This window comes from Zonotrichia leucophrys, unplaced genomic scaffold, assembly GCF_028769735.1.
Source record: "Zonotrichia leucophrys gambelii isolate GWCS_2022_RI unplaced genomic scaffold, RI_Zleu_2.0 Scaffold_136_121556, whole genome shotgun sequence".
Taxonomy (NCBI): Eukaryota; Metazoa; Chordata; class Aves; order Passeriformes; family Passerellidae; genus Zonotrichia; species Zonotrichia leucophrys.
In genome coordinates this window covers 1-121,556 of record NW_026992341.1, presented here as the reverse complement: position 1 = coordinate 121,556, position 121,556 = coordinate 1, and the positions used below count along the sequence as shown (strand labels likewise).

The following is a 121,556-nucleotide window of genomic DNA, read 5'->3' as shown; positions in this document are numbered from 1 at the left end:
CAGTTTCCCCCCAAACCCCTTCCCAGCACATGGGGGGTTTTTTACCTCCTCACGGGTCCCGGGTGCTTTTGAAAACCCCTCCTCTTTTGGGGGTCTGTGGTTTTCCTCCTTTGGATTCCGCACCGTGGGGGGGCCAAATGGCCTTTTTCACAGGTTCTTGGGGGTTTTTTTTTCCCCCTTGTCTCCTGCAGCTCATGCTTGGGGGAGGAAGAAAGGAGAGGAAGAGACGGGAAAGGGGCAAAAGGGAAAAAGGAAAAGAGGAGAGAAGGAACAAGGGGACAAAGGGGGAAGGGAAAGGGGAAAAAGGAACGGGATGGATGGGACAAAAGGGAAAAGGAGGGGACAAGGGAAGGGGGGATTTCCCTCCATGCAGAGGGAAGGGAAGGGATCCCCCAGTCCACCCTGGCAGGGGGGTTTGGCGTGAGGCTGCCTGAAGCGAGCGGGGCGGGGAGGGAGCAGCGAGAGGGAAAGGGGCATGATTCCCCCTGCCCTCCCCGGGCTGTCCCAGCCTGGAGCTCCTGGCCTGCGAGGCCCTTTGGAGGCCGGGCACTCCGGCCCCCGAAGCTCAGGCTGCTTTAAAAAGCTGCAAAGTGGGCAGGTGGGTCTGGGAAAATGTCTGCAGCAAACTGGGTTTTATTGGAAAAGGGAACAGGGACAAGCGAACAGGGCCCAGGGACAAAGACAGGGCCCAAGCTGAGGGCACAGGGGGTTTTTATATGGGGTAGTGAGGGTGGAGCTGAGGGTCAGGGTCCAATGGATATGGGGGAAAATGGTGCAAAGGAGGGGTTAAGGGTCAGGTCAGCTAATGGGGAAACAGGGGCAGAGGAATGCAGTAAATTAGGGCCAATGGAGGGACAGAGAGGGAGAACATTCTAGGGAAAAACCAAAGATGGGTAATAGGGTTTGAACTAGGGTAATTAGGCCAATGGGGTAACATAACTTTCCATAAATCAGCATGTGCCTGCAGAGATCTATGGGAGAAGCAAGCTTCTCACCATAACCTTGAAATCTATGCTTCTTCTTGGGGACCAGTCCTCCACGGGTGGGAGATTGAGACTCCATGGGCCTCCACACCAGTGCATCTTCCTTTTCCTTGCAGCCTCCTTCTCCTCCATCCAGACAAAGTTTAGGATTGACAAATCCTGGCTTTGGGGGAAGAACAAGGGGTGAGCACCTTGGGTTTTGTGAGAAAGGAGCCTCACTCTTTACAATTTTTGGAAGTTTAATAAGGAATAATAAGGGACAAACCAGTAACAGCGCTGGGTGCTTGGCGATGGCCAGAGGCACACCGGTTAACCACAGCAACTCTTCTTGTCTAGTTTTCCATTGTATTGTTCAAATACATATTCATAATGGTTATACACATTCAAACATTTCTTTGAACTCGTTTACATGTTCCAGGAATTCTTTAGGTTGGTTTGACCCCCAACTCACCGTTTTAGAGCACGTGCAGGAATCGTGGATTGCTGTTTTGAGGGTTGTGTGTCACTCCCTCACAAGGGCCCCTGTTCTGTGGTTTCAGCAGGTGACAGTTATTGACAGTGGAAGGGTCAGTGGCAGGGGTCCTCATCACATCCCTTCCTTAAATGTTATCTGACCATGCAGACAGTTTTAGCTATTTCCACAAGTACTTGAAATGAACATTAGCTATTTCACAAATATCTCTGAAGTGTTATTGTCAGTTATTTTATTATTTCACAACTACAGCTACTTCTGCAAAAGTTAACATTCTAATGCACAACACATGGCATCTACTTTAATATTCTGCAAAAGCCAAAATTATAAGATATGTTTTTCACACTGTCCACAAACTAAAATATCATCCATAAATGATGTTCTGAGGATATGAGCTACACAGGGACCAGGGCATTGGCCACAAAAAGCTGAAAAATTATGCTGTAGGAAATGGAGTTAAAAGTGATTACAAAATGTACTCTATCAAAATCATTGTGATTAAGAATATTTTGCAGAAGTCAATACATAATAGCAAAAGCCAACACTACCCAGTTATTTATAACAAACCCAGGGCAGGTTTTTCCCTTGCATGGAGCACTTGGGCCTTCCCCGGGCCCCTTCTGCCCTCGTGCAGAGCCGGTGGCATTTTCCAGCACACCCAGTTTGTAACCAAGAGCCGGGTGCAGCCCAGAAGGCTCCAAGCGCCTCCTTCCAGGCTGACTCTGAGGTGCCGAGGCTGCTCTGGGCTCTGCCAGGGCTCTGCTGGGGCTCAGCTCTGGGCCAGGCTGGGCCCGCTCTCCCCTCACATTGCTCCGGGCAGCTGAGGCACAGCGGGAGGAGGAAGGGACACGGCAAGGCAGTTGAGGGTTAAGAGAGTTTTTATTCAAAAACCTGCCATAACAAACAGGCTGTCCTAACTACCATAAACTGACTACCAGTACTAACTACCATAACTAACTACTTGTCCTGTCTACTATAACTGAAAGCTGTCCTCAAGGGCTTCATCTCCTCCGCTGCTCCCTCAGTTGCTTTGCTGCAGTGATCACAGGGGTCAGGCTGGAGAGAGGCTTGGCTGATGATAAAAATGGGTGCTGCCCAAAGGATAAAAAGGAAAGAAATGAACTGTTACTTTCCAGAGTCAAGTTCCTCACAGGGTCTGTTGCAACAGGACAAAGGGACATGGTTTGAAACTCAGGAGAGGGAAGCCGGCTCAGATTGTATCTAAGGAAGAATTTTTTAACCAGCAGAGTGGGGAAACACTGACAGAAGGTGCCCAGAGATGTGGGAGGTGCCTCCTCCCTGGAAACATCCAAGCTCAGGTCAGCAGGGCTGGGCCCCCTGAGCTGCTTGAAGATGTCCCTGCTCGCTGTGGGGCACCAGGCCCAGATGAGCTCCAAAGGAGCCTGCCCAGCCACAGCAGGCGAGGATTCTGCTTGCTCTGCGTGTGGAACGCAGCCAGACTGGAGACTGTCGCAGGGGGCCCCACAAGAAAACCCCTCCCTGGCGCTGCTGCTTCCCCTGCAGCCCCTGGCCCTCAGCTGCAGCAGCTCCTGGGCAGCCCAGCGCCGCTCCTCGTCCGGCTCCAGGCTGCACTCGAGGCAGTCCCGCAGCAGAGCCGACAGGCGCCGGGGCTGCTGCAGCTGCGGGCTCCCGTTCTGCCGGATCCGAGCGCGAGCCTGCAGGGAAAGCAAACTCAGCGCTCTGCCAGCTCCCTTCACACCCACACGGGCTCACATCCACCCCGGGCCTCAGCCCCAGCTCCAGGGGCACTTTCCTCCCTGCCACAGATGCTGCTCACAGCTCATTTTGCTATGCCAGCCAAAGAACCCAAACCCTGGGGCTGCCACAGCCACTGCAACATCCAAATGACCTCGCCTTGAGAGCCAGTTGCATTGGCTGACTCTGTCAATAGGAACCTCCATCAGAAATAGCACATTTTGCTTCTCCAAATATGGACACCAGCTTTACAGGCCATTTTCCAGAGTCAGTGTGGTCTGCCTGTGTTATTTCAGAGGATTCTTACATCAAGTGCATCTCTGCAGTGCCACTGACACTCAAGTAAATGCATTCCTGATGCCCCATCCCAGAAACTGCCAGGCAAGAAACAGGAGGTTTGTGTTGCTGAAAGCTCAGGCTTGGTGACACAGAGAAAGTAGCTTGGACTAGGAAAGAAATATGTTAGACTATGGGGATGTTAAACAATCATCTTCATGTTCTCAACAAGTTTCCCAGTGAGAAGAATCAGGGGGGAGATCATCTTGCAAAATGTCTTTTAGAAGCTCCTGCAGAAATCTTGTTGGGTTTGGGGCTGGGATTTGGGGTTGGTTTGGGGTTTTCTTGCAAGGTAACATTAGACCTGATGCACTTGCTTCATATTTCCAGGTCATCCTCACAGCCAGAAGAGCTGTAACAACATAAAGCCTAAAGCAAATTGTTGCTAGAGACTGAGGAATATTCTCCTGTGTGGAGGCACAAGTCCTCTGGGAATTCCCTTCCCATGTGCAGAAACCTCCAGCTGCTGCTCCCAGTGCAGGGTCCCCCTGTGCTCACAGGCCTCTGCAGCCACTGCAGAATTTGCCTCTTACCATGGCCGCCGTTTCCCTGAAGTAAGGAGGTTCTCCTTCCACCATCCCGATGGTCACAGTGCCAAAGGCCCAGATGTCCACCCTGGGGCCATAAGGAGATGTGGTCACAACTTCTGGGGCCATCCAGTGAGCAGTGCCCACCATGGAACTGCGCTGGTCCTGCTCAGGGCTGAGCTGAGCGCAGAGGCCAAAATCAGCTGAGGACAGAAACAAACCCTGTCAAAGGCAGCTGGAATGAGGAAACCAAGCACCAAGATTCCCCACTCTCAGTCTGAGAGTGCAGTAGTGAAGTCAGCTGGAAAAGCCCTCAGGGCTGTAGCCAAGGAAAGATGGAACTGGACCCTTCAAGAAACCCTCAGCTTTCATGCAGTGGCTTTTACTGATTCCCTGACAGAGCCATCCATGCCCAGGAGGATGTTGGAGCTCTTCAGATCCCTGTGGATGACCCGCTCTGAATGGAGGAAATCCAGGCCCTGCAGACACTGAGAGAGAACAAGAAACACGAGGGCAAAAACCAATGGCCGGAATATATCACACAAGAAAGGACAGTTCAGAATTGTGCCAGCAGCAGCTTTGCTGTGACAGGCCAGGAGTGCAGTGCACACAAGCTCCAGGCAAACGGTTCAAGGCAAAGCTGAGAACAGCAAATCAAATCCAAACCAGACAGAGAGTACCACAACAGCAGGAGAGAGAACAAGAACAGAGCAGAAGTGCAGTGATGCTGGCAGGCCGTTCACTGCAGAGGCTCTTTCTTCTCCAGCTCACACAAACAACACAGAAACAAAGCCCTGAGCATGGAGCCACTCCTGTTCTCACGCCCTGTTTGGAAGGACCATCGTGTCCCAGCCATGGAGTGACAAGCAGGATCCCTCACCTCCCGACTGACAGCTGCCATCTCTCCTTCAGCCATGCGTGTCTGTCTGACAACATCCTGCAAAGTTCCTCCATCCATGAATTCCATCACCAGCCAGAGATCTCCATCAACAAGGAAGCTGGAAGAGGAAAGCAATGGCATGGAGATGAATGTGCAGAGCTCAATTGCCCCATGGAAAAGCCTGGAGTGGAGTTTTGTTTCCAGGTCACTTGTCAGTGAGGACAGAATCAGATGGAGAGACATTCCTGCCAGGCTGCACAGCCCTTGGAATCTGCACAGTCTAAAGGAGAAGGAGACACCTGTGAGAAAGAAGAGGCCTTAGATGGCAAGCAGGTGAAAAATGCAGTTTAGCAACAGCCCAGATCAATGTGGAACCACAACCCTTGGCCCCAGCTGGTTCAGCTCCTGAACTCATCAGTTCCACCATTCCCTGCAGAACAAGGCAACACAACTGCCAGGGTTATCCAGGGGAGGAGGCTGTGCAGCACTTGGGACAAAAGCAGTCAGAAAACCTTTCAGAAAGTCCCTTCAGAAACAGGCAAGGCCAGTGAAAACTGGGCAAATGAGGCATTTCTGGACACAAGAACCTGATCTTCCTGGCAACTGTAGCAATGGAAAAGGGCTGGGAAGAAGAAGCCAAGAGAAATAATTTCTGCTGTGGTTTATCAGCACTTGTTAGAAGACACAGCAAATGGGGAGGAACTTGAAGGAAAAACCAAAGCAAAGCAAACCAAAGCACATGGAGGGAGTGAACTGCCAGGCTGTTGTTTTGGGAAGATGTGGCTGGGTCAGGCATTTTCCAAACAGGCTACAGACTCCGGATGCCAGGAAAGGTTAACGCAGGGCCCGGGCACGGGATAAGAGCTGAAGCACTCACCTGTCCAAAGAGTTGACAATGTTGGGGTGCTTCTTGTCCTTCAGGAGCAGGATCTCATTCACAGCTCGTTCCCTGTTCTGCCCTCTGAGACTCATTTTCTTGATGGCCACCTGAAGGGACATTGCAGCCCTTTAACTGCAGGAGTCTGTGGCAGGAGGCCACAGCAAACACGGAGTGAGTCGGAGCCGGGCTGGGCCCAACTACCTTGGGATGGGACAGCAGAGCTCAGCAAGGGCCATTCCCACAGCCCATTGCTCTGCCAGCTGGGGGCTGCTTACAGGACACATGCCAGAGACATTTGGCCTTGCAAGCTCTGCAGAAATGGTCCCTCAGCTGTCAGCCTCAAAGCTCTAACAACATTCTCTGCACCTACAGTCTTCTCTAATGGCCTCAACACTATTATTATTATTATTATTATTATTATTATTATTATTATTATTATTATTATTATTACTGTAACACATTTTGCCAGCAGGAGGTAATTCTGGTTCTGTGAAAACAGAGTAAAACAGCCAGGAATCCTTTAGCAATTCTATGGGATTTGGTCATGATTTCAGATCCAACTGCTCTGTTTGGGATTGCACAACAAAGCAAACACACACACCCATTGCTCAGGTGATCCCTGTCACAGGCTGTCACTGACACCAGACCCAAACACAACTGCAGGATTTAGGAGAGAGCTTTGCTCTGGACATCCATCTTCTCATTTCTCTCCGTCTCCCTCTGTGAACAGCTGAAGTAGGACTCATACCCCAAACTGAGCCCAAGCAGGATCTCTCCCTAATTAGGCCTTGAGGTTCCCTCTGAAGATGAAAGGCAGGATGGAAAAACTGCTAAATAATGTTCCTGTCTGAGGCTGGCATGAAGATAAACTGGACCTCAGTCTCCAGCAGCTGATGCATTCACACTTTTAGATATGAAGACCAAGCCAGGGTGTCCTGCTCTGACAGACACCGCTGCCCTCCTTGCATTCCTTGGGCACTTGAGAAGGACCAAGTCTGTCCCAGCTGTGCTCTGCAGGCTGACACTGCTCTGCCTGCAGAGGAGCAGCCTGGGCAGGAAAGCTCTGCAGGTGCCCAGAGCTGCAGCCACAGCTCCCAGCAGCAGGGAAAGCCCTGCAGAGCTGCCGGCAGTGCTGGGCGTGTTGGCACTGACCTCTCCTCCAGTGGCCCTGTCGAGTCCTTTAGAAACGGCTCCGAAAGCCCTGGAGACAAAAGAGCAGAGAAGAAAGAAGCAGCGCTTTAGGCCCTGGCAGTGAAAGCCAGCCCAGACAGGAGATCTCTGCTGCCTGCAGCGTTCACAAACACCTGGGTGCATCGACCCTTCCAACAGCAGCACAGCAGCCACCAGCCCTCTGCCATGCAAGGTGTGCAAGAGAAAACTGAGACCCAACACGAAGGAATTGGGCTGGAGCAAATCCCAATAGTCCACACTGAATTGCTTTAGGTCAAAACCTGAGGTGAGAAATGGGTGTCTAAAGACCTGGAAAAGAATGCATTTCATCCTTTTCCATTTTCTGCCTCAGACCTGCAGGTTCCACAAGGGCCCTGCCATCAGGCAGGTGATGCATTTTCCCCCAGAGTGCATCAGCTCTGTGTCTGTTACTGAATGTATGGGGTCTGCAACCTGTGCTAGAGTAGAGCACTTATTAGTTCATCTCTGGTTTCTTTTTCTAAACCATTAGGTTGATAATCCTGACCAGTGGATATTTTTTGAAGGAAAATATTTGAAAGAAATCTTCTTGAGAACTGTTTTCTGACAGTCACCAGATGGTGAGTTGCTCTTTTAGGCAATCCAGTTCCAGGGACAGAAGATCTTCCAGGTCCTGCTCCTTGCTGCAGGCAGGACACTGCCAGCCTCAGGGGCCTTTGACGGCGCCTTCTGACCACAGTTATCAATTCTGATCAGGACTGAGAGACAGCAGGATGGTAGCCCAGAGTCTGAAGCTGCGAGTGTCCCGAGTGTGGGAAGAGCTTCGTGCGCTGCTCCAGCTCCATCCCCCATGGGAGGATCCGCGCTGGATGATCCCCAGTGACCCCCGTTGGGCAGAGCCCTGGTGACCCCTGTTCTGGGTGATCCGTGTTGGGCAGGAGGGTGTTGGGAGATTTCTTTCCCTTCTCCTTGTGCTGCTGTGATTTGGTTAGTAATAAATTCCCTCCGTGTGCCCAGGCCGGGTCTGTTGTGTCCGTGCTGGATTTGCTGAGGGACCTCTCCCGGTCCTTGTCCCCACGCAGGAATCCTCGGTTCCATTTTAAGTCCCTGTGCGGCTGCGGGGGGCAGGGACAGAGCGGCTCTGGGGGTGCCTGGCATCGGGCCAGCATCACTGCTCGCCACGAGCTGCCCTGAGATGCCGCGCACCTGGGCACGCATTGCTGGGCTCACCTGAACTCCCACCTGCCCAGCGCCCCAAGGTTCCCCCTGCCCAAAAAACCCCCAGCTCGGGGCTGCAGCGTCCCGGAAAAGCTTCAGCCAATGGGAGCGCAGGCAGGCGGCAATGCAGCCAATGAGAGGTCGGGGCGTTGCATTGCCTCATCGGTTGCCGGGCAGAGCCCGTGGCCGATCGCTGCCCAGAAGCGGCGGCAGCCAATGAGAGCGCGCGGCGCTGCCGAGCCCGCCCTGCTCCGGACTGGCGCTCCCAGCGCAGCGCGGCTGCTTTGGGGCTGCTGCTCCCTGCCCGGCCCCGGCCATGGGGCGAGGGGCGGCAGCTGGGGCCCTGCTGGTGGCACTGGTGGTGCTGGGAGCCCCCCCGGCTGCGGGTGCGGAGCTCTCGGGTGAGCGGGGGGCGGGAGGGGCTGGGACAGGGGGGGAGAAGGGGGAAAAGGGGGCGAAGGGGGAGCCCGGAATGAGGAGGAGGAGAAGGGGACCCCCAAAGGAAAAGCGGGAGGGGCTGACGGGTGGGGGGAGGGGAGGGAGGGGTAGGAGAGGGTGGGGAAAGGGGGGAAAAGGCGAGGGGGGAGCCCAAAACTGAACTGAGGGGGCTGGAGATTGAGGGATTTGTGGGAAAATGGGGAAATGGGACCCCAAAAGTGATTTGGGAGCGGCCGAAGGTGGGCGGGGAGCGGATGTGAAAGAGGAAATGGGGAAAGGGCGGCAAAGAGGAAGCGGTAGCGCGGGCAGGAGGGTCCCATGGCGGCCGTGGGGCACAGGGGGTGCGGAGTGGGGATCCAGGGTGGCCCTCGGAGCGCTGGGGGCGTGCTGGGGACAGCCCCGGATCTGTGTTCTGCACTCACAGGGGTGTTCCAGGAGATGAGAACGAGAGAGTGTCACTTCATTAATGGTACGGAGAAGGTGAGGTTTGTGAGGAGGTACATCTACAACCGGAAGCAGTACATGATGTTCGACAGCGACGTGGGGGTGTTCGTGGGGGACACCCCCTATGGGGAGACACAGGCTCGGTGCTGCAACGGAATCCCGGAAATACTGGAGGATAATCGGGCTGCGGTGGACACGTTCTGCCGGGCCGGCTACGAGCTTGCTGCCCCGTTCCTCACGGGGCACCGAGGTGAGCGCGGGGCAGAGCGTGTCCCCTCGGGCCCTGCCCTGCCAATGACCCTGGAGCGCCTCAAAACATCTCTGAGAATCAGCCCAGAGCCCTCAGCCCTCCTTCGGAACAACCCCGGGGCCTCCTGTCCCACCCAGTGACCCCCGTGGCTCTCCCAGTCCGTCCCAGTCCATCCCTGTGCCTGCCCGGCGTGTCCATCCCGGTTGTCCGTGTAGCCGGCTCCTTTCAGCCAATGAAAGGGCGTCTCACTGATGACTCATCGGTTGCCATGCAGAGTCCCTGGCGCTGAAATCCCGAAGGCCCCGCGCTGGACTCGGCCTCCCAGTGCCGCGCACTTCATTCCCAATTAATTCCAGGGCCACCAAAATCCCTCCGAGTGCCATCCTAGTCGCTCTCAGTACTTCCAAAGTCCCTGCCTCCTCTTCTCGGCCTATTCCCAATCCATTCCAAATTAATTCCCAGTTCATTCTCCGTTCAAGCGCAGACGTCCAACATCCGTCCCAGTGTGCCCCACCATGTCCCGTCTCTCTCAGTGCCACCCCAATCGCTCCCAGTCCCTCCCTTGCCCATTCCCAGTCCCTCTCCAGCCAAACCCAGCCCTCTCCTCGCTCTCTCCCAGTGCCCCCCAACGTGTCCATCTCGCTGGTGCCCCCCTCGAGCTCCCAGCCCGGCCCCGGCCGCCTGCTCTGCTCCGTGATGGATTTCTACCCTGCTGCCATCCAGGTGAGGTGGTTCCAGGGCCAGCAGGAGCTCTCGGAGCACGTGGTGGCCACCGACGTGGTCCCCAACGGGGACTGGACCTACCAGCTGCTGGTGCTGCTGGAAACCCCCCCCCGGCGCGGGCTCAGCTACAGCTGCCAGGTGGAGCACGTCAGCCTGGAGCAGCCCCTGAGGCGGCACTGGGGTACGGGGGAGCCCCTGGGGGCGCTGGCAGAGCCACTGGGCTGTGCTGGGAGGCACTGGGAGGGAGCTGGAGAGAGCCGGGCTGGAACTGGGAGAGGGGCTGGGGGCTGGGCAAGGGCTGGGAAGGGGTTTGGGGGATGCTGGGGAGGGTGGGATGGGGTTGGGGGGGTCCTGGTGGGCACTGGGAGGGAGTTTGGGGGCGCTGGGTGTGACTGGGAGGGAGTTTGGGGGCGCTGGGTGTGACTGGGAGGGGTCACAGTGAGCCCGGAGGGGCTGGAAGGAGATCGGCGATGGCAAAGCGGGGCTCGCCATGAGCTCGGTTGTGTTGGGCACAGCCTGGGAGGGCTCTGGCTGAGTCCTGCTGGGGCTGCCAAGGGACTGTGAGAGGCTTTGGGGGTCCTGGGGCGCTGGGGGGCAACTGGGAGGGGGCTGTGGAATGCTGAGAGGGACGGGAGGGGCTTTGGTGGCTCCTGGCCAGGACAGAAAGGGATCGGGGCGAGGTTTCAGGGGATCCTGGCTGGGCCGGGGGCCACAGGGAGGGCCCTGGGAGGGGCTCGGGGTGTCTGTGAGAGGTTTTGGGGGTGCTGAGCCCTGCGGACCCCCCAGAGATGCCGCCGGACGCCGCCCGCAGCAAGATGCTGACGGGCATCGGGGGCTTCGTCTTGGGCTTCGTCTTCCTGGCGCTGGGGCTCGGCTTCTCCCTGCGCAAGAAGGTCAGGGCGGGTGCCGGGGGTGGCGTCCCCGCCGTGGCGGAGCGGGTGCGCTCATTCTGGGCCCCCAGCCCGGTGTCACCCCCTTTTCTGTGCCCACAGAGCTCCTGAGCCGGCGGCGGCCGCAGCCCCTCCCCGTGGGCTCGGGCCCGGCCGGGACCCCCCGCTCCGTCCCCGCTCCGCTGATTTTGGGGGGTCCCGTGTCCCCCCAGCCCCGCTGGCGCTCTGCCCCCGCCCAGTGCCTGCTCCCAGTGCTCCCAGTAAAGCTTCCCAGTTGGGCCCGGGGCCGTTTATTGGGGGCGATGGGGAAGGGTTTGGGGGGGGGGGCGATGGGCCGGATTTGGGCAAAGGGAGGGGGACAAAGGTGGGGGCTGGGCCCGGGGGGAGGGGTCGCTGCCCGCGGATCCCGCAGTGCCCGGTGCGGGACGAGCTCCGTGCGCCGCTCCATCTCCATCCCCCGTGGGAGGATCCACGCTGGATAATCCCGAGTGACCCCCAGGGTCAGAGCCCCCCGTGTTGGGAACACACCTGGCTGGGGGTTCCACATCTTCCTGGCCCCCCCGTGGACACCTCGATGAAGGCCGGGGGATCCCCGCTACTTTTCTTGTTTCTGCTCCTCTCCTCATCTCCCCCTCCTCTTCCTCCCACCTCTCCTCTCCCGGTTCAATCGCTCCTCCCGCTCCTCCTCCCGCCTCCTTCCCCTCTTCTCTCTCACATCCCCCACCCCTTCCTCAATGGTGTCTTGAAGGGTCCAGTTCCATCTTTCCTTTCCTTGGCTACCGCCCTGAGGGCTTTTCCAGCTGACTTCATTACTGCACTCTCAGACTGAGGGTGGGGAATCTTGGTGCTTGGTTTCCTCATTCCAGCTGCCTTTGACAGGGTTTGTTTCTGTCCTCAGCTGATTTACCCTCTGCGCTCAGCTCAGCCCTGAGCAGGACCAGCGCAGCTCCATGGTGGGCACTGCTCACTGGATGGCCCCAGAAGTTGTGACCAGATCTCCTTATGGCCCCAAGGTGGACATCTGGGCCTTTGGCACTGTGACCATCGGGATGGTGGAAGGAGAACCTCCTTACTTCAGGGAAACGGCGGCCATGGTAAGAGGCAAATTCTGCAGTGGCTGCAGAGGCCTGTGAGCACAGGGGGACGCTGCACTGGGAGCAGCAGCTGGAGGTTTCTGCACATGGGAAGGGAATTCCCAGAGGACTCCAGCCTCTACACAGAAGAATATTCTTCAGTCTCCAGCAACAATTTGCTTTGGGATTTATGTTGTTGCAGCTCTTCTGGCTGTGAGGATGACCTGAAAATGTGAAGCAAGTGCATCAGGTCTAATGTTACCTTGCAAGAAAACCCCACACCAACCCCAAATCCCAGCCCCAAACCCAACAAGATTTCTGCAGCAGTTTCTAAAAGAGTTTTGCGAGATGATTTCCCCCCTGATTCTTCTCACTGGGAAACTTGTCTAAAACCTGAAGATGATTGTTTAACATTCTCATAGTCTAACGTATTTCTTTCCTAGTCCAAGCTACTTTCTCTGTGTCACCAAGCCTGAGCTTTCAGCATCACAAACCTCCTGTTTCTTGCCTGGCAGTTTCTGGGATGGGGCATCAGGAATGCATTTACTTGAGTGTCAGTGGCACTGCAGAGATGCACTTGATGTAAGAATCCTCTGAAATAACACAGGCAGACCACACTGACTCTGGAAAATGGCCTGTAAAGCTGGTGTCCACATTTGGAGAAGCAAAATGTGTTATTTCTGATGGAGGTTCCTACTGACAGAGTCAGCCAATGCAACTGGCTCTCAAGGCGAGATCATTTGGATGTTGCAGTGGCTGTGGCAGCCCCAGGGTTTGGGTTTTTTGGCTGGCATAGCAAAATGAGCTGTGAGCAGCATCTGTGGCAGGGAGGAAAGTGCCCCTGGAGCTGGGGCTGAGGCCCGGGGTGGATGTGAGCCCGTGTGGGTGTGAAGGGAGCTGGCAGAGCGCTGAGTTTGCTTTCCCTGCAGGCTCGCGCTCGGATCCGGCAGAACGGGAGCCCGCAGCTGCAGCAGCCCCGGCGCCTGTCGGCTCTGCTGCGGGACTGCCTCGAGTGCAGCCTGGAGCCGGACGAGGAGCGGCGCTGGGCTGCCCAGGAGCTGCTGCAGCTGAGGGCCAGGGGCTGCAGGGGAAGCAGCATCGCCAGGGAGGAGTTTTCTTGTGGGGCCCCCTCCGACAGTCTCCAGTCTGGCTGCGTTCCACACGCAGAGCAAGCAGAATCCTCGCCTGCTGTGGCTGGGCAGGCTCCTTTGGAGCTCATCTGGGCCTGGTGCCCCACAGCGAGCAGGGACATCTTCAAGCAGCTCAGGGGGCTCAGCCTGACCTGAGCTTGGATGGTTCCAGGGAGGAGGCACCTCCCACATCTCTGGGCACCTTCTGTCAGTGTTTCCCCACTCTGCTGGTTAAAAAATTCTTCCTTAGATCCAATCTGAGCCGGCTTCCCTCTCCTGAGTTTCAAACCATGTCCCTTTGTCCTGTTGCAACAGAGCCTGTGAGGAACTTGACTCTGGAAAGTAACAGTTCATTTCTTTTCTTTGTATCCTTTGGGCAGCACCCATTTTTATCATCAGCCAAACCTCTCTCCAGCCTGAACCCTGTGATCACTGCAGCGAAGCAACTGAGGGAGCAGCAGAGAAGATGAAGCCCTTGAGGACAGCTTTCGGTTATAGTAGTCAGGACAACTAGTTAGTTATGGTAGTTAGCACTGGTAGTTTATGGTAGTTAGGACAGCCTGTTTGTTATGGCAGTTGTTTGAATAAAAACTCTCTTAACCCTCCACTGCCTTGCCGTGTCCCTTCCTCCTCCCGCTGTGCCTCAGCTGCCCGGAGCAATGTGAGGGGAGAGCGGGCCCAGCCTGGCCCAGAGCTGAGCCCCAGCAGAGCCCTGGCAGAGCCCAGAGCAGCCTCGGCACCTGCAGAGTCAGCCTGGAAGGAGGCGCTTGGAGCCTTCTCGGCTGCACCCGGCTCTTGGTTACAAACTGGGTGTGCTGGAAAATGCCACCGGCTCTGCACGAGGGCAGAAGGGGCCCGGGGAAGGCCCAAGTGCTCCATGCAAGGGAAAACCTGCCCTGGCTCTGTTATAAATAACTGGGTAGTGTTGGCTTTTGCTATTATGTATTGACTTCTGCAAAATATTCTTAATCACAACGATTTTGATAGAGTACAGTTTGTAATCACTTTTAACTGCTTTTGCTGTAGTATAATTTGTCAGCTTTTTGTGGCCAATGCCCTGGCCCCTGTGTAGCTCATATCCTCAGAACATCATTTGTGGATGATATTTTAGTCTGTGGACAGAATGAAAAACATACATTATAGTTTTGGCTTTTGCAAAATATTACAGTGGATGCCAGATGTTGTCCATTATAATGTTAACTTTTGCAGAAATAGCTGTAGTTGTGAAATAATAACTGCTTTTATTTTTGTAAATAACTGACAATAATAACTCTGAGATGGTTGTGAAGTAGCTGATGTTCATTTAAAGTAGTTGTGGAAATAGCTAAAACCCTCTGCATGGTCAGATAACATTTAAGGAAGGGATGTGATGAGGACCCCTGCCACTGACCCTTCCACTGTCAATAACTGTCACCTGCTGAAACCACAGAACAGGGGCCCTTGTGGGGCAGTGACACACAACCCTCAAAACAGCAATCCATGATTCCTGCACGTGCTCTAAAATGGCGAGTTGGGGGTCAACCCAACCTAAAGAATTCCTGGAACATGTAAACGAGTTCAAAGAAATGTTTGAATATGTATAGCCATTATGAATATGTATTTGAACAACAAAATGGAAAAACTAGACAAGAAGAGTTGCTGTGGTTAACCGGTGTGCCTCTGGCCATCGCCAAGCACCCAGCGCTGTTACTGGTCTGTCCCTTATTATTCCTTATTAAACTTTCAAAAATTGTAAAGAGTGAGGCTCCTTTCTCACAAAACCCAAGGTGCTCACCCCTTGTTCTTCCCCCAAAGCCAGGATTTGTCAATCCTAAACTTTGGATGGAGGAGAAGGAGGCTGCGAGGAAAGGAAGATGCACTGGTGTGGAGTCCCATGGGAGTCTTAATCTCCCACCCATGGAGGACTGGTCCCCAATAAGAAGAGTAGATTTCAAGGTTATGGTGAGAAGCTTGCTTCTCCCATAGATCTCTGCAGGCACATGCTGATTTATGGAAAGTTATGTTACCCCAATTGCTCGTTTGCCTAATTACCCTAGTTCAACCCCTGTTACCCATTTCTGGTTAGTCCTTAGAATGTTCTCCCTCTCTGTCCCTCCATTGGCCCTAATTTACTGCATTCCTCTGCCCCTGTTTCCCCATTAGCTGACCCGACCCTTAACCCCTCCTTTGCACCATTTTCCCCCATATCCATTGGACCCTGACCCTCAGCTCCACCCTCACTACCCCATATAAAAACCCCCTGTGCCCTCAGCTTGCGCCCTGTCTTTGTCCCTGGGCCCTGTTCAGCTCTGTGCCCTGTTCCTGTACCAATAAACCCAGTTTGCTGCAGATCATACCCAGACCCATCCTGCCGACTTTGTCAGCTTTATAAAGCAGCCGTGAGCTTCGGGCTCCGGAGTGCCGGACGCTCCAAGGGCCTCGGCAGCGCCAGGACGCTCCAGGCTGGGACAGCCAGGCAGGGCAGGAGGAATCACTGCCCCTTTCCCCTCTCTGCTGCTCCATCTCCCAGCCCAGCATCGCTGCAGGACAGCCTCACTGCCAACGCCATCCTGCCAGGGATGGACTGGGGGGATCTCCTTCCCTCTGCCATGGAGGCAAATCCCATCTTCTCCTTGTCCACCCTCCTTCCTCTCCTCATTCTGTCCTTCATCCATCCACGTTCCTTTCCCATCTCCTTCCTCCCTTGTTCCTTCTTGTTCCTTCCTCTCCTCCTGCCTTTTCCTTTTCCCTTCTCCCTGTCTCTTCCTCTCCTTGTCCTTCCTCCCCCAGGCACTGAGCTGCGGACAGAGACAAGGGAGAACAAATCCCTGTGACAGAACCTCGTGGAAGAGGCCATTTGGAACGGCTCCACGGTGCAGGAATCCAACGGGGAGGAAAAGCCCCAGAGATCCCACACGAGGAGGGGTTGCAAAAGCAGCCCGGGGAGCTGTGAGGGGGTAAAACCCTCCATGTGCTGGGAAGGGTTTGGGGACTGTGAGAAGAGCTTCAGGCAGGGCTCAGCCTATTCCTGGTGCCTCCAAATACGCCAGTGCCAGATGCAGAGATCCACGGGGCTGCAGAGATCCCCCTGCAGATCCATGGGGATGCAGAGATCCCCCTGCAGCCCCCGGAGCAGCCACGCTGAGCACGGCGATGCCTGAGAGAAGGCTGTGACCCCATGGCCAGAGGGCCCCGCTGGAGCAGCCTGTCCTGGCAGGACTGACCCCGGGGCACAGTGACCCACGCTGCAGCACTTGGAGGGGGCTGTGCCCCGTGGGATGGACTCGGCTTGGAGAAGTTCCTGGAGAAGTCTCCGGTGGGAGAGAGCCCAGGGTGCAGCAGGGGAACGACTCCTGTCCCTGAACAGAGGGAGAAGCCCCGGGGCATGAACTGAGCCCGGCCCCATTCCCTGTCTGCGGCACTGCCGGGGTAGGAGGTGCAGCTGGAAGGAGGGAGGCGTGGGGGAAAGATGGATTTAAGGGTCTTCACTTACTCCTCACTATCCTGCTTTGAGTTTTTGGAGTTTTCCGCCAGAAATCTCTCCCCTCCCCCACTCATCCACAGGGGTTTGGGGCGGTTTTCCCTTTTTGGGGGAAACCAAAGCGATGCACTGATGCTCCTAATTAGGGGTAGGAGAAATGAGGTTCCAGGGCTTCCCACTGAGCCAGAGCCACCGGAGCCGCAGTGCCGGGAAAGCCGTGCCGGGAGCTGCGGAGAAGTTTCTTTGTGTTTTCAGCTCAATCCCTCTCGGGCCCGGGCCCGTTCCAGGGCTGTTCCTCAGCTCCGGCTCTGCCCTCACGCAGCCCGGGGGGGAGCCTGAGAGCGCGGGGCGGGGCTGTGCCGTGCGCAGAGCCCGCCCCTGGCTGGGATTGGGCGATGGTGCCGTCAGTCGTGGTTGTGGCGCGCTGATTGGTGGGAGCGGGGCGGAGCAGGGCCCCGGTGGCGGGCTGAGGGCGGCTGTGGCTGGGCAGTGGCGCCATTGTCGGGGGCGTGTGTGCGGTCCCGCGAGTGGCGGCAGCGCCCGGAGCGCGCTGCGGCGGCGGCGGAGCTCGGAGGCGGCCGCAGCGCAGGTGGGAGCCGCGCTGGGTTGTGCGGGGGCTCGGGGCTGGCTGCGGGCCTCGGGGGCGGCAGGGGGCTCGAGCGGGTTCGTTGTGCCGTGTCCGGCCCGTGTTGCCGCTGGCGTGAGGGCGCTGCGGGAGCAGCTGCCCGCGGTCTCCTTGCGGCCGCTGCCTCGGCAGGAGCCGCTGCCGGAGCAGCGCTGGCTCAGCCTGGTTGCTGTGGCTGGGACAGAGGGGGCTGCCCCGTGCCCGGGGCTGTGCGGGGAAATTCCCGTGACCGGAGGTTTCTGTGCCCAGAGGAGACAGAGGAGTCCTGTAAAAGGGACTTTATTGCTGAGCAGAGAGAGAGGCCGTGGGGCATTTGCCGTGCGCTCTCTGCCATTGTTGTAGTTCGCAGCCTCCTTTTTGTCCTCCTTTTCCCGGTCTCATCTCCCTCTCCCTTTGCCCACTGGCTGAGGTGCTTGGAAGGTTCAGACCTCCCGATCCGCCAGCTGCATGTCCTCGTTAATGTGCACCCCCACTTTTGTAAAACAGCCGATATTCATGGCTCTGTTAAATCCTTGTTCTTCTGGAAGTTCAGGAATTTCTGAATTTCTGTGAGCAACAATCCATGTTAATTAGTAACATTTATTGAAGCTGGTGGTTTCGCCCATTACTTCCTTTCTAAGAGCCCTGCCTCGCCCCCCCAGCTGCTGAATGAGCTGCACTCTCAAGGTGTGGAGCATGGTAAAAAGATGAGAGTTGCTGTAGCACATCAGAGGAGAAACAGCATTCGTTTAACCCATGGTCTGCCAGGGAGCCACAAAACCGTGTCCCATTCCCATTCTTTCCGCATTTGAATCCGTACATGAGCTGCTTTCCTATTTCCTTTGTTATCTGTTTCACCACTTTTCCTTTGTCATCTATTTGCCAACAGCAGTTTGTGTCATGTAATTTTCCACAAACTCCTCCTTTTTCTGCTAACAGATGATCTGATCCCATCCCATGGTTAAGTGTACTGTTCCTCATTTCAGTGGATTGGTCAGCAGGAAGGTCAGGAGATGGAGCTGTCTGGTTGGTTATTAATTCGAGGACAGCTTGTAATCTAATGATGCCATTGAAATGAGAAATGGGTTCTGTGGCTCCTGATATGAATTGGTTCGGGTTCCCAGGGCCTGGTCCATGGTGTTGTAGGATTTGTTCTGGTAGCCTTTCAGCTTTTCCCCATTTTTGGCCGCTCTCTCCAGCCAGGGCTGCATCAATTGACTGCTTTTGTCTAACTAAATCATAAAATCCTTGGATTCCCAACTGATTTCCTTGAATTTTTGGTAGCAAAAAATCCCCAATGCTCTAATATACCCTATATAACACAGACAGTGACAGCACATGTTGGAGTGGGCAGAGGGCTGATTCCCCCCCATTTGTTTATAGTGAAGTTTTCCCAACATTCTCTATGTGCTGTTTCCCTTTGCAGCTTCACCCGTTTGTGTTGCAGGGTCAGATATCCTCCCCCTGGGCTCTGCCTTGAGCTGTGCAAATTCCATCAGTGCCAGCAGGCAGAGCTTGGGGTGAGGGGCAGAGGGAATCAGGCCAATTCCTGCTTGAGGTGCATTGTCCACACTTTGCCCAGCAGTGTTCATTTGCATTTCTAAAGCTCCTGTGGAGGCTGCCTGGAATGGAGCTTCTATTCCAGGGCAGCCATCTGGTGAGTCACATGTGCCCCACTGAATTGCTTTTTCAAATGAAATTATTAATGTTACAGTTAAAGTATATGTTAAAGTTCTTCAATTTTGCAATGCGACATAAGGCGAACATGGAAACCAGACCCAAACTTGATTCTCACACTTCTGTCCCAAAACTTCCTAAAAATGTAAAGTGGGAATATTACCCAAAATTTTTCTCATGTTGTTATTTTGTCGCTAAAAGAATCTCTTTAGTGTTAGAGAGTCAAGGCATTCCTTGGTTCTGGCCTGCATGTGCAACAGAAGTAAATTCTTTCACAAATAGCTCAGCTGTGCGGAGAAAATCATTCCATGCCATGTGAGTTTTACTCGTTTTATCCTAGACTTTACGTAGTGTGAACCAATCTAAATCCACTGCCTTAATGTTCATTGCTTCCAAGCTGTGTAAGTTTTTAGTATTTGGTTTCCTGTTGGACCCGGATTTCTTCCCCTCTGATGTGAATTCGGTCTCCACACTCCTGGATTTCCTTCTCAGCCTTTTCCAACCCAGGTGTCTCCAGCTCTGCCTGGGGCAGTGTCTGGGGTAGCTGTTGGTTGCTGTTTGCTGCTGGGCAATGTTGATGTTTTGTTGCTGGTCGTTATCTCTGTGGGTGTCTTTTGTGCTGTTCCCAGTCTGTTGGGATGTTAAACTCATCTCAATTCAGTGGCATAACATCCCTTAAATAAAAGCTTTAAAATTCCTTTCCCCAAGGCAAAGAAAAGCAAGCCTGAGCAGAGAAATAAGGTTTAAAAGAACCGAAATCGGTACATTTTGCAGCAGTGCAATGGCAGGCGGCCCAGAGTGTGGGTGTCAGTGAGCCCCAGAGTGGAATTGTGCCCTGGTGTTCCCCAGCAGCTGTGGCAGCGCAGGCCCAGGCAGCGCTGAAGCTGCAGCAGTGGCAGCAAGGCTTGGCCCCAGGGGCTGGAGATGGCAGAGGAGGGTGGCCAGGATTGCAGAGGATTCCAGCCGAGGATCTGTGGGCAGGCGCAGGGGCTTGGCCCGCTGTGGAGCCCTGGCTGCTGCTGCGTTGCCTTCAGGGCAGGCTCAGGGGCGGCCTCCCATCCTCCTGCTGCAGGCGGGAAGTGCAAATCTCCGGGGCTTCAGAGCCCTTGGGGCCAGGCTGAGGGGTCCCCCCGTGTTGAGCTGTGCTGGCGGCTGTTTCTGGCCTCAGGGACACTTGGCATGGGCCCCTTGGCCACCAGTGGTGCTGCTTTGCACTCCTTAGGCAGGAGCCGATGTCCTGGCTGGGTGTTGGCAGCAGCAAAGTGCCAGGGCAGGCTGTGTGCCAGCCCAGCTTGCTGTGGGAGAATATGCCTTGATATCTGCTCCAGTGGTTGCTGAAGCAGTGAGAATTGCTTTTGCCCCCGTGTTAGGTGCCATGGTGTCAGCAGAAGATATTGAAGCCTTCCTGCTCAGGGCATTTCAGTGCCAGGCTCTCACAAGCACCCACAGCTGCGTGGGTTGAGCTGAGCATGGGGCGGTGACCTGCGCTGTGTCTGATTCCCCTTCCTTAATAACAGCCTGTCTTGTAGCTCTTTTCCCTTCTGCTGCCCTTGCAGAGCCATCCACAAACACATTTTCTCCCTCAGGCCAGGGAATGTCCCATCATCAATCTGTCCCAGCCTGGGTCTGGAGCTCTGTCCCTTGAGTGCAGTCCTGGGTTCCTTGCCAGCCCCTCTCCAGGCTGTTCAAACAGGAGGCTGGGTTAAACCCTTGCCCTGTCCTCAGTTCTGAATCCTCCTGTGCCACTGAACAAGTTTCATACTGTAATAACCGAGCCCTGCTCATCCATTTAGAGGCTCTTTTGGTTGCCAGACTTGAACTCTAGGTGATCCTCCTGTTTTCATCAGTTTTCAGGCCTCAGTTCCCATGAAAGCTATGTCTGCACAATTCTGCAGAAAATAAAGGCCACTCTCTGGCCACTGGGTTTAACATTTTGGCCCAAGAATTCCTTTGGCAAGACCCTGTTTAACATCCACCTATAATTCAAATTCTTTTTCCCTGTCTGGAAGGCCCAGGCCAGCCGCCTCAGTTAATCTTCATTTTAACACTTGAAAATTCTGTGTTTCCTCCTTGTGTCCATCCATCCAGTTTGTTGACTGGCAGGATAGGAGTGTTGTAGGGAGACATCCTTGGCTCCAAAAGCCCTGCCTTTAACAGGGACTCAATACCAGGCTGTGAGCCCTTCCTTCCCTCTCTTGGAACAGGGTATTGGTTTTAGAAACCACTTGTCGTGGTTGCTTTAAAGTAATTTGTAGAGGCTCCAAATCTAGTTTTCCCTATTTCCCTGGGACTGCTCTGCTTTGGGGTTCACTTCAGCATAGGCCTTGTCAATCTTTTCACTCAAAGGTAGAACAGAACTAGCCTCTGTATCCCCTTTTACAGTATTAAAACCCAGCTCACAAATTCCTTCCTAGATAATTACAAACACAGGAAGAAGAAAAACAAATTAATTTTATTCAGACCTATCCCCCACAGCTTCTAATAGTGGTTGAACAAATCATACCTGCTCATCTTTCCCACTCATTCCATTAAAAATTAAAACATTCCTTTACTATTTTCCCCTTTACGTCTAACATTAGAGTGGATTGAGAGGCCCCTGTGTCCATCAGGAAATGCCTCCTCTCAATGCAGACCCACCCTGAATGTTCTCAAGGGCTGCAGTGTGGAGGGTCCCTGGTGTGATGGGAGCTGTGACAGCCCTGCCAATCCATGTCCATCAAGGGGTGGACTTGCTGGTGCTGAGGGTGCTGCTGTCTGTGCTTGCAGTGTCCTTGTGCCCTGCAGCTGGAGCCCTGGTTCCTTGCCAGGGGCTGTTTGGGTGGGCTCTCCCCTGCCGAGGAGGGCAATGCCTCTGCCAGGTGCTTGTGGCCGAGCCCGTGCCCTGGGTGCTGGGGCCCCCTTGGGCCCTGGGCTTGATCCCTCAGGGGCTGTAGGAACTGTGCCCTGGCCTTTGCCTTCAGCTTGGCCTTTTGCTGCTCCCTTCTTGCACTCACCTGCTGTGCCTTTGTGCCCAAGTGCTGCAGGGCCTTCTTGTGCCCCTCCTGCAGCCCCCTCAGTGCCTGTGGGTGCTTGTCTTGCTTTACAAGAGAGGTGTCTGCTCGGGAAGGCAGAAAAAGCCTCTCTTGGAATGGAGAATGCAAACCTCCTCCCTCTTAATTTTTAGACTAGTGAAACCAAAGGGGTCTCAGGCAAAGATATGGGAATAGGAATACCAGTTCTTTACTAGTGTGTATAATAAAGCAAAGAAACAGCAACAGCTGCGGCACTGACAGCAAACAGAGCCCGGAGCCAGTCCCGGCCTTTGGGCTGCGGCGCTTTCCCCTTGGGTGCAGTTCCGGGCACGGCCGGCAGGGGCGCTGGTGGCTCCCGCGGGGCGGGGCAGCGCATCCCTCCCATGGGAACCTCTGTGAACGGAAATAGAGCAATCCCTTCATCTAACTCTTTCACTTTTTTACCTTCTATGGCCTTTCTCCCGTGTTTTGGGAAAGAATTTGGAGAGGGCTGCCTTTTAACTGAGCTCCTAGTGTTTCGATAAGGTGCTTCCTGTAGAGAGAGAGAGTTTCCCTGAACAGCCGGAGCTGTGGTTACCAAGGGGACGTAACTCAGAGCAGGACGGGGTCAGGGGAGGATATCCCGCCGAGGCTCGGTGGGAGTGTGGGCAGGGTCTGCTGCCGGAATCGGCAGAGGGGGATCTTCCCGTGGAGCCCGAGGCGGAGCGTGGGCAGCCCCCCCATGGCTGATGGCGGCTGATCCGGCAGCTCCCGGCAGAGCAAAGGCAGGTGGGAGAGCCCGGCAGCAGCGGCGGTGCCCAGCGCAGGTGGCACGGGCAGGGCAGCCGGGGATGGGATGGCTGGGACCCGCCCTGGGTGCGGTGGGCGCGGTGACCTCGGAGCAGGCGGCAGGACAGAGCAACCCCCATCTTCCCCAGCATGGGCGGCAGAGCGGCCGCGGGCCAGGCAGTGGGAGCAGGGCACACAAATTGAGCGAGAGCGCCGGGGCGGGTGGAGCTGCCCTGGGCAGTGAGGCCGCACCTGGGATGGAAAGCGGGGCAGGCGGAGCTGAGGCGGGCAGCGAGCCGGGACCGGGACAGGCGCCTCGGCCGCGAACGGAGGGGGCAAGAGCTGCAGAGGATCCCACTCTCTTTCTGATTTTTCCTCTTGTTCTCTTCCCTTTCATTTCCCCTTTTTTTTTTCTTGTTTTTTCTCTGGCATTTCTGATGCTTTAAAGATTTTTATTCTCCTAAAATCTCCTGTCTAACATATGGCATATTCTCTTTTCTTCTCGATTGAACAGGATTACTTTACAAATAAATCCACAGCCTAACAAATCTAAATTTCTTCTTGGATACTTTGAAATGGTGGACGAGCTAACTCACGACCTCCTAATGTTGTTTTTCTCAACACCTTTTACTTATTCTTTGGCAAATTAAGCCTCTTTCAGTTACTTGCTTTGCTACTCCAAAAATCCCAATGCATGCATAGCTCCTTATAAAATGATCACAGAAAGCTTGAGTACCCCAGTGGGTTTTCTGATGCATGTCTTCTAATATTTTCCTAGTAAGCACATTTTATTAAGTAATTGTCTTCCATCAAGAAGTTTCCATTTCCCTGATTTATCTTGTTCACTTCCTGTCTTGTTTAAGTAATTTTTCTCGGCTTCCCTAAACTTTGGAATTTCCGGTTTTTCCTTGTTTGGATTTCATACTAACATAACTGTTTTAGCTCCATTTTCTGCTGCATCCTTAGCTTTGTGATCTGCCAAATTATTTCCTCTTATTTTTGGGGTCTTTCCCTTTTGGGGCTCCTTAATTTTTCCTATAGCTATCTCTTTTAGGTATTTAAATGCCTCCAAAACGTCTAAAATAAGTTACTCATGTAGTAATCCTTTTCTTCTTGTAATAAGTAATATTTTCCTTTCCAAATTCTTTAAAGATTTGTACTACTCTAAAGGCATACCTTGAATCAGTATACATAGTTCCTTTATTTTGTGTTAAATATTCTAGTGCTCTTTTTAAAGTATATAATTCACAAGTTTGAGCTTACTAGTTTAAGGTTAATTTCCCTTTTTCCATAATTTGCATGTTTTTCCCATCGACTACTACATACCCTGTATTTTCTCCTTTTGCAAGGAGCTGTATCTCTGTTAGCTAACATAACTCTCAAAGGACTGGTTTTTTTTCTTTTTTTCCCTGTATCCAACTTACTGTTTTTCTGTCTCATTTTTCAAGATCTTATCTATTCATCTTCTGCCTCTGTTTTTCACTTTCACTAACAACCTAAATACCACTTTTCATTCAACTACACACAGAAAAATTAAAAAACTTTTTTCTCACACTACTTTCAGTACAATACACCTCCCTCCAAGGAGATATAGTGAAGCTTAAAATAGAGAATATACATTACCTATACTTTCATTCATCTACATTCACTCACTTTTATTTCCCATTCTCTTCCACACATTCTTTCCCACCCTCAGGACACAGAGTGGATCCCTGTTGACAGAGAATCGCGGGTCCCTGTGGCCCCCCCTCGCCTTGGGGTGGCCTCTGGGTCTCAGTATCTCCGGGCCTCCTGGGAGGGCCCTGACTCTGCTGCCTCCGGTGCCGTTCCCCTGTGAGGCTGATTTGTGTGTCACTCACACTCTTTAGCCACGGCCCCCTCACACGCCCTGGGGACAATGGCCCGTTTGCAGGTCACCTGTACCTTATGCCAAAAGCCCCACACGCCCAGGAGAACAATGGCTTATTTGTGGGTCACACACTCCTCTTTCCACAGCCCCCCTTCCCACCCACCCCGGAAGCTGAGGCTGATTGTGTGTGTGACTCACTCTCCCACACAACAAGACAACAATAAGGTACCTTTTGTTATAAATGATCAAATCGAGAGCCAAACTTATAAGAAAATTTAGCAAAGATTTATTAATTTTTCTGCGAGACTGAAGTTCGGTCATCTACACTACCACAGCCAAGGGTCAGCGTCGAGCCCGGGTTCGGTGCTGGGTGAACACGGATCTGACCTGCGAATGTCAGAGTCTCCCCCTGTTCACAAATGCTGCCTGACACGGCAGCGAGTTCTTTTACAGTTTATTCTGCTCGAGGCAGAGATGACCGAATGTTCTTTGTGTCTCTTCCCATGCATAACCTTGGCTTTACCTGTGCATTGGTGGACAAAGACTCAGTCCCGGTGTCTGATGTTGTCAGTAGACTCCGGGGAAGTCAGCATTCACATGCATCAGGGTGGGGCTGTGGATCATTGTGGTAGCTGTAATCGACGAGGCGTTAATCACTCTTGGCTGGACCTGGTGACCCGGGGAAGCCAGCGATTATCGCCCTGGAAGCTTCTGTTCTTTCATTAAAAACCCCGATGTTTATCTCAACCAAATCCAGGAACTGGATGTATATGAATAAGACACTGCTCCTGGCCAGGATGGTCAAAAGACATAATGTGGATTTTACAATATTTTATACATTAGTAGCATTAATTATCTGTACCATATACTACACTTTCACATCACCTATTACAAGTTTCGGTGTTTCTGGCCAGTCCTGGTGCTCTTGGATATCCCTCAACCCAGCTGTGCTGTCCAAGCCCAGATGCTCTTGAGCATATCCTCAATCCGGCAGAATTTTGCTCAACCGTGGATGCTCTTGGAATTTTAATTCCTCAACCCAGCAGGTTTTAATTCTGGATGCTCTTGGGCTCTCTTATCCCTCAAACCAGCAGAATTTTTAGGAGCCCCTTTTGTCCCGTTTCCTAGTGGATTGGGCTCGGAAACTCCTCTGCTCCCTTGCTCCGAGGGGTCCAGCCCCTCTCTGAGACCCAGTCCCAGTTACCCCGGGGGATTCTCTCACTCCTCTTCTCACTCGCTGTGTCTCTTTACTGGCTGCTTCCCTCGAGGAAAGTTGGAAACGCAGCGTGGGAGACTCCAGCACTCACTTGGCAGGTCTGGGACAACCAGCCCTCCTCTCATTCACAGCCCAAAGCAGAGAATGAGGGGAGAAGGGAGCCCGGGAGCCCAAACAGCCCCGGCATCCCGAAAGGGGGAGAGCAAAGCGGGGGGAGCTTTTGGCATTGCTGGGACTGCCAGCAGCCTGGGCAGGGCGGGCACCGAGGAGAAGGGGGACCCCCAATCCCAGCGTGACCCCAGCAGCTGGGACAGGGGGAACCCCCGAACACCAGAGGGGAGGAACCAGGGACGGGGAACTCCTGGGAGGCTTTTTCAGGGCTGAATCTGGGTGTTTGGGAGGTTTTTGTGGAGCACTGATGGCCGCTGACTTGTAGAGATGGACTTGGGCAGAGCGACCTTCAAACTCAATGTGTGTTGGGGAAGAAGGAAAGCCTTATAAATACGATTGTCTGGCAAAAGATTTTGTGAACATAAAAAGTATAAGGAAGATTGAAATGAAAGCAATATCTGAGATACCTCAGTTAGTGATCAACTGGAAAACAATGGTGTGGCCCAACTGAAGGTAATCCCCTTTTGATGAAAAAATTCGCTCTTCTTGCAGACAGATCCAAGGGTCAGAGCGGACCCCACTAGCTCAATAAAAGGGGTCCAAAGAGGAGTTTTTAGAGTTTAAAATGTAACATAGTATGGTGATGTAATGATTTTTACAGGCTGTATGTAAATGCTCTAGTATTTCTATCTTGTACTAGATTGGTTAGTGAGAAATAGAACATTCAACACAGAAGAAGATTTAGTGTATTGTAACAGGAACCTTACTCTTTTACGCTCTTCTCCTCTTACTCTCTCACCCTCTCACCCTCTCTACCCCTCTCTTCTCTCGGGCCTGCTCCGAGCTGTGCCTGGCAGCTCCAAGCAGGGCTCTGCACCCAGGCCCTTTGCAATAAACCGCAAGTTCCACGCCCTGGCTGCAGAGCTCTCTCGTCTCCGTCCGTCCCGACCGTCCTACCCCCCGACACTCCTACAAACGCTCTCATCCCTTGTTTTCCCCAAACCAGGATTGCCCATTGCCAGCCCCAGAGAGGCTGCGAGGAAGAGCGAGGAAGAGGAAGATGGCCCGGGACACTGAGGCAGGTGAGGAGGAAGTCAGTGCCCCTTTCCCCTCTGTGCTGCTCCATCTCCCAGCCCAGCACGGCCCCGGCTGCAGCTCAGCCCTGGGGGATCTCCTTGCCCTTGCCTGTGGCACGGAGGCAAATCCCATCCTGTCCTTGTCCTTCCTCCCCCAGAGCAGGAGCTGAGCATGGAGAGCAGGGAGGACAAATGCCCGCGGCAGAACCTGGTGGAAGAGGCCGTTTTGAGCGGCTCCACGGCGCAGGAAGCCAATGGGGAGGAAAAGCCCCGGAGATGCCGCACGAGGAGGGGCTGCAAACACAGTTGGCAGGGATCTGAGGGGGAAAGAGCCAGCCTGGGCCGGGAAGGCGGCCGGAGATGGAGCCAGAGCTGGGGGCTGGTGCTCCATGAGCAGCTCCATGGTGGGGAGAAGCCCCACACGTGCATGGAGTGTGGGAAGAGCTTCAGGTGGAACTCCGACCTGATTGTGCACCAGAGGATCCACACTGGGGAACGGCCCTACGAGTGTGGGGAGTGTGGGAAGAGCTTCAGCCGGAGCTCCATCCTGAACGAGCACCAGAGGACCCACACTGGAGAAAGGCCGTACAAGTGTTCAGAGTGTGGGATGTGCTTCTGCCAGAGCTCCAGCCTGATGGTACACCAGAGGACACAGAGAGAGGAGAGGTCCTATGAGTGTTCCAAGTGTGGGCAGAGGTTTAAGACCAGCTCCAATCTCCTCCAGCACTATCGGATTCACAGAGAGGAGAGGCCCTTCCAATGCCCCGACTGTGGGAAGGGATTCAGGCAAAACTCCCACCTCATCAGACACCAGCGCATCCACACAGGGGAGAGGCCCTACGAGTGTGATAAATGCAGGAAGAGGTTTCCGACCAGCTCCCATCTCCTCCTGCACTATCGGATTCACACAGAGGAGAGGCCCTTCCGCTGCCCCGACTGCGGGAAGGGATTCAAGCACAACTCCACCCTCATCAGGCACCGGCGCATCCACACTGGGGAGAGGCCCTACGAGTGTCCCCAGTGTGGGAAGAGCTTCTCCAGGAGCTCTGCCTTGACCCAACACCAACGGAGGCAGCACTGAGGGAAGCCCTGCGAGTGCCCCGAGTGCGGGCAGAGCTTCGTGCGCTGCTCCAGCTCCATCCCCCACTGGAGGAGGCACTTTGGGCACAGCCCTGGTCACTCACATTCCCTGTGATCCATGTTGGGAACACACCTGGCTGCTTCGCCTTTTGGTTTGGCCTCTGCTTCACCTTCATCCTTTAAAAACACCCAAAACTGGATTAAATGAAGGAAATTGATCAAATAGATAGATCTGAAGTTCCATAATTGCTGAGTTGTTTTAGAGGGAATTTAGTATTTGGGGACACGTTCTGTGTGGAGTGCTGCTGTTGCTAAGAGGCAGGAATTTGATCTCACCCTTCTTGTGTTGCTAAGAACTCCTCCCCTGACCCCAACCCCAACTCCACCCTTGGGATACCCTATAAAAACTCCACGGCTCTGCCTTTGCCCTGTCTTTGGGGGATAAGAAATGGATTCCCAAAGGATCAGCCCTTTTTCCACTGGATTACAAAGGATCAGCCTCATTCTCTACTGGATTCCTAGAGGATCAAGCTTTTCCCACTGGATTCACAGAGGATCAGCGCTTTTCCACTGAATTCCCAAAGGATCAGCTCTTTTTCTACTGGGTTCTCCGGGGATCAGCCCGTTTCACACTGGATTCCAAGAGGATCAGCCTTTTTCACTGGATTCCCGGAGTATTCTCACACTGTCATTGTTGTTTTTTTGTTTTTACTACTGCATTTGTATTTTTAATTTTTCCTAATAAAGAACTGTTCTCTCTACGCCCATATCTTTTCCTGAGAGCCCCTTAATTTCAAATTATTATTCTTATTATTCTTCTTATTATTATTATTTATCAATGGGAGGGGGTATATATTTTCCATTCCAGTGGAGGCTCCTGAAATGGGGAGACACCCCCAAGGTCGGGCCATGTAAAATAGTTCCGGAAATATGTAGATTAGTTTTTGGATATGCATGAGGGTCTATGAATATGCAACAGACTGATGTAATAAAACCAGAATAATTAAGGGATGTCCCCGAAAATAACTGGGGGGTCTTGGTGGCCATAACAACCTTTGCTCGAAGGTCCTCTCTCCCCTTACATCAGCTTGTTGCCTCTTCATCGACTTTTTGTGTATCCATAAACTGCTTCACCTATTCCAGGAACAAAATTGGCTTCATCTGGTTTGGGGGTCCCATCCCCCTCCCAGGTAAATTTGGAGTGTCCACTCCCCCTCCCAGCTCAGTTTTGGGATCCCATACCCCTCGAAGCTTTATTTGGGGGTCCCATTCCCCTCCCACCTCAATTTGGAGGTCCCATTCCGCTCCCAGCTCAGTTTTGGGGTCCCACCCCCCCTCTTTTCCCTGCTCTCTCCTTTCCGATCGTTCCTCCAGTCCTCTCCCCCGTGTTTGGTTTTGGGGGCTCCAGGCCCCTCCTGCTCCGTTTTAGGGTCCCGACCCCATTTTGGATTAATTTGGGGTCCCCAGCCCATCCCCAGGGTCACCTTCCCCCCTCCCCAAATTCTGCTCCTCGCAACTGATGAGTCGTCAGCGAGACACGCTCTGATTGGCTGGAAATTACCCTGCGCTGTCTCTGAGTATTTACCGCAGTGAGAGGCCTTGGTGTGTGGCTGGCAAGTGATGAGTCAGAGTCGGGCCGGGCGCTGATTGGCTGAAAATCGCTGAGCGGGGCCAATGCTCTGAATTTGTGCCCAGCAAATGGATCGTCATCAGTGCCGCGTGTTCTGATTGGTCGCGATCTGTTTTAGGGTGGGGACCGAAAGAACTGGTGTTTCTTGGGGTTTCTTTGGGTTTATTTAGGGTTTGTTTGTGGTTATTTATGGAGTCTTTAGGGTTTTCCTTGGGTTTTACTTGATTTGTTTTCTGTTTATTTGGGGTTATTTGGAATTATTTGTGTTTATTTGGAAGTTTTTGGGTTTATTTGGGCTTATTTGGAATTATTTGGGGTTCTTGGGAGTTATGTTGGTGTATATGGGATTTTTCTCGGTGTACTTGAAATCATTCGGGGGTTTTTGGGTTTAATTTGGTTTTCTTTGTTCGTTTTTTTTGGGGTTATTTGGATTTTTTTTGGGTTATTTGGGGCATTTTCAGGTATTTGGGGTTTTTTTGGGTTCTTTGGGGTTTATTTCTAGTATTTTGGGGTTATTTGGGTTATTTGGGGTCACGTGGATTCAAAAAATCCGGGAATGTGTCTGCTGCAAAAAACGGGAATTTTTCCTAAAAAATCTTCAGTTTTTCTCCAAAGAACCAGGAATGTCCCTTAAAAATCCCGGACTTTTCCCAGCCAATAGCAGCGCGCCCCGCCCCAAACCAACCAATCACCGTGGGTCTCCCCTCAGGAACACCGGCCTCCCCGTGCGCCTGATCCATCCAGTCACTGCACGGCTCTCACGCGGCGAACCAACCAATCACTGCACGCACCCCACAGCTACTCCCGCCTCTCTTGAGCTGAACCAACCAATCACCGCGCGTCTCCCCTCGGCAACTCCTGCCTTCTTTGCCCCATGCAGCCAAACACCATGCACCGCCCCGCCCCCCCATGTCAGTCACCGTGCCCTCCACGAAACCAACCAATCACCGGGCGTCTCCCCCCTGCAACTCCCGCACTCCCTGCGCCGCTCCAGCCAATCAGAGCCGAGCCTGAAGCAGCGCCTCCTGACCCCGGGGCCGGGCATGGAGCGGGCGCCCCCTCCCCCTCCGCCCCTCGGGACCCCCTCAGGGACCCCCGGGAGCCGCCCCGGGCTCGGGCGGGTCCTGCGGGAGGCGCTGGAGAGAGCGGGGGAGGCGCTGGGAAAGGACGGGGGGCTCCGGCAGCTGCTGAGGAGGCGCAGGGACAGGTGAGGGGTCCTGGAGGGGTCGTGAGGGGAATATAGGGAGGGGTTTTGAGCAGGTTTGGGGGGGATATGGGGAGGGTGTGGGGGAACTTGAGGGGGTTTTAGCGGGGTCTGGGGGTGCTGGGGGGGCTATGGGGGGGAATTTGGGGAGGGGTCCTCGGGGGCTGTCACGATCCGTCGTCATGGGTTTCGTGATGGTTCGTGGATTTGATCTCAGGGTGCACAAAGAACCGACATGGTACAAGGGGGTTTGCAATGATAATCGAAACAAATGCACCTTTATTGAATGAGCACAGCAAAATGCGATAGAGGGATTAAGGGAGAGAAAAAGATGGGGGAAGAGAGAGACAAAAGAGAGAGAGAGAGATAGAGAGAGGGGATAGAGCTGCCAAACGCAGAGACGAAGTCCTTTGGTCCAGTCCAGTTGAGGGTCTGCCTGTTACATCGGGGAGATCTCGAAGTCTCTCGCTAACTCAGAGGTTTTGATTATGATAACTTTATTGGAAATTGCGAGGGGGGGATACAGATACAATAAGGAATAGTTGTAACAGATAGTCCATACTCTCAGCAGTAAGCGAGAGCCATTGTCTTCTTGGTCCAGCGGTCACAACCTGCAGGCAAACATCTCGCTTTGGTCAGCTTGCCTCCCCCACACACCTGCCCCGGGCTGGGGGTTTCAGTCCCAGTCCTTGGAAGGAGCAGAGGGGCCTTTTCACATGGGGGTTCCATGTCTCAGTCCTTGATGGAGAGGCTCCTTCCATCTCAGTCTGTCTGTCCCGGTGGTTGTAAAACAGGTGAGGGTCTTCTGTGGGGGGACCACCTGAAACTCAGGAGAAGTCCAGCCAGGCCGAGAGGTGGGACAGCTCCCAAGGCTGTTGTTGCACAAAGGGCACGGTGCCCCTTCTTCTTCTCCTTGGGCTCAGTGCACCACACAGCAAACAACACCTGTGAGAACAATGGCTTAGCACTGTGCTCTCAGGTCTCAGGCACATGACTTTCTCCCTTGGAGCCAGAGATTTCAGACAGGGGGGTCTTCTCTTCAGTGGTCCCCCAATGACGATCATGAGGCAGATGAGGGAAAATCCGGACAGACTCTCACAAGCAGAAATTGCCAGGATGTGTCTGCTTCCAGTGCTTGTCTTGGCTGTTCCTTCACAGTGCTGGCAGCACCATCAGAGACACAGCACATGTTCTCTCATGCCAGGGTCATCCCAATCTTCTGCCCAGGTGCCTCCCAGGTTCACCAGGGAAAATGGCTGCTCGTGCCAGTCCATCCCCTTGCCCAGAAGGCACCCGCTTGTGTTTGGGCACGAGCTGCTGGCCACAGCAGACGGGCAGCACCCGCAGCATTGGCCATCAGACGCTGGGCTGACGTTTTTATCCAGAGAGCAAGAAAAGCAGCCAGAAGCACACAAGGCAACTTGACAGTATCTCTGTAAGAATGTCATTGTCCTGTGAAAGTCAATAGTGGATGGTGGTTTTGTAAGGCAGAAAATCACTTCCGAGCAAAAATCATTCCAGGAAGGGACAACAGCTTCTGCCTTCTGATGGATAAGTCAATTTGCCACTGCTGTCCAGGCCCATGGCCCCTCCCAGTCTAGCCAGATTTTGGTCTGGGGGTATTTTTGGGGTTAGTCTGGAGGCAAAGATCACACTGTCACTTGAGTAATAGCGGCATAAAAATTCCTGGCAACGATTCTTTCAATCAAGTAGGTGTGCAGGGCATCCATTCCCCAGTGTGTTTTCTGGTGCTCCTCCCTTAGTAGTGACTACAAGAAATGGGAAGGGATTACCAGCTTCCCTTCAATGGTAGCCCGCCCTTCTTGGTTGTATGTCCCTTTTTGATCTTTGATTAGTTTTCTATCTTTCTTATTGTATTCTGGCTTACCTTCAAGGGAAATTTGTCCACCTGGAATCAGAGCTCCTTCAATAGTTACCTCACCTTTTGCTACTTTCTTTGCCTCTCTATCCGCCAGCTCATTTCCTTCTTCCAATTCTGAGCTCACTCTCTGGTGTGCCTTAATATGCGTAATTGCTGCCTTTTCAGGCAGCTGAACTGCTTCCAGCAGCCCGACTATCCCGGTCATCTCTTGTGCATGTTTGATGTTCTTTCCTTGTGAGGTCAGCAGTCCCCCCTCTCTCCAGGTGCTCCATGTGCATGCACAACTCCAAATGCATACCATGGGTCTGTATAGATTTTATTCTCTTTCCTCCTGCCATTTCTAAGGCAAAAGGAAAAAGAATCAGTGCAATTATTTTGGTCTTCTGTGCAGAGGTGCCTGTTGGTAAGGGTCCAGATTCTGTTACCTCTCTGCAGGTAGTGACTGCATATCCAGCAAGTCGCTTTCCACTGGCAACGTGGCTACTCCCATCAGTGAACCAGGTCTCTGCACCATCCAAAGGAGTGTCCTTCAAGTCCGGGCATCTGGAGTAAGTCGCTTCAATGGTCTCCAGGCAATCGTGGTGTGCTGCTTCTCCTTGATGCCACTGAGAAAAGGAGCTGGGTTCACCAGGTTAGTGACTACAGAGTCCTTTGCCCAGCACTGACCTCATACCCCAGGTAGATTATTTTCTGTTTCACTGCCTCTGCCTTTTTTTTTCTTTGATACTCTGTATCCTTGGAGCCATAGGAAATTCAAAAGGCTCACAGTCCAGGCAACACATGCTTCCCTTGTCTGAGTGGATATCAAGAGATTATCCACGTACTGTAATAGCCTTCCTTCTTCTTGTGGAGCTTCCCGGGACTCTAGGTCTTTTGTAAGTTGTTCTCCAAACAGAGCAGGGGAATTTTGAAGCCCTGAAGGCCTTGAGGCCTTCACAATCTATGTGTGGTGGTTTGACCAGGAAGAAGTGGGAATTCTGGGGGGCTGTGGTCAAACCAATGGATGCTTGGAGTTTGATATTGGCACCTGGAGTGGCCAGTGGGGTCTGGACACACCTCCGAGAATACACAGGGGTTAAAAGCAGAGCTTCGGCCCTGAGAGGCCTCTTGAGACGTCGAGGCGAAGAGGTCAGATCTCCCTCCCCTGTCCAGCCGCTGCTGCTGGGCGGGGGAGGGGCAGCCATTCGGTAGGCCCGGGGCCTGGACAGAGATGGGGGGTGAGAAAGCCCTCGAAGATAGAAGGGTGGAAGAGCAGCCCCAAGAGACATCGGGCAGACATTTTCCCCCCCCCAGGAGGGAGAGAGAGGGAGAGCCAGTGTCTGAATGTAATAGCAGCCGGCCCAGGAAGAGAAGGAGGAGAAGTGCAGGCCGGCCGCAGCAGCAGCGTGTGTAAGTGTCAGACAGAGACTAGAAGTTTTAACCCCTTTTTTACATGATTGGAGCCTTGCAAAAATGCTGATCCTCCTCAGAGCTGAATAAGAAGAGAGATAAGAAATGAGATGAGACAAAGACCTGGCCCGAAGAATGTAGAGATGACTGAGTGGAGAAAGATGATTGGAGTGGCCTTTTGGCTGGACTTTTCTTGTAGCCATAGACTCAGTTTGTTCCTGTGACACAGAGACTGCACTTAGGGGGAGGCAGTGCCTCAGAACCAGGAAGGTTAATCGTAGAGACCCCTCGGCCCCAGGGAGTTAGAAAAATATGGGGGAGACAGATGTCCCAAAGCAGAGACTGTGCCTTTTTAGAGTGAGACAAGGCATCCTTAAAACACAACCCTAAAAGCAGCTCTGGTCCATGCACAGTGGTGAGAGCACTGAGCATGGAAAGAAGATGTCACAAGTAGCAAAAAGACTTTTTCCGGGCGGTGCCGAGTGACATGGAAGCACACGAAGTTTCAGCGTGTTTCCAGGAGAAGCCTATAGAACAAGAAAGACTCCTCTCCTCTTCATGGACTGAAGTTTGAGTATACTAAAGAGTAAAGCTGAGCAGTTGGCGATTTAAGAGAATGTATCAGATTGAGAAATTCTAGTAGTAGAGAAGAAGAAAGTGTTTTTTGTAAAGTTTTCAATTTTTTTTTCTTTTCCTTATAGTTTTTTTTCCTATTTTCCTGTAGTTTAAGTAATAAAGTGTTCTTTATGTTTAAGCTGAAGCCTGTTTTGCTTATTCCTAGTCACATCTCACAGCAGACCCCAGAGAGAAAGTGTTTTCATGAAGACACTAGCTCTGTGCCAAGCCCAAACCATGACAGTCCCTTAGGAGAACTGTTAGTAAAATGGGATTCTATAGAGGCCACGGAGAGATTAGATAAAGTGAAAATGATCCACTACTGTATGGAAGTGTGGCCGGAATTAGAGGTGCAAGGAGGATGGCCTTGGTGTGGGACAAAGGATAAGTGGATGTGCCAACAATTAAATAATTATCTGACAGCTCGAGGGGATACTGATCCTGAGCAATTATTGTATGTAGCTTGCTGGTTAAAGAGCACTGCTGGGGATGAAGGGGTGCGAATTTGTAAGGTACAGAGGAAGAAAGAGAGGAATGAAGGAGGGGATGATAGGACTAGTAAAAGATGGGATCCCCTGGATTATTTGCCTCCTTCTGCCCCTCCACCTTATAGTCCTCTTCTTCAAGCACCTCAAATGGCAGGTCTCGTTCTTCCCCCGGCTGCCATCTCATTACCACCTGTTCAAACTCCTCCTTCTATCTCTTCAGCTCCCCCTATGATAAACCCAGTATCCCCTCCAGTTCCTTCTGCACCACCACAAGTGCCTACTCCACCTGCTGCATTCTCCACCCCTTCTCCAGCTGCACTTAATATCCACTCAGGCTCTTCTCCCCCTCCTATTGCTGTCCCTTTACCTCCTCCTAGTTGGGGCACAAATGTCTCCTCGCCCGATAAACAGCTATCAGCAAATACACCTGCTGGTGGGCAGAAAGTTCAGGGTAACCCAGATATCCCTCAAAGTAGTTTGGCATCTGAAGATGGGCCGTACTGTAGCACCAGATCCAAGACCTCCAAGGCAGAGAGACTCTTTCCCCTCAGAGAAGTTCCTATGGGAGGAATAGCGGGAGGTGTTGGCTTTGTGAATGCTCCCCTAACTGCTTCTGAGGTGAGAGGATTCAAGAAAGAGTTGGGGCATTTAGTTGAGGACCCAGTGGGCATAACTAACCAAGTAGATCAATTTCTAGGTCCAAATATCTACACTTGGGGGGAGATGAATTCCATCCTGAGTATATTATTTTCCCCAGAAGAGGTCCAGATGATTAAGGTGGCTAGCATAAGAATTTGGGAGAAAGTTAACCGTCCAGGACCCCAGGTGCCATCCGGCGAGCAGAAATTGCCACTAACGGATCCCAGCTGGAACCCTAACCAGGAGGAGGGGAGGAAGGCCATGATGGAATATAGGTCTTTGATAATACGGGGGATCAAAGAGTCAGTTCCCAAAGGAACTAACACCCAATTGGCATTTCAGGGTACACAGGAGAAAGATGAAGCTCCTGCTGCCTGGCTTAATCGCCTAAAGCGGAACTTCCAGTTGTACTCTAGAATAGACCCAGACACCCCAGAAGGTCAAATGCTACTAAAAGTCCAATTTGTTACCAAATCTTGGCCTGATATAAGGAGAAAACTGGAAAAGATGGAAGATTGGCAAGAGAAGGACATTAATGAGTTATTAAGAGAGGCATTGAAGGTGTATTTAAGGAGGGAGGAAGAAAAAGCAAAGGCCAAGGCTAAGAACATGGTTGCTGTAGCTAGGGAAAGTGCAGGGTGGGCAGGTCCACCACCAGGAGGAGGCAAGGATAGGCCTCTTGTACTGTCAGGTACAAGAGGGATGGAGAGACCTCAAGTCCCTTTGAGAGAACAACATTGCTATTACTGTGGAGAGCCAGGACACACCAGGAGGTTTTGTAGAAAGCTCAGTCTCGATGTGGCAATAGCCAGGGAACAAGATAATTTAGGGAAGATCCTTAGAGGTGACGAGTAGAGGGTCAGGGGCTTTACACTTTAGGGGACCTGATGCGACATCTAGAAGAGCCCTTACTAAACTTTCAGGTGGGACCCCTAAATGAAGAATTTGAACTTTTGGTTGATACAGGAGCAGATAAGTCCTGTCTCAACAAAGTAACATCTGAAGTTAGACAAAAACCAGCTAGGCAGAAAGGATATCCAATACCACCAAAACTGGCCAGTAAAACTAAACTTGTAATAAGTGGTGTGAAAGTAAAAGGTACCTTAGTGTGTGTGTGTGTGTGTGACCTGCAAACCAGGCTTGTGTCCCCCGGGCGGGTGGGGGCTATGACCAAAGTGTGTGTGTGTGTGACCTGCAAACGAGACTAATGCTCCTGAGATGTGTGAGGGAGCCGTAGCTGTAAGAGCGTGAGTGACACGCAGACAGACTCACAGGTGAATGTGCACCAGAGGCAACCAGAGTCAGGGCCCTTCCAAGAGGCCAGAGATACTGAGACCTGTGGGCCAACCCCAAGGTGAGGGGGGGGGGGGGCTATAGGGACCTGTGATTATCTAGCAAAAAGTTTGTGTCTTAAAGGTGTGGAGGAGTGTGTGAAAGTGAATGAGAAATGAGAGAGTGAATATAGATGAGTTAGAATAGAGGTAATGTAGATTGTGCATTACAAGTTTTATCACATCTCCTTAGAAGGAAGTGTATTGTGTAAAAGAATGGTGTAAGAAAAAAAAAAGGGAAAAAGAGATAAAGAGTAAGGGTTGAAAGAAGTATTTAAGCTGTAAGTAAAAGAAAGAAACAGAAGCAAGAGATAAATAAATAAGATCTTGAAAATAGAACAGAAAACCAGTGAATTAAATACACAGAAAAAATAGGAGAATAAAAGTTCTTTGGGAGTTAAGTTAGCTGAGAAATACAACTCCTTGTAGAAGTTGATGAGACAAACATACAAGCTATGGAAAAAGAGAAATTACCAATAACATTAAACAGAGAAACTGAGTTTTGATAAAATCATTAAATAGCAGACCATTAATGCCTGTGTTTGAAAGCCCGTTTCAGGTATTCTTCATTACTAAGACGGTTGGACTCACATCACTCTCACCCCTGGTATTGGACCAGGATTCAACACCAAGTTTTTCCCTCTGGCATTCTGGTATTGGACCAGACTCCACCCCTGTCTCCTGCTGGCATTGGGCCAGACTCCCAGTTTCTTCGTCTGGCATTGGACTAGACTCCACCCCTTTCTCCTTCTGGCATTGGGCCAGAGTCCACACCACTCACCTCCGGGCACGGGATAAGGATTCATCCACATCACAAGTTAATTCACCTGAGTATACTGAGATTTAAAGTTGACTCTCAGGAAGAAGAGTCAAAAAGACTGAACTGTATGGGAAAAATTGGTATCAGAGTTCTAATATTGCTTAAAATGTTTCAAAACTGTTTTGTGTAAATTATGTTGGTAAAAAGTTTAAGGCTGTAAATAAGTAATTCTAGCTTAAGTTCCCCAATATACTTCTAAAGACTCCAGGTTAACCCTCTACAGAACACTCCCCTGGGGGAGAAACTAAAATTTGTAGGGAACAGATCAAGAGAGGCTTAACCAGAGAAGCGGGTAGAAGGGACTCTAAAGAGCTTGGAAGCTTCTACTCAGAAAAAATTCCCCAAGAGGCAAGGCCGGGTGGGCAGGCTGTGCAAGATGACCCATACCAGACTCTTGGGAAGGGCAGTAATGATGGCTCTGATTGCTGGTGGTGCTCAGGGGAGCCCAGCTGAGCTGTGCAGTGAATGCTACCAACCCTGCTATGAGGAGGAAGGGAGCTCCTTGTCGAGAGACCACATCAGTTCTAACCCTGATTGTGTTAACCTCTCCCAATTGGTCCTTCATCAGAAAAATAAGAGAGTGTATTGGATAGCCCAGAATACTGCCACTTTTAGGCAGCCACTCCTAGGAGAGTGCCCTACAGAGGAAGCCTGGTTTTGCTTTGAATGTGATGCTGCTGAAACAAGCTCAGCAGATCTAGTAAAAAGCAAAGAAATTGTGAAAATGGTAAGAAAAATTGTTTGTTACAAGTATTTATATGAGTGTACTGGGAAAGAGATAAACCCCTTTTGGAACACGTTTCAGGGGATCTCTAAACCCCTAAGTTTGATCTCATCTGGCAACTGCATTGCTAGAGTGATAAAACCAATTTTCTTATTACCCAAAGAAACTGGATCAAGTTTGAGAGTTCCTATATATAATGATTTGGGAGAAAGTAAACAAAACCGGGAAAGTGAAATAGAAATTGAGAAAATCCAAAATTGTAAAAGCCAAGTTCGGATCCCAAAATCTGTGTTGAACAAAGTCATCCGGCTACAGGCAGTATTAAAAATAAAGAATTCAATTATTAGGGACATTACAAACGAAATAAAAAGATTGGCATGTGTAAATAATCAAGATCAAACTCCTACACTTGATCCCAGTGGGTGGGAGAATTAAGAGATTTTCAGAAAATATGTATGGGAAAAAGTGTTTTTTCTCGCTGTGTGTGTACTTGGAGGATTGCTCTTTTTACTATGCTTATTTGTATGTTTTAGTAAAACAGTATTGGCTGTACAAACCAATCTGGAAAAACCAAGAAAAGTAACAAGGTTAAGTAACCATGATTACCACAGTGCACAAGAGATTTATAGTAGATGCAAAACAAAAAAAATTGTGAGTTGATGCGAGTTTAAGAATTTAAGCTCGATCAAAGAAAAAGAGGGGGGACTGTTATGAACAAAAATTCAGTTAATATTTTTTTGCGAGAAAGAGTTGCAGGGAGGCAGCCAGGTCTCAGGCTCTGCCAGGATTCTTAGTGCTTTGTTATTGTAATACCGGGTCGTTAAGGCTTATCTCCTCTTTTGTATTAGTAAAAAGCCTGGCTGGGTGCGGTAGATTGCTCTTCCCCGAGGCAGTGCTCTCTTCCAGCATAGGGAAGACATCTGAGAGGGTGGGGGGAGTTATGCAAAGTGACTCCAAAGTCCAGAATGCATTGTGGGACCCCGACTCGATATGCAACGAGAAAACCCCAAAAACAATGAGCCAAACAAGAATTGAGAGACTAAAATGGTGTCTGGACATGAGGAGCCGATGGCTGAGCCTGCAGAGATGCGGAGTCCCTCTCGCCCTGAGCAGGGAGTGGTCCCAACGCCGGGACCAGCCATCTGGGAAGCTCACAGGATCAACATCTGACGGGGACATCACGTCCTAAGGCTCCCACGAGGACTGGACCCCCAGCTCTGCCCCTAGTGGACGGAGCTGCGCATATCCTCCTCCTCTGAGTCGCCCTGGGAGACGCGACGGGGACTGCAGCCCTGCCGAGCCGCCCAATCCTGAGCTGATCACTTTTAATAAAGGCATTATAAAGGAGAAGAAGTCTCCTGGCCCTGTTTATTTCAGCAGGGAACCCAAGATTGGTCTTCTGGGCTGTCTGGATCAACATCAGAGTAAATCTGGAAGTTTTGCTTTAGCCTATTAAGCCATGGTGCTGGGGTGTTGTCTTTTTCCTGCGTGCCGTCCAACGCTAACCTGGTATTACTCCCTCTAGGGACTGATTCCTTTATCCCTCTGGTCATCAGGGACCTGTAATCTCTCATATTCCTTCTCCCCTCTTCTTGATTAGGGTCCCAGTCAGGCTCCACTGAAGGCATTTTTTGGTCACCTGGGGGCCCAGGTTGGTTTTCTCACTCCCAAATTTTCATTCCTTGAGTTTGTATTAATCGAGTCTCTTCCGGGGAAAATAGGATGTTAAAGATGGAGTTCAGTTCTCCCCATGTATAAATATTAGGGCTAAAGATGGATCAATTTGATTTGCAATTCCTACTGGGTCTTCCACTAAATTTCGCAATTCTTTCTTAAAGTTTCCAACTTTGGACGCAGTCAAGGGAGCGTTTACAAATCCAATCTCCCTGGCCACCCCACCCATGGGAACTTCTCTGAGGGGGAACAATTTTTCACTTTTGCCGCTTTGGACCAGGTGTTACAACATCAGCTGTGGAGGCTGACTCGGTAACTTCACTCTTGGGCATGAGATTCTGAGATGTTGTTTGGCTTCTCGTTTGTGGTGGGGGAGGCATAGCAGGAACTTGGTGGTGAATAAGGGGTGCATGAGATGGCAGAGGTAAGGGGACGGTAGTGAAGGGTAAAGAGAGTAAGGAGAGGGTGGAGGGGAAGGTGGTGAAGGTATAAGTGGGTTAGCAAGTGGTAAAGGAATGACATCTGGGAGAGGAGGAGGACTTGGTTCCACAAAAAGAGGAATTGGAGGAAGGATTTGAGGTACTGCAAGGGTAGGAGGGAGGTAAGTGATCAAGGGGGTCCCAGTTTTTGTTAGCCTTCCCAGCCTCTTCTTTTACTTTCCTAGCTTGCTTTCCCTCTTTTCATTTATAGACTCTTGTATTTTCCTCCTCTGAGGTGTACTTTAGCCAACAGGTGACGTTCTGTATGTGATGGGCCTTTTGCAGGTACTTGGGGTAAAAAAGGAAGGTGCATCACCTTTGGAATGAGAGGCAGGTAACTCAGGAAATGTTTAAGGATGTTGTTAGGTGATGCAGAAAGAAAATTGGAGAGGTGAAAGCTTAAGGCTTAACCAGGCCACTTCTGTGAGGGATAAGAAAAAGATTTCTATAAATACATTAATGGCAAATAGAGGTACAAGGACAATCTGAATTCATTATTGGGGGAGATGGGGTTACCAAATATGAGGGAAATGCTGAGGTACCTAACCCTTTCTTTGCTTCATTTTTCAAGAATAAGACAGGTCATCCTCAGGACAAGTGTTCTCCTGAGCTGCTGGATGGGCACAGGGAGCAGAACAGCCCCCTGTATTTCAGGAGGAAGCAGTTGGGGACCTGCTGAGCCTCTCAGATTCTCACAGGTGCATGGGATCGGATGGAATCCATCCTAGGGGGATGAGGGAGCTGTGGATGAGCTCCCCAAGCTGCTCTCCATCATTTACCATCAGTCCTGGCTCAGTGGGGAGGTCCCCGAGGACTGGAGGTGCAAGTGTGAGCCCATCCCTAAGAAGGGCTGGAAGAAGGAGCTGGGGATCTCCAGGCCTGTCAGCCTGAGCTGGATGCCCAGCAAGGTTATGGAACAGATCACCTTGAGTGCCATCACAGGGCACCCACAGGATGGCTGAGAGATCAGAACCAGACAGTGTGGATTTCAATATCTGCACTGATGATCTGCATGAGAGGACTGAGTCCAGAATCAGCAAATTTGCAGATGACACCAAGTGGGGTGTGAGTGTGGATCTGCTGGAGGGTAGGAGGGCTCTGCAGAGGGCCCTGGACAGGCTGGATCCAGGGCCCAAATCCAACAAGGTGCGGTTGAACAAGACCAAGTGCTGGGTCCTGCACTTTGGCCACAACCACCCCTGCAGTGCTACAGGCTGGGGACAGAGTGGCTGGAGAGCAGCCAGGCAGAAAGGGACCTGCAGGGACTGATGGACAACAGGCTGGACATGAGGCAGAATTGTGCCCAGGTGGGCAAGAAGGCCAAAGGCTCCTGGCCTGCATCAGGAATGGTGTGGCCAGCAGGAGCAGGGCAGGGATTCTTCCCCTGCACTCGGCACTGGTGAGGCCACACCTCGAGTGCTGTGTCCAGTTCTGGGCCCCCAGTTTAGGAAGGCCATGGAGGGGCTGGAGCATGTCCAGAGACGGACAACAAGGCTGCGGAGGGGTCTGGAACACAAGAGCTTTGAGGAGCAGCTGAGGGAGCTGGGGTTGTTTATCCTGGAGAAGAGGAAGCCCAGGGAGACAAAGCAGTGTCAGGGCACATGTTTGACTTGATGATCTCCAAGGTCTTTTCCAACCTTGCTGATTCTGGGATTCTCTGGAACCACCCTTGGAGCAGTTGCAGGATGAGCCCTGGGCCTCCTCTTCAGAAGCTCCAGCAGCCCAGGTCCCTCAGCTTCTCCTGCCAGCCCCAAAGCCCATCCTGTCAGTCCTGCAGAGCCTCTGCAGCTCCTCCTCATTGCCCAGAACAGGGAGGCCCAGAGCCAGACACAGTGGCCCAGATGAGTCCCCCTGGCCTAGGGTGCCTCTGGCAAGGGAGCGGCACCAGGCACTGCAGGAGCCTGCAGACAATTCCTGCAGCACTTGTAGGATGATCCTGCTGCCCAAGGGACATTCGCATGGGGCCAAGTCAGGAACTGCAATGGGGAGTGGGACCAGAGAGAAAAGGGCAAACAGGGATCGGCTTTGCAGGGGAGGGGACAGCAATGGGCAATAGGAAGGAATCTGTATCAGGAAAAAGTAAAGAAAGCAAAGGTGAAGCCAAGGAAATGCTCAGGGAAGTTTGGGAGTGGCTGCCAGGCAGCCCTGGCTCTGAGCAACAGCGTCTGCAGTGGGACAGGAAACTCCCAGCTGATGGGAACAAACTTTCTGGCTGACTGCAGAGGCCAGGACAAAGCTGAGTGGTTTCCCTGGTGTCCCCCAGCCCTTGCTGGCCCCAGGGGCTGATGGCATTTGTGCTCCCTCAGGTTCATGTCCCCACACCAACAGCGTGGGGGTGCTCCCCCTGCTCTGTGCAATGCAAACAGGGGCTGCTGAGCCAGTGCTGCCGTGTCTGTGCCTGCAAGGATGGGGCACCTGTGTGAGCTGGGGGAGAGGCCAGGGCTGCAGAGGGGGGATGTTGTTGGCAGCTCCATAAGGACACTGGGACGCTGCCCTGGGCTGTGCAGCACACTGGGGATGGATCAGCGCCTGCTCTGCTGCTCCTTCCCGTCTGCCCCAGGGCCCTTGCAGAGCCCCAGCCATGCTGTTTGCCCCCAGCCTGCCCACGGCCAGCCTGGGGCTGCTCACGGGGGTTTTCTGTGCTGAGCATTGGCCTGGGTGTGTTCTTGAGAGAGCCTGGGCAAGGAGCCTGGAGCCCCCAGGCCCTGGGCTGAGGCGTCAGTGCTGCCCCAGCAGTGCCCATGGCCTGTCCCTGCTGCAGCCCCGGCACTGCCACCCCCAGGGCTGTGCCCGGCCCCAAGAGCACTCAGGCCCTGCAGCAACACCAGGGCCACCGGGGCAGCGGGGCAGGGCCACGGCAGCAGCACTGGCAACACCAAGTGCTGCTGCTGCTGGGCACAGCTGCTGGGCCAGCACTGATCTGCCCCAAACTCTGCACACAGACCTTGCTGCTGCAGCTCCAGAGAAGGCAACAAAAGGACAGAAAAATTCTTCATTTTTTTGCTGAAAACTTTGTTGGGAGAGATCATCATTTCATTTAAAGGAACCAAGAACACAGCCCCTCATTGACACATTCTGTGGTTACAGGGATGGTGGAGCAGAACAAAATGACCAATAGAACAAACAATGAAATTTCTTTTTGGACAATAAGAAAAAAGTAAAACAAAGGTAATGAAATTCTAAAATGAAACCAAGACGAAGTATCAAAGATTGCTTTTATTACAAGTGATTTGCACGTACTGGCCAACAGTTTAATGTTCCTGAAACCATCCAGTCATCAGTCTCCACACTGCAACCTTGAGCTCCTGGTTCCTCAGGCTGTAGATGAGGGGGTTCAGGGCTGGAGGCACCACCGAGTACAGAACCGACAGGGCCAGATCACGGGATGGGGAGGACATGGAGGGGGGCTTCAGGTAGGCAAATGTGCCAGTGCTATAGAACAGAGAGACCACGGCCAGGTGAGGGAGGCAGGTGGAAAAGGCTTTGTGCCGTCCCTGCTCAGAGGGGATCCTCAGCACAGCCCTGAAGATCTGCACATAGGAGAAAACAACGAACACAAAACAACCAAATGATAAACAGGCACTAACAGCAAGCAGCCCAAATTCCCTAAGGTAGGATTTGGAGCAGGAGAGTTTGAGGATCTGGGGGATTTCACAGAAGATCTGGCCCAGGGCATTGCCTTTGCACAGGGGCAGGGAAAATGTATTGGCTGTGTGCATGAGAGCATTGAGAAAGCCACTGGCCCAGGCAGCTACTGCCATGTGGGCACAAGCTCTGCTGCCCAAGAGGGTCCAGTAGTGCAGGGGTTTGCAGATGGACACGTAGCGGTCGTAGCACATGATGGTCAGGAGGCAAATCTCTGTAGCAAGAAAAAAAAAAATCAGAAAGGCTTGGGCAGCACATCCTGTGTAGGAGATGTCCCTGGTGTCCCAGAGGGAATTGTGCATGGCTTTGGGCACAGTGGTGCAGATGGAGCCCAGATCACTGAGGGCCAGGTTGAGCAGGAAGAAGAACATGGGCGTGTGCAGGTGGTGGCCGCAGGCTATGGCGCTGATGATGAGGCCATTGCCCAGGAGGGCAGCCAGGGAGATGCCCAGCAAGAGGCAGAAGTGCAGGAGCTGCAGCTGCCGCGTGTCTGCCAGTGCCAGCAGGAGGAAGTGCCTGATGGAGCTGCTGTTGGACATTGGCAGTGCCTTGGCATGGGGATCTGTAAAAAAAGTACTCATGGAATACTTGGGTTTCGAGAGGACTTTAAATATCCCAGCACAGCCTGGGGGCACTTTCCCCCCACTGCCTGCCCAGGGCTCTGCTGCCTGGAGCTGTCCCTGCCAGCAGCTGCTTCCCTGTGCCCAGGGCTGGGCCCTGCCAGTGCTGCCAGAGCCCAGCCCAGCCCTGGGGGCTCAGCTCTGCCCTGCAGACCCCTCCCAGCTCTGGCACTGAGCAGGGGGTTCTCTGGCTCTGCAAGCTCTGATGGCAACCTCAGAACAACACTGAGGAGGCTGGAAAAGTGACACAGATGCTGCCTGTGAGGGGCCCTGTGCTTATTTTCGTCAGCATCTGGTTTATTCACATCTGAGATAACTTTTTTTTTTTCTAAATGTGAACTGAGAGATTAATGTCTATGTGCAACCTCCCATCTAGGTAACCCAGAGTAGTAGAATAAAAAGCACGATTTTCTCTTTTAGGCAGCCCTTGCCTTGCCCTTCTCCCTGTATATTCTATTTGCAAATGTTCTCCAGTTTAATGCCATGCTGGGAGCAGTCCTGAACAATGCAGCATCCACCCCACACAAGGAGAAGACTTCCAAGCCTGACCAGCTGTCTCCTCCCACCCAGATCTTGTCCCCCCGTGCTGGGAGCAGCTACCAGGGCTGGCTGAGAGCTGTCCCTGGCAGGCAGCAGAGTCCCTGCCCCAGCACAGCACCCTGGGCTGCAGGACCTGGGCAGCCCTGGCTGCTCTGCACAGGAGACAATCAGAGAATGTACTCACAGGGTCTGTAGGCAGTGGGATGTTCCAGCTTTAGGAGATGGCTCCAGGAGCTGCAGCTGCATTGTCCTGCAGCCAGAGGTTCCTGTGCCGAGGACTGGCAGTGATTCTGCCCCAGGCACTTCTCAGCACCTTGCCAGCCCTGACTGATTGAAGCTCTCTGTGCCTCTGTGCTGTGCCTGGGGTGGCTGCAGGCAGTGCCCCAGCCCTGCTGGGCTGGCAGAAGAGCTGCTCATCAAGAGAAATGTGCTTTTGAAGCTCCTCTTGGTTACCAGGAGCTGCCTCTGTGCCAAGAGCCCAGCCCAGCTCAGCAGCACAGACATAGCACAAGGACTTTAATGAGCCTCTGGGGCTTTGTGCTCAGGCCCTGAACATCAGTCCCTGAGAGGGAGCTGAAGAAACCTCTCCAGAACTCCAAGTCAGAATCCAACTCCAAACTTTCTTGGACTTTTAATGGGTCCCACTGAAGGACACGACTGAGAAAGTGTCCCCAGGCCCCAGGCAGAGCAGAGAACTGGAGGCAGTGATGACAGGTGGGGACAAAGAGAAGCCAAGTCTTGGTGCCCTGGGGCACAGCAGGGTCTGTGCCACCAAGGGCTGTGAGGAGACACCTTGTCCTGAGGCCCTGGGGCCTCCTGGCACAGCCCCAGCCAGGCTGGGCACTGTCAGCCCCTTGTCCTGCCCTCAGCATCCCCCCCTAGCCCACTTCCCAGTGGCCTCAAGGATCTGCTGGAAGGATTCCCTGGGGAGCCTTGCTCAGCAATGGCCCTGGGGGCTCCTTAATGCTCCCAGGGACTGCAGATTTTTTAAAGGACTTGGCTTTAGCTTTTGCCTTGGAGTCTTAGAGAGCTTTGTGCAATCCTAGACCTCCAATTATCTGTTTTAATTAGTCTCTGGAGAGGCTTTGTCAGTAACAACACTCAGTGAGGCTCATTAATGCTTTAAGTTACTTCAGTTATTTTAAGGTACTTGGTGCTTCCCTTTTGATACTGACTCTGTGAGAGGTTTGTGCAATCATGGCCCCAATTATCTGCTTTAACAAGTCCCTTGAGAGCTTTGTACTGACACTCAGTGGGGCTCATTAATGCCTTGAGATACTCAAGCTTTTTAAGGTAGTTTATGGATTTAGGAATACTTTTAGGTACTTTTAAGGATTTTCCTTGTGCCCAGAGTAAAAACTTCATCACTGCTCTGCAAAGTGGCATGTCTGATGGCCTTTATGTCTGAGAGCAGGCCACTCAATGTGAGGGAGGTAGCATTGCTTTGCTTACTTAACAGGCACCCAAGATTGTCTAATTGTCTTAAACCTTTAGCTGCAGTCGCCCAAGGTAGTCCACACTGGGGATGCTACCATCCAATACCTGGATTAAAGCTTGCAAAGCCATCTCTTTGATATCATCCAATACTTCTCCGAAGATACGTGCTGCTTTATCATCTGGTAGGCTGTGTTGTACTTCTCCAGCTAGATGGTTGATTGTCAATTCTACCCTTGCCTCATTATTAGCATAGTCTGCTATTAATTGATTTAGTAAACACTTTTGTCTCCCTTCCCACAGGGTGTATTCTGTAGGTGACAAAAACATTGTCATATCATAATATATTTTAAATCATAGGGAGTTAAGATGTGCTGTGAACATGGCCCTCATTTGTCCATTAAAACAAGGTAAGTCTTTTCTATGGTCTTTAACTGCCCTACACAGATCCTTGATTTCCTTGTGAACCAATGGCTGATAGCTGGGATTCTGCCCCCTACTTTCATAACATACCAGGGCAATGAGGAATTTCGAGACTATTTTCCAGTCTTCTTCTTTTCCCAGGGATCTTCTGGGGTTGAGGGGTGAGGTGGCTCTGAAGAGTCCAAACTGTCCTCTTGGGAGGAAGATTAACTCAGCAGAAACATTCAGATTGGAAGTAGTGTGACAGTGAGGTTTAGTATCTTTGATTATGGGGTGTATTGTTGCCGGAGGGTGAGGCAAAGGGCACTGCCATTTTGTCAGGTGTTGAGGAGGAAGGGACTTTATCTAGGATGGCAGACTTCCAGGCTGGCCTTCTGGAGGCATGGCCTAGGATGGAGATGGAATGATTGACAGTGGGGCATGACCCACAGTTCTGGGGGTGGAGTCTGGAGGTTCATTCAGGGCAGAAGAGAAGGTTGTGGTAGCAGGAAGTGGAGGACCCAAGATGGATGGAGGATGGTCAGGCTCAAGGGCATCTGGAAAAATTTTAATAATCCACTTCACGATTGATTTTAATTTGTTCTTTGAATATATTTGGGCATGATCCGTGAGAATTAACTTAAAGCATCCCTGTATGCTCCTTTCTACTTTGGGAATCCGGCTGTCCATTTTTCTCTTTCTCCGCCTCAGGTGGAACAACCACTGGAACACTTCAAATCAATTATGGGATGTGGATGCGTATTGTAAAAACACAGTGGCAAAATGGTGATAATTGTCCTGCATTTCCCCAAACCCACCTGCAATCCTACGCAGGTGAGACCATCGTTGTCCCTGTGGATCCTGGCCAAGGTCCCTCGAAGCAATGATGAATCTTCTGGCCCAGTACAATCAAAAATCCCGGGGAGCGCTGGCCTATCCATCAGCTAACCCCAGCTGACATGACTGAATATCAGGGTCTCAAGGTTTGGGTGCCAAGGGTCTCAACGAGGTTGGCTGTGACAAACCATTCTGGTTCCCCAACTTCAGGGCAAGGGTGGTGAAAATGAAAAGCAGCAGATGCTGGGGAAGATGAAACAGAAAAGCCTTATAAATATGATTGCCTGGCAAAAGAATTTGAGAATATGGAAACTATAAGCGAGATTGAAATGAAAGCAAGCTTTGAGATACCAAGCCTTAGTTACTGAACAAATACAAAACAATAGTATGGCCGGCTGAAGGTAATCCCCTTTTGATGAAACAATACCTTCTGCTTGCAGACAGGTCCAAAGGTCAGAGCAGACCCTACTAGTTTGGCAGAAGGGGTCCAGAGAGTAGTTTTTATGGTATAAAATGTAACACAGTATGGTAATGTAATGATTCTAATAGGCTGTTTGCAAATGCTATAAGATTTGTATCTTGTATTATATTGTTTAGTGAAAATTAGAATATGCAGCACAGAAGATTTATTGTATTGTAACAGGAACGCCCCTCCTCTTTCTGGCATTCATTTTGGGCGCCTCTTTCGAGCTCCTCTTTTGGGCCTGCTCTGAGCTGTGGCTGGCTCCAAACAAGGCCCCTGCACCCACACCCTTTGCAATAAACCACAAGTTCCAAGACCTGGCTTCAGACATCTGTTGTCTCTGTCCGTCCCAACCGTCCATGTCCGCAATGATCCTACAAGCAGGATCAATGGAGTTGTCAAAAAAAAATTAATAGCAGGGTGAAAAACAATAAACATGGAGCAGTCCAGCACAGTACAAGGGGTGGGATTCAAAGACCTGAGATAAAGGCGAAGAAACAATATATAAACTTGAGGGTAGAACACTCTAGAACAATAACCATATAGGGGAAACAAGTAACCAATAGAGGAGGAGAACTTGGACAACTTAGCATAACAACACTAGAGGCTTATGGGGGAACTCTCAAACTAACCCTAAGTTAAAGAAATGATTCCCAGGGCTTAAAATCATGCCCAATACTTCTGGGGTAAAATCTGACTGACTCTGAGTTACAGCTGGGCTAACTCCCACATTTTTGCTTTGCTCTGGTCCCTTGGGACCATGTGGCCCAACAGAGCCACAAAGATGTCCTGGCTTCCACGAGGCTCCACAGTGTCACAATGCCCCCTTGGATCCATGTTGCTCTGCAGTGTCACAATGGTCCCTTCATTTCACAAGGCTCCCAAATGTCACATTGGTCTCCATAGGAAGGAAACCACAGAGCCCCACTGTTTCAGCAGCTGATGAACAGCAACCACCAGAGGCCAAGGCAAGACCTATCTGTTCTGGCAGGTTTGCTTGGAGCAACTCTTGGATATTTGAAATTATGAATGTGGAGTCCTAATTTAAAACATTTGTGTCTGGAGAAGAGGGATGGAGGTTTCTTCATAAAAAGAAAAGCTGAGAGACCTTTCCAGTGTTTGGAAAACAGGTAAGTGCTGCCCCTCAGGAGTCAAAGACCAGCCAGACTTGTCTGTCCTGGCAACTTGTCTGGCAGGAATACTTGGATATACAGAAATTTGGAGGTGGAATCCAAATTTTGGCCATGGATACCTGGAAAAAAGGGACAGTTCTTTTGAAGAGCCCAGAGCCCCAGTGTTTCAGGGGCAGATGGGAGTGGCCTTCCACATTCAAAGGTCAGCCAAACCTGTCAGGTGACCCCAGGAAAACCAAGGCAGCCACACCTATTTCATGTTCCCTTGGCTCCACAGGTCCCTGCAGTGTCACAATGGTTTTCTTGCTTCCATGATGCCCTAAGGTGTCATAATGGCCCCTTGCTTAGTCAAGTCCTTAAGGATCTTAATACTCTCCATAGTTCCACAAGGCCCCACAGTGTCCTAATGGCCTTTGGGTTCCATGAAGCCTTGCTGTGTCACCATTGCCCCTTGGTTCCATTGGGGCTCAGTAGTACAACAATGATTCCCTTGATTCCACAACTTCCCATAGTGTGAGAATAGCCTCATGGAAGCATGGGACCCTGCAGGGTCACAATGTTCCTTTGGTTCCATGGGGCCCCACAGTGTCACAATGGTCTCCATGATTCCATGGGGCCTTGCAATGCCACAATGTTCTCCATGGATCCACAGCGCCCCGCAGGATCACAATGGCCCTTTGGCTCTACGAGGCCCTGAAATGCAGCAATGGCCTCTTGGTTCCACAAAGCCCTGCTGCTTCACACTGGGCCCTTGGGACCATGTAGCCCAAGAGAGACACAAAGATGTCCTTGGTTCCATGAGGCCCCACAGTGTCACAGTGGTCCCTTGGCTCCATGGTGCTCCGCAGTGTCACAATGATCCCCGTGGTTCCACAAGTTCCTACAGTGTAACAATGCCCTTTTGCTCAAAAATGCCCTGCAGTGTCAAAGTGGTCTCCATAGGAAGGAAAGAACCGAGCCCCGGGTCATATGAGAGGCAGTCCCGAGAGGCTGAGGCTAGCCACAATTGATTGTATTGGCAAATTTTGTTTGGGAGCAACCCTTGGATATAGGGAATTTTAGAGGTTGAATCCTAATTTTGGCCATTGGAGCCTAGACAAGAAAGACTGTTCTTTTTCATAGAAAGGAAAACCCAGAGCCCCAGTGCTTCACAGTCAGATGAGAAGTGGCCCTTGCCGTGTCAAATTCAGGGGGACTGCTCAGACAGTCCCCAGAAGGCCAAAGCAGGCAGACCTGTTCCATGGTCCCTTGATTTCATGGGTCCCCATACTACCACCCCATACTGTATTGTCCTTGATTGCATGAAGTCTTGCAATGTCACAATGGCTTCTTGGTTTCATGAACCCCAACAGAGTCACAAGGGTCCATTGGTCCCACGCAGACCTGCTGTGAAACAATGGCTCCTTGTCTCTATTTTAAATCAATCACAATCAAACCTCAGTTTGATCACTGATCCTTGCTTCCATAGGGCCCATGATTTGCACAATGGTTTCCTTGATTCCGTGATTCCTGGATTCCACAGTCTCACCATAGTTTCCTTGGATCTCCATTGTCACAACTGACCTATGGTTCCATGAGGTTCTGTAATGTCACCGTGGTCGCTGTCAGAGGCTGGATGAGATCAATGTCCCAAGACACCTTGGGATGCTCGGAATGCCCGTGTGGGGCCAGGGCTGGGGCGGGCCTTGGTTTGTGGTGGGACAGAGCCCCGCCCCCAACCCTGGCAGAGCTGTCAATCACACAGCAGGAGGAGTGGTAACTTTCACAGACTTGCTTCTGTGGCCACTGGAGCTGACAGGTCGGTTAGCCACTCTCGGAGTGACTGGTGGAGACTACGAGTCCTGCCACTCCCAGGTTCTCCATGAGAATCCCGAGTAGTGGCTCCGTCTGCGGCGTGGTGATGCAGGCGAGAGCAGGACTGCGAAGAACTGCGGTAAAGGAATGAAGGAGCGGACATGCGTGTGGATGCCATGGCCCTTTATTTGACCCAGGCGGGACCAGTGATGGTGTCAGGAAAAAGCCGTTAGGGAGGCATTTAAAAAGGGGAAGGGGGTAATGGAAGGAGACACGAGGGACCAATGATCAAAGCCCAGGGGAGGAGCGAGAGACACAACTAAACCAATAGGAAGGGCCAAGGGGAGGGAAGAGAGAAATGGGAGAAAAATCATATGCTAGGTGAGGGATGATTGACATAAAAGATTCATGACATAGAGGAGATGGTTACAATGATTGACAGGTAACAGGTGGGAGGAACAAACCATTAGGAGGGAGAACGTGGGGGGAACTGGGGGTCAAACAAAAATCTTAACTTATAAAAACTAACCAACTTTACAATAAACCCATATAAAACACACACAATGCTACAACTTTCTACTGATTGGCAGAGCTGCCAATCAATAATACAACAGGCAGAGCTGGTGCTACTCTGACTGGGCAAGTGACTGGCAGTCCCACCCCAGGGGCAGGCCCATGAAGGCCCAGGGGGCTAAAAGCCGGAGCACGAGGCCAGCCTGTGGTCTGGATCCTGCCTTCTAATGGGGTTCCTCTGTTGGCAATGCTGGAACCCCAGCACTTGGCACCTATGTGTGTGTCTTTCTGTAGATCTTCTGTCTTTCTGTTCTCTATTTCTTCTTCTAATCCTACTTACCTGGAATATTTTTGGGCAACTTAACATCTTAAGGGGAAATGTTTTTAGGTTAAATGGGCTAAGTAAATGAAGGTAATGCTTTGATAAGAGTTTTATGTTGAAGTGGATGTCGTATTAAATGCTTAGCCCAAGTTCCTTGATTGTCTCTATTTTGCCAGTAAAATTTTGTGTAATTTTGACCTCTTAGCTCAGTTGGTTAGGGCATGGTGCTGGTATCACTGAGGCTGTGGGTTCAATTCCTGAGTGGGCCATTCACTTAAGAGCTGGACTTGATGATCCTTGTGGGTCCCTTTCTATTAAGAGTATTCTTTAGCATCTGTCCGTGTTGAGAATATCTGGTTGGTGTTTCTCCTGTGCACCAAACTCAAGTCAATGAACCTTTGGCTACCCCCAGCATTTCAGTGTTCTGGGGTGTTCCAGCCCTGCAGGCTCACAGTGGCCTCTTCTTTCCATGAGGCCCCACAGTGTCACACTGGCCCCTTGCTTCCATGGGCCCCAACAGTGCCACAATGATCCCCTCGGTTCCACAACTTCCCGCTGTGTCCCACTGGCTCTTTGGTGTCACACAGGTTTATGACATTTGTCCTTGCTGCCCCTCACATCCCACTGCCCCACAAACAGCCCCAATCCACCCGTGAGGGACAGTCCCTGCTGTCCCAGGCTGGGCTCAGGTCTTGGCCTTTCTGCTTCCCCCAGCCAGCCCAGGCCTTGCTCAGCATTGCAGTTCCCTGCTCAGAGCCTTTGGCTGCCTGCAATCCTGGTCTCAAGGATCTGCTCTCACCAGGCTCTGGGCAGCCTTTGGCACTCCCTGCACTCACTGGGGCCCAGTGATGCTCCAAGGGACTTGGAGTTTTGCTGCTGATCCCTTGAGCAGCTTCTTCAGCCTCCTCTCAGTGCCTGAGGGTTCTGGACTCAGCCCCAAACCCACCCTGGTGCTCAATAAAATACAGAAAGCCCCTGGAGGCTCTTTCTCTTCCTTCAATTGTCTTGAACTCTCCAGTACTTGAACAGCTGATTGGAGTCAGTTTGGAGTTCTGTTAAGGAGGAAGACTTCCAAGTGCACCTCATGACTTTTTTTGTTTACTAAATGAATCTTTTTTTATTTTCCATTTCAGAGAAGAGCCAATAGAAGCATTCCCTAGATGATCTTGATGCTGAATGTCTCCTTAGGAGGTCTGTGCATGGAAAAGAATGAGCTCCTTGAGGGCTGACCCTGTTTGGACAAGCTGTTCCTCACCCCCAGCCTCACCATTTCTGACATGGCCCACCTGGCACTGACATCCCTGTGCCCTGCAGCAGATCCATGTCCCCTGAGCTCTGCAGCTTCATGTCCCAGCCCATTGGACCATGTCCCACCTGCTCTCCTCAGGGCTCTGCCTGCACATAGGCCCAGGAGAAGTTTTCCTGTTGGGAAGGAAAGAATGGAAAAGCCGGAGCAGGTTTCCTGAACAACAAACCCCACTCAGGAGCCACCTGCTCAGTCCAGGCTGCCTGGAGTGGTCTCACCTTTCTCCAAGGGACAGTGTGAGCAGAAATTATCTCTGGAAGCAGAATTCTCTGAGTCTCCCAGCTGAATTCTCTATCCCAGTCCTTTCCCTGGACCTCTGTTGCAGATGGAAGCTGCTGGTGCCATCCTGACCTTTAACCTCTCTTGAATGTAAACAGATGTTCCCAGATGTGTTCAGCAGGATTTGCTCAATGTTTCTACAAAACTTTTGTGTTCCTCACGGAACGAAGGGGCCATTTTGAAACTGAGGGGGTGACGTGGAAGCGAGGAGTCAATTGTGACCCTGGAGTGCCATGGAACCAAGGGGCCATGGTGACACAGCAGGGTCAAATGGATCCAGTGGTCCATTGTGACACTGTGGGTCCAAGAAGACCATGGAAACATCCCCAGAACCTCATGGAACCACAGAGTCCATGGTGACCCAGTGGGGCTGCATGGAGCCAATGGTCCATGGTGACACTGCCCATCCAAGGAGGCCATTTGGACACTGCAGAGGGAGGCCATTGTGACACTGAAGAACTTCATGGCACCAAATATCCATGGTGACAGAGCAGGGCATCATGGGAACCAAGGAACCACTGTTGGCAGTAGGGAAACTCATGGAACCAGGGGCCCTTGTGGCACTGCAGAACCAACAGAGCTGCTGGACCTTGTCCCCTGGCCCTGCACAGCTCCTTGGGAGGCACGGCAGGAGCAGCACCCTGGGAGCCTCGGGAATGCCCCTCTGGGATCCATGGCACCCACTGCCAGGGGCTGGAATGGCAGTTCCCAGCCAGGAAAAGATTTTCCTCCCTGGGATGCAAAGCTCTTAAGAAGGAGCCAAAAGCCAAGTGGAGCAAGATCTTACAGTGACATTTCACTGCCAGCCTTCATAACTTCATCCATGGTTGTTGTAGCTCGTGGATTGGGAATTAAATCAGGGCAGGGTCTTTGCTGGGATCTGCCCTGGGTCAAGAGAGTCACTGAAAGAGAAACAGAGCAGGCAAAGAGAGGCAGGAGAGAAAGGAGGACACAAACACAATAAGCTGAAAAGATGGCACTCTGAAAAACAGACCAGAACTGACTGAAAAGGAATGGGATAGAAATCAATAGTTCTGAAAGTTTCATTTACTATCAAAATAGATCACATGCACCCAGAACTACACATTCTCGATCCCACACCCTCAAATTTGGATCCCACTTCTCCCAATCTCTTTCCAATCCCATTTCACCCTGGAGATTGTGGAATCAAGTTGATTTTGCATGGGACTGAGTTTTTCTCAGGTGAGAATAAGGCGTATTTACATGGATTGAGCAATTTTGGGGTAAAATTGAGGTGTTTTCAATGGGATTAAATAATTTTGAGGTGGCATACTAACCTGTCTTGAATTCTGGAGTGCAAGGATATGGAGAACATTGCTGAAATCCCCCAAGAATCCACAAATCTTCCAGAATATGTCCCAAACCCATAAATTCCTGGTCAAGTATCTGTTAACTGATGGAACTTTATATATCTTTGATAAATTTCTTTCTTTTTAGTCCTATTTCAGGTGTTTTTAAGTGATAAAGAAAAATCAAGAGGAAATTGGGGCCAAACCAAAAGGATAACCAGCCAGGTGTCCTCCCAGCACAGATCACTGAATGTGGGTCACCAGGGCTCTGCCCAACGTGGATCCTCCCATGGGGGATGAAGCTGGAGTGGTGCATGAAGCTCTTCCTGCAATTGGAGCATTTCCCGGGCTTCCCTTACTGGTGCCTCCGTTGGTGTCTGGTCAAGGGAGAGCTGCTGGTGAAGCTCTTCCCACACTGGGGAAACTCGTAGGGCCTCTCCCCAGCATAGAGGCGCCGGTGGGTGACGAGGGTGGAGTTGTGCTTGAATCCCTTCATGCAGTCGGGGCAGTGGAAGGGCCTCTCATCCGTGTGAATGCGCTCATGCAGGATTAGACTGGAGCTGGTCTGAAACCTCTTCCCACACTGGGGACACTTGTAGGGCCTCTCTCCAGTGTGGATGCGCTGGTGGATGATGAGGTGGGAGCTGCGCTTGAAGCCCTTCCCACAGTCGGGGCAGCGGAAGGGCCTCTCATCCGTATGAATTCGCTGGTGGCGGAGGAGATTCGAGCTGCTCTGAAACCTCTTCAGACACTTGGGACACTCATAGGGCTTCTCCCCTGTGTGGATGCGTTGGTGGGTCACAAGGGTGGATCTGTAGCTGAAGCCCTTCCCACACTCCCCACACTCATAGGGCCATTGTCCAGTGTGGATCATCTGGTGGCTGATCAGGGTGCTGCTCTGCCTGAAGCTCTTCCCACACTCCAAGCACTTGTGGGCCTTCTGCCCATGATGAAGCTGCTCATGGACCACCAGCTCTGAGCTCTGGCTGAAGCTCTGTCCACCTTCCTGGTACAGGGTAGGTCGTTCTTCCTCAGAGCACCCTGGGCTGTGTTTAGAGCCCCTCCTCTTGAGGGATCTCTGGGACTTTTCTTCACCATTGGATTCCTGTGCACTGGAGCTGCTCAAAACGGCCTCTTTCACAAGGTTCTGCCATGGAGATTTTTCCTCCCTGGTCTCCAACCTCAGGTCCTTCCCTGGTGGAGGAAGGACAAGGAGAGGATGGCATTTGCCTCCGTGCCAGAGGGAAGGGGAAGGAGATCCCTCCAGTGCATTCCCAGCCAGTCGGGGTTGGCACCGGGGTTGTCCTGCAGCCGGGGGCTGTGCTGGGCTGGGTGACGGAGCAGGAGAGAGGGGGAAATAGGAACTGACTTCCACCTCACCTGCCTGGGTATCCCAGGGCTCCTTCCTCTTCCTCACAGCCTACTCTTCCTTTGAGTCAAGGTTTGGGAATGGGAAATCCTTTTTAGGGAAGAAAACAAAGGGTGCACACATTGTCATTTGTACTGGTTTTAAAGCAAACCTGGGTAGGGTCTAAACTAGATTTTCAATTTAATAAGAAAATTTAGAACAAGGCAATGATACAGAAACACTGCCTTACACTGACAGAGTCAGGACATAACCTGACACCCTGTGTGTCAGGATGTAGGCAGCAGTCACATTAAATGGTGGCTGCAGTCCTGTTAGAGTAATGAACCTTCCTCTGAAGGTCCAGTGGTGGTTATGGAGCTCTTGTCCTCTGGGAATCCAGTAGGCAAGATGCTCCTGGTGTTGAAAGCCTCAGCTTATATCCAGGTAGGAATGCTTGGATCCTCCCCCTGGGTGGAGCATCCCACAATGGGATGATGGCATTTTATCAGTCCTGCAGTGACACTCAATGGCCCATTCACAGAAGATATCTCCCCTGGAGGCCGTTATCAGGGCTGAGTCATGGAAGAGATAAAGAATACTGCCCAACCTGTTTATAACAGTTTATGGAGATGGTGATTGCAAACATGCATTTGGTTACATCTTGCATTGCAACCTGAAACAGTAGGGTAATCCCTGCTCAGGGGGTGAACACCACCCCCCTTACCCAAATTGGCTCAGGTGTAAACCCCCCACCCTGGTAAGGCCACACACACAGGGGACAATGTCACACTTGCCCTGCCCCAGGGGAGGTCTCTGTCCCTGACACTCCCTTGCTCTCCCCCCCTTTCCCGTTCCTTTCAACTCTCTGCCTTACATCTACTGTTCAATAAAATCCACCTTGGATTTGGTCTCATTAGCACCTTAATTGGGGCAGAGGCATATCTCTCTAATAATTTTCTTAACCAGATTGCAGCACTATTTTGGCACAGTGAGTTCAGGGCACTGTTCTCTTACCTCAGGTGCCTTTGACAACAGCATGGTTCCCTCCTCTGAGGAGGTTGTGGTTCTTTCTGGAAGAACTCTTGGAACTTGGACACAGCTTTCTCTGAGTGACTTATGGGAGAACTGACGAGAAAAATGTGTGTTTTGGGTGGCCTGTGTAAAGAAAACGTTTTGTTGTCTTTCCTTGAAAAGTTTGTTAAAATCACTGGAGGAAAGGAGGCAAATGATAACAGTGAGACTGACAAGGTTCCTTCACTCCAAGGTGAGGAACACAGGGCTGCTGAAAGTCCCAGAAGAAGCTCAACTCAAGTAGCTAAATTCCCAAAGAACTCCAGCCAGGGGTCTCCAGGAGAGTGTTCAGAGTGGGCAGATCTTGGACTTGAGCCCCGGATATCTCCGGGTCCCTAAGAGGAGCTTTTTCCAGGGAAGAGGAGCCACGATCGCCGCTCGGGAGGGTCCCGGGGGTTCCAAATAGGGATGGCCCGGTACCGACGGGGCGGGACATTGGTTTTGGGGATCCCTGTGAGAGCCGGGGCTGTGGAACGAGGGACCCCCGGGGCGGGGAGAGGGGAAGGGGCGATACCGGAGCTGGGGGACCCCCGGCAGCCCGGAGATGAGGCGGGGACGGGACCCCCTGACCCTGACAGGGGTGTCCTGGGGTGACTTCATGATGCTCGTACCCCCATCGGTCTGTTTAGCCCAGAAATGAGTTCTGCACCTTTAAGGCTGGTTCTGAGAGCGAAGAGGAGGAAGAAGCTGCAGTTTGTTTTCAGAAACTGCACTCACTTCTCTACATTCCAGCTGCTGGATGGACAGACAGCAGGACAGAGCTCTCCTTTGCTTTTAGTTAGTTTTTAGATCTCTGAGGCAGAGAAGTTACCTGGACTGTGGGTTTTCTTTTTCTTTGGAGCTGTTTAAATCTGTTCTGGACTGAACAACCAGAACACCACCGGCACCTCACACCTGTGGGCAATGGGGAAGGGCCTGGGCCAAGGCATTTCCTGCCCTGGACGGACTGATAAGAGACTGATAGGACACTGATAAGACCCTGAGTGCACGAAGCTACAACCCAAGAAGATACTTTCGAAGTTTGTCATCTGTTTTGGAGCAGCAGGAGGTTTTATTGCTTAATACTGTTCAATTTTTGTGCTGGTGAATGCTCTGCCTGTAAAATAACAGGTTTTTTACACTTTTCTCCAAGGACATATTTTCCCAAATTGAATGAGGGTGAGGCTGCTGAATCTGCATTCTAGAGGAAACTCCTTTTGGAGGTTTTCAACAAAATTTGCCCTAAACAAGGACAGGGTGGTGGAATGAAGGGGATTGAGGGGAGGCTGGAGAGGGGGACCTTGGGACCCCAAAACCTCCCAGAATCCAAAAGCAGGACCCTGGAGAGGGGGGATCCCCAGAACCCATGGGATCCCTACCAGCCCTGAGATGGGGGACCAACCATAACCCAAGAGGGATGAGACTGGAAATGGGAAACTCCTCGTAGCTTTTTTTTATTCACTCTTGATTTTTGGACATGAGGTGAGTTCTAGAAATGGAGGTGGGTGGGAGGAATTCCCTACCCAAGGCATTCACACCTTGTTTTTCCCCAAACCAGCATTTTCCCCAACCCTCCCACCGTAACATCCCCCCTGTCCCGCTCTGGGTGAGCTCAGTCCCAAACCTGACCCTGATCCTGGTCTCAGTCTCACTCCATGTTTAGACACACTCACAGTTCTGTATTTAATCACATCCCAGTCCCAATCTCGTCTATCCCCAGACCCAATCCCAACCCCAGCCCTAAAGCTAATCCCATGTCTAGCCTTAACCCAAATCTCAGCTCTAATCCAAATCTCAGCCCAAACTCCAAACCAGCCCCAATTCCAGCCCCTTCCTAAGTCCTCAGCCCCAGACAAATCCCAGGTTCAGCCCTTCTGGGGGTTTGGGGGTGTCTCTGTCCCTCTGACCCCGATGATGTTTGGGTGGGGTCACAGCAGGGCTGAGAGGGACAGAGACCCCCCCGGCCTCCCCAGGTGTGAGAAGGTCGGAGAGCCCCCCCAGCCCTGAGCACCCTCAGCAGTGAGAGGGACACAGAGCCCCTGGTCCCCAGCCCTGCACAGGCATTGCCTGAGGCCAGAGGGATGGAGACCCCCCGAGCATCCCCCAGGGCGAGGGGACAGTGACCCCTGAGCATCCCCTGGGTTGAGAGGGACAGAGACTGCCCTGAGCACCCCCTGGCACAGGGGTTAGAGGGAGGGAGACCCCAGGCATTCCCAGGGGTGAGAATGATGGAGACCACCTGGGGAATGGCCGGGGGTGACAGGGACAGGGACACCCCTGGGGAATGGCCTGGGGAGGCAGGGACAGGGACAACCCTGGGGAGTGCTCTGGAGTGACAGGGACACCCCTGGGGAATGGCCTGGGGTGACAGGGACAGGGACACCCCTGGGGAATGGCCTGGGGTGACAGGGACAGGGACAACCCTCCCCAGCGCCTCCCAATCATCCCCCAGGGCGAGAGGCAAAGAGACCCCTCGAGCATCCCCTGGGAACTGGCCAAAATAAACTTGGCAAAAATCAAACTTAATCCTACATAAAATATTTGGATGAATATATGATTTCCCCCAACTCACTTGTGATGAAAACACAAACAAATCCCAAACATGAATAAACCAACAATAGAAGCAATTCTGTGGCAAATCCAAGTTTCATACATTCCTAAACAGCTCCAGCTCATCTCCTGGCATGTTCCAATTAAAGAAAAGTGGGAATTAAATCCAATACAGATTCTGAAATGGAAGGGGAAGCTTTGTGTAGCTGTCACAAAGGTGACAGGGATGAAGAGAAAAATGATTCTCACATTTGGCAAAGCCCCCAAGCCTGTGAATTCAGAAGTTATTCCAGTATTTAGCTACTTGAGCTGGGCTTCTTGTGGGACTTTCAGCAGCCTTGTGTTCCTCACTGTGGAGTGAATGAACCTTGTCAGTCTCGCTGGAATCATTCGCTCCCTTTCCTCCAGTGATTTTAACAAACTTTTCAAGGAAGGACAACAAAATATTTTCTTTACACTGGCCACCCACAACAGCCATTTTCCTCATCAGTTCTCCTGTAAGTCGCTCAGAGGAAGCTGCATCCAAGTTTCCAGGAGTTCCTCCAGAGAGAACCACAACCTCCTCAGAGGAGGGCACCATGATGTTGTCAAAGGTACTTGGGATCAGACAAATGTGCCCTGAACTCATTGTGCCAAAATAATGTCACAATCTGGCTAAGAAACTTATTAGAGAGAAGCCTATGCCCCAATTAAGGTGATAATGAGACTGAATTTAATATGGATTTTATTGAATAGTAAATATGAGGTGTAGAGAGAGATGGAAAGAAAGAGAAAGGGAGGAGAGCAAGGGAGTGTCAGGGACAGAGACCTCCCCTGGGGCAGGGCAAGTGTGACATTGTCCCCTGTGTGTGGGGGTCTTACAGCTGAGCCAGTTTGGGTAAGGGGGGTGGTGTTCACCCACCCAAGCAGGGATTACCCCACTGTTTCAGGTTGCAATGCAAGACGTAACCAAATGCATGTTTTCAATCACCATCTCCATAAACTGTTATAAACAGGTGGGGCAATGTTCTTTATCTCTTCCATTCTCACCCCTGATAACGCCCTCCAGGGGAGATATCTTCTGTGAATGGGCCATTGAGTGTCACTGCAGGACTGATAAAATTCCATCATCCCATTGTGGGATGCTCTGCCCAGGGGGAGGATCCAAGCATTCCTACCTGGATATAAGCTGAGGCTTTCAACACCAGGAGCATCTTGCCTACTGGATTCCCAGAGGACAAGAGCTCCATAACCACCACTGGACTTTCAGAGGAAGATCAGAACCTTCTACAGGATCACTGCTTGAACAGAATCACGTTGATCACTCCAATAGGACTGCAGCCACCATTAAATGAGACTGCTACCATAACCCTGACCCACAGGGTGTCGGGTTATGTCCTGACTGTCAGTTTAAGGCAGTATTTCTGTATCATTGCCTTGATCTGATTTTTCTTATTAAATTGTTGTTGTGGTGTGTTGCAATGTCCGGTTTTAAACTTCCGGGGCCCTTCCCATGTGTACCTATCCCTTCTCCCTTCCCCCTCACCCCTTGCTGAGTGTGCCCTGTCAATCAGGCTAACATACCAGCAAGGCGTCGTGTGATTTGTCGATTTCAAAGGATGCTCCTCAGGCCTGGGGGTCATTGGACTGTCTAAGTGTCATCCTCCCTTGAGACCCTGCCCCCTTCACCTGGTTGGTAACTCACCTGTCCCCTCCCCTTCCCCTGTCCCCGAGCTTATAAAGTTAGTGAGACCATGCGGCCGGTATTCTGTTACCAGCAGTGGCCCAGTGCAGAGACCTCTGTACTCTTGGAATAAACATCTGGCTACCTTCTAGCAGAATCCATTCCCTTTCTCTCTACCATCGCCAGAAGCTCTCTCCTGAGGAGAACGGAGTCCTGTCTTGTGCCCCGCTGCACTCTGCCGCCAGCCAAGGTATCTCTGGGGTAAAACACCACAGTGCTGCCTGTGGCCCAGCAGCGAAGGTCAGAACTGGCCTGGGCACCATCTAACTGGTTATATTGGGATACATATTCCTATATATTGGCGTCCCTGTGGGTGGCTCGACTCTGCAGCCCGAAAACGGACTCGCAGTTCCTCAGAGAAGCTTTTGCCAGCCGTGCATCCAGCTGAAAGGAGCCTGGCTTCAAGACTCCCAGCTAGAGACTTTGGGAATACTCCCAGAAAAAGTTTCGTGGACTGTTCGGCGCCTTTGGAAAGCCCTGCTTCATTGTGGTGAACAGATTTTCCAGAGGAAGAAAAGGGTAGCCTCTCTTGCACACAGAGAGGTCCTTTTCCGGTGGAGACCTGCCTGCCTAGACCCAGCCTACAGCTTCCATTTCACGTGAGTATCTCTGCTTTCAGTTGAGCAGAAGCTCAAAAACAGACTCTGCCGCGAGTTCTGTTCCTTTTTTGCCTTTGCATTTTGGCTGCGCAGCCCCACAGACAAGAATTCATAGCGTTCTAGCTTTATTTTTTGCCGCGTGTTTCACTGTTTTTTAGAATTCGCGCCGGAGCGGGATCGCTCTCTGCCCTTCCCCCCCCGGCTCAGCAGCGTGCTCAGACACGTGTTAGGAGATTCTCTTTCTCTTTCTCTTTGCGGGCTCTCTTTCCACGTGGCCGGGGGACCTGCGGGGTCGAGAGTGCTTTGCACACGCGGCGGCGGGGGGGGCGTCCCGGTTTCGGCTGCCATGTGGAGTGGCTGCTGTCTTTCCACCGCGGGGGAAGCTTTGTTTCTGCCTCGGCTCGGCAGGGCGTGCCTTGCTGCTGCTGCCCGGGAATTTTAAAAGCAGTATATACAGCTGCATTGTGAAGCTTTTGTCTGCTCGTTATCGCTTTCTATCTGTGGTTTTTTTAGAAATTGGTAGCTGATTTTAGCTTTGTTTTTGGTCAGGCGGGATTAAGTACTTTGCTTTTTAACATGGGTTCCAAACTTAGCATTGTACAAAGGGGAGTGTATTATCATATTGTTAGCATTTTAGTCAAGAGTAATGTGAAATTCTCTAAAGGAAAATTGAAACAGTTTATAAGATGGCTTTTTCTGCAGTTCCCAAACATTTCCCCTGAAGAAATCCACAATATTCAATTCTGGGATAAAGTTGGGAATGAATTGATAACCTTAGGACAATCTGGCAAATTATCCTCAGCTAAATTTGTGTTCTGGAGTTTACAAATTCGAACAGCATTGCTCAAACAAAAGGAAATGGAGAAAAAGCCAAATGTAAAGCCATGTACCTCTGCTCTCCCTGTTCCTCCCTCTCCCTCTAAAACCCCTAAACCTCTTTCCCCAAAACTTGGTATTTTAAAGAGTGCAAACTCATTGGGAAGTCAGCTCCCAGAGAGTGCAAAAATACCTGAGTTGTTTTGTTCTCAAAGCCCTAGCCAGGCTGCGTGTCTTTCCCAATCCCCTCCTCTAAAATCCCGAGCACGTGTTAGCTTTTCGGAGAGCAGTGATGTCCAAAATGGTCCCCAGTCCCTAGGGGGTGCACAAGATGGTGGATGCCACGTGGCATCTTCCCAAACCGGGTCTTCTTCTTCCCAAAATCCTCTTAAGCATCCCAAAATTCCTGCCCCATCCCCCTCTCCTCCTGTTCCTCGTGACACCTTTTCCCCTCCCCCTGCCTTTCCTGCAGTACCCTCAGCTCCGCCTCTCTACTCCTCCCAGGGGGCGTCTGCTGACGTGATGTCACCAGGTGACCCCGCCCCCTGTTCCCCCGGTATCCCCCCCCCCTGCCCCTTGACCCCACCTGTTGTTCCCATGGTTGCCCAGCCCCTTGCCGACTCCCTGTCCCCGCCCCCTCCCTGGGTTCCCATGGTGGGAACACACCCACTGCCTGTCCCCAAACCTGTAGCTGTGATCCCAATGCTTCTAATTCAAGGGATACAGAGCAGGGAACAGCAGACCCAATGCATAGTCCCATGTTGTCACTAGCTCCTGTTATGTTTCAGCCTGCAGCTCAAGCTGGAGCAGCCCCAACTGCTAATTGGAGTTCTTTTGGACGACAATTGATTAAAGAGATCTGTAAATCTCATAAGGAATATGGTCCACACAGTCCATATTTCCGCGGCCTTTTAAATTCTGAATTAAGTAGGACTATTGTGGTTCCACATGATTTAAAACAACTGTTTTCATGTCTCATGACATCCACGGAATTCAAATTATGGGAATCAGCATTGAAACAACTGCTAAAAGATGCTCTCCCAGGCTTACAGGCTGATCCAAACACAGCAAAAGACAACAGTGGTAACCCTATCACCATGGAGCACCTCTGTGGTGAAGGCCAGTGGTCTTCTCCCTCAGTCCAAGCTACTGCAATTCCTGCAGAAACACTCGAGAAGGTAAAAGAAACAGCTGAAAAAGCATTCTTTTCCCTCCAACCTGAGGGGCCTTTTGAGCCCTATAGTAAAATCAAACAACTACCATCAGAGCCTTTTTTGAAATTTGTAGAAAGGCTAACTAGAGCCATTGAAATACAGGTTAAAAAGGAAAATGCTAGGGAAGCAATTTTAGAAGAAATAGCGTTTACAAATGCAAATGAACAGTGTCGAGCGGCAATCCTGAGCCTTCCTATGGAACCTTCCCCTACATTAAAAGATATGCTTCTAGTCTGTAACAGGAAAGTTCTAGTCTGATGAGTGTGGCTGAAGACACCAGACCAAGGCTGCTGCCAAGACCACCCCAGCGTGTCGCTGTTGCCAGCCCTGCACCTTCTCTTTCAGCACAGCAGTACCCTGGGCAGCAGCGGAGACCGGCAATGGTTGAGCCCACTAAACCATGCCTGCTTTGTAATAACCTAGGACACTGGAGTAACCAGTGCCCCCTGAAAAAGGAATTTGATGAATTTAGAAATGGCAGGGGAGGAGAACTACAAGCCCTCCCTGGGGGTCAACAACAAAAAAACGAAGAATAAAGCGCCAGCCTGCCAGGCGTGCAGACATAAAAAGAGCAGGCCAAGAGAATAAGGGTAGCAAAATAAATCAAGCGCGCAATAATATTAACATTTGTGTAAGTGAAGCAGGTGCTTCAAAGACCAAGTCTGCTAGTCCACTGTTGAAAGTAAAACAAAATAACCTTTGTTATGATTTAAGTGATTCTGTATTAACCGCATCTTCTGTCAATGAGCCTTACAGGTTGCAGCTGACAGAGTCACTCCACCTGAAAGACACTGACTGGCATATTGTCTCTGTAAATCCTGAACAGAAGGGTACTTGGAACCAAATTCGTTGTAAGTACATCATCACTGGGGACAAAAACACACCACAAGAGATCGAAATTGCTCCGGGACTGACAACATCAGATCCCAAGCAATTTGTTCTCAGCCTGCACTGTTTCCACCCACCCCTGTTTCTTCCTAAGGGACAAATTGTTGCTCAAGCTATCCCTGTGCCATCTTTACCTGAAAATGTCGATAAACAAGGGCCCACAGTTGCCCGGGTCCAAGTTATTGGGACAGATAAACCCAAATTGTGGTGCAATGTCAGTGGGGGTGGGGAGTCTAAACGCATTGAGATGCTTGTAGACACAGGTGCAGACTGCACAGTGATTCCAGTACAAGACTGGCCAGCACACTGGCCTTTACAAAATGTTGCTGGTCACCTTCCAGGTGTAGGAGGTCTGCAATTGGCAAGGCAATCCAAAAGCATTATTCAATTCGAGGGTCCAAACAGACAATTGGCAAATATCCGTCCATTTGTGTTAGATTATTCAGAACCTTTGTTAGGGAGAGATTTAATGGCCCAGTGGGGTGTCACAATTAATATTCCAGACTCTCCACAGCATTTTTGTGCAGCAGTCATTAAACAACAGCGCCCCACCCAAAAACTTAAGTGGAAAACAGACAAACCAGTTGATGTGAAACAGTGGCCACTCAGTAAACAAAAAATAAAGGTGCTTGAGGAACTAGTACAAGAGCAACTAAGAAAGGGCCACATTGTGGAGACCACGTCCCCATGGAACTCTCCAGTGTTTGTCATCCAAAAAGCTGACAAAAAGAGGTGGCGACTTCTCTGTGACCTCCGACAAATTAATAATGTAATTGAAGATATGGGTTCTCCTCAACCTGGTATGCCATCCCCAACAATGCTTCCCCAAGATTGGAAATTAGCTGTTATTGATATTAAAGATTGTTTTTTCCAAATCCCATTGCACCCTGATGATGCACCACGTTTGGCATTCTCTGTCCCTTCTATCAATTCAGAAGCTCCTATGAAAAGGTGCCATTGGACCGTTCTTCCTCAGGGCCTAAAGGTATCTCCAGCTATCTGCCAGTGGTATGTCTCTTCCCTGCTTTCCCCAGTTCGTGCAGCCGCAGAGAAGGCCATCATTTATCATTATATGGATGATATCCTTGTGTGTGCCCCCAATGATGATTTACTAACACATGCGCTTGACCTAACGATCGATGCATTGATTGTTGCAGGGTTCGAGCTCCAGGAACAGAAAATTCAAAAGATGCCACCTTGGAAGTATTTGGGCTTAGAAATTGGAAATAGGACCATTGTTCCTCAAAAACTAGAAATCAATCCAAGGATCAAGACCCTTGCGGATGTCCACAAGTTGTGTGGGTCTTTGAATTGGGTAAGACCATGGCTTAGTCTGACTAATGAAGACCTTGCCCCTCTTTTCAATTTATTGAAAGGGGGAGAGGACCCAGGGGCTCCTAGGTCCATTACCCCAGAGGCACGGAAAGCTCTAGAAAAGGTTCAGATTGCAATGTCCACAAGACAGGCCCACCGATGCCGGCCTGATCTGCCATTCAAATTTATCATCCTAGGCAAGTTGCCACACCTCCATGGAATTATTTTCCAGTGGGAGGAAAAACAAACACCTAAGGCAAAGGACACACCAAAAAAGGACCGGGACCAGAGGGACTCTCTCTTGATCATAGAATGGGTTTTCCTCAGTCACAAAAGGTCCAAGAGACTGACAAAGCCTCAGGAGCTGATAGCAGAACTGATCCGAAAAGCAAGGACCCGGATCAGGGAGTTAGCAGGATGTGATTTTAAGTGCATTCACATTCCAGTTGAGTTAAAATCAGGTCAAAATACTATGAAAATACTGGAACAATTGTTTCAAGAAAATGAAGTGTTGCAGTTTGCTCTGGATTCCTACTCAGGACAATTTTCGGTAGCACGGCCCACTTGCAAATTGTTTGAACAAGATGTTCAATTTACTTTAAAATTAAGAACTGCTCTAAGTAGGAGACCTTTAAAAAGGGCTCTAACTGTCTTTACAGATGCGTCCGGGAGGTCACACAAGTCTGTTATGACTTGGAAGGATCCTCAAACCCAGCAGTGGGAGATGGACATTGCTGAGGTGGAAGGTTCACCTCAGGTTGCTGAATTGGCTGCGGTTGTTAGGGCTTTTGAAAGGTTCTCAGAACCATTTAATCTGATTACGGACTCTGCATACGTGGCAGGAGTAGTATCCAGAGCAGATCAAGCAATACTGCAAGATGTATCTAACATTGCACTTTTTGAATTGCTCTCAAAACTGGTAAAGTCAGTCACTCACTGAGAGCAACCCTTTTATGTGATGCATGTCAGGTCACACACTGACTTGCCAGGGTTTATCGCTGAAGGCAACAGAAGGGCAGATGCTCTTGCTGCGCCTGCAGTGATGGCCACTCTCCCAAATGTTTTTGAACAGGCAAAAATCAGCCACCAGCTTTTCCACCAAAATGCACCTGGCCTGGTTCGCCAGTTTAACATCACTCGAGAACAGGCCAAAGCGATTGTGGCCACGTGCCCAAATTGCCAACAACATGCACTCCCTAGAGTGAGTACGGGAGCAAACCCAAGGGGACTGAACAGTTGTGAACTGTGGCAAACAGATGTAACACACATACAGGCTTTTGGACAGCAGAAATATGTTCATGTTAGTGTAGATACCTTTTCTGGAGCGGTCTATGCTTCTGCCCACACAGGAGAATCATCTATTGATGCTATTAAACCTCTTACAGGCTTTTTCTTTCATGGGCATCCCCAAGGAGCTGAAAACTGATAATGGGCCTGCATATAAATCCAAGGAATTCGGGAGCTTTCTGCAGCAATGGGGAGTAGAGCACAAAACTGGCATCCCCTACTCCCCTACAGGTCAAGCCATTGTAGAAAGAACTCACCGTGATATTAAAAGGGTCCTGGACCAGCAACAACAGGTTCTGAAGGTAGAACCTCCCCACATCCGGTTATCCAGGGCACTATTCACAATCAATTTTCTGAATTGTTCTTTTGACAGCCTGAACCCACCCATCCTACGCCACTTTGGGGGGAACAGTCACAGGTTGATGAAAGAAAAACCTCCAGTTTTAGTAAAGGACCCTGAGACTTGGAAAATGGTGGGACCTTACAAATTGGTTACTTGGGGACGTGGATACGCCTGTGTGTCCACCCCCTCTGGTTTAAGGTGGGTTCCTTCCAAATGGGTAAAGCCCTATGTTCCCAAAGTCTCAGAGAAATCTGCAGAAGCACCCCAGGTTGCTCACGCTGCCTGGAGAAGAAAACGCCGCACGCGTTCTCTGGAGGAAATTCCATTTAAGCCTCCTATCTGGAATAGTTTGTAATATATGTTTGTCTCAAGTTTTTGTACCAGTTTAGATCCCACTGTTCGTGTGTAGCCTCGAGACGTCATGAGACCGAGCCTGCTTCTCGTCCTACTCGTGATCATCCCACCTGCAATCTCCTACATAGTACCGCAGCCCAAACCACATATGGACTACCTCGATAAAGGTTCTCAGACATCAACAGATATTGGAATAAGTATCCCAATATAACCAGTTAGATGGTGCCCAGGCCAGTTCTGACCTTCGCTGCTGGGCCACAGGCAGCTCTGCGGTGTTTTACCTCAAAGATACCTTGGCTGGCGGCAGAGTGCAGCGGGGCACAAGACAGGACTCCGTTCTCCTCAGGAGAGAGCTTCTGGCGATGGTGAAGAAAAGAAGGGAGCGGATTCTGCTAGAAGGTAGCCAGATGTTTATTCCATGAGCACAGATATGTCTGCACTGGGCTACTGCTGATAACAGAATAATGGCCGCATGGTCTCATTCACATTTTAAGCTCAGGACAGGGGAAGGGGAGGGGACAGGTGAGCCACCAACCAGGTGAAGGGGCAGGGTCTCCAGGTACTAGGGTCACCTATCACACGACGCCTTGCTGGTATGTTAGCCTGATTGACAGGGCACACTCAGCGAGGGGCGAGGGGGAAGGGAGAAGGTAAAACAGGATATTGCAACACACCACAACAAACAGAGAAACTGACAACGAGCTGAATGGACTTTTCAATGGCTGGGGACTCTCGGGCTGGTTGGGATCTATTCTGAAAACTGTAATTTAGTGCTGTTTATTTTAGTTGTAGTTATTGTAGTTTTTAGCATTGTTTTTGGAGTAATCAGACGCATGGTTCTCAAGCTAACCTCAAGCTCATCTCCCCCTCCTGAGGTCTACCATTTGGAAGCCCTCAGTGCTCCAGTGGATGACCTGGAAGCCTCAGTAGAATCATTCTGCACCATAAACACAGTCCTCTTCTTTTTAAACAAAACTAGGGGGAGAGTTTGTTGTGGTGTGTTGCAATGTCCGGTTTTAAACTTCCGGGGCCCTTCCCATGTGTACCTATCCCTTCTCCCTTCCCCCTCACCCCTTGCTGAGTGTGCCCTGTCAATCAGGCTAACATACCAGCAAGGCGTCGTGTGATTTGTCGATTTCAAAGGATGCTCCTTAGGCCTGGGGCTCATTGGACTGTCTAAGTGTCATCCTCCCTTGAGACCCTGCCCCCTTCACCTGGTTGGTAACTCACCTGTCCCCTCCCCTTCCCCTGTCCCCGAGCTTATAAAGTTAATGAGACCATGCGGCCGGCATTCTGTTACCAGCAGTGGCCCAGTGCAGACATATCTGTGCTCATGGAATAAACATCTGGCTACCTTCTAGCAGAATCCGCTCCCTTCTTTTCTTCACCATCGCCAGAAGCTCTCTCCTGAGGAGAACGGAGTCCTGTCTTGTGCCCCGCTGCACTCTGCCGCCAGCCAAGGTATCTCTGGGGTAAAACACCACAGTGCTGCCTGTGGCCCAGCAGCGAAGGTCAGAACTGGCCTGGGCACCATCTAACTGGTTATATTGGGATACATATTTCAATAAATTGTAATTCATACTTAGACTGTCCCCCTGGTTTGCCTTCAAACCAGAACAAAAGACAATGTGCGCATGCTTTGTTTTCCTCCCAGAACAGAATTTCCCATTCCCAAATCTTGATTGGATGGAGGAGGAGGCTGTGAGGAACAGGAAGGAGCCCCAGGACACCCAGGCAGGTGAGGAGGAAGTCAGTGCCCCTTTCCCCCTCTCTCCTGCTCCATCTCCCAGCCCAGCATGGCCCCCGGCTGCAGGACAACCCCACTGCCAATGCCGTCCTGCTGGGTATGCACTGGGGGGATCTCTTTCCCCTTCCTGTGGCATGGAGGCAAATCCCATCCTGTCCTTGTCCTTCCTCCTCCAGGGAAGGGGCTGAGGATGAAGTCCAGGGAGGACAAATCTCCACAGCAGAACCTTGTGGAAGAGACCATTTTGAGTGACTCCAGGGCACAGGAATCCAATGGGGAGGAAAAGTCACAGAGATCCCACAGGAGGAGGGGCTCCAAACCCAGCCCAGGTGCTCTGAGGAGGAAAGACCCACCCTGGGCCAGGAAGGGGGACAGAGCTTCAGCCAGAGCTCAGAGCTGGTGGCCCATGAGCAGCTTCATCATGGGGAGAAGGCCCACAAGTACTTGGAGTGTGGGAAGAGCTTCAGGCAGAGCAGCACCCTGATCAGCCACCAGATGATCCACACTGGACAATGGCCCTATGAGTGTGGGGAGTGTGGGAAGGGCTTCAGCCACAGATCCACCCTTGTGACCCACCAATGCATCCACAGTGGGGAGAGGCCCTACGAGTGTCCCAAGTGTCAGAAGAGGTTTCAGATCAGCTCCCATCTCATCCACCACCAGCAGATTCACACCGAGGGGAGGCCCTTCTGCTGCCCTGATGGCGGGAAGGGCTTCACGCACAACTCCACCCTTGTCACCCACCGGCACATCCACAAAGGCAAGAAGCCGTATGAGTTTGGGGAATGTGGGATAAGCTTCATCTGCAGCTCTCACTTGATCCATCATCAGAGAATCCTCACTGGGGAGAGGATTCCCCACAAGTGTGGGGAATGTGAGATGACCTTCAGTCGGAGGTCCCAGCTGATCATCCACCAAATGATCCACACTGGGGAGAGGCCCTACGAGTGTCCTGAGTGTAGGAAGAGGTTTCAGACCAGCTCCCATCTTCTCCAGCACCAATGGATTCACATGGATGAGAGGCCCTTCCATTGCCCCGACTATGGGAAGGGCTTCAAGCACAATTCCCACCTCATCACCCAGAAGCGCATCCACACTGGGGAGAGGCCCTACGAGTGTCCCCAGTGTGGGAAGAGCTTCTCCAGCAGCTCTCACTTGACCAGACACCAACGGAAGCACCGGTAAGGGAAGTCCTTCAAATGCCCCGACTGCAAGAAGAGCTTTGTGCACTGCTCAAACTTCATCCCCCATGTGAGGAACAATGTTGGTCAGAGCCCTGCTGATCCACATTTCTCTGTGATCCATGTTAGGAAGACAGATGGCTGGTTATCCTTTTGGTTTGGCCTTAATTTTCTTGTGAATTATCTTCTTTCCTTAAAACCATATGAAATAGGACTAAAAAGAATGAAATTGATCAGAGATGTTTTAGGTCCCACCATTTCATAGGTATTTCAGGGGGAATTTAGGTTTGGGGACATATTCTGGAAGATTTGTGGGTTCTTCTCTGGCAGAAGCTTTGTCCACCTTCCTGGCACAGAGTGGTTCTTTCTTCCTCAGAGCATCCTGGGCTGGGTATGGAGCCTCTCACCCTGTGGGATCTCTTGGGCTTTTCCTCCCTGTTGGATTCTTTCAGGTAGTGTTCTCCATCTCTTTGCATTCCAAGAGCCAAGAGAGATCAATCTGTTGCCTCAAAATCACTGTCCCACTGAAAACAACTAAATCTTACCCTAAAAAGGCTCAGTTGCACCTTATCATGCCTTGTTCCCACCTCAGAAAAATTCAGTCCATGCTGAAATTACTCAATTCCACAGCCTCCAGGGTGAGATGGGATTAGAAGGAGATGGGAAGAAGTGGGATCCAAATTTGAGGGTGTGGGATCAGGTTTGTGTGGGGCTGGGGGGTTGGGACATATTTTGATAGTAAATGAAACTTTTAGAATTACTGATTTCTGTCCCATTCATTTTCAGTCAGTTCCAGTTTGTTTTTCAGAGTGCCACCTTCTCAGCTTATTGTGTTTGTGCCCTCCTTTCTCTCCTGCCTCTCTTTGCCTGCTCTGTTTCTCTCTCAGAGTCTCTCTTGAGCCAGGGCAGCTCCCAGCAAAGACCCTGCCGTGATTTCATTCCCAATCCACGAGCTACAACAACCATGGATGAAGTTATGAAGGCTGGCAGTGAAATGTCACTGTAAGATCTTGCTCCACTTGGCTTTTGGCTCCTTCTTAAGAGCTTTGCCTCCCAGGGGAGGAAAATCTTTTCCTGGCTGGGAACTGCCATTCCAGCCCCTGGGAGTGGGTGCCGTGGATCCCAGAGGGGCATTCCCGAGGCTCCCAGGGAGCTGCTCCTGCCGTGCCTCCCAAGGAGCTGTGCAGGGCCAGGGCACAAGGTCCAGCAGCTCTGTTGGTTCTGCAGTGCCACAAGGGCCCCTGGTTCCATGAGTTTCCCTACTGCCAACAGCAGTTCCTTGGTTCCCATGATGCCCTGCTGTGTCACCATGGATATTTGGTGCCCTGAAGTTCTTCAGTGTCACAATGGCCTCCCTCGCTCCATGAGCTTCTACAGTGTCCAAATGGCCTCCTTGGATGGGCAGTGTCACCATGGACCATTGGCTCCATGCAGCCCCACTGGGTCACCATGGACACCTTGGTTCCATGAGGTTCTGGGGGTGTCTCCATGGTCTCCTTGGATCCACAGTGTCACAATGGACCACTGGATCCATTTGGCCCTGCTGTGTCACCATGGGCCTTGGTTCCATGGCACTCCAGGGTCACAACTGACTCCTCGCTTCCATGTCACCCCATCAGTGTCAATATGGCCCCTTCGTTCCATGAGGAACACAAAAGTTTTGTAGAAAAATTGAGCAGATCCTGCTGAACACACCTCGGAATATCTGTTTGCATTCCAAGAGAGGTTAAAGGTGAGGATGGCATCAGCGTCTTCCATCTGCAACAGAGTTCCAGGGAAAGGACAGGGGCAGAGAATTCAGCTGGGAGACTCAGAGAATTCTGCTTCCAGAGATCATTTCTGCTCACACTGTCCCTTGGAGAAAGGTGACACCATTCCACTCCTGAGTGGGGTTTGTTGTTCAGGAAACCTGCTCCGGCTTTTCCATTCTTTCCTTCCCAACAGGAAAACTTCTCCTGGGCCTGTGTGCAGGCAGAGCCCTGATGAGAGCAGGTGGGACATGGTCCAATGGGCTGGACATGGAGCTGCAGAGCTCAGGGGACAAGGTTCTGCTGCAGGGCACAGGGATGTCAGTGCCAGGTGGGCCATGTCAGACATGGTGAGGCTGGGGGTGAGGAGCAGCTTGTCCAAACAGGGTCAGCCCTCAAGGGGCTCATTCTTCTCTGTGCCCAGACCTCCTAAGGAGACGTTCAGCATCAAGGTCACCTGGGGAATGCTTCTATCAGCTCTTCTCTTAACTGAAAAATAAATATATTGCCTTGAGTAAACAAGAAAACTCATGAGGTGCACGTTGAAACCTTCCTCCTTAACAGAACTCCAAATGGACTCCAATCAGCTGCACAAGCCCTGGAGACTTGATAACAATTGAAAGAAGAGAAAGAACCCTACCCAAGGCTTTCTGTATTTTGATGATCCCCAGGGTGGATTTGGGGCTGAGTTCAGGACCCTCAGGCACTAAGAAAAGGCTGAAGAAGCCACTCAAGGAGTCAAGCAAAACTCCAACTGCCTTGGAGCATCACTGGGCCCCACTGAGGGCAGGGAGTGCCAAAGGCTCCCCAGGGACTGCTGAGAGCAGGTCCTTGAGGCCAGGATTGCAGGCAGCCAAAGGCTCTGAGCAGGGAACTGCAATGCTGAGCAAGGCCTGGGCTGGCTGGGGGAAGCAGAAAGGCCAAGCCCTGAGCCCAGCCTGGGCCAGCAGGGCCTGTCCCTTACAGGTGGCTCAGGGCTGTTTGTGGGGCAGGGGAATGTGAGGGGCAGCAAGGACAAATGCCATAAACCTGTGTGTGCTGCAGATCCTCGTGGAACCAAGGGGCCAGTGGGACACTGTGGGAAGTTGTGGAACCAAGGAGATCATTGGGGCACTCTTGGGGGCCATTGAAGAAAGGGGCCAGTGTGACACTGTGGAGCTTCATGAAAACAAGATGCCATTGTGAGCTTGCAGTGTGCACCCAGAACACTGAAATGCTGGGGGTAACCAAAGGTTCCTTGACTTGAGTTTGGTGCACAGGAGAAACACCAACCAGATATTCTCAACATGCACAGATGCAAAGAATATTCTTGGTAGGAAGGGACCCACAAGGATCATCAAGTCCAGCTCTTAAGTGAATGGCCCACACAGGGATTGAACCCACAGCCCAGTGATACCAGCACCATGCTCTGACCAACTGAGCTCAGAGGTCAAAATGACACAAAATTTTACTGACACAATATAGGCAATCCAGGAAATTTGGCAAAGGTTTTAATACAACATCTATTTCAACATAAACCTCTCATCATAACATTAACTTGAATAACTTAGCCCATTTAACCTTAAAACCTTTAATTCTGAAGATGTTAATTTACTCAAAAATGTTACAGGTAAGTAGGATTTGAAGAAGAAATAGAAAACAACAGCAAGACAAAAATCTGTAGAAAGACACACACATAGGTACCAACAGTGTCTGACGTGTGATTGACAGCTCAGTCATTAAGACCTGGGTTAGCACTGCCCCTGCTGTGTGATTGACAGCTCTGTCATAGTCAGATGAAAATGATTTCAGAGATAGATGAAGAGAACTTTTGCTCTTAAACAGCTTATCTTTAAACTAATACCCTGTTAGTTGACATGGCCCATAAAGACAACTGTGGGAAAAGCTGTGAAGAAGTTGGAGGGACTTCACAATTACAGATTTTTCTGGGTCGCTGCTATTAGTGAAAATAAAAAGCCACAAGAGAACTGTTTTCTTAGATGGAAGTCTCCATAACATTAACAAGAGGAACTTCTCTCCTTAAGTGAACTGAAAAAAGGCTATTCTAGAGGTGGTAAAGTGACTGAATTGTTTGGGGTTTGTCTCTTTGTATTCTCAGTAAGAAAGAGAAGGTTGTATGGAGGGGCGAAGTGTTCTGAAAGTTTTGTTCTGATTCTTATTTCTCGTTCTTTAATTACTACTTATAAGCTCTAATTTATACCCTTTTAAAGCTTTAAACCTGCTTTTCCTTTCTCCTAATCCTGTCTTGCAGCAGGAAATGAATAAGGGTATTCTAGTGAGTGCACTGGTAATTAGCCAACACTGAACCGAAACTGATTTTGAGAAATCTCAAAATGGTGAACCAAAACCACTACAGAAACATTTCTGATGAACTCCATAAGAGCAGATGGAAATCAAGGCAGAACCATAGCTTGTCAGGACTTGCTTGATGCTAATGAGCCCTGTGGTGCATTTGGAGATGAGCCCTGCAACCTCAGGGCCTGAGAAGAGGCTGCACAAACGTTTCCAGGAGTCAAAGTCAGAAGAAACATCCAAAGTGTCTCGAGGCATAAATGGGTCCCACTGAGGTCATTCCCAACACAGGCTACTCCTGGACTGCTTGGAGGAAAGAATTGGAGGCCAGGATGGCACTAAATGCTCTCAGAGACTCAGTGTGGAAAGGAAAATCCAAAGTACATTAAAAATCTTGAGTATCTCAAAGTATTAATGTGCCCCACTGAGTGTCAGTACAGAGCTACCAAGGGACTCATTAAAGTAGATAATTGGGGCCATGATTGCACAAACTTCTCATAGAGTTTGTATGAAAAGTGAAACACCAAGTACCTTAAAATAACTGAAGTACGTTGAAGCATTATTGAACCCACTGAGTATTGTTACTGACAAAAGCTCTCAAAGGACTCATTAAAGCAGATAATTTCAGGCCATGATTGCCCAAACCTCTCAGAGACTCCAAGGCCAAAGCCAAAGTCCTTTGAAAAACCTGCAGTCCCTGGGAGCATTAAGGAGCCCCCAGGGCCATTCCTGAGCAAGGCTCCCCAGGGAATCCTTCCAGCAGACTCTTGAGGTCACTGGGATGTGGGCTAGGGGGGGATGCTGAGGGCAGGACAAGGGGCTGACAGTGCCCAGCCTGGCTGGGGCTGTGCCAGGAGGCCCCAGTGCCTCAGGACAAGGTGTCTCCTCACAGCCCTTGGTGGCACAGATCCTGCTGAGCCCAAGGGCACCAAGAATTGGCTTCTCTTTGTCCCCACCTGTCATCACTGCCTGCAGTTCTCTTCTCTGCCTGGGGCCTGGGGACACTTTCTCAGTGGTGTTCCTCAGTGGGACCCATTAAAAGTCCAAGAAAGTTTGGAGTTGGATTCTGACTTGGAGTTCTGGAGAGGTTTCTTCAGCTCCCTCTCAGGGACTGATGTTCAGGGCCTGAGCACAAAGCCCCAGAGGCTCATTAAAGTCCTTGTGCTGTGTCTGTGCTGCTGAGCTGGGCTGGGCTCCTGGCACAGAGGCAGCTCCTGGTAACCAAGAAGAGCTTCAAAAGCACATTTCTCTTGATGAGCAGCTCTTCTGCCAGCCCAGCAGGGCTGGGGCACTGCCTGCAGCCACCCCGGGCACAGCACAGAGGCACAGAGAGCTTCAATCAGTCAGGGCTGGGAAGGTGCTGAGACAACCCTTCCTGGGGCAGTCTCAGTGCCTGGGGCCTGGGGCAGAATCACTGCCAGCCCTTGACACAGGAACCTCTGGCTGCAGGACAATGCAGCTGCAGCTCTTGGAGCCATCTCCTAAAGCTGGAACATCCCAATGCCTACAGATCCTGTGAGTACATTCTCTGATTGTCTCTTGTGCAGAGCAGCCAGGGGTGCCCAGGGCTGTCCTGCAGAGCAGGGTCCTGCAGCCCAGGGCGCTGTGCTGGGGCAGGGACTCTGCTGCCTGCCAGGGACAGCTCTCAGCCAGCCCTGGCAGCTGCTCCCAGCACTGGGGGACAAGGTCTGGGTGGGAGGAGGCAGCTGGTAAGGCTTGGACGAGTTCTCCTTGTGTGGGGAGAATTCTGCATTGTTCAGGACTGCTCCCAGCATGGCATTTAACTGCAGAACATTTCCAAGTAGATTATACAGGGAGCACAGCAAAGCAGGGACTGCAGGAAAGGCAAAGTCCTGCTTTTTAATCTATTGTTTTGGGTTACCTGAATGGGATATTGACCATAAATACTCATTTCAGTTCAGCTTGAGACAAATAAAAAAAAAATCTCTGATCTAAACAAATCAGGCAGTGACAGAAATGAGCACCGGGCCCCTTAGAGGCAGCATCAGTGTTGCTTTTCCAGCCTCCTCAGGGTTCCTCTGACATTCCTATCAGAACCTGCAGAGCCAGAGCTGCCCCTGAGCAGTGCCTGAGCTGGGAGGGGTCTACAGGGCAGAGCTGAGCCCCCAGGGATGGGAAGGCAGTGGGGAGAAAGTGCCCCCAAGCTGTGCTGGGATATTTCAAGTCCTCTCCAAACCCAACTATTCCATGATTACTTTTTCTGCAGGTCCCCATGCCAAGACAGAAGAAATGTCCAACAGCATCTTCATAAAGCACTTCCTCCTGCTGGCATTGGCAGACACGTGGCAGCTGCAGCTCCTGCACTTCTGCCTCTTGCTGGGCATCTCCCTGGCTGCCCTCCTGGGCAACGGCCTCATCATCAGCGCCGTAGCCTGCGGCCACCACCTGCACACGCCCATGTTCTTCTTCCTGCTCAACCTGGCCCTCAGTGACCTGGGCTCCATCTGCACCACTGTCCCCAAAGCCATGCACAATTCCCTCTGGGACACCAGGAACATCTCCTACTCAGGATGTGCCACACAACTCTTTTTCTTTATGTTCTTCATCTCAGCAGAGTTTTCCCTCCTGACCATCATGTGCTACGACCGCTACATGTCCATCTGCAAACCCCTGCACTACGGGACCCTCCTGGGCAGCAGAGCTTGTGCCCACATGGCAGCAGCTGCCTGGGCCAGTGGCTTTCTCCATGCTCTGCTGCACACAGCCAATACATTTTCCTTGCCCCTGTGCCAGGGCAATATCTTGGGCCAGTTCTTCTGTGAAATCCCACAGATCCTCAAGCTTTCCTGCTCCAAATCCTATGTCAGGGAACTGGGGCTCATTGTTGTTAGTGCCTGTTTATCATTTGGTTGTTTTGTGTTCATTGTTTTCTCCTATGTGCAGATTTTCAGGGCCGTGCTGAGGATCCCCTCTGAGCAGGGACGGCACAAAGCCTTTTCCACCTGCCTCCCTCACCTGGTTGTTCTCTCCCTGTTCTTCAGCACTGCAGCAATTGCTCACCTGAAACCTTCCTCCATCTCCTCCCCATCTCTGGATTTGTCAGTGTCAGTTCTTTACTCGGTGGTGGCTCCAGCCCTGAACCCCCTCATCTACAGCCTGAGAAATCAGGAGCTCAAGGCTGCAGTGAGGAAACTGATGACTGGGTACTTTCAGAAACATTAAAATGCTGGCCAGTTTCTGCAAGCGACTTGTAATAACAGTAATCTTTGAAACTTCTTGTTTCTTTCAGTTTGGAATTTCTTTTCCTCTGTTTTAATTTTTAAATTTTGTCAACAAAAAATGTCATTTTTCATGCCATTTCTCATTTTTTTTCTCTCCATCTTCCCTGTGGCCACAGACTGTTTCAATGAGGGGCTGTGCTCTCTGTGGCTTTGAAAAAACTGAAGAATTTCCCAGCAGAGTTTTCTGCAGACGCGTCCTTTTGTTGCCTTCTCTGGAGCTGCAGCAGCAATGTCTGTGTGCACAGCTGGGGGCAGATCAGTGCTGGCCCAGCAGCTGTGCCCAGCAGCAGCAGCACTTGGTGTTGCCAGTGCTGCTGCCGTGGCCCTGCCCCGCTGCCCTGGTGGCCCTGGTGCTGCTGCAGCGCCTGAGTGCTCTTGGGGCCGGGCACAGCCCTGGGGGTGGCAGTGCCGGGGCTGCAGCAGGGACAGGCCATGGGCACTGCTGGGGCAGCGCTGACGCCTCAGGCCATGGCCTTGGGGCTCCAGGCTCCCTGCCCAGGCTCTCTCATGAACACGGCCAGGCCAATGCTCAGCACAGAAAAGCCCCGTGAGCAGCCCCAGGCTGGCCGTGCGCAGGCTGCGGGCAAACAGCATGGCTGGGGCTCTGCAAGGGCCCTGGGGGAGAAGGGAAGGAGCAGCAGAGCAGGGACTGATCCATCCCCAGTGCGCTGGACAGCCCAGGGCAGCAGCCCAGGGCAGCATCCCAGAGCATCCTCATGGAGCTGCCAACAACATCCCTCCTCTGCAGCCCTGGCCTCTCCCCCAGCTCACACAGGTGCCCCATCCTTGCAGGCACAGACACAGCAGCACTGACTCAGCAGCCCCTGTTTGCATTGCACAGAGCAGGGGGAGCACCCCCATGCTGTTGGTGTGGGGACATGAACCTGAGGGAGCACAAATGCCATCAGCCCCTGGGGCCAGCAAGGGCTGGGGGACACCAGGGAAACCACTCAGCTTTGTCCTGGCCTCTGCAGTCAGCCAGAAAGTTTGTTCCCATCAGCTGGGAATTTCCTGTCCCACTGCAGACGCTGTTGCTCAGAGCCAGGGCTGCCTGGCAGCCAGCCCCAAAGTGCCCTCAGCATTTCCTTGGCTTCACCTTTGCTTTCTTTACTCTTCCCGAAAGAAATTTCTTCCTATTGCCCATCCCTGTTCCCTCCCCTGCAAACAGCCCATCCCTGTTTGCCCTTTCCTCTCTGGCCCCACTCCCCATTGCAGTTCCTGACTTGGCCCCATGGGAATGTCCCTTGGGGAGCAGGATCATCCTACAAGTGCTGCAGGAATTGCCTGCAGCTCCTTCAGTGCCTGGTGCTGCTCCCTTGCCAGAGGCACCCCAGGCCAGGGGGGCACATCTGGGCTGCTGTGTCTGGCTCTGGGGCTCCCTGTTCTGGGCAGTGAGGAGGAGCTGCAGAGGCTCTGCAGGACTGACAGGATGGGCTTTGGGGCTGGCAGGAGAAGCTGAGGGACCTGGGCTGCTGGAGCTCCTGAAGGGGAGGCCCAGGACTCATCCTGAAACTGCTCCAAAAGTGGGTTTTGAGCATCCCAGAATCTGCAAGGTTGGAAAAGTCATTGGAGATCATTAAGACCAACCTGTGCCCTGACTTGGCCTTGTCTTCCCTGAGCCACCTCTTTTCCAGGATAAACAACCCCAGCTCCCTCAGCTGCTCCTCACAGGACTTGTGTTCCAGACCTCTCACCAGCCTTGTTGCCCTTCTCTGGACACTCTCCAGCCCCTCCATGCCCTTCCTGAATTGGGGGGCCCAGAACTGGACACAGCACTCAAGGTGCTGCCCCAGCAGTGCTGAGCACAGGGGAAGAATCCATGACCTGCTCTTCTTGGCCAATCCATTCCTAACCCATATGAGTGCCAGGGATTGGATGAGGGAAATTGTGGGGAGGATATGGGGACAAAGTCCTATTGATTGTCAGCCATGAGGGTTTTTTTTTTCCTATCTGTTCAGACTCCAACAGAAGGTGCTGGGCGTCAATATCAATTGGACATTGCTGATACCAAATATAAAGAAGAGATGTATACTGGACAAAACAGTTCTCACTGCTTTTTTTTCTTTCAGCGTAGCAGATTCACTTTGAAGGCACTTCTGAAATGTGTCTCATTAACCACACAAAACTGAAAACTTAGATTACTCCCTTGGCCTTTCTTGTTCAGGTGTTTTGAACAAATGTTTAGGAACCTTTTTCATTGAATTCCTGAACTGAAGAGCTCCACAAGGTAGAGGCCTCTGGAGTAATAAAATTCATCACCAACCTCCAAGTGGCTGAGGATCCATCTCCAGCAGAACAGCAATGAACAGAAATGCACACAGCTTTGTATCTGCCCCAGCTTTGGGATGGGCCCTGGGCCTGGAGCAGGAGCAGCTTTTGAAAAGTATAAATTTTGGCTATGGGTGCGTGTGCAGGAAGGACAGTTTTTTCCCATAGGAAGGAAAGCGCAGAGCCTCAGTGTTTGAGGGCAAGTGAGAGCCAGCTCTCAGGAAGTCATGGTCAGCCAGACTTGTTGGTAATGTCAGCTTTATCTGGGAGCAACTCTGAATATTGGAAATTTTGGAGGGGAAATCCCATTTTGGCCATGGATACTTGAATGAGAAGAACAGTTCTGTTCCAGTTGAAGGAAAGCCCAGAGCCCCATTGTTTCAGGGGCACATGAGCAGAGACTGTCGACAAGCCAAGGGCAGTTGGACCAGTCAGGCCAAGCCAACCAGAGCTGTTACCTGTTCCCTTGTTTCCATGGGGCCCTGCAGTGTCACAGTGGTGGTGTCATACTGGATCCTTGTTTCCATGAGGCCCAGATGTGTCACACTGGCCCCTTGTTTCCATGGGATCCCATAGTGTCACAATGACTCCTTGCTTCCATGAGGCCTTGCTGTGTCACAGGGGTCTCCTGGGTGCCACAATATCACAATGGACACTTGCTTCCATAGGGATTCACAGTGTCAGAAGGGGCTCCTTGGTTCCATGAGGCCATGCAGAGCCCCTTGATTCAAAGAGGCCTCAAAGTGTCACAATGGCCTCCAGGATTCCATGGGGCCCTGTAATGTCACAATGGACTCCGTGGTGCCACACACTGTGACAACTGCCATTTGGTCTGCCAACACTCCATGGTGCCACAATGATTCCGTGCTTCCATGCGGCCTTCTAGTGTCACAATGGCCCCTTGGTTTAGTGAGGCTTTTGGTGTCACAATGGTCTCCATGATTCCATAAGACCTTGCAGTGTCACAACAGACGATTGGTTTCACTGAGCCCCACAGTGTCACTGTGGTCCCCTTGGCTCCACAAGGCTCTGAAGTGCCACAATGGCCCTTTTGTTTCACGAGGCCTCAAAGTGTAAAAATGGCCTCCATGGTTCCATGAGGCCCTGCTGTGTCAAAATGGACTGTTCCATGATGCCCCACAGTGTCACAACGGTATCCTTGGTTCCATCAGACCCTTCATCTCATGGAGACCCACAGTGTTCACTGGAGTCCCCTTGGTTCCATGAAACCCTGCCATGCTATAGTGGGTCCCAAAGTGTCAGAACAGTCTCCATTGTTCCATGAAGGCCCACAAAGTCACTGTCATCCCTGTGGTTCCCCTAGGCCCCACAGTAGAACAATGGACTCTTGGTTCCATGAGGTTCCTCAGTCCCAATGGTCTCCTTGGATCCGCAGTGTCACAGTGGCCCCTTGGCTCCATGTGCCCTCGCTGTGTCACAATTGCTCATGGTTCCATGAGGCTACACAGTTTAAGAATGGTCCCTTGGTTCCACAAGGCCTTGCTGTGTCACAATGGACTTCTGGTTCCATGAGCTTTCCTACTGCAAACAGTAGTCTCCTTGGTTTCGCAGTGTCACCATGGTCCCTTTGTTTCATGAGGTTCCATAGTAGAACATGGTCACCTTTGTTCTGTGAGGTTCTGCAGTGTCACAATGGACCCATGGTTCCACCAGGCCTTGCTGTGTCACAATGGCCCCTTGGTTCCAACGGGTTTCTCAGTGTCACAATGGTCTCCTTGGATCTGCAGTATCACAATGGATATTGGTTCAATGTGGCCTCAGTGTGCCAAAATGGATTTTGGTTCCATAGGGTTCTGCTGTGTAACAATGGACCCTTTGTTCCATGAGTTTGCTCAGTGTCACAGTTGACTCCTTGGTTCTGTGGGGCTCCACTGCCACCAAATCTCTGAAATATAAGACTTGTTAACACTAATTTCCTATTTAAGTGGGTATCATTTATTCAGGCCTGAGGTCTAGCGAGGGATAACTCCTAACCTTATGTGGACATGTAATTCTACCAGTGTCACCAAATGTGTATTACAATTTACCGATTACCCTAAAATCCACCCCAAGTTCCCAGATTCGGACCTTCTTTTTTCTGTCACTACATTCTTGAGCCAGATGTCTTCATCTTCTCTTCCAATCATTCCTGCTGGGAAAGCAGAACCTGCATGCCTTATTCTTGTGCTGAAAGTTCACAGGCACAGTAAAAATTGAATTAACCCTTTTGGTATCAAGGCCAAGGCTTTGTGTGGGCAGGCAGAGGCAGGCAGGAGGCAGAGCTGTTAGCAAAGGAAGGGCCCAGCCAGGTGGGGCAGCCGGGGCATGCCGACAGCCTGCAGGGACAGAGGCGCAGGGCAGGGACACCGTGGGACAGCCTGGGCTGCACAGGGCACAGGGATGGGCAGCAGCTGCAAGACAGCCCTGCCAGAGCCAACTTGGGCAGCACTTTGGCCATGGCTGCTGGGCCTGGGCCTGAGGCCACGAGGGGACAAGTGACCCTTGCAGGCCTGGGGCCTCATTGCCTCCTTGTCCCTGCTCAGCAGCCTGGCAGGGGCCGCCCCATGCTCCTGCCCTTGCCATTGCACATCCCCACATGCCAGTGCCCATCCCGGGAAGAGCCCTGAGATATGATGGATGGACAGGATCTGCCTTGGCAGGGGCAGGGACTCAGGCCTTGGTCCTTGGCATTCCTGAAACACATCCAGGTTTGCTCAGCACCAGAGACACCTTTGCCTTGTTTGTCCCCAGCTGTCATCACTGCCTCCAGTGATTTGCTCTACCTGGAACCTGGGGACACTTTGTCAGTCTTGTGCGTCACAGGGATCTATTTAAAGTACAAGAAATTTCAGTGTTTCAATGTAACTTTGAGTTCCTGAGAAATTTTTGAGCCCTCTCTGGAGGACTGAGTCTGATGCAAAGAGCACCAAACCCCGAGAGGGCACCTGTGTGGATGTCTCATAGAGGGACAGAACAGCTGTGATGTCAGCAAGGGGCTGTGTGACAGCATAGAGTGTGTTCTGTGAGGTCACAGATTGGGCTATGACATCACAGAGTTTTTTGTGTAAGGTCGCTGAGCAGCTACAGCATAATAGAGGGGATTCTGTGACAACACAGAGTAGGCTGTGATGGCATGGCATAGTTGTGTGACATCATAGAGCCAGCTGTGACGTCAACGTGTATGCTGTGACATTACATAGTGTCAATGTGACATCATTTAGGGATTATGACATCACATAATGAGCTCTGACATCATAGAGTAGGGTATGTGGTCATAGAGCAGATTCTGCCATCATAGAGGATGGCTCTGTGACATCACTGTTGGTTGCCGTGGGTGGCAACCAACAGTGGGTGGCCGTGAAACATCATAGAGCAGGCTTTGACATCAAAGAACAGATAATGACATTACAGAACAGACAGTGACATCAGATGGTGATTTTGTGACATCAGAATCTTCTGTGACATCACAGAGCGACTGTATGATATGACATAGTGACATCACAGGGATGCTCTGTGATAGTGTTTTGCGGAGAAAAGAAGAAACCTCACAACTTGTAAAAGTTGTAAAGCCCGGTATGCTTTATTACGACGCGCGCCGGACGCAAGACTCCCCAAAAGGCGTGCGTGCCCCTGGAGACTCCGAGTCCCCTTTTTATTCCCCCTTCCAAATGCATATGCATACAGTTTCAAATTAAGTTCATACATATTCATTCCACATGACATTTAGCACTAATTCTTCTTTATCGAAGGAATTCCTAAGTCGGGGGCAAATTGACCTCGTGGTTTTTCTGTTTTTCTTTCTCTGTCTCCTTGCTGTCTCTGGAATGCGGCCTCTCCTTCAGCTTTAGCTCCACAGACCCTTCACCTCTCCTAGACACTTTACCTAGTTCAGGATGGATATTCTGTCTCATTCCCCCCTTTCCTAGGAAATAAGTAAATTCTTTTACTTAAGGAAAATTTCCACGACAATAAGTGTCTTTTAGCGCTTTACCATGTACATTTGACAAAGAGGTCAGTACAGCTATTCGTTGTAGCATTCTCTAGTTCCAAATTAACAATGTAATAGATAATCTTAAGCTTATCTTAACTAATATTAGTAAAACTAGAATAGGGTGGCACAACTTATCAAAGATTCTATTTGCAGTTGGTGATCACCCAAAGATCACATCTCACCAGTGATTATCTGTATTTTATTCTTTGTAGAACTCTGGTTATTTCTTTTGTACCATGTTGGACAGTAATTAAGGTTTTCTTTCTACTTTCACAGATTTCTTTCAAGACTTCTAATAGGTCTTAGTGCTTAATTAATTGTTTTACTAATGTAAGGTTCACCCCGATAGGGGTAGGTGGTAGTCTGTGATACATTGTGTAATTGGCTGTAATCAGCTGGTGGGATGTTACTGGTACCAAATACGAAAAATCACACTCAATAATCTTAACAAAATTACAAATACAAATACAGAGATTAGAATGGTTTCTACTAGACAGAATAACATCATTGCTATTAATTTGTACAGCAGCACAAGCAGTTCTCAAACATACACCCTTTTCCAGTATATACGAGCACAGTTTTCTGGTCAGTGACTGGATGAATTTCAAAGTGACAAATACTCTGTTCAGTGTCCAAACACATCTTGGGCATTAGCAGTATTGCTTTCACAAATGAATTCCATTTGTTCTCTAGTAATGCAGGATTCTAAGTTTACTACCTGCCACTTTTCATTCATCTTTTTGTGCCCACACTCTATGTTCTGAAGGATAGAGTGTTGTTTCTTCATGGTTTAATCTTAGGGCAATGATGGGATGGATAACATAAACAGTGGCATTACGTATGGTAAGCACAAAGGCAGTGGCCACATTAGAAATAGGATCATAGGTGAAATTCACCATAATCTACCAGGATTAAAACTTCTTTTCAAAATCAATTGCATTATCTCATTCAATTTTCTGAATTTCAGCTGGAAAATTACCTTCACCCCTTTCCTATATGATCAGAGCTGCTGTTGCTTGTATCTATAACTGTGCTTGTATACAACTGAAAGCTAAAGACACATTATCTTGAACTATACTAAGTGCTTCTACTATCAATTTGTGGTCTTGGTCCCCGGCCTGTTCATACTTCTTTACTTTGGCAGTACTTTTGAAATCTGTCACTGGCTAGTTCCTAATGCCAGTAGAGATTACTATAAAGGCTGCTTCAATTTTGTTAGGCTACCTGCTGCAGCAGCCAGTTTATTCATCAGTATTTCTGAATCAATTCTATTTAAAACTCTTAATCTTGTCTCTAATATGCCAGTTAGATGTTTGTTATGGGGAACAGGAACTGCTTTCTGTCCATGATCATCCCTCCCTGCCAGAGGGATGTGCTGGGCTCATACTACAAATTCAGACACACTTCACAAGTGTATCTGACAGAGGTTTAGGTCATACTTGAGACAGATGTTTGTTCTGAAATGTAGAGACTTCAGGGAATCTAACTTCTCTCTCTCCTTCCAAAGCACCTGATTTCCCAGATGTGTGGCAAGCAGGAATGTCTCTCCTGGTCACCCACCTTGCCTTTAGCTAAGATCAAGCTGTGGACTGTGTTCAGGGCAGAAGATAATGGAGGGGAAATCTTGAGAGAAGAGCCTAAATTCATTGCCTACAGGCTGTATCAGGGTGAAATTACACTAACTGTCTGATTCACTTAGGTTATCACAGACTTCCTGGTGTTCATATACACCAGGGGAGGTTCAGACACTAATTACATCTGGTCTCTCATAAGCCATCTTATTGATGACTAAGCACTTTACTTTGATTTCTTCGCTTCAGATTCTTTGAAGTGTTCACAGCTCCTGTTCTTGCTATTCTTACTCTTCACATACTTGATTCTCGTGGATTACTACAGTAGATATGTTTAATATAAACTTTCTTTATCTCAGAAGGTTTTCTTATGGATCTAGTATACTGATTAAATGCCAGGGACCAAGGCCATTCAGCATTGCTTTGGGTAGAGGTACTCTCTAGTTCTAAAACTTCAGTTATAATTCCATACAAAACAATTCTGTACACTAAAGTATGAGCTACTCCCGACCGCAATATACTCATTTTGCCCGAGTAAGTTTTAGTCTCAGTTCATTGTCTCCTGGTGTCACTCCTGAAGGGGCTTCTGGGCCTTCTTCACTCGAGAGTGATGGATCCAGCATTCTGCTCCTTGATTTTGATTGCAGTGAAGGTGGTGAGAGGTACTTGCAGTGGTCTCTCCCACTGTGGTTCCGAAGTCTTCTCTGTAATAGACTTAACATATACATCAACCCCAGGCTATCCAACTCCCTGCTCCGAGTTCCAGCCACAAGTTTCTCAATTACTCTGAGCTGTTTGCTTAATGCCACCATGTAAGTGGACATTCTGGACATTCCCCTTGTATTCTATATGGTCTTCTATAAGGCATTCTAAAAGGATTCAGCATTCCTTTAGCTCAAAAGGTTTAGTTTGAATTTGCAATAGTGCTAGTGGAAGAGCTTCTTGCCCCAGTCTTATGATTTGCTGCTTAATCAAATGATTCATTCTCTCTCCCTGGCCGCTTGATTGGGGGCGATATGGGGTGTGAAGTCTTTAATCTATGCCCAGATGGCTACTAATCTGTTGCACTATTTTGGAAATGAAAGGTGATTCTTTATCTGAGGATATTGTGGCTGGAACTCTGAAGCGTGGTAATATCTCTTGTAAAAATGATCTGGTCACCTCTTGAGCTTTGACAGTTCTGGTGGGGAATGTTTCTGGCTACCCTGAAAATGTATCTATTAATACCAGTAAATACTGATACCCCCCTTTCCTTGGGAGTTCTGAAAAGTTGATTTGCCACTGCTGTACAGGCTCATGGCCTCTCCCAGTCTGACCAAGTTTTGGCCCGGGGGTATTTTGAGGTTATTCTGGAGGCAAGGATCACATTATCAGCTCACCTGAGTGATAGTGGCATATAGATTCTTGACAATGATACAACAGTCCTTTCAATCAGATGTGTGTTCTAGAAAGCTTGTGGGAATTACTACTTCAAGGTCAACACTTCATTCCAGTGCACTCTGTATCACTCGCAGCCTTGGTCATTTTGAGAAAGGAGCCACACTCTATAAAAGGCTTTAAGTAATTAGGCCCTAGTGTGTTTTCTAGTGCCCTTCCTTCACTAGTAACTACGAAAATGGGAAGGGATTACTAGCTCTCTTTCAATGGTAGCCCACCCCTTGCAGTTGTATTATGGCTTACCTTCGAGGAAAATCTGTACCTCACCCTTTGCTGCTTTCTTTGCCTCTCCATCCGCCAGCTCATTTCTTTCTTCTAATTTTAAGCTCACTCTCTGGTGTGCCTTAATATGCTTTTTTAGGTAGCCGAACTGCTTCCAGCAGCTGGATTGTCTCTTCTTTCCCTGTGAGGTCAGCAGTCCCCTCTCCTTCCAGATGGCTCCATGTGCATGCACAACTCTGAATGCCTTTTGCTGTTTCTAAGGCATGGGTCCATGCATTTATCTCAGCATCCTGTGCAGAGGTACCTGTTGGTAAGGGTCCACACTCTATTACTTCTCTGCAGGTAGTCACTGTGAACTTTGCAATGTCGCTTTCTTGTCAGTGAACCAGGTCTCTGCATCGTCCGGAGGAGTGTCCTTTAAGTCTGGGCGGCTGGAGTAGGTAGCTTCAGTGGTCTCTAGGCAATCATGGTGTACTGCTTCTCCTTGATTCCACTGAGAAAAGAAGCTGGGTTGACAATATTAGTCACCACTATCTCTCTATCATCTTGCTCTACCATGATGGCCTGGTATTTCAGAAACCTCTCTGGTGAAAAGCCAGTGGCCACCCTTTACTTCTAGTACTACAGACACTGTGTGGGACACTAGCACAGTCATTTTTGTCCCAGGATAAACTTGTGTGCCTCTTGAATGTTCAGCACAACTGCTGCTACAGCTCTGAGGCAACCTGGCCATCTTTTGGCTGTTGCATCTAGTTGCTTAGAGAGGTAAGCAACTGCCCTCCGGTATGGACCTAAGTCTTGAGCCAATATTCCTAGAGCAATTCCTTGCATGGAAAAATAGAAAGAATGCTTTACTTACATCTGGAAGTTTCAAAGCTGGAGCCGACATGAGGGGACTCTCTAGCTGGCGAAAGGCCCGTGTGGTGTCTCTTGTCCACTGGAGATCTCAGTTCCCATTGGCAATAAGAGCATAGAGGGGTCTGGAGAACAGTCCACAATTATGAACCCACAGCTGGCACTACACTGCCATGCCTAAGAAGGTTTGGAGTTTTTTCGTTGTCTGGGGTTCAGGGTTTGGCATAGGGCTTCCCTGCCTTAAAGTCTGCTGCTCAGCACTCACTTCTTACTCCAGGTAGATTACCTTCTGTTTCACTACCTGTGCCTTTTTCTTTGAGACTCTGCATCCTTGGAGTCCTAGGAAATTCAAAAGGCTTACCGTCCAGGCTTCTCTTGCTTCCCTCGTCCGAGTGGCTACTAGAAGATCATCTATGTACTGCAACAGCCTCCTTTCTTCTTGTGGAGCTTCCTGGGACTCTGGGTCCTTGCAAGCTGTTCTCCAATCGGAGTGGAGAATTTTGAAGCCTTCAGGCACATGGACTGTGTGAGCTTGTGTTTGAATGCAAAAATGTTCTGGCTGGCTTCATGGATAGGGAGGCAAAAGAAGGCATCTCTTAGGCCTAAAACAGTGAACCAGGTTAGCTCAGGTGTTAAACAAGTTAGTAAGGTCTATGGATTTGCTACCACAGGGTACAAATTCTGTGTTATCTTATTGACAGCCCTTAATCCAGTACTACCAGTTATTGGACTGATTCCTTCCTTACCTTCCTTTTGAGGATACTACTCAGTTCTCACTGGTTGTGTTCTTTCATTAAGCTTGATGGGGGAGCATCCCATGGGGGAGCATCTTTCACTCTCCCTGGTGCAGCAGAGGCCCATACCCTTGAAAACACTTATTTACTTATTCTAATATCTCCTTACTAATGTCTTTCTTAATTTCAGTGTCTGTTAATATTAAGCCTAACATCTTTATATTATTTGCCTCCAGAGTAACCTTTCTCATTTGAGAATGTTTAGCAAATTGAGCGAATTGTACAAAAGCTTTTAGGTACACATAGTACACATGTTACTTTAAAGGTTTGCAAAAGTATGCCTTTTCAGACTGGCCAGTTGTTCATTCCCCACACTACAACATAAACATTCTCTACAGGTACTAAAGCTTTATTTAAAACTGAACACATGACCCTTGTGCTGACAAAAATTCTTCCCTTTTGGGAAGGTTACCTTTACTCCTCCTCCCTTACCTTGGGAGGAAGCCTTTACAAATCATATGTACTCATTTTGCGAACTGTGATTGCTTCGCATTTCAGCGTGATAATCTTTGCCTGATTTCATACGTTGCTATCTTATGCTGCATGCTGAACAACATGTTTGATTTGCTTTCTCTTTGCCTTGTTTTCCTTTTCAGGGGCCAAGACCAGAGAGCAGTCTGATCTCACAGTCTCTTTGTCATTCTGGGTGATTTCTTAAAAGACATTTCAGCATACAAAAACTATCTCATTTATCTTCCTATTATAAAACAGTACTAACAGCAATGAAGCACTATAAATCTTTTTATTTTCTGAGCTGCTCTTACTGGCAACCTCCTCCCAATGAGCCCCTCCCAAAAGGGGCTAATTTAGGAACCTGTTTGCTCTGGTCAGTTCTTATTATTTATTTCTCCTTGCCCTATCCCGTTTCCATTCAAACTTTTTTACAGACTTTCACAGTAGTTTCTCAGTTTTCTTCTTATACACACAGCTCCAGGTGGCAGGTATCAGATGTGATTCTCACACACAAGCTCTAAGACCTTAGGTTCTGAATCTGCTTGACCAGAAACCTTTAATTTACACTCGGGGCGTGTACCCTGACACTTATTGGAACAGCAAAACAGCAATACCAGTGTTTCTCATAAACACCGCACTGCAATAATACCTGCACATCCAGCTTTTGCTCACAGGCCATTCCCGTGTTCCCTGGGGAGACAGGGCAGCCAGAGCTGTCCCTGTGCCCAGGGCGCAGCCACTGTCACCTCACACAGCCTGCTAGCCTCTTGATGTACCAAAGGCTCCCCAAAATTGCCCGCAAAGGCTGGCTATTCTATTTATTACAGAGAACTTTAAATCCTTTCAGCGGATTGTTTCCAGTAAAGACTTACTGCAGTACCAACCGAAGTCTCATAAATCTCATAAGTCTCATTAACTAATTCATCTCATTCATCCCTTCTATATAAACTCTGTTTTACAAAATATCAGTCTTTTCTAGTTCTCTTCTTGCACAATCTAATTAAGCACTGTGTCTACTTACACTTGTTTTGCTGCTTTGCAAAAGGGCTGTGCTAGTCACAGCCAAAACTCTGATATACTTGCAGACACAGACACACGCACCCCCCCCCCCCCGCCTTATCTCAAATTCACTAGAGCCAAGGCTTGAATTGCTGTGAGGGGGAGAATTCTTGGAATTCTTTTAACTCACTTTATCGAAGTTAAACATAAATCACCATACTATAGCTCTCTTATGTAAAATGCTACTCTTGTTGCAACAAAATCTTAAAATCTCTACAAACACCACTATACAGTCTGAGAATCAAATTACTACAATGCAGCGGAAGAAAATCACTACACAAAATCACTGGGAAAGGGCATATTTCTCAAAGTGCTCACTTTTCTCAACACAACACAGCACACTATAATTCGGCATTTACTCAAATCAATTTTTCCTGGACACAATCAAAATAACAGCACACAGTCTAGAGATCAAGTCTAAACATCCATGGCAAAGGAACCCTCTGAGCTCATACTCACGGTTAAAATGTACCAAATCTACACAAATCACTACATTCAAACACGATAAATACCATCACTGACATTCCTCCACTCGCTTCTCCGCAGGGCACTTCTCTCCCTGCCCCCGCAGCCTGCTGCAGCCGGCGCCTCTGGCCTCACTCGGCTGCTTCAAACACGGGGAGTACTGACCCATCCCCGCACTGTAGGGCACTGTAGATTTACTCTCTTTTATACACCATACACATATCACCTGCACGATCACAAACACAGTGCACTGGCCACACACATTAACCATACAGCAACACAGTGTCCGGACACCACTCACACACGCACAAACAGAAGAAACATACGCGAATTCAGCTCTGCCCTATCAGAATCTGAATTCTAATACACGCATACACGGGTTCACCCGGCTTACCCCCGGAGCCGCTGGCAGTCCTGCTCTATCAGGACGACGAGGCGACGAACCCCGTCTCTAATACAGCCGCTCTATCAGCTGCAGCTAGCTTACCCCGGAGCCGCTGGCAGTCCTGCTCTATCAGGACGATGGAACGAACCCCGTCTCTAATACAGCCGCTCTATCGGCTGATCCCAGACGTCTCTGGGTCGTTAATTCCCTTGTTCTTTCCTTGTTCTTTCCTTGTTCTTCCCCCCTGGGGCCCCATACATACCGTATTCTCCTCCGCAGGCCAGCGGGTCGTTGTCTGTCCTCGCAGGTGGCAAGTTGAGACAAGCGGAGCCCCACCAGGAAAAAATCCTGAGGCGCGCCTTGGAGGTCCGTCTTTCCCCCCTGCCCCCGCGGGGACAGAGAACTCCTGCCTTGGCTCGCCAAAATGTTTTGCGGAGAAAAGAAGAAACCTCACAACTTGTAAAAGTTGTAAAGCCCGGTATGCTTTATTACGACGCGCGCCGGACGCAAGACTCCCCAAAAGGGCATGCGTGCCCCTGGAGACTCCGAGTCCCCTTTTTATCCCCCCTTCCAAATGCATATGCATACAGTTTCAAATTAAGTTCATACATATTCATTCCACATGACATTTAGCACTAATTCTTCTTTATCGAAGGAATTCCTAAGTCGGGGGCAAATTGACCTCGTGGTTTTTCTGTTTTTCTTTCTCTGTCTCCTTGCTGTCTCTGGAATGCGGCCTCTCCTTCAGCTTTAGCTCTACAGACCCTTCACCTCTCCTAGACACTTTACCTAGTTCAGGATGGATATTCTGTCTCAATAGCATAGGGGGCTGTGTGACATCACAGGTAGGGCATCACAGGGGCTGTGTGAGGTCACTGGGGAGGTCATTCTGCCCCAGCCCCCCTCACAGCTCCGCCAGAGCAGTCCAACCCTGCTCGTGCACAGCAGGGTCCCTGTCCTCCTGGGTCCCCCCAGCCCCACAGCCTCCCCCAGAGGATGTTCCATGAGATCAACCCCAGAGCCTGATACGGGGACGGGGGGCCGGGGCCCTGGGGGTGGCACAGGGGGACAGGAACACCCGGAGCATCCCGTGTCCCCCAGGGCCAGAGCCTGGGCCAGGGCTCCTTCACCCTGCTACCAACAAGGGCTTGAGAGCGCTGAAAAAATCCCCAGCAAGGGATCAGCAAAAACCAGATTTAATATTAAGGGACAGCAGCACAAAGTTCCTTGTCGAGAGTCACTCTGCTCCTGACTGGACACTTCAGACAAACCAAGGAAAGAAAGCAACAACAAAACCAAAGAAAATCCAAAGTTGTTAGCCTACGGCTATGCTAAAGAAGTTTTCCTTAACCCACATACAGTCCATGAACTCTCAAAATGGAGAAAATTTGGGGATATACTATGGGAAGCGGTGTTAGAAGATGATAAGACAGCAAAGAAATTGGGCAAGCCATGGCGGGTGGTGCACAAAACACTGTTTCAGCATGTCTCTGAGTGCAAGGCAGCAGCCGCGGCTCGGGGTGCCTGCGGGGCTGAGCCACTCCGAACTCAGCATGGGTGCTGCGCCATGGGGAGCAGCCGCGGCGAGCAGCTGCCTGAGATGCTGCGCTGCAGCGGCGGTAGTGGTGGAAGCGGTGGGGGGAGTGGAGCAGCCGTGGGGGGAGCAACCCGTGCCGCCACAGGTGCAGCGCTGGGTGCGGCACACGCAGTGAGTTAGCCTGCTGGCGAGTCTCGCGAAACAAGGAGCCCAGTGCGGGGGGGTCACCCGCTCCGACACAAGCGGCACGGGACCAGAGCGCTTTTCCAGTGCCAGCGCTTCTCCCTCACCCTCACAGCTGGTAAAAAGCTTCAGTTTTAGACCTAACAGCCGTAATAAATGTGACTCTTGTCAACAAAAGAAAAGATCCCTACTGCAATTAAGAAACCAGTGATAATAAACAAGCGGCACCAAGGAGCATTACTATCAAGATGTTCCTCAACTAAGTTAAAAAGACTTTTTGTTCTCCTGGCAGAGACTGTGAAAGAGAAATCAGTGTAGTGAATGCGTGGGTCAAATTTTGACCGATTTGGCTTAGCATCTGTTATGCTGTCAAAATCACCTGTATTAACATAGACTTTAAACATCAGAAGCACAGATAACTCAGTCAGTGGAACATCAGACTCTGAAATTGTATTTTGAAAAATTTAAAAATGTTAAAGATATGTTAAAGTGATAAGTAAGATGTAATAAGTGCGCTTTTTGTATTTTGTGAGCTTTGCTTGGACGTGGTAGAGGTAAAAGCAAGCACTGAATTCAAAAGAATTTTTCCACAGGTATACCTTGAACAAACTCCTTATGTTTAAGTGCATTCAAGTATAAAAATGCTGGAGCAAACACATGAAAGAAGTTGTTTTAGCTTAGTATTTTAGAATCAGGCCTGTAAGTAAGTTATAGTAAATGCTATATTCTATTTTTATAGTAAGTTTTATCCATTGCTAAGTAGTTTAAGTTAAATCGTCTATTAAGTGCCATTAAATGTTAAATACTGTTAAGGTTAAGTTTTGTTAAGTTTATCTTCTGTTAGGTTTAAGTGCTGTTCAGTTTAATTTCTGTTACGTTTAAGTGTTATTAGGTTTAAGTAAAGTTAAATTCTGTTAAGTTTAAATTATATTAAGTTTAAGTTATGTAGAATTTAAAGTCAGTTAAGTTCTGTTAAAGTTAAGTTCTGTTAAATTTAAGTGATTTTACATGTAAGTTCTGTTGATTTGAAAATCTTTTAAGTTTAAGTTGTTAAGGTTAAGTTTTGTTAAAGTCTGTAAACTTAAGTTCTGCTAAGTTAAAGTTTGTTGAGATTAATTTTTGTTAAGTTTAAGTAAAGATAAGTTTAAGTGATGTTAAGTTCTGTTAAGTTTAAATATTTTAAGTTTAAGTGTTTTAAGTCTAAGTGCTAAGTCCCTGTGCAGAGCCCTCCTACCCGCCAGCAGATCAACACTCCCAGACAACTTTGTGTCACCATGGTTCCATGAGGCACAAAAGTGTCGCAATGGTCTCCATGACTCCATAAGGCCTCCCAGTTTCACACTGTTTCTTTGGTTCCATGGGACCCCTTGATGTCACAAAGTCACTTGGATCCTTGGGCCTTGCAGTGTCACAATGGCCCTTGGTTCCCCAAGGCCCCTCAGTGTCACAGTGGATCCTTGGTTCCATAAGGTCTGGCAAGGCAGCAATGCTCTCCTTGGTTCTACAGTGTCACAATGGCCTCTTGGTCCCAAGGGGCACTTATGTGGTCGGTGGTGGTGCAATCAACTTTCCCTGAGAGTGTTTTGTGGTAACAGGCAGGAGCCACGAGAGCACCAGCACACACACACAGACACACACACACACACACAGACACACACACAGACATAGACACAGACACAGACATAGACACACACAGACACACACACACACACACACACACACAGACACACACACACACACACATGCAGCAGTGGAGATGCGGAAGTGTCCAGGCATGGAGTTCTATCGAGGGTTTATTACGGTCTAATGCTCCGGGGGATTGGGGGGTTTAGGGTATAAATACAGAAAAAGAGGGAGTGGATGAGAGCATCAGGATCCGAGGTTTTAGGGTTGGTATATAGGAAAGGGACTGAGAGTTTAGGGGTGGTACACAAGGAAAGGGACTAATAGGGAATGCCAGGGTGGATAGGCAGAGACAAACTAGAGGGAAGACAGGGAAGGGAGAACTCTCTGGAACATGAACATATGAGGTTAATAGAGGTAGGAAAGGCAAATGGGTCAATGGGGAGGACAGAACTGGGACAAATTACCATAGTGCTGTAGAGCACCATAGGGGAAGATTCTGTCCTCATCCTGAGCTGTGAGGAATGCCCAGAGCCTAAGTTGCATTTCTCAAGGGCATTGCTGTTGCCCTTTCTCCGGTAGGCTCACAGGTCTACAACTCTACAACCCTCCCTTTTTGTTTCATTTAAAGGCTTCTCCTATGGATTTCTGCAATCACTTTACAAAATAAGGGAACATAACTAATATATCAATAACTGAAACTCATAAGAGTACTAAAGTAATAACTCAAAAAGGAAATAGTACATAAGATTAGAATACAACTAAAATAATTGGATGGATAGGAATTAATTAAACAATGTCTTTTTTGTGGAATGCAAGTCCAGTAGGGAGTTGCATTGTTAAGGCAGTGTAGAGCCCTTTTCTTTTTCAGAATATTGGTTTGTATCTGTGTGCTGCATATTTTGTTCTTCTTTTCCACACCACTTGTGCTTGTCGTCACAACTTTTGGCAAGGCTCGTTATTCTTGTAGGACAGGGACCCCCTCTCACAGTCCCTGCATGCCTTACAATGCTCCTTATCAGGCATGGATTCCTGTTTTGGGTTCCCTCCCTCTTTTGGATTGGACAGGGGCCTCCAGGGTCTACAATCTACCTGCCATCTCCCAGTCACGTTCCCTAGCAGCTTGTTCCGACACCCTTGCCCTGTGATCCTCAGGCTTGGTGTTAGAGTCTGGGGAATCACTGTCTTCTGCTGAGGAGGAGGGCCTGCTGGTAGAGGAGCGGTGCTCCTGGATAACCAGTGCAGCCCCATGTGGTGGGCTGCTGCAGGCCAAGGTGGCTGCCTTCCTGTCACCATCATGTCCCCTTCCAGCTCCGGTGATGTGGGAGCTAGAAGTGTCATGGCTGCCAGGGGGGGAGGCTAGGGTGGAGAAGGTGGAGACCACAAGGGGAAAGGCAGAGCCCGCATCAGGAAGGGTGGTACTGATGGAAAAAGGGGATCTCAATACAGGGACAGCGATTGACGTGATGGGTGGAGGGGAATGCATTGCAGGGGAGGAGCCCAATGATGGAGGAGCAGGAAAGGGCAGAGGAGAGGCAGGAAAGTAACCATTTTGGCGTGTGGGGGTGGGAAAACTTGGATCAGGAGAGGACAAAATAGCAGGGCTAGCAACGTTGCCGGCGCCACTTTGCAGGGTAACAGCAACTGAGGGAGACGAAAGAGGGTATGCAGGCAGAGGAAGAAGGTTGAGGGGAAGGTCCAGAGCTGCATGGCCAGTGCCGTCCTGGTAAGGGGAGAGAGGAGATCGGGAGGCATCAGGGAGATGGCATAAACCTTGTGCTGAATAGTGACATCTGCCGGTTGATTGCTCCTCAGGCAGGGAAGAGGGTTTAGGGGCTCAGAGAGAAGATGAAGGGGAAGGGGTTTTGAACTGGGGACCCAGAACTCTTCCAGAAGTTTCCCCTGATTTTTTAGCTGAATAGAACAAAAAAGAAGATAAAACTTTTCGCTATAAATGGAAGAAAAAAGAGGATAAAACTTTCGTACTTTTAATATTCCCTCCATTTATAAAACAACTTGATGCCAACCATATCCCAAATCCCAGGCCATAGAACTGATTCCCTTGTAACATAAAATATTTGAAAAGAAAATGAACAAAGCTTTCAAATTCCCTTTTGAAAAACTAATTCCCCAAGCAAAAGGGTTAATGTAACTTGGAAAAATAATCTCCTGCTGCAGAAAGGTGAGTTTTGTGCCCATTCTGCCATATTTTCACCAACAAGATTTAAAATGAGAAAACAAAAGAAAATGGTGACCCTGACCACAACATACCCACCCAATGGAGAGTCAACAAAGGATCTTGTGGGAGTCTGTCGAGGAGAGCGATCCTCCAGTCTGTGACTCTGGGAGGGTTGCAGGTCTCTCCCCTCAGTGTGCCCTGATAAAACTCAGAGGTTGACTTACGGTAGTGGATGACCTGAAGGTGACTTAGATTGCAGCCATGCTGGAGATGCTCCTCATGGGTGCAAAAAAAGGTCCCTGTTCGGGCACCACGTGTTGTGGTCTGCAGTGGTGGTGGTGGATGCAACCTTCCCTGAGAGCATGTTGCACGAACACGCAGGAGCCACGAGAGCCCCAGCACAGAGAGACACACACAGACACACAGACAGACACACACACAGTCACACACATAGACACACAGACACACAAACACACACACACAGAGCAGCTCGGCAGTGGAGACACGGGAGGGTCCAAGCATGGAGTTCCCACATGCTTTATTTCAGGCAACTCTGAAGGGGTCCAGGGGTCAAAGACAAAGGAGGGTTTAGGTTATAAATACAGGAAAAGAGAGGGTGGAGAAGAGCATCAGGGATCCAATGGTCTGAGGGCTCAGGGATGGTACACAGAGCAGGGACCAATAGGAATGCTAGATTGGATAGCTGGAAACATAAACCAATGGGATTATAGGGAAGGGAGAACTCACCAGAACATGAACACATAAGGGAAAAAGGGCCAAGAGGCCAACAGGGATGAAAGAACTGGGACAAATTACCATATTTCTGCAGAGCACCATGGGGGAAGTTTCTTTGCTCACCCTGAGCTGTGAGGAACTCCCAGAACCTAAGGTGCATCTCTCCAGGGCATTGCTGTTGACCTCTGCCCAGTAAGCTCACAGGTCTCCAAACACACACTGGAGTTGTCTGAGGCCATTCATCATTTCTCTGCTCTTCAGGACCAAGGCAACGGACTCTGGCTACAGCTCTGAGCTCATGCCCATGGCAACCACCCCTAGCAATTGGGCTTCATGGAGCTGCTCTCAGGAAACCCTCCAAGAGCTGAGTAGTGCCCCAAAACTGCCTCAGAAACATGAGATACCCCAGCATCTCTTCATGAACATGGAATATCCAAAAACTCACTCAGTAATGGGCTTCCCCTCCCATCGTCATTCCCAAATTTCGGCTGTCTCATTCCAGACCTCAACCCACCTCCGCAATCCAAACCCCAACCCATCACACCTCTCCTGGACATCATGACCCCCTTCCCAAGCTGTATTTCCCCCATTTCACACCTCCCAAACCAAATCCCACCCGTCCTGCCCCACCCAATGGCCATTTCACCCCTCCTGATTTGCATCCCACTTTGCCCAATCTCCTTCCAACCCCATTTCACCCCAAGGGGCCCTGGAATTGCGTAATTTTGGGGTGGGATTGAGTAGTTTTCAGTGGCATTGAGCGGTTTTGAGCAGACAGATCAATCCCTCTTTTCTTTTGGAGTGCCAAGAAATAAAGACAACCAAACCAAACACCCCCAACCCCCCAATATCCTCCCAGATATCTTCCAGAATCCAAGATTCCCTCAAAACACAAGTAAAGTGCAAGGCTTTAGGTGCCTTTGATGAATTGAGTCGATTTTTGAAAGGAGGGAGATACATAAAAAGATAATGAGAGGCAAAGAAAAAGGAACACAAATCACTCCTCACTGTGTGACCCAAGGAATGTGGGTCACCAGGGCTCTGACAAATGTGGGTCCTCTGATGGGGATGGAGATTGAGCAGTGCATGAAGCTCTACCTGCAATCAGGGCTCTCGCAGGGCTTCCCTTACCAGTGCCTCCTTTGGTGTCGGGTAAAGAACGAGTAGTCTGAGAAGCCCTTCCCCCACTGGGGACACTCTAGGGGCATCTCCCTAGTGTGGATGCATTGGTGCCTGACAAGTTCTGAACTGCAGCTAAAGCCCTTCCCACACTCCCCACACTCGTAAGCCCATTCCCTGGTGTGGATCAGCTGGTGGCTGATCAGGGTGCTGCTCTGCCTGCAGCTCTTCCCACACTCCAAGCACTTCTGGGGCTTCTCCCCATCATGAAGCTGCTCATGGACCACCAGCTCTGAGCCCTGGCTTGAGCTCTGTCCACCTTCCTGGCTCAGGGAGGGTCTTTCCTTCTCAGAGCTCACTGGGCTGGGTTTGGAGCCCCTCCTCCTGTGGGCTCTCTGGGGATTTTCCTCCCCGTTGGATTCCTGTGCTCTAGAGTCACTCATAACAGCCTCTTCCTCCAGGTTCTTCCGTCGTGATTTTTCCTCCCTGGTCTCCATCCTCAGCTTCTTGTCTGGGGGAGGAAAGACAAGGGGAGGGTGGGATTTGCCTCCGTGCCGGAGGGAAGAGAAAGGAGATCCCCCCACTGCATCTCCGGTAGGATGATGTTGGCAGCAGGGTTGTCCTGCAGCCAGGGGCCGTCCTGGGCTGTGAGATTGTCCTGGGGTGACGTTATGATTCTTGTATCCCCATTCACCTGTTCTGGGCCTTTAAGACCGGCTCTGAAGAGTGGAAGTTTTGTTTGGGTTTCTCTTATCAGGGACACAGAGACAAGCGGTACATAAGGCTGTTTTTTCACTTCTGGCTTGCTTGCTGCTTTTGCTTGCTCTCTTTTTCTGCTCTTGCTTCTGCTCTGCTTTCACCTCTGCTCATTAGCTAAACTATTGAAGTGGAGGGAGAAGACCCACCTTTGTTGGTTCAGCATCGACTCCAGTTTATTGATCAAATTCGACACCTTTTATAACAGTGCTAATTCACTTCATGCATATTGCAAAACCTGAGCTCCCGATAGGCTGTAGAGAAAACTTCAGCTCCTCCTTTTGTTTACAATACCTGAAGTTAGTTTATTGAAACCAAGATCAGTGTTCTCACCATGATATGAAAAGTTCTCAAAACCTTCATATCTGTTCCCAGAACGGCCATCTGTTCCCAGAGCAGCCAAGGACAGGATACTTGCCTGTTTTTGAGAGAACGGTCTAAGAATCTTGTTGTTTATATAAAAGGTGGCTGAGAACCTTAATTATTTACAGAATCAAGCCTGGGAAAGGCTGCTTTTTCCCTTAGCTGAATACCTTCATGGCCTCTTTCTTTAAGCCATGCTTGAACCAGGCTCTCCACACTAAACAGTCCATATTCCTTCCTGGACCGTTTCTCCTCTCCTGTTTCTGTGACCATCTCGAACCTGCTTCGGACTGGGACCCAGGAACACCGAAGGTTCGGCTGCAGCAGCTGCCCCAGCGCCGGAGGGACTGAGAACAGAGCAACCACCCCCCGAAAGAGACTTTCTGATTTTGTCATCTTTCTCAAAGCGGTGTCATCGGGTATTGTTCATTTTGTGTGCTGGGGGGTGCTGGACCAGTCAAATAAACAGGTTCTTTCCACCTCTCTCCAAGGAATTTTTTCCCGAATCGGTTGGGGGGAGGGGCCGTGTAGGTCTCACTTTCTGGAGGGGCCCTTCTTTGCAGATTCTTTAACAAATTTGCCCAAAACCAGGACAAATCTTTGGCGCCCAAACGTGAGGCGAGAGAGAGAGTGGAAAAACCCTGTTTTGACTGCATTTTGGCTGCTATTACTCTGTGTTCGTTTAAATCAGCTAATAGCCATGCTTTTTGGATTCATAATGTCTATTGGGGTGAAGGTTTGCATGCATTTCTGGTCCCTAGGGTTTTTTGAGATTTTAATACCTCTCTGGTCCCTAGGTTTATTTTCTTATCCAGAAATAGCTTTAGTATTGCCCCTAATACGTAGTTTTTACATCAGAGGGGCAGTGACCAGAATAGCTATCCTGCTGGGTTTGGGGGCAATAATGTTCAAGAAGTTTATAAACATGCTAGGGTCTGCTCCAGGTATGACTGGTTCATGGCTATGGTTATGCATCCAGTTTGTTGCAGGAGGAGCAGGAGGGAATGAGGTTTTTCAGCCTCTGCTTTCCTCCTTCTCCTATGAATCAGTTGCATCACTAGTGAAGGATGTTCAATTTCCCCTCAATGTTAAAGAAACCATCTTCCTGGTATTCAACCTGGTAACCTTCCTCTATACAGCCTGCTGCTTCTCTAGAATGAGGGCTGAGATTTCTAGACGGGCTGATGAGACCCCTGACTCAGGAGTAAACCCTGGTGTGGAAAATCCTAAGTGGTGTGGGAAATGGGAGGATATGGGCGAAATCCTGAAGGAATTATCTGACCCTATAGTGTGGGATTTTCCCCATGAACAAATTCAGAACCCAGCTGAGCTGGGCAAATATCTGAAAGAGAAGTACCAGGATGAGCCTAAGTAGAGGAAGGTCATTGCAGTGAGCTCGGCCCTGGCATATGCTTACCATACACTGCTAGATAGTGTCAGGCAGCAGACAGAGGCAGGGGGCAGGGAGATAAATCAGCAACTGTCCCGGTGACTCAGGCTGCAGCTAACACCCCAGGCTCGAAGCCAGCAGCTAAACCCATGGCTGTTGCTACCAGCACTAGAAGTGGGAAATGCACAGACAAGACCAATCGACCAGTGGATGATGATGATTATGATGATGATGAAGGAGAAGGAACCTCAGTGCCTCCTGACGTAAAGTCAGGAGTCAAAGCAGCAGGTGCAAGATCAGATGCCAATATTGAGTCCTTTTCCCTGAAGGACCTTCGTGGCCTACGGAAGGATTACACTCGAAGGTCTGATGAATCCATAATTAGTTGGCTGGTCCGTCTCTGGGATGCTGCAGGCAAGGCTACTGTTCTGGACGGCACTGAAGCCAGGCATTTGGGATCCCTGTCACAGGATCCTGTCATAGACCAAGAAATGATGAGGGGGGCTAACTCTCACAGCCTCTGGGAACGGGTCCTAAGAAGTGTAGCAGAAAGATACCTGTGTGCAGATGATCTCTATATGCAGCAGACTCAGTGGAAGACAATAGAGCAAGGGATCCAACGCCTGAGAGAAATGGCCGTGGCTGAGATTATCTTCTCAGATGATGTAACAACTAGGAACCCAGACTTAGTACCATGCACGTCTGTGATGTGGCGAAAACTCGTACGACTCGGGCCACATGAATATGCTTTTGCCTTAGCCATCATGAAGAGGGATGAGAGGAGCGAGACTGTGCTTAACATGGCAAGGAAGCTCCAAGCATATGCAGATGCTGTACATGGCCCGACACATGCCAGAATCGCAGCAGTAGAAACACGTCTGCAGAACTTAGAGGACAAGATAGAGAAGAACCATAAGAAGCTTAGAGAGGAGATTAAAGAAGACCTTCTCCAAATTTCAGCAGTACAGATCCGAGGTTCCGGTACCCAAGGCAGACGTTTCCCCGATGTTGAGAGAAGGTACACCCCACGAGTTGAGCTGTGGTTCTACCTGCGTGATTGTGGGGAAAACATGAGAAGATGGGATAGGAAACCTACTGCTGTTCTGGCATGAGGGGTGCGTGAACTGAAGGAAGCCATCAGAAGGAAAGCAGCTCCAGTTGCCTGTAGCCGAACTGCCAGGTATGATGATGACAACATGTCCGCGCCCCTTGAAGGAACATCATTAACATACACCCAGGGGAAGAATGATAACCAGGCTTAGAGGGGCCCTGCCTCTAGCCAGGTAGAGGCCAGAGAAAATCGTGTTTTCTGGTCTGTGTGGATTCATTGGCCTGGCACATCGGAACCACAAGAGTACAAAGCTTTGGTCGATACTGGTGCACAATGCACATTAATCCCATCAAGACATGTGGGGACAGAGTCTGTTTCTATTGCTGGTGTGACAGGGGGATCCCAGGATTTCACTTTGGTGGAAGCTGATGTGAGCCTAACGGGAAATGAGTGGAAGAAGCATCCTATTGTGACTGGTCCAGAGGCCCCATGTATTTTGGGCATAGACTACCTTCGAAGTGGGTAGTTCAAAGACCCAAAAGGACTCAGATGGGCATTTGGAATGGCTGCTGTAGAGACAGAGAGCATCCAGCAATTGAACATCTTGCTTGGGTTGTCTGAGAATCCATCTGCAGTAGGATGCCTGACGGGAGAAGAGCAACGAGTGCCAATTGCCACTTCCATAGTGCATCGACGGCAGTATAGGACCACTCAAGATGCTGCGATCCCCATCCACAAAATGATCCATGAGCTGGAGAGCCAAGGTGTGGTCAGCAAGACCCACTCACCCTTCAACAGCCCCATTTAGCCTGCATGAAAATCTGAAGGAGAATGGAGATTGACTGTGGACTATCGTGCATTGAATGAAGTGACTCCACCACTGAGTGCTGCCGTGCCAGACATATTAGAGCTCCAGTATGAGCTTGAGTCCAAGACAGCAAAGTGGTATGCCACTATAGACATTGCCAATGCATTTTTCTCCATTCCTCTGGCAGCAGAATGCAGGCCTCAGTTTGCCTTCACATGGAGGGGAGTGCAGTACACCTGGAACCGATTGCCCCAGGGGTGGAAGCACAGCCCCACCATCTGCCATGGACTGATCCAGGCTGCACTGGAAAAGGGTGAGGCTCCAGAACATCTGCAGTATATTGATGGCATCATTGTGTGGGGAAACACAGCTGCGGAAGTGTTCTAGAAAGGGAAGGAAATCATCCAGATCCTCCTGGGAGCTGGTTTCGCCATTAAAAAGAGCAAAGTAAAGGGACCAGCTCGTGAGATTAAATTCCTGGGAGTGAAGTGGCAAGATGGACGGCGTCAGATTCCTACAGATGTCATCAACAAGATCACAGAAATGTCTCCACCCACCAATAAGAAAGAGACGCAAGCTTTCTTGGGTGCAATAGGTTTTTGGAGGATGCATATTCCTGAGTACAGTCAGATCGTGAGCCCTCTCTACCTGGTCACCCGCAAGAAGAACAATTTCCAGTGGGGCCCTGAGCAGCAACAGGCCTTTGTCCAGATCAAGCAGGAGATTGCTCATGCAGTTGCCCTTGGCCCAGTCAGGATAGGACCAGAGGTGAAGAATGTGCTCTACTCTGCAGCCGGGAACCATGGCTTGTCCTGGAGCCTTTGGCAGAAGGTGCCTGGGGAGACTCGGGGTCGACCACTGGGATTTTGGAGTCGAAGCTACAGAGGGTCTGAAGCCAACTACACTCCAACAGAGAAAGAAATCCTGGCTGCCTATGAAGGAGTCCAGGCTGCCTCGGAGGTAATAGGCACTGAAGCACAACTCCTCCTGGCACCCCGACTACCAGTGCTGGGGTGGATGTTCAAAGGCAAGGTTCCTTCCACTCACCATGCCACCAGTGCTACATGGAGCAAGTGGATTGCTCTCATCACTCAGTGTGCCTGTATAGGTAAACTGAATCACCCTGGGATTTTAGAGGTAATTACACATTGGCCCGAGGGTGAAAATTTTGGTGTCACAGATGAAGAACAAGAACCAGTGACACGTGCTGAAGAGGCTCCTCCCTATAACCAACTGCCCCCAGAGGAAACACGCTACGCTCTTTTCACTGACGGTTCCTGTTGCATCGTAGGGATGAACCGGAAGTGGAAAGCAGCCGTATGGAGCCCCACACGACAGGTTGCACAAGCTACCGAAGGAGAAGGTGGATCACATCAATTTGCTGAACTCAAAGCTGTTCAGCTGGCCATGGACATTGCTGAGAGAGAGAAGTAGCCAAAGCTCTGCCTCTACACTGATTCATGGATGGTAGCCAATGCTCTGTGGGGATGGCTGGAGAGGTGGAAAAAGGCTAACTGGCAACGTAGAGGAAAACCAGTTTGGGCTGCTGATGAGTGGAAAGACATTGCTACCAGGGTAGGGAGGCTACCTGTGAAAGTCCCCCATGTAGATGCCCATGTACCCAAGAGCAGGGCCAATGAGGAGCACCAAAACAATGAGCAGGTAGACCAGGCTGCAAAGATAGGGGTGTCCAAGATAGATCTAGATTGGGAAAAAAAGGGAGAATTATTCCTAGCTCGATGGGCCCATGATGCCTCAGGCCACCAGGGCAGAGATGCCACCTATAAGTGGCACAAGACCAAGGGGTGGATCGTTAACCATGGACAGTATTTCTCAGGTTATCCATGACTGTGAGACGTGTGCTGCCATCAAGCAGGCCAAGCGAGTGAAGCCCCTATGGTACGGTGGGCGGTGGTCCAAGTACAAGTATGGGGAGGCCTGGCAGATTGACTACATCACACTGCCCCAGACACGCCAGGGCAAGCGCTACGTGCTGACCATGGTGGAGGCCACCACTGGATGGTTGGAAACCTACCCTGTGTCTCATGCCACTGCACGGAACAACATCCTGGGCCTGGAAAAGCAAGTTCTGTGGAGACATGGCACCCCTGAGAGGATCGAGTCAGACAATGGGACTCATTTCAAGAACAGCCTTATCAACACCTGGGCTAGGGAACATGGCATTGAGTGGGTGTACCATATTCCCTACCATGCACCAGCTGCAGGCAAAGTGGAGAGGTACAATGGACTACTAAAAACCCAGTTTAAAGCTTTGGGTGGGGGATCTTTCAAGAATTGGGAGCAGCATCTGGCAAAAGCCACCTGGTTAGTTAACACCCGAGGTTCCACCAGCCGAGCAGGTCCTGCCCAGTCTGAGTCCCTGAATGTAATAGAGGGGGACAAAGTCCCAGTGGTACATATCAGAGGTTTGTTAGGGACGACTGTGTGGATCAATTCTGCCTCGAGTACAGACAAACACATTCGTGGGGTTGTCTTTGCTCAGGGACCAGTTTGCACGGGGTGGATAATGCAAAGAGATGGAAAAACACGATGTGTACCTCAGGGAGATCTGATTGTGGGGTAAGAATGATATGGGGATAAGGGGTGGAATGTCCTGGGGTGACGTTATGATGCTTGTATATCCCCATTCATCTGTTCTGTGCCTTTAAGACCGGCTCTGAAGAGTGGAAGTTTTGTTTGGGTTTCTCTTATCAGGCACACAGAGACAAGCGGTACATAAGGCTGTTTTTCACTTGCAGCTTCAGCTTGCTGCTTTTGCTTGCTCTCTTTTTTCTGCTCTTGCTTCTGCTCTGCTTTAGCCTCTGCCTATTAGCTAGTTCTAGCTAAACAGTCTACATTGCTTCCTAGACTGTTTCTCCTCTCCTGTTCCTGTGACCATGTCGAACCTGCTCCGGACCGGGACCCGGGAACACCAAAGGTTCGGCTGCATCAGCTGGCCCAGTGCCGGAGGGACTGAGAACAGAGCAACCACCCCCTGAAAGAGACTTTCTTATTTTGTCATTTTTCTCAAAGTGGTGTCATCGGGTATTGTTCATTTTGTGTGCTGGGGGGTGCGGGGCCAGTCAAATAAACAGGTTCTTTCCACCTCTCTCCAAGGAATTTTTTTCCCAAACCAGTTGGGGGGAGGGGCCATGTGGGTTTTGCTTTTCTGGAGGGGCCCTCCTTTGCAGATTCTTTAACAAACTTACCCTAAACCAGGACACCATGACAGGATTCCCTTTGAGTGTCTGGGACATCCCGGCTCTTTGGCAGCCTGGGGACTCCTGGGATGTCACCGTGGAGCCCCCGTGAGTGCCTGTGACAGATTGGTGCCTTTGCAGCCCAAGGTCCCCTGGGATGTCACCATGGAATGGCTGTGACTGCCTCTGACCACAGGGCTCTTTACCATCCCCAGAAACCCCTGGGAGGTCTCCATGGAGCCCCTGTCGCTGCCTGTGACATTCCAGCTCTGGAACAGCCTGGAGACTCCAGGAAAGTCCCCATGGAACCTCTCGGAGGCCCTGTGACAAATCTGATCCTTAGCAGGCAACCATCACCAGCCCCCTGTTGCTATGGATAGTCCCTTGGCAACTCCATGGAGACCCCATGCCAGGCGTGGTTGCCATGGACACCAGCTCAGGCCCGCAACCACTGCCCGTTGCCATGACAACCATTGGCAGCCCCCATCCCCAGGCTCATGGGATCCCAGAACCACAGAATTGGCTGAGCTGGGAGGGATCCATCAGGGTACTCCAGTCCAACTGCTGGCCCTGCACAAGACACCCCAACAATGCCAGCCTGGGCCTGGCAGCGCTGTCCAAACACTGCTGGAGCTCAGAGAGCCCTGGAGCTGGGACCCTTCCCTGGGGAGCCTGGGCAGGGCCCCAGCAGCCTCTGGGCAAAAACCTTTTCCTGACATCCAACCTGAGCCTGCCCCAACTCAGCTGCAGCCGTTCCCTCCACTCCTGTCCCTGGGCACCAGAGGGAAGAGGTTCCCACAGCCCCAGCCAGGGACCCGCTCCCAAGGCTGTTGCCATGGCCACCAGGGCTGGGACCAGCTGGGATGCTCGGTTTCCACAGGCCGGGGTTCAGGAATGGGATTCCCCAATTTCCTGCTCCTGCTAAAACCGCGCTGCCCTCACTGCCCTCCCGCCTCCCATGGAAAGCACAAAAGGCAAAGATCCTGGGCTGGGATAAGAACAATTTATTGGGAACAGAAACGAGATAAGGAACAAATGGAACAGAAAAACTGTTGATCACAGAAGGGATAAATAAAACTGTTTACAGGGAAAACTAAAACACAACTGCCTGGCTCTTCCCAGCAACCTATTTCCCCCACCTGGAAAGGACACCCTTCTTCTCAGGTAGAGAGAGAGTCCCTTTCCTGCCCCTGGCAATGACCTGAGGTGAGAGTGAATGTAATGACAGGGCCATGGAAAGACCCTCATGTTCTTCAGTTCTACACCATGTCATTGACAGGGGAAGGTATTGGGGCAGTTGTCTTCCCAGCATGGATCATAGGGAACATGGATCACCTGCGCTCTTCCCAACGTTAGACCTCCATTGGGGATGAAGCTGGAGCAGTTCACAAAGCTCCTCCTGCAGCTGGGGCACTCGCAGGGCTTCCCTTAGTGGCACCTCCGTTGGTGTTTTGTCATGTTAGAGCTGCTGGTGAAGCTCTTCCTACACTGGGGACACTCGTAGGGCCTCTTCCCAGTGTGGATGCATTGGTGGGTGATGAGGTGGGAGTTGCGCTTGAAGCCCTTCCCACAGTCAGGGCAGTAGAAGGGCCTCTCATCTGTGTGAATCCGCTCATGCAGATGGAGATTTAAGCTGGTCAGAAACCTCTTCCCACATGTGGGGCACTGGTAGGGCCTCTCCCCAGTGTGGATGCGTTGGTGCCTGATGAGTTCTGACCTGTAGCTGAAGCCCTTCCCACACTCCCCACACTCGTAGGGCCTCTCCCCAGTGTGGATGCGTTTGTGGGTGATCAGGGCGCTGCGCCATCTGAAGCTCTTCCCACACTCCAAGCACTTGTAGTGCTTCTCTCCATCATGAAGCTGCTCATGCATCACCAGTACCAAATTCTGGCTGAAGCTCTGTCCACCTTTCTGGCTCAGGGTGGGTCTTTCTTCCTCAGAGCACCCTGGGCTGGATTTGCAACCCCTCTTCCTATGGAATCTCTGGGGAGTTTCCTCCCCGTTGGATTCCTGTGCCCTGGAGTCACTCAAAACAGCCTCTTTCACGAGGTTCTGCTGTGGGGATTTGTCCTCCCTGGTCCCAATCCTCAGCTTCTTGTCTGGGGGAGGAAAGAAAAGGAGAGGATGGGATTTGCTTCCATGCCAGAGGGAAGGGGAAGGAGATCCCCCCAGTGCATCCCTGGTAGGACGGTGTTGGCAGCAGGATTGTCCTGCAGCCACGGGCCGTGCTGGGCTGGGAGATGGGGAAGGAGAGAGGGAGAAAGGGGCACTGACTTCCTCCTCACCTGCCTGGGTGTCCTCGGGATCCTTCTTGTTCCTCACAGCCTCCTTTTCCATCTGGCAATGGTTTGGGGATGGGAAATTCTGTTTTGGGAGGAAAACAAGGAATGAGTACATTGAGTTTTGCACTGGGTTTAAGGCAAACCTGGGAAAAGGTCTAAACCAGAATTACAATTTAAAAGAAAATGAAGGTCAAGGCAACGATATAGAAACACTGCCTTAAACTGACAGAGTCAGGATATAACCTGACACCCCTGTTGGTCAGGGTTGTGGCAGCCGTCCCAATACTAGGTGACTGTAGTCCGGTTGGAGTGATGAAGGTGATTCTGTCGAAGCAGTGATGCTGTAGAAGGGTCTGGTCTTCCTCTGGAGGTCCAGTGGTGGTTATGGAGCTCTTGTCCTCTGGGAATCCAGTAGGCAAGCTGCTCCTGGTTGTAGCAAGGCTCAGCTTATATCCAGGTAGGAATGCTTGGATCCTCCCCCTGGGCGGAGCATCCCACAATGGGATGATGGAATTTTATCAGTCCTGCAGTGACACTCAATGGCCCATTCACAGAAGATATCTCCCCTGGAGGGCGTTATCAGGGCTGAGTCATGGAAGAGATAAAGAACACTGCCCCACCTGTTTATAGCAGTTTATGATGCTGGGGATTGAAAACATGCATTTGGTTACATCTTGCATTGCAGCCTGAAACAGTGGGGTAATCCCTGCTCAGGGGGTGAACACCACCCCCCTTACCCAAACTGGCTCAGGTGTAAAACCCCCACACACAGGGGACAATGTCACACTTGCCCTGCTCCAGGCTAGGTCTCTGTCCCTTGTCACTCATCTTTTCTCTTTCTTTCCATCTCTCTCGACCCTCACATTTACTGTTCAATAAAATGCATTTTGGATTTGGTCTCGTTAGCACCTTAACTGGGGCAGAGGAATCTCTCTAACAATCTGCATAACCAGACTGTGACATTAGTTTTGCACAGTGTGTTTAGGCACTGTTCTCTGTCCCCAAGTGCCTTTGACAACAGCATGGCTCCCTCCACTGACGAAGTTGTAGTTCTCTCTGGAAGAACTCTTGGAAACTTGGACACAGTCCCTCCTTCCTCCTGGGGAGCTTATGGAGCTTATAAAAGATTTTTTCTTTATGGGAGAAATGATGAGGAAAATGGCTTTTATGGGTGGCCAGTGTAAAGAAAATAATTTGCTGTCTTTCCTTATAAAGTTGTTAAAATCACTGGAGGAAACAGAGCAAATCTTACCAGTGAGACTGACAAGGTTCAGTCACCCCACGGTGAGGAACGCAAGGCGGCTAAAAGTCCCAGAAGAAGCCCAGCTCAAGTTGATAAATTTCCGAATAAGTCCTGAATTCCCAGGCTTGGGGGCTTTACCAAATGTGACAATCATTTTTCTCTTTATCCCTGTCACCTTTGTGACTGCTACACAGAGCTTTCCATTCCTTTTAATAATCTGTATTGGGCCAAATTTCCACTTTCCTTTTATTGGAACCTGCCAGCAGCTGAGCTGGAGCTGTGCAGGAAGCAATGAATATTGGAATTGCCACATCACTGCTTGGATTGTCAGTTTATTCATGTTTGGGATTTGTTTGCACTTTCATCACAAGTTACTTGTGAGAAGAGCAAATATTCTTCAAAGTGATTTATGCAGAGTCAAGTTTGATTTCGACCAAGTTTATTTTGTCCATTGCCCAGAGGATTCTCAAGGGGTCTCTGTGCCTCTCGCACTGGGGGATGCTTGAGAGGAGCTTGGGAGGGTTTTTCTGTCCCTGTCACCCCAGGCCATTCCAAGGGGTTGTCCCTGTCCCTGTCACCCCAGGGCATTCTCCAGGGGCTCTCTCTCGCAACCCAGGTCATTCCCCATGGGGTCTCCATCATTCTTACCCCAGGGAATGCCTGGGGGGTCTCCCTCCCTCTCACCCCTGTGCTGGAGGTGCTCAGGGCAGTCTCTGTCCCTCTCAGCCCAGGGGATGCTCGGGGGTCTCTGTCCCCTCACCCTGGGGGATGCTCGGGGGGTCTCCATCCCTCTGGCCTCAGGCAATGCCTGTGCAGGGCTGGGGACCAGGGGCTCTGTGTCCCTCTCACTGCTGAGGGTGCTCAGGGCTGGGGGGGCTCTCCGACCTTCTCACCCCTGGGGAGGCCGGGGGGGTCTCTGTCCCTCTCAGCCCTGCTGTGACGCCCCCAAACATCATCGGGGTCAGAGGGACAGAGACACCCCCAAAGCCCCAGAAGAGCTGAACCTGGAATTTGGTTTGGGGCTGAGGATTTAGGAAGGGGCTGGAATTGGGGCTGGGTTGGAGCTGGGGCTGAGATTTGGATTAGAGCTGGGATTGAGGTTAAGGCTAGACATGGGATTAACTTTAGGGCTGGGGTTGGGATTGTGTCGGGGGCTAGACGAGTCTGGGACGGGGCTAAGAATAAATACAGAACTGTGAGTGTTTCTAAACATGGAGTGAGACTGAGACCAGAATCAGGGTCAGGTTTGGGACTGAGCTCACCCAGAGCAGGACAGGGGGCATGTCACAGTGGGATGGTTTGGGGAAAATCCTTGTTTGGGGAAAAACAAGGTGTGAATGACTTGCTTGGGGACTCCTCCCACCCACGTCCATTTCTAGAAGTCACCTGATGTCCAAAAATCAAGAATGAATCAAAAAAAGCCACCAGGAGTTTCCCATTTTCAGTCTCATCCCTCTTGGGTTATGGTTGGTCCCCCATCTCAGGGCTGGTGGGGATCCCATTGGACCTGGGGATCCCTCCTCTCCAGGGTCCTGCTTATGGATTCTGGGGGTTTCTGGAGCCCCAGGGTCCCCCTCTCCAGCCTCCCCTTAATCCAGCCACTTGGGGTTCCCCCTTCTTTCTACGACTCTGTCCTGGTTTAGGGCAAATTTGAAAAAAACCTTCAAATGGGTTTCCTATAGAAAGCAGATTCAAGCAGCCCTTCTGCCAACTGGTTCGGGAAAATATTTTCTTGGAGAAAAGGGGAAAAACCTGTTTATTTACCAAGCAAAGCATTCACCAGCACAAAAAAGGAACAATATTTTAATATTTAATATTGTCCTCTTGCCACTCCAAAAGAGATGGCAAACTCAGAAAGTCCCCTGAGGGGTGTAGCTCACCTCACTCAGTCTCTTATCAGTCTCTTACCAGTCCCTCTGGTGCTGGAAATGCTGTTGCCGAGGCTCGGCCGGCTAGGCAACAGGTGAGGGGTGCCGGTGCTGTTCTGGGTGTTCAGTCCAGAGCAGGTTTAAACAGCTACAAAGAAAAAACACAGTCCAGGGATCTTTTCTGCCTCAGCGAGCTAAAAACTAACTAAAAAGCAAAGGAGAGATCTGTCCTGCTGTCTGCCCATCCACAGACAACTGATACGTTTTTCTGTTCTGTTTTGGTGTGCAGCTTTTAGCTTTATATTAAGTTTTAGTAAGACCTTTTCACAGGGTGGTGAAGACAAAACAATCCTGTTCTAGCTGGAGACTCAAGGAGAATCTCTTCAAACTTCAGGCCCAAAGCATCAACAATGTGGATAGAGGAATGCAGGCAAGCAAGCAAGGAGGATGAAACTTTGTAATTTGAAGCTATTAATGGGGCAGTTAAATCTATGTGTAAATGGACTAAAACTTATAAAGAACATGAGATCTCAAGACCAAGCCTTCTTTTGCTCCCATCTTAGAGCCATCCCGGCAGAGCCAAAATTATGGCCCCAGTACAGCCGGAATGTGGCCTTTGAAGGCACTTCAACAGAAATTCACTTTATTCCTCTTAGCTCTGTCTGGTCTCTGTGTCAGCTCCTTAAGGCATCGCAACAGTCCAGGAGGCGGAATGTGGAGGAGTGAGTGCAGTGTCTGAAAACAAACTGTGCACTTCTTCCTCCTCCCCTTCGCTCTCAGAACCAGCCTTAAAGGTGCAGAACTCATTTCTGGGCTAAACAGACCGATGGGGTACGAGCATCATGAAGTCACCCCAGGACACCCCTGTCAGGGTCAGGGGGTCCCGTCCCCGCCTCATCTCCGGGCTGCCGGGGGTCCCCCAGCTCCGGTATCACCCCTTCCCCTCTCCCCACCCTGGGGTCCCCCGTTCCACAGCCCCGGCTCTCACGGGGATCCCCAAAACCAATGTCCCGCCCTGTCGGTACCGGGCCATCCCCACGTGGACCCCCCAGGACCCTCCCGAGGGGCGATCACGGCTCCTCTCCCCCCGAAAAAGCTCCTCTTGGAGAGCCCGGAGATATCCGGGGCTCGAGTCCGGGATCTGCCGGCTCCGAACACTCTCCAAAAAATCCTCCCGGAGACCCCTGGCTGGAGTTATTTGGGAATTTAGCTACTTGAGCTGGGCTTCTTCTGGGACTTTCAGCAGCCTTGTGTTTTTCACGTTGGAGTGAACGAACCTTTTCAATCTCGCTGGTATCATTTGCTCCCTCTCCTCCAGTGACTTTAATAAACTTTTCAAGGACAACAAAATATTTTCTTTACAACACAGACCCACAACAGCCATTTTCCTCATCAGTTCTTCCATAAGTGACTAAGAGGAAGCTGCATCCACGTTCCAAGAGTTCTTCCAGAGAGAACCACAACCTCCTCAGAGGAGGGAATCATGCTGTTGTCAAAGGCACTTGGGGTCAGGAAACAGTGCCCTGAACTCACTGCGCCAAAATAATGTCTCAATCTGGTATAGAAAATTACTAGAGAGATGCCTCTGCCCCAATTAAGGTGCTAATGAGACCAAATCCAAGGTGAATTTTATTGAACAGTAAATGTGAGGTAGAGACAGTTAAAAGAAAGGAAAGCGGGGCATGGCAAGGGAGTGACAAGGGACAGAGACCTCCCCTGGAGCAGGGCAAATTGTCCCCTGTGTGTGTGGCCTTCCCAGAGTGGGGGTTTTACAACTGAGCCAGTTTGGGTAAGGGGGGTGGTGTTCACCCCCTGAGCAGGGATTACCCCACTGTTTCAGGGTGCCATGCAAGATGTAACCAAATCCATGTTTTCAATCCCCATCTTCATCAACTGCTATAAATAGGTGGGGCAGGGTTCTTTATCTCTTGCATGACTCAGCCCTGATAACACCCTCTAGGGGACTTATCTGCTGTGAATGGGCCATTGAGTGTCACTGCTGGACTGATAAAATTCCATCATCCCATTGTGGGATGCTCCGCCCAGGGGAAGAAACAAAGCATTCCTACCTGGATATAAGCTGAGCCTTGCTACAACCAGGAGCAGCTTGCCTACTGGATTCCCAGAGGACAAGAGCTCCATAACCACCACTGGACCTCCAGAGGAAGACCAGACCCTTCTACAGGATCACTGCTTTGACAGAATCACGTTCATCACTCCAAGAGGACTGCAGCCACAATTTCAATAGGACTGCTGCCACCACCCTTACCTACAGGGGTGTCAGGTTATATCCTGACTCTGTCAGTTTAAGGCAGTGCTTCTATATCGTTGCCTTGATCTTCATTTTCCTCTTAAATTGTGATTCTGGCTTAGACCCTTTCCCCAGGTTTGCCTTAAACCCAGTGCAAAACTCAATGTACTCCTTCCTTGTTTTCCTCCCAAAACAGAATTTCCCATCCCCAAACCATTGCCAGATGGAAAAGGAGGCTTTGAGGAACAGGAAGGATCCCCGGGACACCCAGGCAGGTGAGGAGGAAGTCAGTGCCCCTTTCCCCCTCTCTCCTGCTCCATCTCCCAGCCCAGCACAGCCCCTGGCTGCAGGACAACCCTGCTGCCAACACCATCCTACCGGGGATGCACTGGGGGGATCTCCTTCCCCTTCCCTCTGGCACTATGGCAAATCCCATCCTCTCCTTGTCTTTCCTCTCCCAGATAAGAAGCAGAGGATTGGGACCAGAGAGAACAAATCCTGCAGCAGAACCTCGTGAAAGAGGCTGTTATCAGTGACTCCAGGGCACAGGAATCCAACGAGGAGGAAAGTCCCCAGAGATTCCACAGGAAGAGGGGCTCCAAACCCAGTCTGGGGTGCTCTGAGGAGGAAAGACCCTCCCTGAGCCAGGAAGGTGGACAGAGCTTCACCAGAGCTCAGAGCTGGTGGTCCATGAGCAGCTTCATGATGGGGAGAAGCCCCACAAGTGCTTGCAGTGTGGGAAGAGCTTCAGGCAGAGCAGCACCCTGATCCGCCACCAACACATCCACACTGGGCAATGGCCCTACGAGTGTGGGGAATGTGGGAAGGGCTTCAGCTACAGGTCAGAACTCATCAGGCACCAACGCATCCACACTGGGGAGAGGCCCTACGAGTGTCCCCAGTGTCAGAAGAGGTTTCGGACCAGCTCCAGTCTCCTCCTGCGTGAGTGGATTCACACAGATGAGAGGCCCTTCCGCTGCTGTGTATGCGAGAAGGGCTTCAAGCAAAAGTGCACCCTGATCACCCACCGGCGCATCCACCCCGGAGAGAGGCCCTACGAGTGTCCCCAGTGTGGGAAGAGCTTCACCCAGAGCTCTCACTTGACCAGTCACCAACGGAGGCACCACTAAGGGAAGGCCTCCAATACCCAAGTGCAGGAGGATTGTGTGCACTGCCTCAACTCCAGTAATTGGAGTATCCACATTGGGAAAAGCCCTGATGATCCATATTCCCCATGATCCATGCTGGGAAGACACCTGTACTTTTTCCTGTCCCTGCCAATGATATGATGTGGGATGGAAAAACATGAAGGTCTGGCCATGGCCCTGTCATTACATTCACTCCCACCTCAGGTCATTGCCAGGAGCAGGAAATGGACTCTGTCTCACCCTGAGGAGAAGGGTGAAATTTCCAGGAAGGGGAAATTGTGGCCAGGAAGACCCAGTGACTTTTGTTGAGTTTTCCCTGTAAACAGTCCCTTCTGTTATCAATATTGTTTCTGTTTTTGTTTGTTCCTTATCTCATTGCTGTTCCCAATAAGTAGTTCTTATCTCAGGCCGGAATCTTTGCCTTTTGTGCTTTCCATAGGAAGCGGGATGGCAGCAAGGGCAGTGCAGTTTTAGCAGGAGCAGGAAATTGGGGAATCCCATTCCTGAACCCTGAGCCCCGGAAACTGAGCATCCCAGCTGTTCCCAGCCCTGGTGGCCATGGCAACAGCCTTGGGAGTGGGTCCCTGGCTGGGGCTGTGGGAACCTCTTCTCTCTGGTGCCCAGGGACAGGAGTGGAGGGAACAGCTGCAGCTGAGTCGAGTCAGGCTCAGGTTGAATGTCAGGAAAAGGTTTTTGCCCAGAGGCCGCTGGGGCCCTGCCCAGGCTCCCCAGGGAAGGGTCCCAGCTCCAGGGCTCTCTGAGCTGCAGCAGCGTTTGGACAGCGCTGCCAGGCCCAGGCTGGCATTGTTGGGGTGTCCTGTGCAGGGCCAGCAGTTGGACTGGAGGATCCTGCTGGGTTCCTCCCAGCTCAGCCAATTCTGTGGTTCTGGGATCCCATGAGCCTGGGGGTGGGGGCTGCCAATGGTTGCCATGGCAACAGGGTCTGGCTGCAGGCCTGAGCTGGTGTCCATGGCAACCACCCCTGGCATGGGGTCTCCATGGAGCTGCCAAGGGACTGACCATAGCAACAGGGGGCTGGTTGCCTGCTAAGGATCAATTTGTCACAGGTCCTCAGAGGGGTTCCATGGGGACTATCCAGGAGTCTCCAGGCTGTTCCAGAGCTGGAATGTCTCAGGCACAGTGAGGGGCTCCATGGAGATCTCCCAGGGGTTTCTGGGGATGGTAAAGAGCCCTGTGGTCAGAGGCAGTCACAGCCATTCCATGGTGACATCCCAGGGCACCTTGGGCTGCAAAGGCACCGACCTGTCACAGGCACTCATGGGGGCTCCACGGTGACATCCCGGGACTTCTCAGGCTGCCAAAGAGCCGGGATGTCCTAGACTGTCACAAGGGTTCCTGTCATGGGCACAGAGGGAGCTTCAGGCAAAAGCTTTATTTCTTTATTGGAAAAACTTCTGATGAGTCATGAGGTGAAGAAATGACACCCCATAGCCACCATAGTTCCTCAAACCTCTGCAGGGCCCCTCCACTTCTAAAATTCCTTCTAAGAGAGGAGACTGGGAGTGGCTGGATCCAATCCCAGGTCAGACTTTGACAAAGGTGTAAAAGATTGAACAGGTGGAATTCAACTTCAACACAATTTGTCCCACAGGATTAATGACAGAATACCAGATTAATTTATATAAATATGTCTCTGGCGTATTCTGATCATGATCAGATGGAAAGATCACTAGCACAGTTATTTACTCCACAGATCAGGAGCTATAACCATCATTACGCTGCTCTAGGCAGCAGTTTTGAAGTCAACAGGGCCTTGCTGGAGTTGTTGGAGCCCATTGCAGGCAGAGCCTCCTGCTCCAGCAGGAACTGTCTTTCCTGTGCCATGAGCAGGGCAGGTCCCGCTGCAGGAAAAGCCCCAGGCCAGCCCCAGCACAGGGAAGGGCTCGGGCACAAGGGCAGAGTGCCGTGCTGGGAGCTGGGCCAGGGAGAGCCTGAGGCACCAAAGGCACCTTGGCAGCAGCAGCTGCTTGCAGGCCATGGCCAGAAGCCTCCCTTGGCAGCCCGGCCTGGTGGCCACCACTGCAGAGCTGCTGCCTCAGGGCTCATTCCTGGCTGGGCTCTGAAAAGCCACTTCTGCTCCAGGAGCCTGACTGGGAAGCCATTGGCCCCAGCACCTTGGGGACAAGATATTAATGACAAAAATCTTCAAATCATGCCAGCAGAGCCAAGGCAGGGGCAGAGGAAAGGTCAGAGCCAGGCCCAGGGTACAGGGCTGCCATGGTGATGGCTGTGAGGTCACTGCCCCTGCAGCAGCCTTGCTGCCCTCAGCAGACATTCTGGCCAGAAGCCTTGTGAGGGCACCCAGCACAGCAGAAAACACAGAGAACAGGAATTCTCTCCCGGAGGATGAGGTTTCACTGGGTCAGGCTGCACAAACATCCTGATCTTAGACAGTTCCTGTGATGGGGCATCCCTTTCTCTGGAAATACACTTGCAGCTTTGTGCCTTTCTCATAACTATAAAAGATTTCCTCCTACCAAATGTAAATCCACCCTCATTCATTTTAAAGATATTGACTCTTGTTCTGTCACTGCAAGATTTAGGAGAAAAATCCTTTAATCACTATTTTTCCGTTTTCACAGGTCTTGGAGAGGACTCAAAAATCTCCCAAGATGGGGTTTGGAGGCCTCATCAGATAAGTACCAGGGAGAGGCTGATAGCTCTGGGGTCAGTGGGGTAGAGACTGAGGACTAAATGGGAATAGTCTGGGAGGGATGGAAGGGTGGTTTCAGAGAGTCTGGAGCTTTTTTTTCATAGTGGGAATGAGCCTGAAGAAGACATAATAGCATCAAAGGCAGCTTGGGAGGCCCAGACTGGCAGCAGGAGAAAGGAATTTCCCTGGCAGGGCAGGGCTGTGGTGCAGCACGTCCCCAGCAGGAGCCTGGAGCAGCCCAAGGCTTTGTGTGGGCAGGCAGGGGCAGGCAGGAGGCAGAGCTGTCAGCAAAGGAAGGGCCCAGCCAGGTGGGGCAGCCGGGGGATGCCGACAGCCTGCAGGGACAGAGGCGCAGGGCAGGGACACCATGGGACAGCCTGGGCTGCACAGGGCACAGGGATGGGCAGCAGCTGCAAGACAGCCCTGCCAGAGCCAACTTGGGCAGCACTTTGGCCATGGCTGCTGGGCCTGGGCCTGAGGCCACGAGGGGACAAGTGACCCTTGCAGGCCTGGGGCCTCATTGCCTCCTTGTCCCTGCTCAGCAGCCTGGCAGGGGCCGCCCCATGCTCCTGCCCTTGCCATTGCACATCCCCACATGCCAGTGCCCATCCCGGGAAGAGCCCTGAGCAAGGAGGGAGGGACAGGATCTGCCTGGCCAGGGGCTGGGGCTCAGGCCTTAGCCCTTTGCATTCCACACATTCAGGTGCGCTCAGCACAGAGACACCTTTGCCTTTTTTGTCCCCTCCGTTCATCACTGCCTCCAGTGTTCTGCTCTACCTGGAAACTGGGGAAAATTTCATGTGAGTTGTGTCCTTTTGTGGGACCCATTAAAAGTCAAAGAGAGTTTGGACTTTTTCAAAGAGAGTTTGGAGTCTGATTTTGAGTTCTTGAGAAGCTCTTGGAGCACACTCTGAGGGAGTGGGTCTGATGCAAAGAGCACCAAAGCCCCAGAGGCTCAATAAAGTCCCTGTGCTGTGTCTGTGCTGCTGAGCTGGGCCGGGCTCCTGGCCCAGAGGCAGCTCCTGGCAAGGGCAGCGCTGCAGAGAGACAGCTCTGGCCAGGAGCAGCTCCTGTGCACAGCCCAGCAGGGCTGGGGCACTGCCAGGGCCCCTCAGGGACACCAGCAGGGCACAGACAGAGCTCACAGGGGCTCAGCACTGGCAGGGCTGTGGGATGTCCCAGAGGGGGCTGTGTCACAGCAGCACATCTGTGGCTGTGTCATAGAGGCACAGAGCAGCTGTGATGTCAGCAAGGGGCTGTGTGACAGCACAGAGTGGGCTCTGTGAGGTCACATATTGGGCTGTAACATCACAGAGTTTGTTGTCTGAGGTCATTGAGCAGCTACAGCATTATAGAGGGGATTCTGTGACAACACAGTGCAGGTTGTGACATCATGGCACGGCTGTATGACATCATAGAGCAGGCTGTGAGATCAAAGTGTGTGCTGTGATATTATAGAGTTTCAGTGTGACATCATAGAGAAGGTTTTGTGGCATCACTGAGAGGGGTTGTGACGTCACAGAGCTGTCTGTGACATCATACGGTAGAGTGTGTGGCCATTGAGCAGATCCTGCCATCATAGAGGGTGGCTCTGTGACTTCAGAGAGTGGATTGTGACATCACCAATTGTCTGCGCAACATCATAGAGCAGGCTGTGATGTCACAGAACAGACAGTGACATCACAGGATGGTTTTGTGACATCACATTCAGCTGCATGACATTCCAGGGTTACATCCCAGAGTTAGATCTGTGACATCATAGGAGGCAGTGTGACATCACAGGTGACTGTGTGACATCACAGGAGCTGTGTGACATCACAAGGGCAGAATGATATCACAGGGGCTACATGAGGTCACTGGGGAGGTCACTCTGCCCCGGCCCCCTCACAGCTCCCCCCAGAGCAGTCCAACCCTGCTCGTGCACAGCAGGGTCCCCTGTCCCCCCAGTCCCCCCGCCCCCTGCCCCGCAGCCTCCCCCAGAGGATGTTCCACGAGATCGACCCCAGAGCCTGACATGGGGACGGGGGGCCGGGGCCCTGGGGGTGGCACAGGGGGACAGGGACCCCCTGGCAGCGTCCCCATGTCCCCCAGGGCCAGAGCCTGGGCCAGGGCTCCTTCACCCTGCTACCAACGCGGCCTTGAGAGCGCTGAAAAAATCCCTGGCAAGGGATCAGCAGAAATCAGATTTAATATTAAGGGACAGCACAACAAAGTTGCTTGGCAAGAGTCACTCTGCTCCTGACTGGATACTTCAGGCACACCAAGGAAAAAAAGCAACAACAAAACCAAACAAATTCCAGGCAATCAATCCAGAAGTCATCAGAGAACTCTCCCTGTCAGTGTGTGACACAAGGACAGTGAGGGCAAGGATGAAAGGAATACGGCCTAAAAGCCTAACAGAGCTCAAATTTAACAGGACTTAACCTACACCTTTACCTTTACTGACACTTTCAACTTCACAATTTAGCAAAAGAACAGAGCTTAACAGTATTTAACCTTACTTAAAACTTTTGATT

At 50.7% G+C, this 121,556-nt stretch overlaps 5 protein-coding genes across 5 annotated transcripts; 2 read left to right on the top strand and 3 right to left on the bottom strand.

The window, feature by feature from the left end:
- Positions 1–2,793: 2,793 nt before the first annotated feature.
- LOC135460964 (serine/threonine-protein kinase PAK 3-like) lies at positions 2,794–5,913 on the bottom strand. The gene is made up of 4 exons (XM_064737944.1): positions 5,792–5,913; positions 4,915–5,032; positions 4,041–4,522; positions 2,794–3,859 (listed from the first exon to the last, which is right to left on the bottom strand). The coding sequence occupies exons 1-3, from the start codon at positions 5,911–5,913 to the stop codon at positions 4,403–4,405; spliced, it is 360 nt and encodes a 119-aa protein (XP_064594014.1). The 3' UTR covers positions 2,794–3,859; positions 4,041–4,402.
- A 20,944-nt stretch (positions 5,914–26,857) lies between these two features.
- Positions 26,858–116,348, top strand: LOC135460963 (zinc finger protein 850-like). Its single transcript, XM_064737943.1, has 4 exons — positions 26,858–26,887; positions 27,040–27,951; positions 71,083–71,841; positions 115,918–116,348. The coding sequence occupies exons 1-4, from the start codon at positions 26,866–26,868 to the stop codon at positions 116,346–116,348; spliced, it is 2,124 nt and encodes a 707-aa protein (XP_064594013.1). The 5' UTR covers positions 26,858–26,865.
- Positions 44,088–45,020, bottom strand: LOC135460962 (olfactory receptor 14C36-like). The gene has a single exon (XM_064737942.1). The coding sequence runs from the start codon at positions 45,018–45,020 to the stop codon at positions 44,088–44,090; it is 933 nt and encodes a 310-aa protein (XP_064594012.1).
- LOC135460960 (zinc finger protein 239-like) lies at positions 55,790–64,119 on the bottom strand. The gene is made up of 2 exons (XM_064737941.1): positions 64,107–64,119; positions 55,790–56,628 (listed from the first exon to the last, which is right to left on the bottom strand). The coding sequence occupies exons 1-2, from the start codon at positions 64,117–64,119 to the stop codon at positions 55,790–55,792; spliced, it is 852 nt and encodes a 283-aa protein (XP_064594011.1).
- LOC135460959 (olfactory receptor 14C36-like) lies at positions 78,139–79,071 on the top strand. Its single transcript, XM_064737939.1, has one exon. The coding sequence runs from the start codon at positions 78,139–78,141 to the stop codon at positions 79,069–79,071; it is 933 nt and encodes a 310-aa protein (XP_064594009.1).
- Positions 116,349–121,556: the final 5,208 nt, after the last annotated feature.

Coding starts and splice junctions, on each gene's coding strand:
- LOC135460962 (XM_064737942.1), bottom strand. CDS start 45,020: ATGTCCAACAGCAGCTCCATCAGGCACTTCCTCCTGCTGGCACTGGCA.
- LOC135460963 (XM_064737943.1), top strand. CDS start 26,866: ATGGCCCGGGACACTGAGGCAG. Junction 26,888..27,039: donor GGCCCGGGACACTGAGGCAG/GTGAGGAGGAAG, acceptor TTCCTCCCCCAG/AGCAGGAGCTGAGCATGGAG. Junction 71,842..115,917: donor CTTGACCAGACACCAACGGA/AGCACCGGTAAG, acceptor TCCATGAGCAGC/TTCATGATGGGGAGAAGCCC.
- LOC135460959 (XM_064737939.1), top strand. CDS start 78,139: ATGTCCAACAGCATCTTCATAAAGCACTTCCTCCTGCTGGCATTGGCA.
- LOC135460964 (XM_064737944.1), bottom strand. CDS start 5,913: ATGTCCCTTCAGGTGGCCATCAAGAAAATGAGTCTCAGAGGGCAGAAC. Junction 5,033..5,791: donor ATTGTCAACTCTTTGGACAG/GTGAGTGCTTCA, acceptor TTCCTCTTCCAG/CTTCCTTGTTGATGGAGATC. Junction 4,523..4,914: donor TGGCAGCTGTCAGTCGGGAG/GTGAGGGATCCT, acceptor GTTCTCTCTCAG/TGTCTGCAGGGCCTGGATTT.